The sequence below is a fragment of the Oncorhynchus nerka genome, linkage group LG24, assembly GCF_034236695.1.
Source record: "Oncorhynchus nerka isolate Pitt River linkage group LG24, Oner_Uvic_2.0, whole genome shotgun sequence".
In the NCBI taxonomy this organism is placed as follows: domain Eukaryota; kingdom Metazoa; phylum Chordata; class Actinopteri; order Salmoniformes; family Salmonidae; genus Oncorhynchus; species Oncorhynchus nerka.
In genome coordinates, this window is record NC_088419.1 from 53,397,906 (window position 1) to 53,542,084 (window position 144,179).

Consider the following 144,179-nt stretch of genomic DNA (forward strand, 5'->3'; position numbering starts at 1 on the left):
ACTCACGTCCTTATGCATTTTCTTTCCAGCTACACTGCTAATCCCTACACACACTACTCCCTCTCCAAGCCTGGCTGCCTCTGTATCACTGTACACCCAAACCCCACCCTGCCCAACTCTATCCCACTACACCCCCACAGACTCCTGATTGTGGCTGCAGAGAGAGAGAGAGAGAGAGAGAATGTGTGTGTATCAAGGTTGGCCTCACTTGAGGTCTTTTTCAACTCCACTCTGATTCGGAGGACCCAAACAAAGCCTTGATTCTCACTGAAACTTTGGCTGATGGGCGATCAGACGAGCACTCCTCATGACTTTGTGGGCTCCCCCTGGTTTTACTGGTGCCTTTCAATTAGGCTTCCATTTTAGACAAAGAAAATGGCAATGCAAACAATGGCCTATCTTCAGTCGCAGAGGCCTGAGGTTGAGGCCAACTGGCTTCCAGTGACTTCTGCACCCCACAGATTATTTTGAGTGTCACCTCAAATCCATCCTCTGGAGTTACAGGACAAAAGCAAAACCAAAACAGCATTTATCTATTTTCATTGTTGATGTGAGTTTTTTTTAGCGTGCTATGTCCTGCACATCTCCTGCAAAATTGTAGTTGAATGTAGTTCTCAAAATGGCTTTATGATTAGAATACAGAGGAACAATATGAGGAAATGGTTCCAACTGTGAGAACCAATGACAACCAAACAATTCACCCATAATGCAGCGAGTGCAAAACAGTAGGCAATCAGGAGGTGGCTTCTGCAGTAAGCTTCCTGTTGCTAGGGAAAGAAACCTATCACAACCCACTAGGCACACCATGTCATTTAAAAGTGGAAATGTTGGTCATATTTGATTGAGACGTTGATCAGTGAGATTTCAAACTTTATTCACCCACTCAAAAAGACAGCCAGAGGTTTGTCGAATTACCAATGTGTTATCACTATGCTTTCAACTGTCTAAAAGCACAATCACATTCCAATGGAAAAACAATGTCAGATTTTTGGTTGAGTTGTCATCTAAATGTGTTATCACCACGCTTTCAACCATTTAAAAGCACAAAAAAGTTCAAATGGGAATTTATACAATAAATGAATGGGGGGCCTCCCTGTGCTTCATCTAATAGCAAAACCGAATGACCTGGATTGCAGTTGAGATTACATTAAAAGTACATAGTGAAAGTGATTCATGCCGTTCCAAGACTCTGCACAGATTATTATTGCAATTGTGAAGGTCTCCACAGAGCTGTGACCTTTGTGTGCACACTTTTTATTATTAGATAAGAAGACATTCATAGTTACAGTAGGCCAACATTTCCCAAACTCGCTTCTCGGGATCCCAAGGGGTGCACATTTTGGTTTTTGCCCTAATATTACACAGCTGGTTCAAATGATCAAAGCTTGATGATTAGTTGATTATTTGAATCAGCTGTGCAGTGCTAGGGCAACAAACAAAAAAACATGCACCCCTTGGGGTCCCCAGGACCGAGTTTGGGAAGCCCTGCAGTAGGCTAACGTCAAAATTTGGCCATGGATGTGTTATTCATTTTAAGGGTGAATAAATACTGTTACATTAGTTTGAAAGATAGCCTTAACTTTAGGCTATTTCCTGTATTAGAAAAAGATGATTGAATTGTGTTTTGTTGACAATGGAGGATAGTTTCATCTGAGCCACTGGCTTAATCCTATTCTTTAACTTAGATATTTGGTTTAGTTGGAGACGTGAATCCAACATACCATTTGATAACTTGTCAACAAGTTAATAGGCTATTTACTATATTGCAAAAGTTATATTGTATTGTGTTTGTCATGGGGAGCCATGGGTCAGCCAAGGGCCCTCACGTCAAGAAATTCCAGTTTGTCTACAAATGAATCATTTATATGTTGTATTCACGTTGCCATCTCAACCAATAATCAAAGATAAAGAATGGGACTAAATCAAATCAAACTTTACTAAAAGTGCATGTAAAGTTTGATTTGATTTAGTCCTATTCTTTAACCTACCTTTAAGGAATGACTTCGATAGCAACAGTGAATATATCTCTCTGAATAATCATTCTCACGATAGCGCATTGGAAGTAGGTAACATAAAAACTAAGCTGGGCTTGGTTAAACCCTGTAATGAAGACCAAATTAATAGATGTAGATCAACTCTCCAGTAGGCGCTGCCCAGACGATTGTTTCTTATTTGATAGTGGATATAACGTTAAAGATCTGACGTTGTTTCAAAGTACAAATTCAACATCTTTGATACAAGGTTTGTCTATGTTGAAAATGGGTTACAATGATGACATATTCTTGCAGTTGAAATGTCACCCTCAAAACAACAGTTTACGTTTATGACTTTTTTCAAATCCAATGTATTTTCTTTTGTACAGTAGATTCCACGTCACAATACGTTGATAAATGATGTTGAAACAATTCAACCAGCTTGTGCCCAGCGGAAAGTGGGCATGCTTTCTATTAGGCTTTTTTATGACATGATTCCCTATTTAACTGGCGCCCTAAAAGGCAAAGTAGCATATGTTTATGGGATGGTGAGGTCATAAAAGGACTACAGCATTTGTGCAGGTGAGCGAAACGTGGCCATGTAGGTACTCAACTCACTTCCTATTGGGTTTTGCAATAGCCTGCTGTATATTTTCATTTTCTCAGACATTCTTATCCAGAGTGACTTACAGTAGTGAGAGCATACACTTTCCTACTGGTCCCCTGTGGGAATCAAACCCACAACCCTAGCATTGCAAGAGCCATGCTTTACCAACTGAGCCACACAGGACCAGGACAAGTATGATTTTCCCCTCTTGCAACAGTTTCTTTAATAATTGATTGGGAGCAAAGAATAAACGTAATAAATGTTTCTGGGCAATAAGCCAGCTACAGTACATCACACTTAACGAGACCACCCAAGATATGACTGTGCTAAAAACATTTTTTTTTACAGCCATTTAGATGAAAGAAGAAAGAAACTGACACACACACATTATAAACAGTAGGGTACAGTGTACAAACACAACCACAAAGCATTTTGGAGCTTTTCTGAATATGATTACAATGGTTAAAGGGGGATTTGTTCAAATTCTAAATGCAAAAGGTCTGATTTGTTTATTCTTATCTCATTAGTTTGCCTAATTATACTGCAAAAGGCCTGTTGTGGTATTCAGTAGGGAGATAGCTGATCATGCTGCTTTCCCACCTTGAACAACTGATTCCAGTTCAGCTCATGGTTCCCCAGTCCTATCTTTAACCATCATGAGCTACACAACCCAAACTGATCCTGGGCTTACCATTGGTTTGACTCTAACTTCCCTCTTGTTCGTTATAATTGAAAAGGTACATAGTAAATGAGTGACAGGATCCCTATGGGAGTGTGTGAGGGCATGAGGCTATATACCTTAAGCAAATGCTCTATAATCTAATTTTAACAAAGCATGAAAGTCCCACAGATAATTCCCATCGGACACAGTTGTTAATCTAAGGTTTGTGTCTCAGTGAATATGCAAAGCGTTGTCTTCAGCAGGGTTTACCTACATGGACACCTTGGGCATCCCCGCTGAGTCATGTGGTGAGGGCTGCCCCCCCCCCCCCGAGGCCCCCCATGGGCCAACAAAAACTCCCCTTGACTCTGGATTTTACTCAACTCAAGTAATTCAGGATGACTAGCTCATGAGATGCAAATACACAGCATAGGCTGCAACATGACTTCTCCGTTTGAGAACTGAAACTTCCATCTGTTGGTTGAGATATTATTATCTCCATATGCAAAACTGTATATTCTTCACGAAGGATCGTGAGTCACAGAAAGGACACACACGACGACCGCAAGGTTCACCTCACAAAGTAGAACAGTTAAGTTATTCTTCTGATTAGATGGACAAACCTCTGTTGTTCAATCGATTGTGAATTAGGGTAATATGATGTTGGGTTCCAGAATAAAGAGAAGTTGGGTGGGGAGTGGTTGGGTTAAGGAGTGGGGTGGAGAGGTTGGGGAGATGGGTTGGGGGCCCCTAACGTGGGTCTGTAATTAAGAGCTACTGCTCTACACTGGCCCAGCCACCTCACAGGCACTGAGTCCCCATTTAGCACTCGCCAGCACACAAAAGAGTCGCCACATTTCTCTGTAGCCATTTGAGGTGAAGGGGGGGGGATAACCTTGAGTGGAAGATTTAATTTCTTCAAAAAAGGAAGAGTCAATTGAAAAATCCCTCTGGTCTAAAAAGGCCCAGTCTAAAGAGGGTACCACTCCCTTTACATTTAAATATAGCCAGAGCCTTCTAAAAATAGTCCTCTCAGCCCGCTATTTATAGATGGAGTCTTACAGATTTAATTCTGTCAGCAACATTAAATGGGGCAGAGTAAGGCTTTGCTGGAAAGAAAAGGGCTCCTGTTCCTGTAGTTTATTTTTTTTCTAGGCTGGCTTGATGTCAGCTGGGCTCAGCGTGCGTGGCTCCAGACTGCAGCCGCCCTGTCTTGCAGTAGAGCCTGCGTGCAGAGACCATGAACACAGCTATTGTGCTTTTCGGCGTGTCGGCCGGGAGCCCTCAGGGCAGCTCCTAAAACATTTTCCACCGTTTTTGCAGAGTGGCTGTTGTGACTTGGAAGACACAGCAAGGCATTGTCTCTCAGTGTGAGAAGTGTTTGTCGCACAATAGATCCTATTATCGCAGGGTTCACACACTCGCACTCTCCGTTGACGCTATGAGTTACCTTTGCTGTTTTTATGGCTTTGGGGTTGAAGCACTTCTAAAATATCCCCGACCATCACCTTCGAAACAATAATGGCACTTTATTTTACTTCAAAGGTAGCCAGCCCATGATTCATTGGCACTGATGCTTCAGACACAGTGAGGGAGGTAGGGTATTTTATGAGTGCCCATATGCCGAGATGTGAGAGCATCAAAAGTGTCAGGTCAAGCAGTGTCATTTGGAGACCTCGTTAGAAGGAGGTCACATGTCCAAAGCCTATTCCACGACTCTGCTAAGATGACAAAAGGTCTCGCTGGCCTCATGAGTTACCATAGGATGATCACTCTGCCACCATGCAGTCGCTTAAAATATATCATCTTACCGTGTTTAACAGCTTGAGGTCATTTGACCTCAAGTACCCTGGCCAGTTGACAATAACGTGTTTGTTCTGTGGTTTTGCTCACGCACTTGCCTTGCTGCTTAGTCATGGTTCATTATCATTATGCTTAGCTCTTTTATCAGTGAGGGACTAGGGGACTTAACTATAGCTATGGTTTAACAAGGGAAAGTCAAACAACATGCTTATTGACTGTTTGGTGTGCTGTTGGCATAGTTGCTATGGGACCTGCCCTAGACAGCGAAACACTATCCACTCGCCCTTGCAGCCTCTGTATCTTGAGTCAACTTGAACCGTGTGGGCAAGGACGGTTCCAGACGCAGTCAGTCTGTCAGACCAAGTTCAACAATGCGCCACATTATAATCGCCTTGTTACATGCTCGGGGGGAATATTGGACCGAAATAAACTCTCATTGTTTCTTCACTTCCTGACACTTCAGTTTCAACCCCATTCTCTTAATGCTGAGTACCGATATGACCGCCATGCAGCAGTGGCTGAGAGAATATTCTGTTCACTGGCATCTGCTGTGAACCTTCTTTTTTATTTCACCTTTATTTGAGGCCCAGTTTATCGCTACTCTGCTACAGTTTATAATGTTGAAACAAAGCATTGATCCTAGTCAGATTAAAGTGTTGGATTCATTGGCAGCTCCTGTTTGATTTGGTCTAGATTGCAGGATGGCATGAGGTCGTAAAACACGCCTGGTGTCTTTTAATTGCTGTTTATATGCAGCTTTGCTGTGACCTCAGACTCCTAGTCTGGCACTAAACTAGGTTAGCGGTGCTGTAGGCTGCGCTGGCTCTTAGGATCTTAATTTGATCACCCTGTTACAGGAGAACATTCCTGCAATGCAGGACATTTTTTATGTGTAGTGTATTTGAGGTTTAAAAAGGCTTTAATTTCCACTTAGAAATTTCAGACTTGATTTTCCCTTACGAAAAATGTATCAACCCCTACACAAATGTCCATTAATTATAATCCACATTTCCTGTTGCTGCAGACCTCCCCCGACAGACTAGCAGGCAGACAGACACAGTGGTAGGGTGGGTGGGAGCCATCCCAGCTGCACACACAGATCAAGCCTCTATGTTTTGTGTGAGTTAGCATTAAAAAAAGTCAGGAAAACTGGGCGTAAGGCTATGCTTGAGTATGTCTCCAACTCTGCCTGTCTGTCTGTGTCGAGAGAGAACCAAACTTCTCTTTTTAGCTGTATCCCTTTGCAAGTCTCCTGCCAGTCTCTCCCATCCTACACACTTTAGAATACTCTGACTCTACTTTTCTGCACTCAGAACCACGGAAGGACTGCTGTATTAAGCACCCTTAAGGCACCCATGCAGACATATTATTTTAAAGCACCCATGCAGACATATTATTTTAAAGCACCCATGCAGACATATTATTTTAAAGCACCCATGCAGACATATTATTTTAAAGCACCCATGCAGACATATTATTTTAAAGCACCCATGCAGACATATTATTTTAAAGCACCCATGCAGACATATTATTTTAAAGCACCCATGCAGACATTTTATTTTTAAATCATCACTAATAAATCTAATAAATCACTGTGTGTGAATGTTTAATATATGAATATTATAATTGATTTCCTCGATCTTCCTTGGGCCACTGAAATGCTCATTCCGACTGTTAGCGTGTGGATACATATTTGAATATATTTACATATATAGCCTGATTGGCTGATATAATTGTCTAGAGACCACCCCCTTACCCCTTCAAAAAACATTTGGAGCTGAGCCCTATACCATGAATCAGGTTTGAAGAGTTAGCAAGGTAACTTTGGACAACTCTGCGTTCAACTCGGGATAACCGGTACCACGAAAGTGGCTCACCTTTTAGCCAGGTAAGTTTCTATGGCAACAAATCCTTCAGAACTAACCTGCTCCGGGGCAGGCTAACTCAGGGCTAACTCCATTTATCCTGAATTAAGTGTCTGAGCTGCAGGTTGAGCACCAATTAAATCAGATATCATCATACCCATCATACTCTCCCTTTCTGTCATCATCCCCTTCATTTAAGGAAGACGACTGATTCAATATTTTATTAATCAAATGTTTTTGTGTGTGTAAATAAATAACGTCTATTACATTACACATTTAGTAATGACAAAATTTGCTTTCCAAACAATGTGTATTTCGTATGATTGTATTTTGAAATTTGCGACAGGCAAACTGACAGCCGCAACCAACCATAGACATGTAATTCATAGATGGTAGTTCCCATTAAAGTCAAGACTAGCAGCCGAGCCATTGCTACTGTACCCATGAGTTTAACAGTCAATTTGCCAGGGTTAGAGGTTTCAAAACCCCTTCTATGGATTAAATGTCTATAGCCACAACGCAACAAGCTGTTCCATAGATAGAAGAAGGGAAGGGATGATAGGAGTGGGAAAAGGGTGCTTGTGATTCGATAAGCACACCAAAGCACGCCAAAGACGGCATTAAAGATAAGTAATAAAATAAAGACTGCACAAGCCTATTTCACACCATAGCCTGCTGAATTTGCAACATAACTTTTCTTTCATTTTTGATATCAGGCACAAATGAAAATCGTGCCAATATATCCTCTGAACAACGGCTTCAAGGGCATTCCCACTTTTACATGTTACCAAAATATTCAAATAATGATTGACATATTTTCATTCAAAGCATTATTTTGATTAATTTATTCATACTATTTCATCCTTCCACAAAATATATTCCCGACACAAATCTAGGGTTACTACCCAAGCCGGCTGGTTGTTCGTTCTATAGGTTCTATAGAGACTGGCTGGCAACGTTCTTCCCAGTCGCTTAGTCTTTTTGTTCAGTATCCATGGATATTTATTCTAAATGTTCTATTGCCATACTGGCTGGCAACGTTCTTATCCCTTGCTTGCTAGCTAGCCAACTATGCCTAATTTACAATCACATCAAAAAGTGCAGCCAGAATAACAGCAAAATTGACACCGGCTGGAAGGTGTTTCCTGTACCAAACTAAGCATTTCTAGAGTAGTCCTCAAGTACATTGAAGTTTCACTCTTTTTGTTCTGACAATCAGCCAAATGTTAGCTTGGTCTTCGATCTGTTTGTGCTATATAAAAAATCTAATCAAATCAAATGTTATTTGTCACATGCGCCGAATACAACACCTTACAGTGAGTGAAATGCTTACTTACAAGCCCTTAACCAACAATGCAGATTAAGAAAAATACCTAAAATGTAAGAAAAAACAACAACAAATAATTAAAGAGCAGCAGTAAATAACAATAGTGAGGCCATATACATGGGGTACCGGTACAGAGTCAATGTGTGGAGGCACCGGTTAGTCGAGGTAAATAACGTCATCTGTATATGTAGGTAGAGTGATTAAAGTGACTATGCATAGATAATAACAGAGAGTGGCAGCAGCGTAAAAGAGGAGGGGACAATGCAAATATTCTGGGTAGCCGTTTGATTAGATGTTCAGGAGTCTTTTGGTTTGGGGTAGAAGCTGTTTAGAAGTCTCTTGGACCTTGACGCTCCGGTACCGCTTGCCGTGTGGTAGCAGGGAGAACAGTCTATGACTAAGGTGGCTGGAGTCTTTGACAATTTCTCGGGCCTTCCTCTGACACCGCCTGGTATAGAGGTCCTGGATGGCAGAAAGCTTGGCACCGGTGATGTACTGGGCCATATGCACTACCCTCTGTAATGCCTTGCGGTCGGAGGCCGAGCAGTTGCCATACCAGGCAGTGATGCAACCCGTCAGGATGCTCTTGATGGTGCAGCTGTAGAACCTTTTGAGGATCTGAGGACCCATGCCAAATCTTTTAGTCTCCTGATGGGGAATAGTTTTTGTCGTGCCCTCTTCTCAACTGTCTTGGTGTGTTTGAACCATGATAGTTTGTTAGTAATGTGGACACCAAAACAGCATGATTGGACAATAAAACTCACATCGCTGAGCTTACTTTATGCAGGTTTGTATCGTGTAGTCCTGTCCTATGCAACTGTAGGCCTAATTGAAAAGTAACTCAGTCTGTGTCAGCTATTGTGTTTATTGATTAATTCCAGTTAATGATTTTGTATTAAAAAAGTCTAGGTATTCAGCCCAAGTTTACCCTGGCCAGAAGGACAGGGCGCATAGTAGGCTAGACTATGCAGCTGCTGTTGTTAGTGGCCTACAGTTGATCAGACTGAAAAATGGTCTAGTTTCCATGCAACACAGCATATCAGATCGCTAATGTTTAGGTGTATAGGCTGCTACATTTATGAAATCATTTTTGCTTGTGTCTGTCGTGAGTGATTTATTATCACTCTTGCTAAATAAATACCCGAGGAAAGCGGACAGCGCGCCTCGATCTTTGTGGGTTGTGCCCTGCCCGCACACGACCTGCGATTTCCGTGAATCTGATTGGTCAAGATACACAAAGCGCCTGCAGAAACACTCGAATGTGAAGAACTCGGATGTGAAGGACAGATAAATTGTGCGAGAGTTGACAATTCGTGATGCAAATCGGTCTAAAAAACAGTACTTTGGCCCTCTTTTTACTTTGGCGACAATATTTTTTATTAAACTAAATCAAAAGTGCTTTGGCAAATACTGCTGTGGCCTCACTTTTGTGGTCCTCCTCCTCTTGCAGGCTTTCCTCAGTGATGACCCTTTAGCGCATAAGAAAGGGGACCATGAATGGAAGGGAATTGTGTAGCTACAAGTTATTAACCTGTTTGCCAGGTGACAAAGTTACATTTTACAATCCTAAGGTTTTCACTCTAACATTTGAGAAAACATGCAACATAATGTAATATTTATGATCATGCCTGTAAGTAGCTGTCAAACCACTTAGACCAGGCAGGATGATTTAGTTACCAATCTGACCTCAAATCCTGAGCTTTCGTAGTCATTATCTATTATCATAAGGATTAGGCAATACAAAGACAAAATACCTTAAGTGCTGCTTGTTCACCGTTGTTGATTCACTGGTGGAGGAATGGTCGGTTATTTTTATGCTGAAAGACAAAATCCAGAAAAATAGCTTAGAGTTAAAAAAATGTACACTACCGTTCAAAAGTTTGGGGTCACTTAGAAATGTCCTTGTTTTTTAAAGAAAAACAACAAAAAAAATCCCATTAAAATAACATCAAATTGATCAGAAATACAGTGTAGACATAGTTAATGTTGTAAATGACTATTGTAGCTGGAAATGGCAGATTTTGAATGGAATATCTACATAGGCATACAGAAGAAGCCCATTAGCAGCAAACCATCACTTGACTGCTAAAAAAAAACAAGACACAGAGGTTGCTGGCCATGTGCTCTACATGCTTCCAGCCAAACCAAGCACTGGCAATGTATTTGAAATTCCTGTTATTTTCTAGATTTCTCATGAAAACATTTGTATCTCTGTGAAATGACACTGTTCTGTTGCACTGTGCTTATACCAAGCTGTTTATTCTCAAAGCCTTTGACATTTAATTCAGCTCGTGTCATGCTAATGTTGCTTTTTGTGACCCGCGAAAACAACTTTGAAGAGAAGATCACAAAATGTAAAATCCTTAAAAGTTGTTGAGTGAAAGCTGCATAGCCATGTCAACAGAGCTCGGTGTTTATTAGTATCGGTTGAATTAGGTAACGAAATATGGCATTTGCACCCATGATTATTCCCAATCATACAGTCATCTGCTGCTTCACTAAATTGTTTTATTGCATTTTATAATACAAGCTCTTATGTTAAAATTATCTTTTATTTAGCTCCATTGTGTGTGCAAAAGTGAACGTGAGTGTGTCTTTAGCCTGCCTACCTGACTTCGCTCTGGAAAAGAGCGCCACACTTCAAATTAACCGTTTGAAAAACCTACTCGAGCGCACTTCCCGTCAAGACGCGCCGCTCGGTCCGCATTCTTTGCATTCCAGCGGCGCTGCCTATGCACGACGCGCACGACACAGAACCTAGGCGGAAATCGTAGGAGATTCTCGTTTTCTCATGTGTGAACCAGACCGTGTCGTGGTGATGATGTGTAATTATTAAACAGCAATAACAAATATGTGACATTAGAGAAAATAACGAGTGTTTCCCTGTCCTGAGTGCCTTCTAAATAATATACAGTATTATAATGTTGTCGTTCGCGGATATAATTGGCGTGATTTATTTATTTTTTCTTCAAAAAACCTGACACATTTCTCAGCACCAGAAATTCTCAATTTTGCTATGACTGATCATCTTCCTGTGACTGTGAGGCAGAATCCAATGTCTCAAATCCAACTTTACATAGGAAATGAAACTAGGACCCTTTGTTTTATGTCACATGACCTGGATTTGAATTTTTTTGCAGAAATTAGAGTTACACCAAAATTATTTACATTTTCTGAGGATGGTGCTGGACCATCGACATAAAAAGAAAAGGGGACAGTTTGATGAAAACTCTTTAAATAAAGGTTAAAATCCAGGTCATGTGACATGATTCACCAAAATGCAGGGACCTATCAATGACGAATCCGCAGGACACCCATACGTGGTAGAATACATTTCAGTAGCCAAGTGTGATTGCTTCAGGTTGTACTCTTTATTTAACAAAGATAAAGACTAGAAACACTGATACAGAGCCAGCAAAGATACTCTGGCTACCCCTTACCGTTTCTATGGCAATGTGACGCACACTTTACCGAGCTGCATTGTGTGTATGTGGCCATCTCACTCCATAAAAACAGAGCAGCAATAGATCTGGGCATGATGCTATGAGAATGAAGACTTCAAAAATAGCCCTCTATCTCATGTGCTTGCCTCATGTATTCCAATACATCTTAAAAGCTAGAAGGGAGATTCAATTCTGGCTGTAATAATGGCCATGAATGATGTCCACAAAATGGCAATCAATATTTTTTGCAAATGTTGAGACGAGAGAATATTGCGCTCTCTCTCTCTCTCTCTCTCTCTCTAACACACATGTGGAAAACTCTGTGACATTTGTTTGATGTCTGTCTGGTTGCATGACAGCCAGAACACAGGTATGATGTATATCTTGGAGCCACACACTGGATTCCATTTTACGCTCTAAACCACATGCTCTTCTGATAGAGAGTGAGTGTTTATGGCAAAAGCCATCCCAGAATTACATTTGACATTTTTGTAGATGCTCTTATCCAGTGAGTACATTCATTTTCATACTAGTCCCCCATGGGAATCGAAACCCACAGCCCTGGCAACACAAGCGACATGCTCTACCAACTGAGCCGCACAGGACCACTTCTATAGGGCTCCTGTTCATGGTATCATTGGTTACATGCAGCTCCTCCCGACATGTACAACGTGCTGCAGGGATAAATGACACAGTCTATTCTAAAGCCTTATCACACCAGTTTGGGGCCTATTTAGTCTCGGACACTGATCTGTGGTTGCCATAGTGACCTAATTATTTTGTGTGTGTGTGTGTGTGTGTGTGTGTGTGTGTGTGTGTGTGTGTGTGTGTGTGTGTGTGTGTGTGTGTGTGTGTGTGTGACCAATGATCCCAGCGCACACCTACTACTAGGGCTTCTTTCACGATTAGCTTTCTCTCCCCGTCTATCCCCTTCTATTTTGTCTGGACAGGATTCCCCAACCTCACTGATAGAAACCGGCAAGTGCAGTGACAGTGGTTTTAGATTAGGCTATGTTCACTGTTTGCACATATGTACAGTAAAAGTCAAAAGTTTGGACACATCTACTCATTCAAGGGTTTTTCTTTATTTAAAAAAAACTATTTTCTACATTGTAGAATAATAGTGAAGACATCAAAACTATGAAATAACACATGAAATCATGTATCAAACAAAAAAGTGTTCTTCAAAAAAAGATTATTCAAAGTAGCCACCCTTTGCCTTGATGACAGCTTTGCACGCTCTTGGCATTCTCTCTACCAGCTTCATGAGGTAAGTACCTGGAATGCATTTCAATTAACAGGCGTGCCTTGTTAAAAGTTCGTTTGTGGAATTTATTTTCTTCTTAATGCGTTTCAGCCAATCAGTTGTGTTGTGACAAGGTAGGTGTGATAATCCTATTTGGTAAAAGACCGTCCATATTATTGGCAAGAACAGCTCAAATAAGCAAAGAGAAACGACAGTCCATCATTACTTTAAGACATAAAGGTCAGTCAATACGGAAAAATTCAAGAACCATCAAGAGCTATGATGAAACTGGCTCTCATGAGGACCGCCACAGGAAAGGAAGACCTAGAGTTACCTCTGTTGCAGAGGATAAGTTCCTTAGACTTACCAGCCTCAGATATTGCAGCCCAAATAAATAAATAAATAAACTGTTCAGAGGGGACTGCGTGAATCAGGCCTTCTTGGTCGATTGCTGCAAAGAAACCTCTACTAAAGGACACCAACAATAATAAGAGAATTGTTTGGGCCACGAAACACTAACAATGGACATTAGACTGGTGGAAATCTGTCCTTTGGTCTGATGAGTCCAAATTTGGTTCAAACCGCCGTGTCTTTGTTGGACGCAGAGTAGGTGAACGGATGATCTCCATGTCAAGATCGTTTGTAGAGAAGGACCAAGGCGCAGCGTGATTACAGTTCCACATCATTTATTAAAGTGAAACTATAAAACAAAATAAGAAACAAACAACGAACCGTGACTACACAGGTGCTACATACACTAACTCAAAAACAATATCCCACAAAACACAGGTGGAAAAAGGCTACCTAAATATGATCCCCAATTAGAGACAACGATAACCAGCTGCCTCTAATTGGGAACCATATCAAGCACACCAACTTAGAAATATGAAAACTAGAATACCCCCCTTGGTTCTCTATGGTCAGGGCGTGACAGTACCCCCCCCAAAGGTGTGGACTCCGGCCGCAAAACCTGAAACCAAATGGGGAGGGGAGGGGGGTTGATTAGTGTCGGTGGCAACTTCGGTGCGGGGCGAAGAACCCGCTCATCCCGTGGAACCGGCAGCATCGGGGGCGGCTCTGGTGCGGGCCGAAGAACCCGCTCATCCCGTGGATCCAGCCATGGACCCGGGCTGAACAATGTGCCTGGACCTGTCATGGAGTGGGACTGGACACCAGCCCTGGACTGGGCATCGGTGCAGAGGAGAGCTCCTGCCATGGAGCTGGACTGGACGCCGTGTTTGGAAGCTCCGGACCGTTGACCCTCGCTGAAGGTTCCAGACCGTTGACCGTCGCCGGAGGTTCCGGACTGTGGACCGTCTCAGGAGGTTCCGGACTGTGGACCGTCTCAGGAGGTTCCGGACTGTGGATCGTCTCAGGAGGTTCCGGGCTGTGGACCGTCTCAGGAGGTTCCGGACTGTGGACCGTCTCAGGAGGTTCCGGACTGTGGATCGTCTCAGGAGGTTCCGGGCTGTGGACCGTCTCAGGAGGTTCCGGACTGTGAACTGTCGCCGGAAGCTCTGGACTGGGATCTGTCGCCGGAAGCCCTGGACTGGGAACCGTAGCCGGAAGCTCTGGACTGGTAACCGGCGCCAGAAGCTCTGGACTGGGAACCGTCACCGGAAGCTCTGGACTAGGAGCCGTTGCCGGAAGCTCTGGACTGGGGATGGTCGCAGGAAGCCTGGTGCTTGGGGCCGGCACTGGTGGTATCGGACTGGTGACACGCACCTCAGGGCGAGCGCAAGGAGCAGGCACAGGACGTACTGGACTGGGGAGGCGCACTGGAGGCCTGATGCGTGGGACCGGCACAGATTTCACCGGACTGGTAACACGCTCCTCCAAACGCCTGCGTTGCCACATACTCCTCGCCAACTCCATTCTCCGGTATCCCTCCTCGCACTGTTCCATTGACTCCCAGGCGGGCTCTGCCACTCTCCCTGGGTCGACGACCACCTCCCTACCTCCTCCCATGTTGTCACTGGTTCACACCTCGGCTCTGCCGACCACCCTGTGTGACCACCCTGTGTTCCCCCACCAAAAAAAACATTTGGGGCTGTCTTTTGGACTTTCCTTGTGGCCACGAACCCCGGTGTCATCGCTGTTCTCCCTTCTCTCCTTGCGTCTGCTGTGACTCCTGCCAAGGAAGGATCTCCTGTCCTTCCATTATTTCCTCCCAGGTCCAACTTATTTTCTCCTCGATCTCCTCCAAAGACCAGGATGCCATTTCCTCCCGGGCACACTGCTTGGTCCCGTTGTGGTGGGATATTCTGTCACAATAGTTTGTAGAGAAGAACCAAGGCGCAGCGTGATTACAGTTCCACATCATTTATTAAAGTGAAACTATAAAACAAAATAAGAAACAAACATCGAACCGTGACTACACAGGTGCTACATACACTAACTCAAAAACAATATCCCACAAAACACAGGTGGAAAAAGGCTACCTAAATATGATCCCCAATTAACCAGCTGCCTCTAATTGGGAACCATATCAAGCACACCAACTTAGAAATATGAAAACTAGAATACCCCCCTAGTCACGCTCTGACCTAAACACCATAGAGAACCAAGGGCTCTCTATGGTCAGGGCATGACACTCCACATGTGTGGTTCCCACTGTGAAGCATGGAGGAGGAGGTGTGATGGTGTGGGGGTGCTTTGCTGGTGACACTGTGATTTATTTAGAATTCCAGGCATACTTAACCAGAATGGCTACCACAGCATTCTGTAGAGATACGCCATCACATCTGGTTTGCGCTTAGTGGGACTATCATTTGTTTTTCAACAAGACAATGACCCAACACACCACCAGGCTGTGTAAGGGCTATAAGGCCAAATTGTAGAGGGATGGAGTGCTGCAACAGATGACCTGGCCTCCACAATCACACAACCTCAACGCAATTGAGATGGTTTGGCATGAGCTGCACCGCAGAGTGAAGGAAAAGCAGCCAACAAGTGCTCAGCATTTGTGGGAACTCGTTCAAGAATGTTGGAAAAGCATTCCAGATTAAGCTGGTTGAGAGAATGTCAAGAGTGTGCAAAGCTGTCATCAAGGCAAAGCGTGGCTACTTAAAAGATTCTAAAACAACAACAAAAATATTTTGCTTTGTTTAACACTTTTTTGGTTTCTACATGATTCCATATGTGTTATTTCATCATTTTGATGTATTAAATATTATTCTACAATGTAGAAAATAGTAAAAAACAAACAAAAAAACAACCTTTGAATTAGTTGGTGTGTCCTAATTTTTTAATGGTACTGTATGTACTGTATACATATAATGAAGGGTGTATCAGAGGACATACACTGAGTGTGCAAAACATTAGAAAAACCTGCTCTTTCCATGACATAGACTGACCAGGTGAATCCAGGTGAAAGCTATGAACCATTATCGATGTCCCCTGTTAAATCCACTTCAATAAGTGTAGATGAAGGGGAGGAGACAGGTTAAATAATCATTTTCAAGCCTAAACAATTGAGACATGCATGTATATGTGTGCCATTCAGAGGGTGAATGGGAAAGACAAAATATTTAAGTACCTTTGAACGGGGTATGGTAGTAGGTGCCAGGCGCACCGCTATGAGTATGTCAAGAACTGCAATGCTACTGAGTTGTTCACACTCAACATTTTCCCATGTGTATGTATCATGAATGGTCCACCACCCAAAGGACATCCAGCCAACTTGTCACAACTGTGGGAAGCATTGGAGGCAACATGGGCCAGCATAACTGTGGAACGCTTTCCTTGTAAAGTCCATGCCCCGACAAATTGAGGCTGTTCCGAGAGCAAAATGGGGTGCAACTTAATATTAGGAAGGTGTTTTTAATGTTTTGTACACTCAGTGTAGTATAGCCTGCAGTATGTAGATTTTGGGCTGTAGATGTCCAGATAAGCTTGTTTCCCTCCCCTTAAACCACCTCTGCACTCTGCAGCTTATTATATTATATATTGCAGCTCACTGTCCAATTTTTTGGAGAGAAGATTTGGACTTATTTGCCTATTACAACATCATTACTAGGCTACAGCTCAACCCAGTGGCACCCTTGTCTCTCCGATGTACCAACCTATCGTAGTTCAAACCTTAAGCCTTATCTAGATCAGCCAACTGTCTGTTACCTGTGTCCCAGACAGGCCAACAATAGATTGAGTGAACTGCCGTTAGTGACCATTTCTAGGACTAAGCTGTACCCTAGGCACACGAAAGGTCCAGGACAACTGCCAAGTCAAGGAAGTATACTGCATTTCTGGGCCTATATGGAGTCACAGTCTGTTCCGGGGCAGGGTGTCACAACAGTGCTGGCCGCCATCCAGGATGTGAAGTAGTTACCAGTAAAGCCAGGAGACGGGTCTGCACCCTCAGCTATCTGTACACCCAGATCTTGATACACTCTGTTTGTTTGCACAAGGGGTTTTGAAAGAGGATAAGTGCCGTCAACAGTATGAGGAAGGATAATATACCACGAGCCATGCTGCAATCCTTTTTTCAGTTAGTGTCTCATTGGGGGCCTATTGTGAAGGGAAAATCAGTTTGAAACTACAGTACAGCCCACCTGTTTGGTTGGTTCCTATTTGTCTTTTTAAACAACAAAAGACCCATAACTGAAACTAGGTATGACCTGTCTTTTTACACAAATTGCACAAGAAACTCAGGTGAAAGGATTCAATCTTTACGTAGACCGATTCAAGATTTGAGAGCTGAGATGCTTCCAACTACCCGTGCATGGCATTTGAGTGATGAAGGCTCTCTGGATATCAAACTGTAGGCTACTGTGGATGCATCACAGCATCAGATAGCTAGTGTCTGGCCTAAAGTAAACAGTGAATCTCAACAATGTGTATGAAAGTACAAGATTGCATTTAATAATGGTGTTGTGAAGCCTACATCTTGGTGAGAAATAGCAAGACATTAGTTCATATGCATTAGGCTGGGTGTCATTTAAAACTCCAGCCTTGGAAAAACAGTATATAGGCTACATTCTGATGCAGGTTTTCATTCATGGCTGTAAAGTTGAAATGGCATCAAGTATAAGTGAAGTATTGAGACTGTTTTAGGAAGTGTTGCTGATTCCATGTGTACATTATAGACAGGACACGGGTGAACATAAAATACTCTGAATTGGTTCCTTATAATCCAATAGGTATAGGCCTGTTAATTACTGTCTGATTGATTCCCAGCTGGAGTGAAGTTCATATATGTGCAATACTGTACAGTAGGCCTAGGTTACCAGAAACAATGTTGGAGAACACTGAAACAGTACCCAAAGCACACCTCGGCAAATAATTGCACGCCCACTTTCCTATAGGATAAAGCACTCAGAGAATTAAATTTCAGTTCAATCATTTATTCAAATAAGTTTAACATTCTATTCCACAATGCATTTCACTGTTATATATTACTCTGTTCAACTTAAATAATGGCAATACATTAGTTAATTGTGTCAATGTCAAATAAATCAATACATGGTAACATTGTTACATTGTGGCATTGTTACATTGTTTTTGACCCTCTTAACAGGCAGCCACCTGGCTATGAGTGTAACCAGAATACTCTATCAAAAATCTTTTACACAATACCCTATCGATATCTCTTACACAATAACAACCCATAGGCATTGTTGCTCTGAAGACTTATGCATTGCACTGTTACTCATAACATCCAACTGTAGAGCACTGCAGTCATTCACATTGCATTTGATCATAAACACACTGACTTCCACGTCAGAAAGCATAGGGTTAAACTCGGTTTCAAGTCTGTATTCTCATTGATACAGTTGCTTTGTCCCTCCTCTCAAATAACGAAACTGCAAGTCCGTTCCCACGCGATACAACCGCCCCCGCCGGTTGTTCCAACATGGCTGGGCAAACAGCAGCGAGATTTCTCTACAGTTCGTTCCTACGCCCCACTCCCGCCGACACAGTTCCTTTCCGCGAAGGAAGAGAGCGGGGTCAGATGCGTCATGGTTGTATGCGCATTGTCCATCGGAACTTTCTCATGCTCATCTCCGTCACTGGATAGCGGCCCAGGGCAGGCAAACACAGGCATGTCGACGATGCCCCTTCTTGAACGCCTTTCTCATTCTGGAAGAATGACGACTTGTTCACTTGTTTTCATCGCTTTCACGTTTCTCAGCGAGGGTCATTAGTTCAGCGCTCCTGCAGGGACAGGTAAGGTACCCATTGGTTCTTGCAGCGACTCTCCTCGCAGTAGTTGCCGACATCCTGCAACGCTTGGCATTTCAGAGATTGGCACTGGGTGTTCTGTAGGCAAAAGGGGAGAGATATCGTCAGGAATGTCTTGAATTAGGAAATGGTGATGATTTGATCATTTCGATGTATTCAAAATGAACATCTATGCATAAGGCCTATTGCCCGTTCAATGTAATCCAAATAAGAATATAGGAGGATGTACTTACAGTGACAAGGATGCAGTGCAGATCATTGGGCTCGTTGCCGTTGCTGTCAGCGGTGCTTGGCTCGCCAAGAACCTGAGCGAGGCGCCTCATGCCGGAGACACGCAGTATGTTGATGTCGTTGTCGCAACAGAAGGCTTGGATGAGCGTGAAGTGAATCTGCAGTGGAATGACATCCTCGTCAGTCGCCAGAACACACAACACAACACTGTCAGGATCACTGCAGAAAGAAAGGGAATAGTACATGAATGATCTGTTCTGTATATCAAATATTGATACATACATATGCAGACAAAAATCTTGCAATGGGCGTCATGCTTGCAGCTATGCACCATTGACTCATATTATGGAATGGTCAATCATAGGATAGAATGGTCAATAATGTACTTACACATTCATTAGCTTTGCAGACTCGTAGACTCCCACAGTCAGGCAGTCTTGTTGCTGCGCTGCCACCAGCAGCTCTTCTAGTGCTTGATTCACGGTCTCCATCCTTCAAGAAAAATGTATTATGTTAGTTATGCACCACAATTGAGAATAGGCTACTAACACCTGGTGAATTCAATACTGAGGCTATATGTGCTTCACGGTTCACTGCCAAACCATCTATTCTCAATGCACACTGTTGCAGCAAGGTGTCGGCTATTATGAGCGACAAATGTACAAGTAACTTACTTTTTCTCAGTGATATTGCATCCAACGAGTTCCTCCAGAGTCATATTGAAATCCGTAATTGTGTAATCCACAAGGATATCCAGGATAATCTCCAATGAGTATATTCCCGAATCGAGGTTTGCAGAACGTCCGTGTCAATGAAGTAATCCAATATGGTATAGGTTAACTTGCAGTGTTTCAGCGTAAACTCGCTCGTTGTTGAATTGCAAAGTCCTTGTAATAGTTCTCCTGTCTGTGGCTCAGTGGTTTCTGACACAATCGTGCGAAACTCAATGGTTATATCCACTCTCGTCATGGGCGTGGTGTTACTCACTCGCTATTTTCCTGATTTGTTCATTGGTACACATGGAATCCCTACTCTTTTCAACCATTGGCTGTTTACGCCAACACATTTCGGGGACCCACGTGGGCTGTCTCAGAGAATCCCCCACCTTCCTCGCTCAGTATCAATTTGTTTACTTCTACGGTGTGCCACGGAAATAATTTCCTTAGCTTCTCCATTGCTGCGTATTTCTTCATATTGGGGTCGTCACTGTGATCATGTCTATGAAAGTATGTTTAATTTAACATAAGCTATATTGTTCCATTACATTTTTCAATACAAAACTTAATGCAATTGTTTTTATGCCAAAAAATAAAATCGTGACAAAGTCCGTTGGTTGATTGCACCGCAGTCAGAGGAGTTTGTAGAGAGTGATACATTGTTACCATCCATGTTTGTTACCATAGCACCTGGCCTCCCTCTTGTTAAACCACGTGCAGCAAGCAGCCCATAGTACTGTACTGTGTAACCAAGATGCGTCCAGACAGTTAAACCAATGTAAATGACATTTTTTGGGGGTATCTGCTCCCCTACCTTTTTTTTGTCTGAAAGTCCTCTATCTTCTAGAATGTGACCGAATTTCTGCAGTGAACTCAGCTACCTGGAACTTTCATCACCTATACCTAGCTTATAGTTCCACCGTGGCAAATTGCATCTGCAGTCACAGGATCTATTAGTGGATTGCGTTATCCTATCTGTTACGGAATCTCACTTTACAGACAGACAGGTAAACTAGGCTACTCCATTCGTCTCAATTCTAACTTCTTCCAATCCATATGTTGCATGATACTGAAGGCTACTTTACTGTATGGGCCTATGAATGCTTATTACACTGTTATTATATGTGCATTGGCCTATAGCATCCACTACTTATAGGTTTATATGTTAGCCAATACTCTCGGGAACAGTTTTCAATTATATGTTTTTAAGGCCTGTTCTATACAGTATGGTGATTGTAAGAAAGAACAGTGGGGTTTCACATTGGATTGCTCACCACGAGTCGCCCCCCAGTGGACTCTGTGCTGCATCGCAAGGAAACTGCAAATTGAAACATGTAACAAGTTGCAACTCTTACTGTCCCCCCTTATGCTGAATTGTGTCATGAGACCAAGACCAAGCTCTCACATTGTACTGAAAAAGCCACATTTCTGCAGATAATGCAGATACTCTGCAGATGAAATCCATATAGATAAAGTAGACTGCTTACTAATTTGTATAAATATACAACTTTTAAATAAACCTCATGTTATTGTTCAACTCTAGGGGCTACATATTGTAATAGTCATATTGGCTCAAAACTTTCATTGTTTGCTTAAACATGTACCTAATGAGAGTGCTAGAACCGTGATCAGAAAGCCGTATGTGCAGTGAGGCTATAATAAAACGTTGTTCTTCTTAGCGTGGAGCGCCGTTTAGTGGCCAATTGAATATCTACACTCTCGAAGACTGATATTGATTCAGACTAGTCGCACTTTACACAGTATCAGGTGTGGCCCATTTTGGAGACATTCGCTGATTTGTTCCCTGATCTGCTCCCAATTCTGAAATCACGCGTTTCACGCTAAATGAATGTAAACCAAATAGACAATGGGGACAATTAGCAACCACTACTTGATACTGCAGTAGTGTAGTTCAGGTTTGATAGGTTTATATCATAAATTGTCAAGCGACTGGAAAGGTTTATCTTGAGCTGTGAATAGCGCAGTTGTGATGAAATCAAATTATAGCACACTAGTCCACAAATACAATCTAGGCTATCGATGTTCTTCTTCTCTTGGTGAAGATGTTATGCACTGTCAACTTTGTAGCAGTTGATCAATTCCTTGATAAATCGGCGGATTATGTTATTAACAAATAGATGTGACTGCTTAGCCTATATTTGATCGTTAGTATTTCTGGGCCCCGAATTTCTGGACTCATATCGGTGTGAAACTCTAGTCACAGATGAAAGGGAACGTTCTAATCTTCTGCCCAAATCCATTCCGAACGGTATCTGATTATAAGGGGGGAATTGCGTGCTTTAAAAAAAAGAAAAAAAAAAGTAATTTTGGTAGACCTGCAGCTTGTAATACAGAGGTCTCGCGTTCATCATCTGGGGTGCATGGAAAGACACCCTGGTGAACTCAGTGTGGTTATCCTAACATGGTAATTAATATTGAGGGCCAACTAGAACTCTGACTTTCCGACAAGATCATTGACGTCATGATTTGACCCCGTATTTTTCCGAGTTCCCAGTTGTCTTGAACGCACCATTAATGTAGCCTAATTGTGTTTTCAAGATGACTGTGAACTCGGAAAAAAAACGTGGTCAAATCATGACCTTCAAGTCGGTGCTCTAGACAGATGCCAGAGTTTCCTACTTGGAATTCCAAATTGGATGACGGTTCAAAACTCATTTTCCCACCTTTGTAGTTATCTTGAACACACTGAAGTCGGATATTTCCGAGTTTCCCAGGTGTTTTGAACGATGCACAATCAAAGCGTTTGCTACCAAACTTGACAATGGCCTAATGTCACGAAAAATATAACAAGTTAATACGTGTGTTTAATTCAACTCGCTAGTTATGGATGAATATTATGAAAGTATTGTTTTCCGAAGTGAAAGAGTCGAGGTAAGGGTTTTATCGCATAACGTTAAGTTAATAGCTAACTAACGTTACAATCTCAACCAAGCTGATGATGAGCCAGTTAACCACTGAGAAAGTTAATAGCTAACGTCCATTGCTAGCTACTTCTTATTATTACGAAGTTAAAATGTAAAGTATGTTGTTACTGTTTTGATGTAGGATAACGCGTCTTTAGCTGTGGCTACTGACGACTCCGCACTGGTAAAGGCCTATGAAGACGCCCTCCGAACATTTCGGGTAAAGGTTTACAAGTATACAAGTGGATGGATGAACTCATTTGGTGTAGTGCAGAGCCATACATGTTTTCTCCCCTAAATACTTGGTTCTGATGTAGCGTTACTTAGCTAGCTAGCTTCCTTCAGCTCAAGGAGACAAGACAAAGGGAAAGGAAGCTCCTCGTGAGATTTGTCCCTTGTGAGTCGATGGTGGTGGGGAGTATTTTATTACTGATCCCCATTAGCTGCTGCTACTCTTCCTGGTGTCCAAACAAGCGGCAATTACATACAAAACAAAACAGTACATGCCACACTATACCACAACATATCTATACTGAACGAAAATATAAATGCAACAATATAAAATATTTTACTGAGTTACAATTCATATAAGGAAATCAGTCAATTGAAATTAATGAATTAGGCCCTAATCTATATCTGGGAATAAGACATGCACTTGTTAGTAGCGTTAAAAAGAAAGGTTGTGGCGTGGATCAGACAACCAGTCAGTATCTGCCTCATGCAGCACGACATCTCCTTCGCATAGAGTTGATCAAGCTGTTGATTGTGTCCTGTGGAATGTTGTCCCACTCCTCTTCAATGACTGTGCAAAGTTGCTGGATATTGGCGGGAACTGGAACACGCTGTCGTACTTGTTGGTACAGAGCATCTCAAACATGCTCAATGGGTGACATGTCTGGTGAGTATGCAGGCCATGGAAGAACTGGGGAATGTTCAGCTTCCAGGAGTTGTGTACAGATCCTTGTGACATGGTGCCGTGCATTTTCATGCTGAAACATGAGGTGATGGCAGCAGATAAATGGCACGGTATCTCTGCATTCTAATTTCCATTGATAAACTGCAATTGAGTTCACTGTCCATACCATACATGACATTGGAGGCAAAATGAATGTCAATTTCTCTTATGGTAGAAAAAGTAACATTTAAATTCTCTGCGACAGCTCTGGTGGACCTTCCTGTAGTCAGCATGCCAATGGCACGCTCTGTCAAAACTTGAGACATCTGGGTCATTGTGTTGTGTGACAACGGCACATTTTAGTAGCTATTTATTGGCTCCAGCACAAGGTGCACCTGTAAAATGATCATGCCGTTTAATCAGCTTCTTGATATGCCACCGGTCAGATGGATGGATGCAACATTATTTTGTGAAATAAGCTTTTTGTGCGTATGGAACATTTCTGGGTTCTTTTATTCGGCTCATGAAACCAACACTTTACATGTTGGGATTATATATTTTTTTCAGTGTTAAATCCAAAATCCATATCCATATATATATATATATATATACTGCTCAAAAAAATAAAGGGAACACTAAAATAACACATCCTAGATCTGAATGAATGAAATATTCCTATTAAATACTTTTTCTTTACATAATTGAATGTGCTGACAACAAAATCACACAAAAATTATCAATGGAAATCAAATTTGTCACACTCAAAATTAAAGTGGAATACCACACTACAGGCTGATCCAACTTTGATGAAATGTCCTTAAAACAAGTCAAAATGAGGCTCGGTAGTGTGTGTGACCTCCACGTGCCTGTATGACCTCCCTACAACGCCTGGGCATGCTCCTGATGAGGTGGCGGATGATCTCCTGAGGGTTCTCCTCCCAGACCTGGACTAAAGCATCTGCCAACTCCTGGACAGTCTGTGGTGCAACGTGGCGTTGGTGGATGGAGCGAGATATGATGTCCCAGATGTGCTCAATTGGATTCAGGTCTGGGGAACGGGTGGGTTTTGCAGGAACTGCTGACACACTCCAGCCACATGAGGTCTAGCATTGTCTTGCATTAGGAGGAACCCAGGGCCAACCAGGGTCTCACAAGGGGTCTGAGGATCTCATCTCGGTAGCTAATTGCAGTCAGGCTACCTCTGGCGAGCACATGGAGGGCTGTGCGGCCCCCCCAAAGAAATGCCACCCCACACCATGACTGACCCACCGCCAAACCGGTCATGCTGGAGGATGTTGCAGGCAGCAGAACGTTCTCCACGGCGTCTCCAGACTCTGTCACGTCTGTCACATGTGTTCATTGTGAACCTGCTTTCATCTGTGAAGAGCACAGGGCGCCAGTGGCGAATTTGCAAATCTTGGTGTTCTCTGGCAAATGCCAAACGTCCTGCACAGTGTTGGGCTGTAAGCACAACCCCCACCTGTGGACGTCGGGCCCTCATACCACCCTCATGGAGTCTGTTTCTGACCGTTTGAACAGACACATGCACATTTGTGGCCTGCTGGAGGTCATTTTGCTGGGCTCTGGCAGTGCTCCTCCTTGCACAAAGGTGGAGGTAGCGGTCCTGCTGCTGGGTTGTTGCCCTCCTACGGCCTCCTCCACGTCTCCTGATGTACTGGCCTGTCTCCTGTTAGCACCTCCATGCTCTGGACACTACGCTGACAGACACAGCAAACCCTTGCCACAGCTCGCATTGATGTGCCATCCTGGATGAACTGCACTACCCGAGCCACTTGTGTGGGTTGTAGACTCCGTCTCATGTTACCACTAGAGTGAAAGCACTGCCAGCATTCAAACGTGACCAAAACATCAGCCAGGAAGCATAGGAACTGAGAAGTGGTCTGTGGTCACCACCTGCAGAACCACTCCTTTATTGGGGGTGTCTTGCTAATTGCCTATAATTTCCAAACGTTGTCTATTCCATTTGCACAATAGCATGTGAAATTTATTGTCAATCAGTGTTGCTTCCTAAGTGGACAGTTTGATTTCACAGAAGTGTGATTGACTTGGAGTTACATTGTGTTGTTTAAGTGTTCCCTTTATTTTTTTGAGCAGTGTATATACATTTTACAAACATAATATATTTTACATTAGTTATCTTTGTTTTGTTTTAGTCCCACCCTTCAGCTCCACTCAACCCCTCTCATCTATCTCTTAACAACATCCAGTGGTACTTTGCATTTCCCATAATCTGTTCTGGACTTGGGGACTGTGAAGAGACCTCTGGTGGCATGTCTTTTGGGGTATGCATGGGTGTCTGAGCATTTATACTGACAGCTCGGTGCTTTCAGCATGTTAATACTTCTCCCAAAGACAAGTAATAATGCAGTCAACCTCTCCTCTACTGTGAGCCAGGAGAGATTGACATGCATGTTATTGATGTTAGTTCCCCGTGTACATTTAAGGGCCAGCCCTGCTGCTCTGTTTTGGGCCAACTGTAATTTGCCTATGTCCCTCTTTGTGGCGACCATAATTTGATTGAGCAGTAGTCCAGGTACGAAAAAACTGGTGCCTGTAAGACTTGTTTTGTTGACGGCGACGTCTTGAAACGAAAAACAGTACATTAATGAATCTCCTTTGTTTCATTCATACATCAGAGCTTAAACAATGAAAAAGAGAGTGTCACAAAGCTTCTCACTAATCTACAGAAATGGTTTGAATCAGAATTGTCCAAATCTTGTGTGCCAGGTCTGGAACCAAGTGACCCAAGGGCAGACTCCAAGGTAATAAGTCTATAGATAGACTTGACATTTTTGGGGTGTGCAGGCTTGAAGCTTTTTCTCATCATTGTTTCATCTTGGTATCTGAGTCTCTAAATGTTTTGTGGTCAGAGGATGGCCCCTTCTAACTCATGACATTCACCCCTTGTGAATCGAAGAATGGGAGGCACGTGTTAAAACCCCACAAAAAATAGCATGAATGTCTCCTTCATATCTGGCTGCCTTTCAGATTATTTTGTGCCCAATAGAAATGAATGGTAATTAATGTATTGTGCCATTTTGGAGTTACTTTTAATATAAATAAGGATATAAATAAAATATGTTTCTAAACACTTCTACATTAATGTGGATGCTACCATGATTACAGGTAATCCTGAATTAATTGTGAATAAAGATGAATGAGAAAGTTAAGAGGGTCAAATATCATACCCCCAAGACATGACAATGATCCAATAACGAATCCTGCATTTTCTCCTGTAATATTTGTTTCATCCTTTTTTAGAGCTGTAATGATGAAAAAGAGAGCAAAGAGAAGCTTGGAAACAACCCACCGAAATTGACAGACTCAAAACTCCCCAAATCTCATGTGTTGAGTAAGGAGCCGGTTGAACCAAAGGCAAACTCAAAGGTAATCAGTTAGGCTTTATGGGAGACTTGAGTTTTTGGGGATGTGGTCAGCAGGTGGCACCTTCCAAGTCATGAGATTCATCCTTGTGAATTGAGGATGGGAGGAATGTCTTAAAACCAAATAGAAGAACACTTTTCCAAAACGGAGTCCTGAATAATCTCCATCGTTTCATCTTTTAGAGGGCTGAAAAAGAGAGCGGTGAGAAGCTTGCAGACAATCCGCAGACACTGTCTGAATCATATGTGCCGACCAAAGGACCAGTTGACCCGAAGACAAACTCAAAGGTAATCAATTAGGCATAGGTTGAAAATGAACACTTGGAATATGTAGGGGTGATGCTTTTCCACAATGCTCTTTCTGTGATTCTTTCAATAGTGGGAGGTAGGGTCCCATTTAGAGGTCGACCGATTGTGATTTATCGACGCCGGTACCGATTTATTGGAGGACCAAAAAAAGCCGATACATATTAATCGGTCAGAGGGACAAGTTACAACGTATATTTGTAGCAAGTAGAATTTGATGCAAGTCTTTGGGTTCTTCAGTGGTAAATGCAGATGAGCAACCCTATGATTCAGCCTAAAGCCACTATGCTGCATCAGTCGAGCTAAAGGTTATAATGGTTTTAAAGGGACAATTATATTTCAGATGGTGTTTCATTTTAATTTATTTTGGAGTAGAATGTCCGTTTAAAAAAGTCACCAGAAGTGACCTTCTCTGTTGTTGTTGTCCCCCCCCCCCAAAAAAAAAAAATCCAATAGACCCCAGCCCCCCGCTACCTTTGCCAACGCTACTGAAAAAATCCTAGGAGAAACACAACTCCTTTTGTATTTCTTTCATCCTTCAGAGATGTAATGATGAAAAAGATAGCGAAAGAGAAGCTTGGAGACAACCCACCAGAACTGAGAGAATCAAAACTCCCCGAATCGCAACAAACTTTTGCTTAGGGCCCTGAAAGGCTAGAGCAGGCTCTGACTGCATGTGTGGGTATGGATGTGGGTACACAGACCTGTGAGCCACTGCGTTCAGATTTTTTTGTGGTCCCCACTCCCATCAAAGTTGGCCATCCCTGAGTTAGGCTATACAGAAGACTGAGATTGTGGCATGTGGTCAGCGGATGGCCCCTTCCAAATCATGAGATTAAACCAAAAAGCAGGAATTCTGCATTTTTATGTCTTTATCGGGAGAACACTTTGTTCTTGTAGCAAAACGTGCTACGGTGTAAAAACTTTTGCAATGGTGTGTGACTAATAAAGAAACCCATGGTAAAAGATTCATGATAGCACTGTTAACTCGACTTCTTTCGGTTCCTTTTCTCAAGCTTGCTTTTATTACTACCAGTTGTAGTAATAAAAACACCTATGTGTACCAGGTGTGGAGGCTGGGAAACCGGTGTCGTGCGGTGTACTCCGAGGATGGCCTGGTTTACCCAGCGGTGCTGGTGTGGTTGAGAGGCGACCACTGCCGGGTGAAGTTTGAAGGCTACGGGAATGAGGAAGAGCTGGAACTGAGCAGCCTGCTATCTCCAGTAGAACTGGGAGGCCACAGAGGAAGAGTTGATGCCAAAGTGCAACAAGGGGTAACACTTCACTTGAACATTCATTTTTGGCCTTGTATGACAGATTGAATAAGTGTTACTTGTAGGGTCATCATTTTATAGTATCAAAGTTTAAATTACCATGAACATGTCAGTCAATCCAGGATAAAGCAGTGCTCGGGTCTGTCCAATAAGGCAATTCTCTTGTCCCTAGGCTGTTGATGGGTTCAGCTCCACTAGTAACAACATTGCTGATTGGAAGAGGATGGAAAGAGATTGGAGGACAGCTCAACAAGAGGGACGAGAGGAGCTGTCCTCACCTCAGCCACCTAAGTTTGCTCCAGTGAGTCTGGGTGCTGTTCCCACTGTTTCAGGACACCTGGAATACATTGTTGACCAATGGCCATGCTTTACTGAGGTCTGATGTTTACTGATAAGGAAGTTTGCATTCAATTATGTAAGACTTGTCACTATGGCATGTGACAATTCTGATATTTGTTGTAAGATTTGTGTGTGTGTGTGTGTGATATTTAGGGAAAAGACTATGGCAAAAGCAGCTATGACTTTGGCAAGGAGCATGGGGATAAGAAGAAGCCAAGTGGCCGGCGAGAGGTACCAAACAATCACCCCTTTTCCTTCTTTCCTCCAGTGCCACCGCCCAAGGACTCTCTGGTGAGACTGCTGTGTGTGTTCTTACCTACATTTCTATCTTCAACCTGTGTGAGACTGTTGTGTTTATTTATTTACTTCTCTATTGTTCACCTAATACCTTTTTTTGCGCTGTTGGTTAGAGCCTGTAAGTAAGCATTTCACTGTGCTGTTGTATTCGACGCACGTGACAAATACACTTTGATTTGATTGGCTACCTCCAGCCTGTACATCCAACAAGAATAATGTTATTCAATGTCTGTGGTATTATGTCGTGGGTGTGCAATAAATTGAGTTATAAATAAGAGCTACTCAGCTTGTATTTCATATACGTGCCTTCGGAAAGTATTCAGACCCCTTGACTTTTGCTACATTTTGTTAGGTTACAGCCTTATTCCAAATTGTTTATCCCCCTCATCAATCTACACACAGTACCCCATAATGACGAAGCAAAAATAGGTTTTCAGAAATGTTTGCTAATTTATATATTTTGTAAACCAACTTAAATATCACATTTACTTAAGTATTCAGACCCTTTACTCAGTACTTTGTTGAAGCACCTTTGGCAGCGATTACAGCCTTGATTCTTCTTGGGTATGAAGCTACAAGCTTGGCACACCTGTATTTGGAGAGTTTATCCTATTCTTCTCTGCAAATCCTCTCAAGCTCTGTCAGGTTGGAAGGGGAGTGTTGCTGCACAGCTCTTTTCAAGTCTCTCCAGAGATGTTCAAGTGTGGGCTCTTGCTGGGCCACTCAAGGACATTGAGACTTGTCCTGAAGCCACTTCTGCGTTGTCTTGACTGTGTGCGTAGGGTTGTTGTCCTGTTGGAACGTTATCCTTTGCCCCAGTCGGAGGTCCTGAGCGCTCTGGAGCAGGATTTCATTAAGGATCTCTCTCTACTTTTCTCTGTTCATCTTTGCCTTGATCCTGACTAGTCTCCCAGTCCCTACTGCTGAAAAACATCCCCACAGCATGATGATGGTGCCACCACCATGCTTCACCGTAGGGATTGTGTCAGGTTTCCTTCAGATGTGACGCTTTGCATTCAGGCCGAAGAGCTCAATCTTGGTTTCATCAGACCAAAGAATCTTATTTCTTAATTTCTGGGAGTCTTTAGGTGCCTTTTGGCAAACTCCAAGCGGACTATCATGTCCCTTTTTACTGAGGAGTGGCTTCCGTCTGGCCACTCAACCATGAAGCCCTGGTTGGCGGAGTGCACAGAGGAACTCTAGAGCTCTGTCAGAGTGACCATCAGGTTCTTGGTCTCCTCCCTGACCAAGGCCCTTCTCCCCTGATTGCTCAATTTGGACGGGCGGCCAGCTCTAAGAAAGAGACACAGTCCTGTTTCGTAGCTCTCCGGACAATTCCTTCGACCTCATGGCTTGGTTTTTGCTCTGACATGCACTGTCAACTTTGGGACCTTATATGAACAGGTGTGTGCTTTCCATATAATTTCCAACCAATTGAATTTACCACAGGTGGACTCCAATCAAGTTGTAGAAACATCTCAAGGATGATCAATGGAAATGGGATGCACCTGAGCTCAATCTCGAGTCTCGTAATAAAGGGTCTGAATACTTGTGTAAAATAAGGTATTTCAGTTTTGTATAAATTTGCAAAAATTTCTGAACCTGTTTTCGCTTTGTTATTATGGGGTATTGTGTGTACATAGATTTACGTTTTTTTTGTATTTAATACATTTTAGAATAAGGCTGTAACGTAACAAAATGTGGAAAAAGTCAAAGGGTCTGAATACTTTCCGAATGCACTGTAGGTGTAATAATGGTATCTTCTCCTCCAGGACTTCCTGCCTCCTCCTCCACCTCCACCGTGTGTATGGCCCCTCCGAGCAGTGCTGGCCGATGCTAGCGATGGGCTAGACTCAGCCGTGACAGACATATCCAGCATGCTCCTGTCCTGGTACCTGTGTGGCTACCACACCGGCTGCTACATGGTTAGCAAGAGCCTTTTCCATTTCTAAACCATGCATTCCTATTGACAGAGACACTGCCATGTGCATTCAGAAAGTATTCAGACCTATTGACTTTTTCCACATTTCGTTACGTTACAGCCTTATTCTAAAATGAATAACCCTCCTCAATCTACACACAATACCCTATAATGACAAAGCGAAAACATTTTTTCACATTCATTACAAATAAAAAACGGATACCTTACTTAGCAAAAGGTCTGAATACTTATGTATGAGCCTCGAAATTGAGCCCAGGAGCATCCTGTTTCCATTGATCCTCCTTGATGTTTCTACAACTTGATTGGAGTCCACCTGTGGTAAATTAAATTGATTGGACATGATTTGGAAAGGTACACGCCTGTTTATATAAGGTCCAACAATTGACGGTGCATGTCCGAGCAAAAACCAAGCCATGAGATCGAAGGAATTGTCCGTAGAGATCTGAAACAGGATTGTGTCGAGGCACAGATCTGGGGAAAGGTACTAAAACATTTATGCAGCATTGAAGGTTCCCAAGAACCCAGTGGCCGCCATCATTCTTAAATGGAAGAAGTTTGCAACCACCAAGACTCTTCCTAGAGCTGGCCGCCTGGCCATACTGAACAATTGGGTGAGAAGGGCCTTGGTCAGGGAGGTGACCAAGAACCCGATGGTCCCTGACAGAGCTCCAGAGTTCCTCTGTGGAGATGGGAGAACCTTCCAGAAGGACAACCATCTCTGCAGCACTCCACCAATTTGGTCTTAATGGTAGAGTGGTGAAGGACTCTCACACCATGAGAAACAAGATTCTCTGGTCCGATGAAACCAAAATTGAACTCTTTGGGCTGAATACCAAGTGTCAGGTCTGGAGGAAACCTGGCACCATCCCTACGGTGAAGCATGGTGGTGGCAGCATCATGCTGTGGGGATGTTTTTCAGAGACTGTCTGGGAGGTGAGTCCAGGATCGAGGGAAAGATGAATGGCGCAAAGTACAGAGCGATCCTTAATGAAAACCTGCTCCAGAGCTCTCAAGACCTCCGGCTGGGGCGACGGTTCACCTTCCAACAGGACAACGACCCTAAGCCCACAGCCAAGACAACACAGGAATGGCTTCGGGGCAAGTCTCTGAATGTCCTTGAGTGGCCTTCAAGAGCCCAGACTTGACCACGATCGAACATCTCTGGAGAGACCGGAAAATAGCTGTGCAGTGATGCTCCCCATCCAACCAGCCAGATCTTGAGAGGATCTGCAGAGAAGAATAGGATAAACTCTCCAAATACAGGTGTGCCAAGCTTGTAGCGTCATACTCAAGGCTGCAATCACTGCCAAAGGTGTTTCAACAAAGTATTGAGTAAAGGGTATTTAAACATTTTTTTGCAAAGTTTTCTATAAAACAGTGTTTGCTTTGTCATTATGGGGTATTGTGTGTAGATTGATGAGGGGGGAAAAACGATTGAATCCATTTTAGAATAGGGCTGTAACGTAGCAAAATGTGGAAAAAGTCAAGGGGTCTGAATACTTTCCGAATGCACTGTAGGTTTCTAGGTAAATGTCAGTACTCCTCATTTAACATTTCAGGGTCTCGTATGGGGTATGACATGAATACCTATTTTTCTTGTTAACCTTAAATTGACATCTCTTGATATCCTTCTCTCAGATCGTGATTTTGCGCTGAACTGCTTTGTAGTGATTCCATAATGAAATATGGAACTTAACTTGTTGGTACTTAGGCAATGCAACAGACGAAAACAAGTCGCAGAAGGGCTGATAAAGAGAAACAGGCAGAGGAATAAGGTAAAGTGATATACCTTCATGTGGTTTCAATTCCAATTCCACTGCTTTATCAAAGGTTATTTTAAATATTTTAATTGGGATGTGGGATGGCACTGACACTATCTATCGATTAAAACTGTAGGTCTATTTGAATCTTACACAAGTAAAGGCCTAAGTTTTGCAGTCACTGAAGATTGCAGGCTGAGTACTTCTCGTATGAGGATATATTAGGACCGAAGATACCACCCTAGGGAATTCCACAGGTAGGCTATGTACTATTAAGCTCTCATAACTGCCTGCCTGTTCCCTTTCTGATGGGTTTTTAATTTAATTTATTTATTTCACCTTTATTTAACCAGGTAGGCAAGTTGAGAACAAGTTCTCATTTACAATTGCGACCTGGCCAAGATAAAGCAAAGCAGTTTGACACATACAACAACACAGTTACACATGGAGTAAAACAAACATACAGTCAATAATACAGTAGGAAAATAAGTCTATATACAATATGAGCAAATGAGGTGAGATAAGGGAGGTAGAGGCAAAAAAAAGGCCATGGTGGTGAAGTAAATACAATATAGCAAGTAAAACACTGGAATGGTAGATTTGCAGTGGAAAAATGTGCAAAGTAGAGAGAGAAATAATGGGGAGCAAAATAAAATAAATAAATACACTAGGGGGAGAGGTAGTTGTTTGGGCTAAATTATAGATGGGCTATGTACAGGTGCAGTAATCTGAGCTGCTCTGACAGCTGGTGCTTAAAGCTAGTGAGGGAGAAGTGTTTCCAGTTTCAGAGATTTTTGTAGTACGTTCCAGTCATTGGCAGCAGAGAACTGGAAGGAGAGGCGGCCAAAGGAAGAATTGGTTATGGGGGTGACCAGAGAGATATACCTGCTGGATCGCGTGCTACAGGTGGGTGATGCTATGGTGACCAGCGAGCTGAGATAAGGGGGGACTTTACCTAGCAGGGTCTTGTAGATGACCTGGAGCCAGTGGGTTTGGCGACGAGTATGAAGCGAGGGCCAGCCAATGAGAGCGTACAGGTCGCAGTGGTGGGTATTATATGGGGCTTTGGTGACAATGGATGGCACTGTGATAGACTGCATCCAATTTATTGAGTAGGGTATTGGAGGCTATTTTGTAAATGACATCGCTGAAGTCGAGGATCGGTAGGATGGTCAGTTTTACATGGTTATGTTTGGCAGCATGAGTGAAGGATGCTTTGTTGCAAAATAGGAAGCCAATTCTAGATTTAACTTTGGATTGGAGATGTTTGATGTGAGTCTGGAAGGAGAGTTTACAGTCTAACCAGACACCTAGGTATTTGTAGTTCTCCACATATTCTAAGTCAGAACCGTCCAGAGTAGTGATGTTGGACGGGCGGGCAGGTGCAGGCAGCGAAGGAGAGTTGTATGGCATTGAAGCTCGTCTGGAGGGTTGTTAACACTGTGTCCAAAGAAGGGCCAGAAGTATACAGAATGATGTCGTCTGCGTAGAGGTGGACCCAAGATTGGGGAAGAAGAGGAAAGAGCTGTCCTGTCCAGGACAAGAGTTCCAAAGACTGAATGTTCGTGTACTACACAGAGGTAGTCTAATTTGGGGCTCTGTGGGATGCATCACAGTTTGCAGGTTTTTTTTCTTAACTGAAAATGTGTGTTTTGACAAGAAGGTGATGTGGATAAGCACTTAGGGGTATGTTGACCCTAGTTCAATATGGCGTTAACTCAGCTCTTTAAGAGGCTTTTTGGAAAACTCTTTACTTTTCACTTTTTTTACACTTTTCACTTTTTTTTTTATATTGTTGAAAAATGGTTTGCCAAGGATAGTTTTTGGGGGAAAGAGAAAATAATGGGATGCTAGTTTTTGGTCAAGTGGAAACCATTAGAATGAATTGTTGATCCCTCAGCTGTTGTCAGGAAATGTTAGTTTCAGTTCATTTGAGGAATTTATTTTACCTGCTGTACATTGCAAATATATTGAACAAAAAGAATGCAACATACAACAATTTCCACAATGTTACTGAGTTATAGTTCATATAAGGAAATCAGTCAATTGAAATTAATTCATTAAATCCTAATCTGGATTTCACATGACGACAGGGGCGCAGTCATGGGTGGGCCTGGTAGGCCCACCCACTTGGGAGCCAGGCCCAGCCTATGAGAATGCATTTGTCCCCACAAAATAGCTTTTATTATACACAGAAGTACTCCTCAGTTTAATCAGCTGTCCGGATGGCTGGTCTCAGACTATCCCGAAGGTGAAGAAGCCGGATATGGAGGTTCTGGGCTGGCGTAGTTACACGTTGTGCGGCCGTACTGCCAAATTCTCTAAAACAAGGTTTGAGGCAGCATTTGGTCAAATATAAAATTCTCTGGCAACAGCTCTGGTGGACATTTCTGCAGTCAGCATGCCAATTGCAGGCTCCCTCAAAACATTGAGACATCTGTGGCATTGTGTTGTTGTTTTTTAGAGTGGCCTTTCATTGCCCCCAGCACAAGGTGCACCTGTGTAATGATCATGCTCATCAGCTTCTTGACATGCCACACCTGTCAGGTGGATGGATTATCTTGGCAAAGCAGATGCTCACTAACAGGGATGTAAACAAATTAGTGCACTTATCAAGAATAAGCTTTTTGTCTGTATGGGACATTTCTTCTGTGAACTTTTATTTCAGCTCATGAAATATGGGACCAATACTTTACATGTTGCGTTTTATATGTTTGTTCAGTATATATTCGGACAATCTGGGTGCTGTTTTCTCTGTTTCAGGACATCTGGAATACAATGGTCATGCTTCACGGATGTCTGCTTACTGATAAGGAAGTTTGCGTTCAATTATTTGCGTTCAATTATTTCATACTTGTCACTTGCTTTTTTTTGTCAAGAGAAAAGGATTACGACCAAGTCACATGCCTTGGCATTTTGTTATGCATGTTTTATTTAGATGCAATTGAATAGTAATTGTTTAAAAGAGTAGCAGACATGATAAACAATATAATATCTGACTGGTGGCAATTGGGTCTCTCAAACCACCCAGCATGGTTTACTCATCTCCTCACCTTTATCCCTGAGATTCACCACATAGTTTTCTTCAGGACGTAAGAACTATAGTGTCAATATTATGCCAATTAATTAAACTGTTTCTCAGAAATGTGTGAGCGAGTAGGGACTAGTTACATTTTTACATTTTTATAAAACACTAATGTAATATTTGCAAAAATATGCAATTTTTCAGATGAGTCAAGTATATGTGCAGCCTAAATGCAGAGAATGTGATTTAAATCATTATTTGAGTCTTAAATGACACACACCCTCACCAGTCACCACGAAATTGAACTTTTAATAAGTCTATGATCTGTGTGGATGACGCAGTGTTCCAGATATAACACTGGGGACCAATTTGGAACGACTCTTAGGTCAAGGATGAGGAGATGGGAAGCAGATGTGGTTTGACGTAGATGGTCAAAAGTTCAAATGACCCTTAGACTCTCAAAATAGGATTGATTTAGTATCTCTATTGGGAATTTGAATACTGTAGTTAGACAATTTTATGTAAAGAGTTCTTTGCAGAAACGCTGTAAGATTTCTATGGATTTTTGTCTAGGATACACAATAGCTGCCAATATACAGTACCAGTCAAAAGTTTTTTTTTCCATTTTATTTTAGTATTTTCTACATTGTAGAATAATAGTGAAGACATCAACGTTATGAAATAACACATATGGAATCATGTGGTAACCAAAAAAGTGTTAAACAAATCAAAATATATTTTATATACTTATATTTAGATTCTTCAAATTAGCCACCCTTTTCCTTGATGTTCAGGTTATTAACAGCTATTATTCAGCATGGGTATTTCATGTGAACAGAAAAAAGCCAGCCAACAACTCAAACTTTGCTATTTTGATTATCACATTGACGCCTCTCAATCACTTTGGGGCATCAACTCTAAAACTCTAATTCTCTGGAGGGAAGAATATGTTGGGAATGCCAGTTTTCCAGACAAAATGCCAGAGTTTGAGTTGAATAAGTTATGTTCCCCTTAGAAAATGGCAAAAGCACATGTATACAAAAAAAACCACATAAATCCACACCATTTCACTTCTCTCTCCCGTGTCTATGTACTGACATGTGGAACTGATAGATGCTCACACACACACGTTACAATTTACACACATTTCAAAACATTAACATGTAAACTGTTTTTTTCCCCCTGTTATGTTTTGGACCCCAGTAAGACTAGCTGTCACCATTGGCGTCGGCTAATGGGGATCCTAATAAATCAAATGTATAGGCAATGTGAACACATTTGACTCAACATGTCACCTGTCAAATCCTTCCATCATTTCAGTGTTATGATTATAGTAACAGATGATGTCAATGAAAAGTTGGTCCAGGTGGTCTGCCAGCCGGAATATGAGCCAGACGTCTAGACCTACTGCTGCGCCTGCCCCGCCCGCGTCTCTTTGCTATCGACCTCCAATCAGGTTCAGTGCATTTCAGCACCATAATCAGCAGCCAGCTCCTCCTCCTCAGCACTACCTACTCTGTGTTGGTACTGACGACCAGCTCCCACGACTTTCTGGAAATGCGCTCCCCTGAAGAAGACTCAACACCAGATGAAAAAAGATTATTGAAAAGTTCTTTAGTTAATGCTTGCTGGAATAACATGATTACGTTTTATAAAGGGTTTATAGGGCCACCAATAGGGTTCTAACTTCTAAAAAGTAAATTGCTCAATGACTTGGACAGATGGTTTTGTGTGCTATCAATTCACACACAGCATGTGTACTGATTGATTGCACGAATGGACACTAATGCATATAGCTCATAATGGTGAAACTGTTAAGATTGTCTATGTTTATAAGCTACCATTGCAGACAGAAACATGGACATGCCAAACTAAACTTGTTTCTTCTCTGTAGTAAGCAGACATTGTCCTAGGATTAGAAGTTTGGTTGGGTTCCCATGGTAAGAGGATTGGGTTTAGGATTGACTTTATGGTAATATAATTGTATTGTAGAATCTTGTTAAGAAATGCCTGAGCATCGAAATGTTTATCATTTGAGTGACCATTATTTTGTGTCTGATATTGTCAAGTAGGTTACAGTGTACTAGAGCAAAAATAAATAAGTTCTCTGTGTCTCTGTACCCACAGTGTGATGCGGATCAGCAATGTGCAGTTGGCAAAGGTGCAAGAATTGGGAAGTTGTGCGAGTGTTCACGGGGAACGAGGGAATCGAGGATGACAGCTACCATCTGATCAATCATCACACTGTATGAGGACAAATTGTGTTTTCTCAAATGTTTCTCTTTTAGATATGTAAATGTTTAAGACTTGAATAAACTTTTTTGAAGACTTCTCTTTAATTAAAGAAGTAAACGTCTTTACTACCTACATCTCTGCATTGAAAATGTTGGGAGATATTACTCTAGAGGGTGCAACAGAGCTGAAATTTCAAGCGGCAAAAAATGTCCGTGTGAAAAGGAAACTACCACCTATTTTTATTAATAATAATAAATACAAATATTACAGCATTGTATTATCTGTCATCATTATGCTACCATAATAATCAAAATTGGCCTTAATTGATATGATATTTTAGACTAAATTTATTTTAGACTTTATTTTCAATTTGTCCAGAGAATATAGATTTGTATCAGATTGAAAATGTAGGACAGCAATGACAAAGCAGTGATGATTTATTTATATACAGTGCCTTAACGTATTCACACCCCTTGACTTTCCACAGCTACATTAAGTACTGCAGTGCATCTCCTCATGGACTGCACCAGATTTGCCTGTTCTTGCTGTGAGATGTTACCCTGCTCTTCTACCAAGGCACCTGCATGTTCCCAGACATTTCTGGGGGGAATGGCCCTAGCCCTCACTCTCCGATCCAACAGGTCCCAGGCGTGCTCAATGGGATTGAGATCCGGGCTCTTCGCTGGCCATACCAGAAAACTGACATTCCTGTCTTGCAGGAAATCACACACAGAACAAGCAGTATGGCTGGTGGCATGGGCATGCTGGAGGGTCATGTCAGGATGAGCCTGCAGGAAGGGTACCACATGAGGGAGGAGGATGTCTTCCCTGTAACGCACAGCGTGAAGATTGCCTGCAATGACAACAAGCTCAGTCCGATGATGCTATGACACACCGCCCCAGACCATGACCACCGACCCATCCTGCTCCAGAGTACAGGCCTCGGTGTAACGCTCATTCCTTCGACGATAAACGTGAATCCGACCATCACCCCTGGTGAGATAAAACCGCAACTCGTCAGTGAAGAGCACATTTGTCAGTCCTGTCTGGTCCAGCGATGGTGGGTTTGTGCCCATAGGCGACGTTGTTGCCTGTGATGTTTGGTGAGGACCTGCCTTAGAACAGGCCTACAAGCCCTGTCCAGCCTCTCTCAGACTTTCGCAGACAGTCTGAGCAATGATGGAGGGATTGTGCGTTCCTGGTGTAACTCGGGCAGTTGTTGTTGCCATCCTGTACCTGTCCCGCAGGTGTGATGTTCAGATGTACCGATCCTGTGCAGTTGTTGTTACTCTGCCATTGCGAGGATGTTCAGCTGTCCGTCCTGTCTCCCCACTGCCTTAGGTGTCTCACAGTACGGAATTCCAATGTATTGCCCTGGCCATATCTGCAGTCTTTTAGTTAGATTAAACTTTGTCATTGAACAGTACTTGTGTACACCACAATGAAATGCTGTTCGCATCTAACCAGAAGTGCAAATAAAAGAGTACAAAAAATGTACAATTAAGTACAGTATATGTATATTTTTTGCCCTTTTTTCTCCCCAATTTCGTAGTGTCCAATTGTTGTAGTAGCTACTATCTTGTCTCATCGTTACAACTCACGTACGGGCTCGGGAGAGACGAAGGTTGAAAGTCATGCGTCCTCTGATACACAACCCAACCCAACCTGGCAACCTTGGTTAGCGCGCACTGCGCCCGGCCCGCCACAGGAGTCGCTGGTGTGCGATGAGACACACTCCTAAATAACGACTACAAAATTATCGCCTCAATCTTTGTGAAGGGTTAAAGTCATGCTTGAATGATCTGATTGATGAATGTCAATCAGGGTTTATGAAAGGGCGCCATATATCTAATAATCTGAGGCTGGTCTATTGGTTGACTTCCCTGTTATCTTATTTTGGGATTTTCAGAAAGCATTTGATACCGTAAGTCACAATTTTATCTTTGATTGTCTTAAGCATTTGAAGTTTGAACCTTTTTTTGTTGATGCTATTAGAACTCTGTATAATGATGGCAATAGCTTTATCAAACTCTTTCATGGAACATTCTCAAGGTTTAACATTTACAAAGGAATACGACAAGGTTGTCCAATCTCACCTTTTTATTTTTGTTAGTATCTCAAATCTTATGCTCACTAGTTTATCAAAGTCCATTTGAAGGCATTACATTCCAGGCCTGAGAGATCAAGATATCCCGACTGGTGGATGACACCTCACTTTTTTTGAAAAATGTGTCACAAGCTAGATTAGCATTGGATATTGTGAAGCAGTTCTCCAAAATCTCAGGTTTGGTTTTAAATCTTTCCAACTGTGAGATGTTTGTTCTGAAAGGAGCTGTCAATCAGCATCTCTGAAAAAGATACTGTAACATACCTCGGTGTAAAGATCACCAAACATCTTAAGGCGGTGAATGTTCTTAATTTGAATCCTGTAACTGGATCTATCAAAAGATAGAGTGCTTTTATCAAAAGCTGAGGGGCTATCTCGTGCATCCTATCTTTTTTTCATCTATTGACTTTCCCAAATCGACTTGCTGTACCTTAGATAGGCTATTGTACAACTTCATCTGGAAAAACAAGCCACATAAGAAAATAGATGTTATCACCAACAGGGTTTGTGATGGCAGTCTAAATGTCTTAGACTTCACTCTCTTTAATCAGATATCAAACGTCATTTAAAAAATTAACATAGTTTCTGGAATATTATATCTCATTTTGTTTTCAGAAGCTCTGGGCTTATTTTTTTACTACAATGTCCCTATATTGTGGGTAAACTTCTTGTGAAATTGGTGGATTTTCACAAGCAGGCTTTAACGTCCTGGGCTTTGCTGTATAAAAACAACTTTTCACCTCATAGATGTTTTATATGGAATAATGGGTCAATATTACTTAGAAACAGGATGCTATTTTACCGTAACTGGTTCTCAAAAAAACATTGTCCATGTCAGCCAATTAGTTAATATTAGTGGGAATCTATTTACGCAGAGAGAATTTATGGAAAGATACAACTGTGAGGTTTCAAGCTAGGAAAATGACACTGTTATAAAAGCTATAACTAGTGGGATAAAAACTTTACTTCAGAATAATGCATATTTTGGAACATCTCCTATTGTAAGCGATATCCAGGTGAATGGCATAAGTTTATTAGATAATAAATTCAATTCAATTGTTTATTAAGGGATGTTTTATACAGGAATTTGATTGTTTGATGTAAACTGGCGCCATGCTTGGCTCACTCCACACAAATGTATGGTGACCAATAAAGTAAAGGATATCTCCTTTATGATTATCCATAGATTCTACCCGTGTAATAGCTTGATTTCTAAATATATACCTAATGTTACCAGTGAACGCAGTTTTTCTGAACTAGAAACGGAATCTATCGAACACTTATTCTGTAATTGTTACATTGTTACTACACTGATTCCACAATTGAATGTCAGTATGTCATAAATCTCTTTATTTTATTAGGAACATTTATCAAACAAATCAAAATGTATCTGATTTGGAAAACTATTTTGAATCATTAAAACGTATACAAAACAAAATGTAAAACAAAGGATTCGATACATGTCTGTATTTGATTTGATATAATGTGGATTTGTATTATTTTTCTCCTAATTATTTCTTTGTGTAATCCCTCTGGCTGTTCTGTGTTTTGTGTTTTGCATGTTACCGTTTAATAAAAAATATGTATTGTTACATTTTTTGTTGTTGAAAAAAAAACCCAGTTCAAATTGATTTTCACAGTCGGAGCTCATTTCTTCTTTTCTTTTTCTTTCTTTCTTTAAAAAAAAAAATCTAAATGCAGATCAACAATTTACATTCTTACATCATACAAAACAGAATACAGGTATTAATGAGAAAATACTAAAACTGTCACGTTCTGACCTTAGTTCCTTTGTTTTGTCTTTTGTTTTAGTATGGTCAGGGCGTGAGTTGGGGGGGTTGTCTATGTTAGTTTGTCTATGATTTTCTATTTCTGTGTTTGGCCTGGTATGGTTCTCAATCAGAGGCAGCTGTCAATCGTTGTCCCTGATTGAGAACCATATTTAGGTAGCTTGTTGTCCATTGTGTTTTGTTGGTGGTTGTTTCCTGTTTAGTGTTTTTGTTTCACCTTTCGGGACTGTTTGTTTGTCGTGTTTGTAGTTTTGTCTAGTGTTGCATATTTCATTAAATAATATGAACACAGGGGCCTCCCGGGTGGCGCAGTGGTTAAGGGCGCTGTACTGCAGCGCCAGCTGTCGTAACCGGCCGCGACCGGGAGGTCCGTGGGGCGACGCACAATTGGCCTAGCGTCGCCTGGGTTAGGGAGGGCTTGGTCGGTAGGGGTGTCCTTGTCTCATCGCGCACCAGCGACTCCTGTGGCGGGCTGGGCGCAGTGTGCGCTAGTTGGCCAGGTGCACGGTGTTTCCGGGTTGGATGCGCACTGTGTTAAGAAGCAGTGCGGCTTGGCTGGGTTGTGTATCGGAGGACGCATGACTTTCAACCTTCGTCTCTCCCGAGCCCGTACGGGAGTTGTAGCGATGAGACAAGATAGTAGCTACTACAACCATTGGATACCACGAAATTGGGGAGAAAAAGGGGTAAAAATAAATAAAAAATAATAATAATATGAACACTTACCACGCTGCACCTTGGTCCTCCTCACCTTCTTCCACCGACAACAAGCGTTACAAAAAAATATGAAAAAATTAACAATTCAAGTGCAATTGTAATCTCTCTGAAAACATCTTATTGTAATGGTTTAGGAAAATGTTATTATTCACTAGGGTTAATGTTTTAATAAAATAGTGAAATTCAATCCAAAAAAGGTGTAATTTTGGTATAGAATTTTGGAGTTTTTGTTTGGGTATAAAGTATTTGGCAACAAGAATAAAAAAATTCACAATCATTTCAATGGTCTTGTTATCATTGCAATAGTAACATATTATATTTTTCATGTCAAAAACATGGGTAGTCATTCATGTCATGTAACTGCCAATTTCTGATCTCTGTATCAATGTCAAATAAACCAAATCGGATGGACAGTGGACCACTGTGATGTTTTTAAGAGAGTACTTTTTTATGTAAATCTGTCAAATGAGTAATTGATTAAGTATCTGAAGATTGGTGAAAGGACCATCCTTAAAATCACACTTTTAAACAAACACTCAAAAGGTATACATAGAGGTAGAGGTCGACTTATTAATCGGAATGGCCGATTAATTAGGGACGATTTCAAGTTTTCATAACAATCGGAAAATCGGTAATTTTGGACGCTGATTTTATTTTTTATTTTATTTTTTACACCTTTATTTAACTAGTCCAACGCTCTAACCACATGCCTCACGAGGAGCCCGCCTGTTAAGCGAATGCAGTAAGAAGCCAAGGTAAGTTGCTAGCTAGCATTAAACTTAATCATTCATAATCACTAGTTATAACTACACATGGTTAATGATATTACTAGTTTATCTAGCGTGTTCTGCGTTGCATATAATCGATGCAGTGTACCTAACCATAAACATCAATGCCTTTCTTAAAATCAATACACAGAAGTGTATATTTTTTACCTGCATATTTAGCTAAAAGAAATTAGTATTTTGCAAGGGTTTCCCAAAATTCTGACACAAATTTACATTCAAAGAACAAGTGAGACACATTCTCACGTTCTTTTTCACAGAAAACACAGATATCATCAATAGCTACAAATTTGGATATCATAGAATTACATGGATATATCGTATGTAAAATTTAAAAGTGTACTTAACTTTTTTTGGAATACAATATTTGTAAGGCCTTAACCATGCATTTTTCCAGACAATGTCAGGAATAAGCATGTTCCAGAAATGTTTTCCTCTCTGTGTAAATTGGCTTTGGGAATGAAGAACTTGTCTTATATATTTATTACAACAATATTTCTCAAGTAAGCCCAAGCCTTCCAATCTAAGTTTTGGATAAACTTTGTGATCATTACCAAAGCTAAGATAAGTTTTCATTAGTGTAGTTAGACCACTGGGAACGGCTTTGATCACAGAAATAAACTCTTCCAATGTTATAAATTGTTCATTTGTGAGAATATTACCCTTGTCGAAAACATCAAGAACAAAGTCAATAATCCTCTCATGCCAGCTGGGGTAGAACAATGACTTATTCCTTACAGTTATGTCTGAATTATTCCACAAAATAGCTTTATTGTGCAGGAAACATATTTTCCAGGCTATTAACACTTGTTGGTGTAACCTAGCCACTTTAGCAGGTAATCTTTCAGGAATATAATTACATTTCAGTAAATTGAAGACCTCCAATTTATTAAACACATTATTTGGAATGAAATACCATATTGAATCAGTATTGATCAAACATCTTTCAACCAGTTGATATTGAAAGTGTTTTCTCATAGATGTTTTGAACGCACTGATGAAGTCTGAAGTCCGAGATTTTTGAGTTTCCAGTTGTTTTGAACGCGGCAGCAATGGCCAATACATCGCATTAGCAGTCCAGGGTTTATATACACCATTGGTTATTTAATGTATCGTTAACACTTGCCACAGTGATTCGGTTGGTCTTGCGAAGTGTCAATCTACAGATTTTCCGGCCTATAGATAAAGTAGGGGCGTCTCTGTATGACATCATTTGCCAAACTTTTCAACATGGCGACACAACAAACGGAAGCGATCGAAGCAATGGAAAATGCGAACCGAACTTCGCATCCTGGCTTCAGTAACGACAAGTATTCTCTGCTCGTCATTGTCGGTGGACATAGTCGGACTGGATTTGTGGACTACGTGGTGGCAGAGATAAAGAGAGGTAATGTGGCTCAATGTTGATTGATTTAGTGACAGACCGCGCTTCCACCTCCCGATTTGGCTCGAGCTAGCGCCTTCAGTACAGGTGACGTTGCATACTGTATTACTGCGTTTTCAAGTATATTCCGTCAACAAATGGTTCTAATTGCAAATCAACACACACATCAGCCAATTGTCACTGAAATATCCCACTAGGGTCGTGAATGTATGTAAATGTTTTCCACGACGAAATACAACGTTAAAGATGATGCCACATGCAAACCCCGTTTGTAGTAGACATTAAATGGAAAGATAAGGGAGGAAGAAGCAAGTGAGGGATATAATAGCAACAAGGATGTTGGATCTCCTGGCAGATGGTTAGCAGAGGGCATCTGCATGGTGTGTAAGTTAACATAACAAAATGGGCAGTATTATTTTACTTCGATTCTGATTTACCAGTTGATCACTAGTTTTGGATGCTCTTGCCTGATAGACCAGCTGTCAATCAGACCATAAAATAGACCGCTATGTTAGCAATGGAAGGTTAAACTATTTAAAATGATCAGGCAAAAATGTAAAGTTAAGAGACCAATTAATGCAATGGCATGGTTTAGCACTTGCTCTATAATGATTAGTTCTGACATTTAAATCTTAAATATTGTCTTCAATAATTACGAATACATATTTTGTGTAAATTATCAATCATTTATTTAAATGTAACACATTTCAGCACTACATAAAGTTTTTTTTTTTACACACATTTTGCAGTAATCATTCTGGGATTCAAGTGTCAGACATGTCCCAAACCCTTCCTCCAAACTTTTTTGCTCGCTTTGAGAACAATACAGTGCCACTGACACGGGCCCGCTACCAAAACCTTCGGACTCTCCTTCAGTGCAGCCGATGTGAGTAAAACATTTAAACGTGTTAACCCTCGCATAGCTGCAGGCCCAGACGGAATCCCCAGCTGCGTCCTCAGAGCATGCGCAGACCAGCTGGCTGGTGTGTTTACGGACATATTCAATCAGTCTGCTGTTCCCACATGCTTCAAGAGGGCCACCATTGTTCCTGTTCCCAAGAAAGCTAAGGGAACTGAGCTAAACGACTACTGCCCCGTAGCACTCACTTCTGTCATCATGAAGTGCTTTGAGAGACTAGTCAAGGACCATATCACCTCCACCCTACCTGACACCCTAGACCCACTCCAATTTGCTTACCGCCCAAATAGGTCCACAGACGACGCAACCACACTGCACACTGCCCTAACCCATCTGGACAAGAGGAATACCTATGTGAGAATGCTGTTCATCGACTACAGCTCAGCATTTAACACCATAGTACCCTCCAAACTCGTCATCAAGCTCGAGACCCTGGGTCTCGACCCCGCCCTGTGCAACTGGGTACTTGGACTTCCTAACGGGCCGCCCCCAGGTGGTGAGGGTAGGTAACAACATCTCCACCCCGCTGATCCTCAACACTGGGGCTCCACAAGGGTGCGTTCTCAGCCCTCTCCTGTACTCCCTGTTCACCCACGACTGCTTGGCCATGCACGCCTCCAACTCAATCATCAAGTTTGCGGATGACACTACAGTGGTAGGCTTGATTACCAACAACGAGGTGAGGGCCCTCGGAGTGTGGTGTCAGGAAAATAAACTCATACTCAACGTCAACAAAACAAAGGAAATGATTGTGGACTTCAGGAAACAGCAGAGGGAGCATCCCCTATCCACATCGACGGGACAGTAGTGGAGAGGGTAGTAAGTTAAGTTCCTCGGCTTACACATCACAGACAAACTGAATTGGTCCACCCACACAGACAGCGTTGTGAAGAAGGTGCAGTAGCGCCTCTTCAACCTCAGCAGGCTGAAGAAATTCGGCTTGTCACCAAAAGCACTCACAAACTTCTACAGATGCACAATCGAGAGCATCCTGTCGGGCTGTATCACCGCCTGGTACGGCAACTGCTCCGCCCACAACCGTAAGGCTCTCCAGAGGGTAGTGAGGTCTGCACAACGCATCACCGGGGGCAAACTACCTGCCCTCCAGGACGCCAACACCAGCCGATGTCACAGGAAGGTCATAAAGATCATCAAGGACAACAACCACCCGAGCCACTGCCTGTCACCCCGCTATCATCCAGAAGGCGAGGTCAGTACAGGTGCATCAAAGCTGGGACCGAGAGACTGGAAAAACAGCTTCTATCTCAAGGCCATCAGACTGTTAAACAGCCACCACTAACATTGAGTGGCTGCTGCCAACACACTGACTCAACTCCAGCCACTTTAATAATGGAAATTGATTTAAAAATGTATCACTAGCCACTTTAAACTATGCCACTTTGTTTACATACCCTACATTACTCATCTCATATGTATATACTGTACTCGATACCATCTACTGCATCTTGCCTATGCCGTTCTGTACCATCACTCATTCATATCTTTATGTACATATTCTTTATCCCCTTACACTTGTGTGTATAAGGTAGTAGTTGTGGGATTGTTAGGTTAGATTACTCGTTGGTTATTACTGCATTGTCGGAACTAGAAGTACAAGCATTTCACTACACTCGCATTAACATCTGCTAACCATGTGACAAATAAGATTTGATTTGAAAGTACAAGGCTTCATTTTCTGTTATCTTACCTAGAATGACGGTATGATGTGCAGGTGGTCACCAGAGTTCTAATTATTGGCTTTGATGACCTTGTCATTGAAGCATATTCATAAAAATGTTCTATGCTATTTTGTTACCAGTATATAAAGCTTGGGCAGTTAAGCTGCATTTTGTTTTCTGTCTGTACACCATATAAGATTGTTCTTGATGACTGCAAGTGCCTCTGAGTGAATTAAGGTAACTGTGCACTTCTATCATGAATCACATGTATTTCAATTCCATGATCACATGACATGATGCAGAGTTGCCTCTGTCTGGTAGTGGCAGGGGCTCCAGTTTGTGTGTGCATTGGAATTTGCTTGGCTCATACTGAATCCAATAGCTGTCATTTCCCACTTCTGATTAGCTGAGGGAAGCTGTTTTATGCGGAGTTCATCTTTTGCAGACTTGCATTACTAGCCACACTGCAGATCATTCTTTCACCCCATTGCAACAAGCCAATGAAAGGGCTCAACATTTGTACCCGCCGCTCTAGCTAAGGAGCCGAATAGCTTTTGCCTCACTTTCCAAGGACATTGCTCCAGAGAAAAGTTGTGGTATGTATGTTTACTAAACACGGCAGTAAACACATTGAGCAGGCGGAGACATTTTAGATTACATTTAGCCTACGTTGTATCTTCCTCATCCCTTTAAGACTGCTTGACTTGGTGGAAAATGTATCTAGGCTTGCATCCATAAAATGCACTGTGTTTAAAGACTCCTGTCTGGTTCCAAGATGCTACTGTGCTGGACTCCTGGAGGTTTTTCTCACCGGGGAGGGACTCCACTGTGCACTGACTTCTCCAGGGTCAAGACAGGGGATCACTGTAAAGGTCTGGCCTCTTGAGACCACTCAAGACCTCAGGGTCCTCTAGTCTCACACAAAATCACGGAATGGGTGGGCTTTTTCCCCAAGCTTGTAAGGGTTTTTGTAAGGGTGCCTCCTTGCTTTTTGTTTTAGTTTAGTTACTGACATACAGCCCTGCGCATCTGTCAGGGTGTTGCCTTAATAGCTCCGACTTTGTAGAAAGAAACAGTTTGCGGTGAGCTTCGAACACTCCAAGGCTAGTAACATTCACAAAGCTTGTTTGTAACTTGCTTGTAGCTGATTTTTTTTCCCACTCAAACTTCAATGAATAGCAGGAAATGATATTTCCAAGTAACGTCAACATCCTGATTTGTGTGTCACCCCGTGTAGCGTTAGTTAATGGAAGCATATGCCTTTTTTAAATTTTTTATTCCTTCCGGCTACTTCGAAAATGAGTAACAAATCAAATGGTGATGAGTGATTCCTCAAACACAGACAAAAAATAATGATTTTGGGGATTTTCACAAAATGTAATGCATAGAATAGTCCTTTGGTAGAAGGATTGTTGACATATACAGTGCATTTTGAAAGTATTCAGACCCCTTCCCCTTTTCCACATTTTCTTACATTACTGGATTGTGTGGAGGCACAGCTCTGCGGAAGGGTACGGTACATAATGTCTGCAGCATCCCCAAGAACACAGTGGCCTCCTAAACTTCTTCCATTTAAGAATGATGAACTACCAAGACTCTTCCTAGAGCTGGCTGCCTGGCCAAATAGAGCAATAGAGGGAGAAGGGTATTGGTCAGGGAGGAGACCAAGAACCCAATGGTCACTGACAGAGCTCTAGAAGTTCCTCTGTGGAGATGGTTGTCCTTCTGGAATGTTCTCCCATCTCTCCAACACTTCACCATTCAGGCTTTTATGGTAGAGAGGCCAGATGGAAGCCACTCTTCAGTAAAAGGCACATGACAGCCTGCTTGGAGTCTGCCAAAAGGCACCTGAAGACTCTGACCATGAGAAACAAGATTCTCTGGTCTGATGAAACCAAGATTGAACTCTTTGGCCTGAATACCAAGCATCACGTCTGGAGGAAACCTGGCACCATCCCTACGGTGAAGCATGGTGGTGGCAGCATCATGCTGTGGGGATGTTTTTCAGTGGCAGGGACTGGGAGACGAGTCAAGTATGAGGGAAAGATGAACGGTGCAAAGGACAGATGAAGAGCTCAAGAACCTCAGACTGGGGGCGACGATTTCTTATTTCTCATGTTTTATTTCTTCTACGGATTACATTGTTATTGATTATTGGATTGTTGGGTCTTGAATTCGCAAGAAAGGCATTTCACTGTACTTGTGCATGTGACATTAAAACTTGAAACTTGAATATTTCATGGCCCTAAACCCACCCACCCTGCGGATATAACCGTGGGGACTGCGTGTTATGAGTCAACCCGCGCATCACTTGTACACCGTTAGTCACTCACCCTTCTAGATAACTTGAAACAGCATAACCAGGTGTTGTCTTCAAGTCAGCTAGCTAGTGCTAGCCAACTTCTTTCACCAATTAGCAGGCTGGTGTTCGACCCGTGGCAAAGTTGGTTCGACATTGGATAGTCTTTTGTCTGGGTTTACATGAGGAATCACTTTGATTTGATTTCTGTGCCCTTTGCTAAGGCTTGTAGACTCTGCTGCTACATTTAGCGTGTTCTCTTTCGGATAGTTTCCCCATGCTCACAAACATTACTTGATTCCCATAAATTCATGCAAGTTGGCAACTTGTGTACCATTACAAGGATTGACCGCAAATGTTCTGGTCTCAAAATATGTAATTGTCATGCCTGCGTCAGTGTGCCTTGGCAGCGTTCAGTGTGATTGAATGGTGAAGTCTCTTGTAGAAGCCAGCAGCCCTGAGTGCCCAGCTACGCTGCCGAGCATAAATAATGCAACCTATTTACTTCAGCTTGGCTTCACCAGCGTGCCAGAGAATAGAATTCTCCGTTGTCAGGACGTACACGTTGGTTCCTCCACTACCCCTTTAGCATTAGCTATTCGGAGTTACCTTATCACCATCCAGACAGACTCCAACAACCGTGCAGTTCAGAGGCGAGGTGTGGATGTACTACCCATGATACCCTGGGTTGCTACGAGAACATTGTGCTTAAAAAGCAGAGGTTGGGTAAGTTGGTAGTGGCATTCGATGTGTGTGAGTGTGAAAATACTGGACTCTGGCTGCATCTTGTTGAGAGCCCCATAATGAGACTTGATGTGTAAAGTTCAGTCATTAGCAGTGTTTCCACTAGGACTTTGTTTTAAAGCAATGGAGAAGTTAGCCGGCTACGGGGGTTTGGGTGAATTCCCCCTGGAAGATTTGTTTTGTAGAACGACTGGGAATGTTACTTCTGGTGACTTTCAAAAAAAACATTTCTGCATTTCTGTGTTGTACAGATCAGGGATTCATTACCGTAATTCCATTACCAGGTGTAAATCCACTTCACTTACTGTAGTTTAATAACCAAAATAGTTTTTTTTTCAAACACAAGGTGCCATGCCATCGCTGACATACCATTCTTTCTGCAGACATATTTGAATCTTAATTTGGAGCAGATATTTAAGAGTTTTTGAAAAACCTGGTTGCATTAAAAACAGATTTTACCGTAATTCCATTACCAAAGTTTGCATCTGCAAATTTCTTCCACTAAATTTAGGTTTTGTACATTTTTCCATGGAAATTGTTAAAAGTATTCCTCGTGCATAGAGTTGTATGTTTTGTTAAACTTTTGAAATAAATCCTTTTTGTTTAGTGTACATTTTAATGCTAAAACTGTGTTAAAGCTTAATTCTGTTACAGTGGAATTGCCCGTCAGTATCTGTGTTGAGGCTATGTGACTGATGTCACAAACACTTCCTCTCTCTCTGTGTGTGTGTGTGTCTCACACTGCTCACCATATCCTTCCCTTCCTGGTTAGTGATGGATGCAGGCGCTTTGTTAATGATTTTGTTTGGGGAACAAGCCTGAAGAAACGGTCTTGTGTTGAAGATTCTGAGTATAACATGATTAAAAGTATTTGGTGATGACTCAATTTTTTTATATTTTTTTTATGAATGCAGCCCTGAATACTGTATCCCTCCTACATGGTCAACATGCTTGTGATTGCTGGCAAAGTGCAAATAGAAGAGGGGCTTCCTATTGAAAGAATAACGCTGTGCAGATGGTCTGTCAGTTAGTTGGTTCAGCTGTGCTGGTTCTTATGTGTTGTTGTAATGTGCTGATGGATGGCCTAGAAAAGATAACAGACATTTGGACCTGCTGGGGTTTTCTTTGCTCCAACCCAACAGTGGGTCAAACCAGCCCTAGTCTAGCCCAGACAAGTCTTCTCTTGTCTGAGACTTAGCAGCTGCCTCTGTGTACTCTAGAATCCTCTCAGCCCCATTTCCCATCTGCTACCACCAGTGTCCAGTGTACTCCCTCTTGAGTGTCTGTGTTGTATGTACCACTGGCTTAACACTAGACCCGCTAAAGCGGCCATTTTGACAGCTCATGAATTGATTTTATTATTCTGCCGTTTTTAAAGCCATATCCCCTCCGTCGTTGACTTTTCCTAAATAAGTCTATATAACACACTGCCGTTGTTAGAATTGTTATATCACAAACAGAACTGGAATTAGAACCAGTTTTAGGAGGGCATGTCATTATTTGAATGGTTTTCCCCGTTGCCACTTCTCCCATCAGTAGTTCCTGCTCCGCTCATTCTCCCGACGTTGGAAGGTGCAGTGGCCAGTTGATAATCACCCCGGTAATTGCCTCAACTGAACCTAAATGAATCATGACCTCTGATTATTCTTCTGATTCTACACCTCCGAGGCCTAAGTGCAAAAAAGCCAGAACGGTGTGCACTGAGCAGGTCCCCCGCGCCACCAACAAATGAAACGGTGAGAAAGGAAGAGAAAGGCACCGTTTTGGAAAAGATCCACATCGGGCAGCAGGTGAGCAAGTGTCGGAGAATGTGGTGATGAGGCTTGTGGAACTTTACGCTGGCAAGGGGAGAAATGTCACAGTGGACAATTTCTTCACTTTACTGTCATCGGTGAACAAGTTGCTTGCAAATAAAACAAGCTTAGTCGGCACCATGAATGCAAGAAAGAACGTTTGTCATGAGCACCATGCATCTGACAGTTGCCATCGACGGGGACACAATAAAGAGAACCGGATACTGTTACGCAGTATAACCAAAGATATGTCAATATTGCATAATACACATTGCCATATATATATACTGAACAAAAATATGAAGGCAACATGTTAAGTATTTGTCCCATGTTTGAGCTGAAGTTAAAGATCCCAGAAACAATCCATACTTTCAAAATGCTAATTTTGTGTACAAATTTGTTTATCCATGTTAGTGAGCATTTCTCCTTGGCCAAGATAATCCATCCACCTGACAAGTGTGGCATATCAAGAAGCTGATTAAATTGAATGATCATTACACAGGTGCACATTGTGCTGGGGACAATAAAAGGCACTCAAAAATGTGCAGTTTTGTCACACAACACAATGCCACAGATGTCTCAAGTTTTGCAGGAGCATGCAATTGGCATGCTGACTGCAGGAATGTCCATCAGAGCTGTTGCCAGATAAATTAACATTAAGTTTTCGAAACATAAGTTGCCTCCAACTTTGTTTTAGCGTTTTGGCGGTACGTCCAACCGGTCTCACAACCGCAGACCATGTGCATGGCGTTGTGTGGGCGAGCGGTTTGCTGAAGTCAACGTTGTGAACAGAGTACCTCATGGTGGCATTGGGGTTATGGTATGAGCAGGCATAAGCTACGGACAACGAACACAATGACGTTTTATTGATGGCAATTTGAGTGCACAGAGTTCCTGAGGCCCATTGTCATGCCATTCATACCTCGTGTTTCAGAATGATAATGCATGGCCCCATGTCGCAAGGATCTGTACACAATTTTCCGATTGCCACTAGGCATGAAAGGGGGGCAAAAAAATGTCATGCTCTGATCTGGTGATCTACTTATCCCTTGTGCAAAAAAGCCAATGGCTGTGTTTGTCTGTACGGCGCTCACTAGCGCCTGAATATTTTTATTCAGTGTTTGCTAGCACCAGCTTTGGCTGGACCAAGTTAATATAATGTTTCAAGTTTCTTGCAAACAGGCCATGCATAGCCAATGTGATTTATAGGATATTTGTTTTATCAGGATCAGGTAGAAAATACCTTTGGGCTTCAATGTGGGACTATCATTTGTTTTTCAACAGGACAATGACCCAACACACTTCCAGGCTGTGTAAGGGCTGTTTTACCAGCCAGCTGATATGTTGATGTTGTCGTTCAGCCACGACTCCATGAAGCATAAGATATTAGTTTTTAATGTCCGGTTGGTCGTTTAATCTTCCTCGTAGGTCGTCGATTTTATTTTCCAATGATTGCATGTTAGCTAGTAGAACGGAAAGCAGTGGGGGTTTATTCGTTCGCCTATGGATTCTCAGAAGCCCGACCGCCATCCTATTTTTCTCCGTCTTCACGCAAATGACTGGGATTTGGGCCTGTTCCCAGGAAAGCAGTATGTCCTTCACGTTGGACTCGTTAAAGGGGAAAAAATTATACATTCGGTATATCAGATGACCTGGCCTGCACAATCCCCCGACCTCAAGCAAATTGAGATGGTTTCGGATTAGTCGGACCGCAGAGTGAAGGAAAAGCAGCCAACAAGTGCTCAGCATATGTGGGAACTCCTTCAAGACTGTAAAAGCAATTCCAGGTGAAGCTGGTTGAGAGAATTCCAAGTGTGCAAAGCTGTCAAGGCAAAGGGTGGCTATTTTTGGTTACTACATGAGTTCATATGTGTTATTTCATAGTTTTGATATCTTCACTATTATTCTACAGTGTAGAAAAGAGTAAAAATCAAGAAAAACCTTTTGTGTGTGTGTAGACCGACCAACCGAGACAGACATACATCTATATCTCATATTTCGACCTATCAATTGGTCGAAAGAACAGAAGACTCTCGTTCTACCAAATTATTTTTTTAGTCTGTGATGGCCCTAGTAAAGAGAGAGGAAGAGGCGAAGCGAGGTTTCAGTCTCGCCAAAATAAGCCCAATGTGTTTCTATGGGCTTATTTTGAACCTCAGCTTGTCGCCTGTCTTCCCTTCTTTGGGACAACGACTCCCATTATTATCAATTGAAATTGGGTGGCCAGTACTCTTCTGGCTGTGCCGGCTGGAGATTATAACAGAATATGGCCAAGATGTTCAAACTTTCATAGATGACCGGCAGTGTCAAATAATAATCACAGTGGTTGTAGAGGGTGCAACAGGTCAGCACCTCAGGAGTAAATGTCAGTTGGCTTTGCATAGCCGATCATTCAGTTAGACAGCAGGTGCGGTGGTGAGAGGGTTGAAAACAGCAGGTCCGGGACAAGGTAGCACGTCTGGTGAACAAGTCAGGGTTCCATAGCCGCAGGCAGAACAGTTGAAACTGGAGCAGCAGCAGCAGCACGACCAGGTGGACTGGGGACAGCAAGGAGTCATCATGTCAGGTAGTCCTGGGGCATGGTCCTAGGATGATATTATATTAGGATGATCATCTCATCATTACATACAGATCTCTGGTGTAAATGGGAAGGTGCACACAGCACAGGAGGAGACGAGAACAAAAAGACAACATGAGAACAAGCAGCCATAAACGCTCATAGAAACAAAAGAAACAAAACCTTGATGCTTTGAAATACAGGCATTTGGAATATCGTGCAAAAAACATTCATTCGACTTCATTAAATGTATCATCCAGCCCTAGTTTGTGTGTGTAAGGTCCAGTGAGTGTGCATGGAGCCAGTGCAAGAATGTTAGTGCATTAAAAAAAAGGGGCTAAATGCAAATAGTCCGGGTATCCATTTGATTAACTGTTCAGCAGTCTTATGGTTTGGAGGTAGAAGCTGTTCAGGATGCCGCTTTCCACACAGACCTTTCACTCAAGGAGCTCATTTGTTGTTCCTCGACCACGAGACACTTGCATTCAGTCTGCATGGTCAATGCCGCACATGCAACAATGTTGATGACAACGACGCTGTTTTTACTTTGCTTCTTAATATAAATCCACTAACGTAAACTCACCCCATTCCGTACAAATGTGCGCAATCGCAACGTTCAAACGAGGATACAAAGAAAACTAATGGGACTGTAGCAACTGTGTTGACTTTAAAATCTGGGGTGTGAACTACGTTTCTATTTAAGAGTTGATTGACATGGTAATGGCTCTAGAGTATTGGAGTAAAGTTGAGAACTGACCCTCCGTTACATCGTGACGTGTCATGGTGTAACGTACAGCACGCATAAAGCAATTATTTCTGTATTACAATCTCTCTCCACCAGGTGTAGCACTTCTCTCATTGTTTAAAAACAGGAAATGGACAGTGACGGGTAAGGGGGATACCTAGTAATTTTTTGCATCATCATTGCATGCGATCATCATTCTCAAAGCCGCTGTTTACTTCTAAGATCACTTTAGCACCGCCCTAAAAACCCATTCAAAACCTTCAAATAAGTATGTAATGACACATATCAACTCTTTATAGTGTTTTATTTACATTTTAGAGGCCATAAGGGGATAAGTTGGACAGATCGAGTAAAAAAAAAAAAAAAAAAAAATCTCCTTCTCACTATCACGCATTAGTTTCCCGTCCCCACCCGCCATTTTTTAAAAGACCCGACAGGGCTCATTGCCTTCTTGAATCATGCAGAAACGGGCAGCATGGGGTTCAGGTAATTGATTCTGTTGGAAATGGGAGAAGTTGTGCTTTACAATGGTATTGACATTACAGTTGATCTGGAGGTATTACGTTTTTGGGGCGCTAAAATTAGGTCAATTTTACGGACCAAGGCGATGTACAAAATTGAGTCAGTTTACATTAACGTTTTTATAATTACACTATTAGTTTGTGTTTCTTACATCTGCAAACAGCTAGTTTCTTAGCAAGTTGTTCCTAAATCTTGTTAGCTGCTGATTGTTAGCTGCTAATGCTAATCGCTAGCTAGCTAATAAATGTACTTAGTAAGAGCAAACATAATTAGCTATTACAGTCTGATAATACTAGTGATGGTTTAGACCTAAATCAGCATGTTTTTGCAACAGTATCTTCTAAATTAAAGAGGAATACACGAAGCAAGAATGTTAGCTACATGAAGAAGCTAAGAGAAAATGTGGCCCAATTTGTTTTGTTTTTTGGGGGGGGGATATCACCCAGCCCTTTGATAGGTTCTTAGTGATGTGGACTCAGAGGAACTTGAAGCTCTCATACCGCTCCAATACAGTCCCGTTGATGTGAATGGGGGCGTCCTCGGCCCTCTGTTTCTTGCAGTCCACGATTAACTCCTTTTGGCTTGCTGACGTTGAAGGAGAAGTTGTCCTGGCACCACACTGCCAGGTCTCTGAGCTCCTCCCTGTAGGCTGTCTCGTCGTCGGTGATTAGGCCCACCACAGTCGTGCCTTCTGCAAACTTAATGATGGTGTTGGAGTTCTGCCCGGCCACATAGTTGTGGGTGAGCAGGGAGTACAGGAGGGGACTAATCATGCACCCATGTGGTGGATGTGCGGCCCATCAGGAAGTCCTGAATCCAGTTGCAGAGGGAGTTGTTTAATCCCTGGGTCCTTAGCTTAGTGATGAGCTTGGAGGGCACTATGGTGATGATCACTGAGCTGTAGTCAATGAACAGCATTCTCATGTAGGGGTTCCTTTTGTCCAGGTGGGAAAGGGCAGTATGGAGTGCAATAGCGATTGCGTCATCTATGAATCAGTTGCGGCGGTATGCAGGCTTGAGCAGTAGGTATACCGGGGTATTTGGAAAAAGCCATGGTATGGTTTTTCAATACCATCAAATAGGGCTTGGCGATATGGCCAAAATCTCATATCCCGATATAGGTCATTTCATATCCCGATAACGATACATATCACAAAATACACATTTTCTGTAAATTCAATGAATAAATAGTTTATATAAAATGACCATGTGAAGGCTTATTTCTTATTACATTTTGAATTATACTCAACAAATAAAAGGTATTTGCATTTGGCACCTTGGGTCGAGTGTTTGCACCAACTCACGAAACCCCCTGTTTCTCGACCGTGTAAATTGGGGCCATGTCTTTGCAGATTCAACTTGTAACTGCAGCTGTTCTCCTTCCATCTTCGTGATTCTTTGCCATATGGTGTGCCGCGGGCAAAAGCCTCTTGCAATGTCTGAGTCCGGGGTTTGTTTTGAGCACTAAACTGTACTTTTTTGGTTCTCATCCGTAGACTCTCTCCGTACTGTTTCACATGATTCTTGCGTAGGTGGTAAGAGGTTAGTGGTGTTTGAGCCTGTTGTTGGGACCGGCCTGCGGCATATTTTTCAGAGGACGGTTTTCTGGTCCCTGTCAGACTTTTCATACCCAAACCACGTCCATGCGACCGAAGTAGACCCTCTTTTAGGTACGGTCTCCGTGCTTTGTGTCCCGTTCACTCTCCATGCTTGTTTGTGTTGCAAAGCGACTTCCAATTGCCGAACAATATTGCCGGAAAGAGTGTGATTTGCGACACCACGAAATTAACGATGGAGCATAATATTAAACGATAGACGTTTTTCTATCGTCACACGATATAAATCGCCCGGCCCTACCATCAACTATTTTTTGGGGGGAAGTTTTTCAATGATTTTGAATATTTGTAGCAACTTTTTAAGTTAATCCCTGCTGTCAACTTGTGCAATACGTTAGGAGATAAAGCAGATTGCGTTCTTCATTTCATATGTCACATTATTTTACCGTGAAACTTACCGTAGATCCCCAGAACAGTTGAGCCAGTCATGTGTTCCTTGTAAAGTGCTTAACAAGAGAAAGCTGGTGAGTCCAGTAAGACCCTTTTTAGTACTGTTTTCCTTTTGAATCAATTCATTTCACTTAGAATGTGCATGCAAATCAGGACAAATGGCTAGATCTTTTCAATGCAAGTTCCAAATCACTGCCAGACAAAGATGTTTGCCTGTTGAGGTTATACGGAAGTAAAGTAATGCCCAGATCCATGTTCTTCCCTAGCCTGGGTGCTATTCTGAGACATTTGCTTCAGTCTTTTCAGTCTAGAAATGAAACTAGGAATTGTTATACAGTGGGGCAAAAAAGTATTTAGTCAGCCACCAATTGTGCAAGTTCTCCCACTTAAAAAGATGAGAGGCCTGTAATTTTCATCATAGGTACACTTCAACTATGACAGACAAAATTATAAAAATAAATCCAGAAAATCATATTGTAGGATTTTAATACATTTATTTGCAAATTATGGTGGAAAATAAGTATGTAATTTGCCAAACAGTTCAGCAGTAGCCTAACAATAGTGCCACAGAGTATAATGAATTTTATAGATATCGTCCCACCTTCATTTAGTATTTCCAGAATGAGATGAAACAACCTTGGGCTTGGTCCCTAGACCAGTGGTCTCTCACCTTTTTTTGTTAAAATGTTCATGCCAGGAACTGAGCAATGAATACAATTTGTTGAGGAGATACTGTCCTCTCGGGAGACTAGTGGGCTGCCTTGCCGTGTTTAAAAAACATCTTCTACTGCTTTTTTTCTGTGTTTTTGGAGAAGTAATAAAAATAACATGTGCCGATGAGGTCGGAGCTAAATTTGTCCCAGCCAGACAGAAGGGGAGGCTGCTTCCTCTTGCTTTGTCATTGTCCCTCTTGATCTTCACTATGGTGAGCGAATTCAAAAGCAGATCTTCTCTCTGCAATGTTTTTTTTAGTGAAGATTCAGGTTTCATCATACATATGGTCGTATAGGCAGGGGCATGCATTTTTTAGTCTTTTGCCCTTTGTTTGCCCTTTGTGGCCTGCAGTATGTCTTCATTACAATATTTAGATTATTAAATTAGAAGTCTGTCAATTTGCTCACCAGGGTCTACTTGGCTGTTTAGCATTCATTACTTTTTCTAGTAGAGTTGAATCTGATATTGCCCTCCCACCGTTAGTTTATGTCATCACCACATGCAATGCTTAAGCCCTTAAATGGCCAATCCCTTTACTGCAGTGTAGCTCTCTTGTCATGCAGGGCACGTCATATGGACCATATGAATTCTGTCCCCTCCCATTTTGAATTTGACACTGCACCCGTGTACCAAAATAGACATGACAGACATACCCTTTGTATACATTTTTCAGGCAGTATAGGTCCACGTTTTAACCTATGCTATATAGCTTAATTGCAGCAAAATTGTAGATGAAATGTATACATTATATTCTGTCTTATTATCCATTTGTCATACTCTTAGTTCATGTCTTGGTCATTTTATTGGTTTTAGTCTATTTTTACATAATGTTACTGTATTTCTGCTATGTCATTGAGTCTAGGAATTTGAGGCCTCCGTTCACTTATTAGCTGCGTGGTATTTATAGCATGTTGACGTTACAAAAAGTACCTCCAACAGTGACAGAGCCATAACCTATTATATTGTTTACTGTATGTGAGTTACTTATTAAAGCTGCAATATGCAGAAATTGCTCCGCCATTTCCTAGTTGCTAAAATTCGAATAGTTCGCCTAATTTCCGTTTGTGACTAAACAAGCAGTCATTGTGCAGAGAATCATTGTACCACCTAATCCAGCTGTGAAATATATTTTCCATAACCAAAAATATTGTGTTTTCAGCTGTTTGACGCTGGTTTAGCCCAAAAAGTTACATATTGCAGCTTCAACTCAAAATATGTTTTTAATTTGATTACCGGTACACAAGTAGCATTTTCCATGTTGTTTGTGAGTTAGTCTCTCAGCCCATCCCTGAAGTCTTTGCTTCCCCAGTTGTAGTTTCAGTTTGAATCCTTCCCTTTTCTCCCCTAAAAACAATCCCTTAGCCTGACCGACATTAACACAAACCTCAACAATGTAATTCAACTAGGCTGTGTTGTCCAATAATCGGGTTGTATAATGGCAGAGCGCTATGTTATGTCTGTGTATGTTATTATGAAGCAACTCTGAGCCTGGGCACGTTCTACTTCCAGCTCTGGCTAATTACATGCTGTTGACTTGAGTATTGAGTGTTCTCCTAACCACTCTGGTGTGTGTGTGTTTTCACAGGCATCCGCTCATGGGATGTGGACCTGACATTCTGTAACCTGGACGAGCAGCTCAAGCTCTTTGTGTCTCGACACTCTGCCTTCTTCTCGGAAGAAATAAAAGGTAAGGAGCCTTTTTCATCCGTCTATCCTTCTGGGTAAAAACATCAGTGACTGAGCTGTGAAACCCCTCCCTTTTGGCCCTCGGTATTAAAAGTCTCTCGACACAATGGTGATCATGGCAAGGGATCTGTCGTCCTTGATCGGCTTGGTTTCGACTGTACGTCTATCCGTTTCAACGCAGAAAATGACGTCTTAATGGTTCCTGTTGTGGTTGGTATAGTGAGGACCAGCTACAGTAACTTGCGACAGTCTGTGTCAGGTCATGCTGGAACAAATAGCTGAGGAGCTGCCCAGGTGATTTGTGTCATACCATTTGTGAACTGTACTTGGAATATTTTGACAGGCTCTCGTTTGCTGGTGTTGTGAAATAATTTCAGTATTTTTTTGCGGTCCACTGAGCCAAGGCAATTAAGTTCACCAAATTGGTCAAACCTGGCTCTCTTCTGAACATAGATATTGTCCAGTATGTTGTCATAGATTCGCCCCATCTATACTCCGTTTACTATGAGTCTAGCTTTCTGCCAGGCCCAGTTCATTGCATTTCAGCTCAAATCGCTCACAGGAACTAGAAGTCTTGTCGCTGCCGTTCCGGTGCTTTCATTGCGTCACCGATAGGGTGGAAAATTCCATCATAGGTCATGAGCAAAAAGCAAACACGGTGGCGTGTTTCAGCAAAGGCATGTAATAGTTCCACATAGTTGTCCCTGGGCCTGTTTGATGAGCTGCCACTCATCGTTACCGCGAAATGCCAACTCCTGTTGACATAGGTAGAATGATGTAGCATTAATTAGCTAGGTCTTAAAAAATCTCACCATTCTCTTTGACCTTTGCATTGTGCATGCTGATGTTCAATCTCCGTTGTTCATTCAATGCCAGATCTATCCGTGACCTGCCAAATGTCTGAAGAGCTATTGATCTAAACAATGCCATTATTTATCCTGTCCAAATATTGACCCTTGTACGCCTGCTATTATTTTCATTATGTTGTCTGGCTCCTTATCAAAGTTCATTCAATGAGTTACATTGAATATCTTTGAATGCGGTTTATGACCCACTTTTCAAACTCGACAGCTGTGAAATTGAGCAAAGACACATGATGAAAAGCAAAAAAAAGCTTTACTAATTTTCTGTGAAACACATTGTTACATCTCATGACAGTCACAGTTCTTAGAGAAGATGCCATAAGCATAAATTAGTCAACCATTCTAAATAGTACAAGAGTTGCTTTGAATGTGAATATCCATTCTGCCATGCTCCAACAAACGGAGCCATTGGAACCTCCTTACATTACTCTATAGCTTACAATCCATTTCGCATTCTATTATTGACCCCTGTTAGGTGTGTGTGTGTGTGTCTCCCTCCCTGCTGTTGGCATGCTGGGTCACAGTGGTTAGCAACACGGCAGTACCCTTGGACTTGGGGTTCGCGTGCGGAGAGGCCGTGGCAGCCGTTAGCTGGGGGGCTGCAAGCCGCTTGTGGATTAGAAAGTTGACTGGCTCGGCTGGTCAGGGTCTGCTCAGTCAGGCAAACACCAACGATTTTACACTTGCCCAGCGTCTTCACTCTCGAGTGGAGATGGAGCTCGCTTCCCCACGAGATTTTATCTCCTGTGATAACTCCATCTTTTACATCTGGTTGCTCTGCCAGCGTTTTTCAATTCAGCCTCACTGAAAAGCCTAATTTTGGATAGACTGATGAACTTTTCAGATGAGTGGGCAATTTATTTATTTATTTATTTACCATCCAGATAATCGACAATACATCTGGAAAAATTCTAGAATTGACTAAGAAAAATACTTGTTTTGTCTTCTCCTCGAGAAATCTAGCAGAGTATCACCAGCCTTGGTCAAGGCAGAAAGCGTGTGCCCTTCTTAGTTATCTGCCCATCTGCCACTAATGATTGACTCATGTCTGTTTTATTTGACTGGCTGGGATGGTGTATGCAATGCCATGGGTGGTAACGGGTGCTGTCCACTACCAGTGGCCAGCTGGCTGTTTCTTCATGTTAGGTCAGTTGATCATTTAAGCTAAGTGACGTTTTCCAAAGCCCAGATAGCGACCCACCCTAGTTACAGCAGGAGTTGTCTTGCATAGCCAGATGTCGTATTCTCATGTTTGCTCTGTATAGTGACGCCTGGAAATGTCAGCTTTCTCAAAGTGAGAACACTCCTGTGAGATCCAGAGGCCAACAAGCAACCTCCCCTTTTTGTCTGCTTGTAGAATAACTTAAATGCCACACACACCAGACTATAGCCGTAGAAATACTGCAATAAGACCTGTACTCTGGAGACAATCTTATTGGGCCTCAAGTGTTCTTCCTTTTACACCTCAACAATGCAACTTCAGCAGAGTAGCTCCTTCCGACTGTTATTTGTATCTTTGCAGTGTAGTTTGCGTGGAGAGTTAGTGGGGAGGACAGAGGAATGAGATGGGTTGGTTGATGGAAAGCAGAGGGAGAGTGGGAGGAGAGAGTGTCTGACCTCACAGCTGAAAATAGTTTGCCACAGCTTGCACCATCCTCGCCCTGAAGCCCATCTTCCCTCAGTCACCAGAACATTTGTTTATCCTCTGGACAACTTCCTCCTCGAGTGTCAAGAACTACCTCGCCCTACCTTCAGGCCTCTCCCATTCACAATCTGTGTCACACCCCCAGCACCTGCAATACATCCACACTTTCACTTTCGTGCTAGCTCAGGTTATCGCAGCTCTGTAAAAGGAATACTATGTTACTGCAGTGCTCCACTATGGAATCTGTGCTGCAGAGCCTCTTCCGGGCAGCAGGCTGACTAATTGCAGGCCAGCTGTTGAGGAATGTGGGGCGTCAGAGCCTGTATGTGTGTGTGTTTACACTAGAGGAGTGCTACTGGGCAGGATGGGGGAGCATGACAGTCATCAGGGGGCACATGGTGTGCCACACAGTGCCTTGCCTTGCTCTCATTTCACAGGCCTACAGTATAACCTTATCCAGAATGGGCTAATTCATGACAAATACCTAATACAAATAAGTTAGAATATACAGTATATTGGAGGAAAGTTACCAAACAGAGTGATACAGTTTTAGTAATTAGGCTACTCTATAGCTGTAAGCTAATGAATATGATACTGATAGATATATGTTTTGGAAAAGTGGACTTCTACCCTTGAGGCTGACTGTCTCCTGTTAGTGGGCAGGGCTCCAGGCTGACTGTCTCCTGTTAGTGGGCAGAGCTCCAGGCTGACTGTCTCCTGTTACAGCGGGCAGGGCTCCCGGCTGACTGTCTCCTGTTACAGCGGGCAGGGCTCCCGGCTGACTGTCTCCTGTTACAGCGGGCAGGGCTCCCGGCTGACTGTCTCCTGTTACAGCGGGCAGGGCTCCCGGCTGACTGTCTCCTGTTACAGCGGGCAGGGCTCCCGGCTGACTGTCTCCTGTTACAGCGGGCAGGGCTCCAGGCCCCCCCCCCCCCCCAAAAAACATAAAAATAAACAGCGAGGGCATTTGGGATTTGAGGTTTCACCAATGTGATTGCTTTGGTGAAAGCAGACAAGTCTAATGTGTTTAACAAAGTATATTGAAAGCAGGTGCTTCAACACACGTGTGGTTCCTGAGTTAAGCAATTAACATCCCATCATGCTTAGTCATGTATAAAAATGCCCCGTTGCCCATTATTCAGCTACCATGGCTAGAAGAAGAGATGTCAGTGTCTGAAAGAAGGGTCTCAAAGGAGCATAGGCTGTTTAAGTGGTGTGTCTGTGTTTGTCACAAGATCTCAATTGAACACTTATGGGAGATTCTTGAGCGGCATCTGGGACAGCGTTTTCCACCACCATCAACAAAACACCCAATGATGGAATTACTTGTGGAAGAATGGTGTCGCATCCCTCCAACGGAGTTCTAGACACTTGTCAAATTCATGCCACGGTGCTTTGAAGCTGGTGGCTCGTAGTGCCACAACACCCTATTAAGACACTATGTTGGAGTTTCCTTTATTTGGGCAGTTACCTGTGTTTTCAATGGGATTTTGTTTTTTATCAGAGCTGCTTTTATCATTATTTAATTTGTCATGTTCAAATGATGTCCATGTATTGAAGCCTAAACTATTAAGTGGTTATTACTGTAAATCCTTTCATGACTGAGGATGTATTGGTATGTACTACTGCCACATTGCATATACATACTGTGAATGCAACTGTTTGGTAGTACACATCCAATTCCCTTCGTATGAACTCCGAGGACAGTGCCAAAAATGTCCTTATTTGAGTCAGTTCTCATGGATAGTCCAGTCTGAAGCCCAGTATTTTATTGTATATATTCTCTCTGTTAAATTAATTTGACCTTTTTCTTTTAGCAAGATTAAGACTACTACTAATGTCCTTCAAGCAGTCCGCTCTGGATTCTTTGTGATGAAAACCGGGTAATGTATGTCACTGGCATTAAAGCTGCAATATGTAACTTTCTGGGCCACCTGACCAAATTCACATAGAAATGTAAGTTATAGATCTGTCATTGCAAGCAAGTCAAAGAAGTGGTAGTAGAGCTGTTAGAGGTGCACTATTTCTATGCTTCCCATTCTTACGTTTTGTTTTTTGCGTCTTTTACTTTCGGTTTTGTACACCAGCTTCAAACAGCTGAAAATACAATATTTTTGGTTATGGAAGAGCTATTTCACAGCAGTTCAGATGGTACAATTATTCTCTACACTATATTTGCTTGTTTTGTCATATTAACCGAAACAGTAAACATTTTAGCAACCAGAGAATGTCGGAGTGATTTCTGCCTAGTGCACCTTTTTACATCCGATTGCTTTGATGAAAGCAGACAATTCAACTTGTTTTAAATTGGCTTTGAATAATAGCTTTCTATGATGAAATTGAAATTTGAGTTGTGAATTAGACACTTGTTTTGGTTTGATTGTGTATGTCTAATAGGTGTCATGGAAGTCAACACTGATTTGACCATTGTGTTTTCAAATATCCCTTAAAATATGTGCAATTTCTTTTTTGGATCATAAAATCAGAGTACATTATATCAAATAGTTTGTTTTCATGCACTCTTGTCAGATGCTGAATGTTTATATAATGTTTATAAATATGTGTTTTCTGCAACAACAAAAATAATAATTTCCTCCCTCTTTTATCAAACAATTCGCAAAACGTCACCAATGCTGCTGCAGTCATTCTCTGTAGCAATATGTTGTTCAGTGGCTAGAGAGGACACAGTAATGAGAGAAATTGTACTACTGGAAAACGTATATGCTGCTGAAAATATTAAGATATAAGCTTATGCATCCTATATGAGAACTCATGAAAGGCGTTTGGCTATGTTTCATTCAGTCGCAATCCATTTAATAAGAGAACAAACGCAAAGCTGACACCTGTTGTCATTCCAATCCTCGCAACTAGACAGTTTATTTCTATCTGATTAAAAAAGAAGTCCAGACAGGCTAGGCCTATATTTGAGGAAACTTTCGGGATGGACATAGAGAATTAGGGAAGTGATACACGCACACCCGCACACCTAAAATGACCCATCAATCAAAGCCGGCTGCAGCACGTCCCTCTGACACAATCAAATCACATTTGTCCTTTCCTAAAAACGTATTCGCTTAAAATCCTTTCTGTAGGATAATCAAAAAATGGTCTACGTTGTAGAACGCTAAATCAATGTAGCATGTGATCTACATTGACGAGGGAAGTTAAGGGGGATAGAGACAGCTGTGATAGGCATGAAGATGAAATTGATAACCATTCGAAAATAAAAAACACACGCACGCGCAACCTAATGTTCAGCCGTTGATACATTTTTGTGACGCAATGGATAGTGACTTTGACACTACATTTTTAAAAAATTGAGTGCTTTATCTGAATCTGTGAAACCACTGATTGATAAGGGTCAACTCCGGGTGATATTTTTTTTTCTGTCTTCACTGTTCCCTTCTTGCGCAACTCCGCTGGCAACTCCGCTGGCCTATCGCTTCTCCCCTCTCTCTAGTTTGAATGAGAAGCCAATACACAGATCATTCAGAAAGTATTCAGACCCCTTGACTTTTTGCACATTTTGTAACGTTACAGCCTTATTCTAAAATGGATTTAAAAAATAATCCTCAGCAATCTACACAATACCCCATAATGACAAATGCGAAAGCAGGTTTTTAGAAATTTTGCAAATGTATTAAAAATGTAAAACAGAAATTCCTTATTTACATAATTATTCAGACGCTTTACTATGAGATTCGAAATTGAGCTCCGTTGCATCCTGTTTCCATTGATCATCATTGAGATATTTCTTCAACTTGATTGGAGTCTACCTGTGGTAAATTGATTTGGAAAGGCACACACCTGTCTATATAAGGTCCCACAGCTGACAGTGCATGTCAGAGCAAAACTCATACAATGAGGTCGAAGGAATTGTCTGTATACCTCCGCAGGTCCCCAAGAACAGTGGCTTCCATCATTCTTAAATGGAAGAAGTTTGGAACCACCAAATAGCTGGCCGCCCTGCCAAACTGAGCAATCGGGTGAGAAGGGCCTTGGTCAGGGAGGTGACCAAGAACCCAATGGTTACTGACAGTTTAAGAGTTCCTCTGTGGAGATTCTTCAACAAAGTACTGTGTAAAGGGTAGATGTAATATTTCAGTTTAATTTAATAAATTAGCAACATTTTCAAAAAACCTGTATTAACTTTGTCATTATGGGGTATTGTATGTAGATTGAGGGGAAAACATATTTTTTTTAGAATAAGGCTGTAATCTAACAATGTGGAAAAAGTCAAGGGGTCTGAATACTTTCTGATTGCACTGTATATGAACCGCAATGTAGTTTGAAACTTTTTTGGTGTGATGTGATCACATTGGCTAAATTGACATCTTTCACCACTGATGCTTTGCAAATGTAAAAAAACAGGCAGAGAGAAATTAATTAATTGACCCAATGAGCCCACAGACCTCTGTGGCAGTGTCCCAGATAACAATTTCTATTGGTCAACAGCTTATTTTCACGTAAAAAAAAATATTAAAAAATCTAAACCGCTCCGGATACCTACCTTAGTGAATTGACAAGGAAAGTATGAAGGGAAGAGAGACAGTTATGCAATCGTATGAAGATGAAATTGACAATATAAGTATAATATAAATATAAGTAAATACACGCAACATGTCCATAGCCTATTTATCAGATTCCAAATTGTACCATGCCAGGTTGGAGAGGATTGGCACATTATCCATTTGACAGAACATTAGCGCATTATAGGCCTCCGAGCCAGAATAACCTTATTGAATAATTAAATATTATTTTAATTAGTCTTTTTTACAGACCTATTTATTTACTAATAAGCAATGATGGGCTAAATTACTTCTATGCTCCGTTGAGGCAAGTAACACTGAAACATGCATGAGAGCATCAGGATGACCACGCTCTCTGCAGCCGATGTAAGACCTTTAAACAGGTCAGCATTCACAAGGCCACAGGGCCAGACAGATTACCAGGATGTGTACTCCAAGCATGTGCTGACCAACTGGCAAGTGTCTTCACTGACATTTTCAACCTTTCCCTGAGTCTGTAATACCAACATGTTTCAAGCAGACCACCATAGTCCCTCTGCCCAAGAACACCAACATAACCTGCCTAAATGACTACCGACCCATAGCACTCACGTCTGTAGCCATGAAATGCTTATAATTGGCTGGTCATGGCTCACATCAACACCATTATCCCAGAAACCCTAGACACATCCACAGATGATGCCATCTCTATTGCACTCCATACTGGCCTTTCCCACCTGGACAAAAGGAACACCTATGTGAGAATGCTGTTGATTGACTACAGCTCAACGTTCAACACCATAGTGCCCTCAAAGCTCATCACTAAGCTAAACATCTTTCTCTGCAACTGGATCCTGGACTACCTGACAGGCTGCCCCCAGGTGGTAAGGGTAGGTAACAACACAACCGCCACACTGATCCTCAACACGGGGGCCCCTCAGGGGTGCATGCTCAGTCCCCTCCTGTACTCCCTGTTCATTCATGACTGCACGGCCAGGTACAACTCCAACACCATCATTTAAGTTTGCCAATGACACAACCGTGGCAGACCTAATCACCGACAATGACGAGACAGCTTATAGGGAGAGGGTCAGAGACCTGACCGTGTGGTGCAAGGACAACCTCTCCCTCAACGTGATCAAGACAAAGGAGATGATTGTGGACTACTGGAAAAAGAGGACTGAGCATGCCCCCATTCTCATCGACGGGGCTGTATTGGAGCAGGTTGAGAGCTTTAAGTTTCTTGGGGTCCACATCACCAACAAACTAACATGTTCCATGGTGGTCTGCTTAAAACATGTTGGTATTACAGACTTGGACAGGGAGAGGTTGAAAATGTCAGTGAAGACACTTGTCAGTTGGTCAGCGCATGCTCGCAGTACACGTCCTGGTAATCAATCTGGCCCTGCGGCCTTGTGAATGATGACCTGTCTTAATGAACTTTCTCCATTTATAGACAATTTGTGGAATGATTAACATCGAGGCTTTTAGAGATACTTTTGTCATTCTTTCCAGCTTTATGCAAGCCAAAAATTCGTAATCTTAGGTCTTCTGATCTCTTTTGTTCGAGGCGTTCACATCAGGCAATGCTTCTTGTGAATCGCAAACTCAAAATTGATTTTTATATTTTTTTATAGGGCAAGGCAGCTCATTGATGGGACTCCAGGTTAGCTGGCTTCTGACTCCAATTAGCTTTTGGAGAAGTCATTAGCCTAGGGGTTCACATACTTTTTCCAACCTACACTGTGAATGTCTATTGTTTTGACTTAGATGAAGATCACGTTTTATGCAGAAATCCAGGTAATTCCAAAGGGTTCACATACTTTTTCTTGCCACTGTACAATTACCTCGACTAATCGGGGCCCCTGTACATTGACCCTGTACCGGTACCACTTGTACAGTGGGGCAAAAAAAGTATTTAGTCAGCCACCAATTGTGCAAGTTCTCCCACTTAAAAAGATGAGGCCTGTAAATTTTCATCATAGGTACACTTCAACTATGACAGACAAAATGAGAGAAAAAAAATCCAGAAAATCACATTGTAGGATTTTTAATGAATGTATTTGCAAATTATGGTGGAAAATAAGTATTTGGTCACCTACAAACAAGCAAGATTTCTGGCTCTCACAGACCTGTAACTTCTTCTTTAAGAGGCTCCTCTGTCCTCCACAGTCGTTACCTGTATTAATGGCACCTGTTTGAACTTGTTATCAGTATAAAAGACACCTGTCCACAACCTCAGTCACACTCCAAACTCCACTATGGCCAAGACCAAAGAGCTGTCAAAGGACACCAGAAACAAAATTGTAGACCTGCACCAGGCTGGGAAGACGATCTGCAATAGGTAAGCAGCTTGGTTTGAAGAAATCAACTGTGGGAGCAATTATTAGGAAATGGAAGTCATACAAGACCACCTCGATCTCCCTCGATCTGGGGCTCCACGCAAGATCTCACCCCGTGGGGTCAAAATGATCACAAGAACGGTGAGCAAAAATCCCAGAACCACATGGGGGGACCTAGTGAATGGCCTGCAGAGAGCTGGGACCAAAGTAACAAAGCCTACCATCAGTAACACACTACGCCGCCAGGGACTCAAATCCTGCAGTGCCAAACGTGTCCCTCTGCTTACGCCAGTACATGTCCAGGCCCGTCTGAAGTTTGCTAGAGAGCATTTGGATGATCCAGAAGAAGATTGGGAGAATGTCATATGGTCAGATGAAACCAAAATATAACTTTTTGGTAAAAGCTCAACTCGTCGTGTTTGGAGGACGAATGCTGAGTTGCATCCAAAGAACACCATACCTACTGTGAAGCATGGGGGTGGAAACATCATGCTTTGGGGCTGTTTTTCTGCAAAGGGACCAGGACGACTGATCAGTGTAAAGGAAAGACTGAATGGGGCCATGTATTGTGAGATTTTGAGTGAAAGTCTCCCATCAGCAAGGGTATTGAAGATGGAAAGTGGCTGGGTCTTTCAGCATGACAATGATCCCAAACAGACTGCCCGGGCAACGAAGGAGTGGCTTCGTAAGAAGCATTTCAAGGTCCTGGAGTGGCCTAGCCAGTCTCCAGATCTCAACCCCATAGAAAATCTTTGGAGGGAGTTGAAAGTCCGTGTTGCCCAGCAACAGCCCCAAAACATCACTGCTCTAGAGGAGATCTGCATGGAGGAATGGGCCAAAATACCAGCAACAGTGTGTGAATACCTTGTGAAGACTTACAGAAAACGTTTGACCTCTGTCATTGCCAACAAAGGGTATATAACAAAGTATTGAGAAACTTTTGTTATTGACCAAATACTTATTTTCCACCATATAATTTGCAAATAAATTCATAGAAAATCCTACAATGTGATTTTCTGGATTTTATTTCCTCATTTTTTTCTGTCATAGTTGAAGTGTACCTATGATGAAAATTACAGGCCTCATCTTTTTAAGTGGGAGAACTTGCACAATTGGTGGCTGACTAAATACTTTTTTGCCCCACTGTAACTGCAGTATGCTGCAAATTTTGCACTTCTTTTTTTTACTGCAGTAATTTCTTATTTTAACTGCAGTACACTTCAGTTAGGTAGCCTTGTGGTTAGAGCGTTGGGCCAGTAACCGAAAGGTTGATGGATAAAGTCCCCGAGATGACAAGGTAAAAATCTGTCGTCTGCCCCTGAACAAGGCAGTTAACCCACTGTTCCCCGTTAGCCCGTCATTGTAAACAAGAATTTGTGACTGACTTGCCTATTTAAAGGTTCAATTAAAATAAAAAATATACAATTACAGCGTCACACACAGTCGACTGCTGTTACTGTACTTTTACTGCAGTTTCAAAACTGCAATCATTTTTTGTAAGGGTGGTTTTATTCACCTTTAAAAAAAATACATTTTGATTGAGATGACCATGTAGAATGTGCAGATTTCACCAGTGCGACCAAAAATGTATTTAATTCGCACAGCCAAGTCAAAGGGTCACAAAGTTCAACTAAATGTTTGCGGTCTCGAGCTGGGGGGGTTTACTGGCTGCCCTGTTTACCCACTGCGATTTACAGCTCAGATTAAAACCCTCTATCCAGGGAGCGTGCACTGCAGACACATGGGATGAGGGGGTGGTCCGTGTTTTTTATTATATTATTTTTTTAACCTTTATTTAACTATGCAAGTCAGTTAAGAACAAATTCTTATTTTCAATGACGGCCTAGGAACAGTGGGTTAACTGCCTGTTCAGGGGCAGAACGGCAGATTTGTATCTTGTCAGCTCAGGGATTTGAACTTGCAACCTTCCGGTTACTAGTCCAACGCTCTAACCACTAGGCTACCCTGCCCGTGGTCCGTGTGTGTTTGGATAGACCTGCAAATGGCAAACCTTAAAAAGAATGACAATTCACCTCAGAAAGAAGCCAGAAGAGAAATATGACAGAATCTTAAAGATATTCCTCTTTCAAAATCCTGATTTCAAATCTGTTCTTCCTTTGCTTTGCGGTCTGACTCATCCATTTGAAGAATAAAGGCAGAAACTGGAACCATCCAGTTCTGTTTCCTTTCAGCCATATCGCTGTGAATATTTCAGGCTGCTTTCAGATTTGTCTTTTCCAGCCGCACAGAATGATACATTGCAATGTGTGTATGTACATTAAGAACCTGACAGTAGAAGGATCTGCCCCGAGGGGCAAATGGAGCCAACTCCCAGAGCCATCAAAGATGAGACGTCAAAGAGGGCAGGGGAACGGAGCATGGATTTTGTTGTAGGGTAATCCTTAAAAGTCCAGCTTAGCTGGTTTTCATTTGCACAATGTCTCAGTCTCACGTGGTGGGGAGTCGGATGCTGGCCTTTGTGCCGCTCAAGTTTCTCCCTGCAGGGGGCACTTCTCTGATAGGACAGGGCTCAACCAGACACGAGGCACATATGGAGAAAAGGACTGTGGTAGTCCCGTATCTTGGTAGTCATGAAGCCTTTTGTTTGAATAATTCTTGTTATTCATGGATTCAACTAATATCTGTTCTCTGTGAGATTCACACTGATGGACCATTATATACACGATCTGGTCATGGGCCTTGTTGAAGCATTCCAAAATAGAATTAAGATAATTTGTGTGAACTTAATTCTTTGCTTCCTTGTGCTATTGTGTTCTCTGGCTGTGTATAGCCTCTGCAGCTGTTGCCATAGCAACACCGTAGCTCGACTAGCTAACAGGAAGGAAGTGCTTTCTTGTGTTGGGTTTCGTCTCTACACCAGGGTCAAGGTTGGAGCCGAGGCCCTCTCTTTGAGCATGTCTCTTTTCTTTTTACACGTTCTAGTGACTGGAAAGAATGGTTCCTCTCCTTTCAGCACAGCAAATGGGGTTGATGAGGGTTATAACAAGGATGGGAAGTTGATATACCAATGACATTGGTTTCTCAATGCTGTCCACAACTACCTTCTGTGCACTTCAGTGATGTTCGGGGGACTGGCGATAACCAATGATCAACTTATCTTCGTATAAGGACGCAATCATGTACAGTACTCGGGGGGGCGTTACCAGACAGTGGTCAATGATTGGTTCACTGGATAATTGAGTGACTGAGCACTATGATCTCCATGTTCTAATATACCATAGTTACTTCCTTAACTGGGTGGTAATTCAATAAGAGGTTCAATACCTGCTAGCACGTGTGACGACGACAGCAAGCAACAATTACTTTCTAAATCTCGCTTCTTGGCTGGCTGGACCATCCACACCAACAACCTGACCTGTGCTGGGTTTCTTGGGTAACTGTCCACTCACTTTTGGATCTACTGAGCTTTTGGTTAATGTGCATTTGAGCTGTTATTCATGTAGCAGACACAGTGTAGTAAGTGACAACTTTTGCAGTGTAAATGTTCATACGGTTAGAAGGGGAAAAACTCCAAGCAGAACTATCTCACTGGCAGTCCTTTCTCTCGCTCCCACAGACTTTTTAGCCATACAGTGTGTGTTACCTATAGAACCCATAAATAAGCACACAGTTCTTGATTTCTGCCGGCCTTCCATGATTATTTCACCTTTTAGATTATGTAGCTCCACTACTCCAGGCACAAAACAGTCCCCACGCCCACCCCCTAATAATGATTGGGATTCGGTGTGGAAAATTGTAGGTTAAATGGGGATGCTGTTGGGTGCAGCACATGAGTGAATGCCACTGTATTCTGTCATGTGATGCAGTAGGATTTTGACTCACAGGTCGTTTATTCAGCCTAGATAGCCTCGGCATGACATTGCAACTTTTGAACCCTGCTTATAACTAGAATTCTAAACAAATATAGACTAAAACAAAAAATATGATCTAAAAGTGTTGCCTTTTTTTGTTTCTCTTGATTTTTATAGCATTATTCTATGTGTATTTTCTTTTACCAAGAACATTCTAACTTCTGGTAAGTCATGTTTTGTTTTTTGCTTCAGCCTTGTCTGGTTTCAGTGCCTTGTCTGGTTTCAGTGCCTTGTCTGGTTTCAGTGCCTTGTCTGGTTTCAGTGCCTTGCCTTGTTTTGAACCTATTCTCTCTTCAGACCTGCACTAAAAGTTAGTTACACTGCAAGCCCAGGGTTTATCTTTGTGCTATGCAAAGCTCTGTGCCTCAAACTGTGCACAGGGGTCGACATTCACTGTTGTCATCTTGTCCAGGAAAAGTTTTTAAAAAAACTAAAAAACAATTGTTGGACAAGAAGAATATAGATTTGTTGGACATTTTAATGGACAAGTAAAAAAAAATATATAGTCATTATTCTGACCAGAATTGGATCAGAGGCCAACATTGGAATAATATTCAAATCTATTTTTTATGTACATAAATAAAAAAAGCCTACATGTCAGTGTAGTAGATATGCATATTGTCCAAACCCATGAGGACATGAGGCGCCAGAAAATGGAGACAAACTTTGATTTTTTAAAATTACATAAATATGGGCTAAATGCCAGTCATGTTTGACAAATATAATGAAGGATATTTACCATTAAGGTCTAAAGGCTTTAATCTGTCGACATGCTCGAGGGACGGTTCATTCAAATGATCACAAGACCTGAGAGTGAAGGACAGTGCCTGTTGCGCACCGCACATCACCCACCTTGAATCTGAGCGGAGGCGGTCAGCATTCTGAAACTATTTAACCATAAACGTAGTTGTTTAAACCCTGTACGTTTTATGTCTTATGAAGCATGTTTTACCCTGTTTCAAAGTAACCTATCCTAGCCAAAATACGACCATAGAAGTGTTGAATGTATTATTTTATTAGCACTTAAATGCTGGTTTCAATTGCATATTTTCTCATGTTATATTGGTTTTCATTTTTTTATTAATTGTTTTATTGTCCAGCACCCAAAGGCATAATCCTAGTCATATTAGTAACCCATGCTAGTTGATGCATCTTTAGATCTCCCCGCTTTCTTAATTTCTAACAGATATTTTAATCTCTCAAGTGAAACCCAGGCTATATCACATCCGGCCGTGAGTCCCATAGGGCGGCGCACAATTGGCCCAGCGTTGTCCGGGTTTGGCCGGGGATAGTCCGTCATTGTAAATAAAACATTTGTTCATGGAGCCGCCTCCTTTTTTTCTTATTTTTCGCCTAAAATGACATACCCAAATCTAACTGCCTGTAACTCATGACCTGAAGCTAGGATATGTGTATTCTTGATACCATTTTAAAGGAAACACTTGTAGAAATTTTAAATGAATGTAGGGGAATATATCACATTAGATCTGGTAAAAGATGGTACAAAAAAGGCGTGTTTTTTTCTTTGTAATATCTTTGAAATGCAAGAGAAAGGCCATAATGTATTATGCCAGCCCAGGCGCAATTTAGATTTTGACTACTAGATGGCAGTGTATGTGCAAAGTTTAAGACTGATCCAATGAACCATTGCATTTCTGTTCAAACTTTTGTATCAAGACTGCCCAAATGTGCCTAATTGGTTTATTAATACATTTTCAAGTTCATAACTGTGCACTCTCCTCAAACAATAGCATGGTATTATTTCACTGTAATAGCTACTGTAAATTGGACAGTGCAGTTAGATTAACAATAATTTAAGCCTTCTGCCAATATCAGATATGTCTGTGTCCTGGGAAATGTTCTTGTTACTTACAACCTCATGCTGATCACATTAGCCAACGTTACCTCAACCGTCCCGCGGGGGACCCATCGATCCTGTAGAGGTTTTAATTAACTGATTTGCCTAGTTAAGTAAAGGTTAAACATATATATATAAATAATAAACGCTTGTGCATGTTTTGCGGTTTTGAGAACAGTGTTTTGCCACTAAATGCATTTTGGCACATTAATGCGTGCATTGTTGACCTTTATAATATGACGAAATGAAACTTTATCATTTTAAGCTAAACGGTCTGATCTGTTGCATCAGTCTCATTGATATTTTTATAGGGAATTATTTTATAAAGATTTGGTTGTAAATGTAATGTTGCAATATTTTATAGGCAACCAATGGTGGCCAACCATCCTCCAGGAGAGCCTTAAAGGGTGTAGTATTTTGAGACGGGCTTGAATATGCAAAGAAGCCAATAGGCAGAGTGTAGCCTACATTGTCTGATTCTGTATGGTAAAAAAGATGGTAATGAGTTGTGTTTTGAAAGGTGGTTCCTTGCATCATTCAATGGTGAAAAATGGTGATAAGTGGCTAAACAAGTTCAAATCAAGCCCTGGAGCAGCATAGTTTCTCTCGCTTTACAGAGGCATTCAATTCTATAGACTGGTTGTTTCTAATGCTGACATGGATCTTTTTCTTGCTGTGGTCAAGATTAACTGTGAGCTGGTCAAGACTAACAGACTACACTAGAGATTAAAGGCTTTATAAATACATTTGATTTGATTGATTGAGCTGAAGTGATCTACATCTGCTAATCGGTTTACTGTAAAACAAAAAGAGATATTTTGACATCTGATTTTCCCAACCTTTTTAACCTTTTTGGTGGATGCAGGATCTGTTATTCCCAAACTATCCACATATAGCATAGACTATTGCCCAGTACCCCTTGTTTTTGTCAGGTCTAAAGGAACAGGCTAGGCTCTATTTTAACCCCTACCTCCCTGGAGCCTTTTCCCTCACTCTCAGGTGTCTGACCACTTTCTCCCTCCTTCCCTATAGGCCAGAGGACACTGCAGCACAGTGGAGACGTTCTAGACACCAAGGTGGTGGGGAACCCATCCCATGAGTTGGTCTGCTCAGAGGTGAGACTTAATTAGGCTACATCTCTCACTGTTGAATGTCAGACCTCGGTGTTGAAGTCTTATTTTGGTTTCAAGGTATATTTTGTGTAGTCCAAATTCATTTTAAAATACTGGAAAATAAACCATGTTGAGAATGACAATAGGATATTTACTAAAGTATGCTCTGCTTTGCATAACAATTGCTTTGTCCTGAGATGGAAAGGATCCAATTGCTCAGATGACACCTGCAGTACACACTGCCATCACATTACACGGTTCTTTGCCCTGCCATCTAGCGCTCTTTTCATACTGGAAATCCTATCCTGTCGTTGCTGTAATGAAATATAACCTGCCTCACTTGAACCAATAATCTACTTCATTCAGCCTGTGCTTGTCAGCTAATGCTTGTGATGCTTAATTCACCAATATTTCAGAATGCATTCAATATTAGGGGAAATAATCTCTTGCGTTCTCATTCTGTATGAGCATATCTGCGGGTAAATTTGGGAATTATTTCAATGTCATGGCTGAACAACGTTTGCAGTATGTTTAGTACTGTGAAGATTATGTGAACAGTAATTCCTGAAATACTTTCTCTGGGAAAGGATGGGGGGGGGGGTGTGTAAGGAATTTGAGAAGTTTTGTAACAATAGAATATTGCCATGGAGTTTGAGGGGCTGCCTTTTTTATCATGAAAATGTTAAAACACGTGATCCTTTTTTATTGATCACTTAATAACATTGTATGTAGGCTATACATTGAAATCAGCATGTGGGTTGATTGTGGCCTAAGGCACCAAAACAAATTGTGTGCAGCCTTTAAAAAAATATCCGATCTGGCTAGTATGCATGTCATTTGGATCAAGATGATCGTTTTTTCTTGCCATGTTCCCTTTTTATCATATTATAGACTGTAAACATTTTTTTTTAATCTTGAATGAGAGGCCTTGTTTATCTGTATTTTCAGTGACACTAAGCACAATCTAAACTATTGCCCTATTTGGAATTGTATAGGCTACTAAATGGAGCTTAATTTCATGACTACTTTTCCTTCCATTTCCCTAGGTGCGCCGGCTTATATCTGACGTGTCTCGCCACAAGTTGTTGGTTCTTGCTGGACAATGTGTCGAAGAGGCAGGAGACCTGGTCTTACAAACAGGATGTTTCTCTCTCAGTGACTTCATTCAGATATTTGCTGATGAAGAGGTGAGTTATTTTACTGTAATATACACAGAGTATACCAGACATTTGTCATAGGAATAGCAAATGTTCTTAATGTTTTGTACAATCAGTGTATATTCTAAGTTACAGATTTAATCTAAATTCAAAGCATTATTAATAAGCTGGTCAAGTGATTTTACATCAAACCATTCTATCTTTTTGAATAGATTGGAGAGTTATTGAGCTCGGCAGACCCTACACAAAAAGCTAGCCTCACACTGAGTTGTCCTAACACTGGAGTGTGGAAGAACTCCGTGTTGGAGAAACACAACCTACAAGACTTCATTGACATCAAAACAAACCTGCCATCAGTGCTACCTGAAATGGAAGGTCTGCAAGAGTTCACAGAATATCTCTCCGAGTCCCTGGAGCCACAGTCTTCTTTTGAGCTGCTGGAGCCCCCCAGTACTGTGGGCTTCCTCAAACTCTCTCGCCCCTGCTGTTACGTATTTCCAGGTGGGAGAGGAGACTCTGCCTTCTTTGCTGTTAACGGTTTCAACATCCTGGTCAACGGTGGGTCCGATCCACGCTCCTGTTTCTGGAAACTGGTTAGACATCTGGACAGAGTTGACTGCCTGCTCCTCACCCACATCGGTACTGACAATCTTCCAGGGGTGAACAGTCTTCTCCAAAGGAAAGTGGTAGAACTGGAGGATGAACAATCTGCCGACTCTCAGATCAATGAGGACTGGATGAAAAATCTAATTTCTCCTGATATTGGCATAGTTTTTCTTAATGCTCCAGAGAGATTAAAGTCATTCGAGGGTGATCCCAAAGAACTGCGGAGCTGCGATCAGGTGGCACTCACGTTGCAGCATCTTGACAGGCTAACAATCAATCCAGAGCCTCTTAGTCGCTCAAATGGACCCACCATTGAGCCTGTTATACTTTTCCAGAAGATGGGAGTCGGTCGTCTAGAGCTGTATGTTCTTAACCCAGTCAAAGGCAGTAAAGAGCTTGAGGCTTTGATGAAGAACTGGCCCGGCAATGGATCCAACATGAAAGGCTCAGAGATACCCCTGCCTTGCCTTGTCTCCATCTGTGCTCTATTGGTGTGGCATCCTGCCAGTACTCATGAGAAGATCATTCGAGTTCTCTTCCCTGGGTGTACTCCGCAGGCCAAGATTCTTGAAGGACTTGACAAAGTAAAGCATCTAGAATTCCTGAAACACCCCGCCGTGAGCCTTAGGGACCTTGAAGCATCCAAATCAGATAAACAACCAAAACGTGCAGAGAGTCGGGAGAGCCTTAAGTCCCTTCCCAAGGACTCCAGACCTAGCAGTGCCTTGCTGAAGGACAAACTTGGACGTGGGGACCTTAGGAAACAAGACGTGAAGACCAAGCCCAAAGGCCCAAGTGACATTGCTCCTAAAGAAAAGGAAGGGGATGAGAAGTTGAAATTGAAGGATGTGGATGCTAAACAAAGACTTCCAAAGCCCGAAAAGCTTATGACAAAGAAGGAACCTTTAAAGGATGAGAAAAAAGAAGTCAAAAAGAGGGATGATAAAGCCTCTGCAGTTGTTGCCAAAAAGGATGAGAATGTGGAGAAAAAGAGAGAACCAATTAAGAAAGAACCTCTTGGTCTAAAACCAAAGAAAGACATCAAACCTGATCCAAAGAAAGAGATCAAGAAGGAAATCAAGCCAGATGAGAAGAAACCAACAAAACCTGTCAGCAAGGATGTCAAAAAAGTGACAGCTGGACCTTCATTAGGAAACGCAGAAGCAAAAAAAAATGTAGGCAAGAATGGAACTTTGAAGGATGCAATCCCCAAGAAAGACTCATTGAACAAGGGGGGAAAGTCAAAGACGAGTAAAAAGACAGAGAATCAAAAAGCTTCAGCCTCTGAAGGGGATGCGGATCGTTCTAAGATGTCAACGCCTGAAGACATGACAGTGGAATTCGAGAAGCTCAGAGCAGAAAATGGAGAGTCAGAGAAAAAGACTGCTGTTGTAGCGAGCACTATAGCTAACAATGAAGGAATGGCGCAACCTGAAACAGAGAATGGATCAAGAGAAAATGCAGAGAAGGGTAACATCTTGGAAAGTCCAGAAAAGTTCCGCTGCATGGAGACACTCCCAAATCCAGAGAAGTCCCTGGGAACCACTTCACCTCTTGCCAAAACTCCTAAAAGTGACCGCAGTGTGAACTTTGATATTACACCAACTGAATACAGACTTCTTGATGGGGCCCTGCGAAATGGACAAGATGCATGTGCCAGCTCAGATGAGAAGACTTTAGAGTTGGTCTCCCCTGCTGACTCAGCCCCTAATAGCGCTGGGCATACCCCTTTCCACCAATCACCTGAAGAGGATGCTCAGGGCTCTGGTGAGGACAGTAGTCTCGGGGGAAGGGTGCCTAGCCTTGGCTTTGAAGACTGCCATGTCATGGGTTCTTGCAGGAACTCTGAGGTAGGCTCCTTGAAGGGGAACCTAGAGAACTCTACATCGTCCCAGGAGAAGCAATCAAGCCTTTTGACACTGAGTCCCTTCATGCTGCCGGACTCTGTCTCCCCCAATATTACCTCTATGCCTGCTGAAATCGGTTCCCCACACTCGACAGAAGTTGATGAGTCTCTTTCCGTGTCTTTTGAACAGGTGCTCCCATCTATTGATGAGTCACCCAAGGGAGACCATATGGACAGGTCCTACTCTAATGGGCATTTTGCTGATCCTGACCCCAAAATGGGGATGTCCTTACCTTTGAGGACATGTCATAACATGCGTCCGCCAGGGGACGGCTCAGAGGAACGCCTTACTGGATTTCAGGGTCTTCTCCCTGACGTTCCCCATGACGTCGACCTCTGCCTGGTCTCACCTTGTGAATTCAAGCATCCGAAATCCCCAGAGAACCAACAACAGCATCTGTCTCCGGGGCTAGCGACCGGTAGCCCGCGAGAACTATCAGAAAACAGCAACCACTCCCAGGACCTAGCTAAGCCACAAAGCGTCATTCATAGTGATCGACATTCGCCACAAGGTCAGGAGACTCCACCCACATCTGCTAGTGAGTCCCTCAACACAGCCACAGATTCAGACATACCCCCAGGGACTGAAGACTGCCCCTCCATCACTGCGGACATGGACTCTGATGAGGATTCTGGGAGTTTCCCACCCCACCATCCACACGACCATCCCAGCTCTCACTCCTCCAACAGGGGAGCTCAACATTCCTCTCAGGACCCTCCCCCAGCCCCAATGAAGGACCTGCCACCCTTGCCGCCCCAGCCCGGTGCCTGCATGGCTGACCCTGAGGCTGATGCTCCAAGCAAGACCTCAAAGAGCAGTGCCACAAAAACCAAGAAACCAGCTGGGGTCACACACAGGTTAACGTCAGCCACCAGTACAACTCTGAACAGCAAGACCAAGACTGGCAGCACAACTGGTACGTTGAAAATCACCTCAAGTCTTGACACAAGGCCTTCATCCCGCAATATCACTAATGGCTCCAGACCTGGGACTACAAGGTCAACTTTTTCAGGTAGGCACAGTCAGTGTTTTACACTTAGAACGATGACATTTGATAATCTTTTATTACTTGATTTCTAAAATCAATTTACAAAGCATTAGGAACACCTTCCAGATATGTGACTCTTTTCAGGAAGCTAGGCGTATATCGAGCTTCACTACTTCATAGGAGAGTCATTTGAATGTAAACTTTTTAACCTGTCTGGGAATGTAGCGGAACCCCTCACCAACAGCCAGTGAAATTGCAGGGCACCAAATACAAATCAACAGAAATCTCATAAATCAAATTTCAAGATACAATTCTTGTTAATCCAGCCACAGTGTCTGATTTCAAAAATGCTTTACAGCAAAAGCTCCACAAACAATTGTTAGGTCACCACCATGTCACAGAAAAACCTAGCCATTTTTCCAGCCAAAGAGAGGAGTCACAAAAAGCACAAATAGAGATTAAATTAATCACTAACCTTTGATGATCTTCATCAGATGACACTCATAGGACTTCATGTTACACAATACATGTATGTTTTGTTCGATAAAGTGCATATTTATATCCAAAAATCTCATTTTACATTGGCGTGTTATGTTCAGTAGTTCCAAAACATGAGGTGATTTTGCAGAGAGCCACATCATCTTACAGAAATACTCATTATAAATGTGGATGAAAATACAAGTTTTATGCATGGAACATTAGATAAACTTCTCCTTAATGCAACCGCTGTGTCAGATTTTTAAAAAACTTTGCATGGTATGCTTTTTCAGTAATCTGAGTACGGAGCTCAGAGCCCAAACCAGCCAAAATAAATATCCGCCATGTTGCACAGTCAACATTAGTCAGAAAAATGCATTATAAATATTCACTTTGATGATCTTCATCGGAATGCACTCCCAGGAATCCCAGTTCCACAATAAATGTTTGATTTGTTCGATAAAGTTAATAATTTATGTCCATATACCTCCTTGTGTTAGGGCGTTTGGTAAACAAATCGAAACGTGCGTGCAACTTCCAGCGGAAATGTCGGATGAAAATTCCAAAAAGTTATATTACTGGTCGTAGAAACATATCAAACGATGTATAGAATCAATCTTTAGGATATTTTTATCATAAATGTTCAATAATGTTCCAACCAGAGAATTCCATTGTCTGTAGAAAAGCAATCAAACAACGTTTTAAAGACGGTTGACATCTAGTGGAAGCCTTAGGAAGTGCAACATAACCAATATCCCACTATCTTCATAGGGGCTGAGTTGAAACCTACAAACCTCAGATTTCCCACTTCCTGTTTGGATTTTCTCTCAGGTTTTTGCCTGCCATATGAGTTCTGTTATACTCAGACATCATTCAAACAGTTTTAGAAACTTCAGAGTTTTCTATCCAATACTACTAATAATATGCATAAATTAGCATCTGGGACTGAGTAGGAGGCCGTTTACTCTGGGCACGCTTTTCATCCAAAAGTGAAAATGCTGCCCCCTATCCCAATGAAGTTAACCTCTTAAGTCGACCCTCTACTTTTTTGAACATTCTGTTAAAAATCGCGCAACATTTCAGCGCCCTGCTACTCATGCCAGGAATATAGTATATGCATTTGCTTAGTCTGTGTGGATAGAAAACACTCAGACGTTTATAAAACTGGTTAAATCACTGCTGTGGCTTTACCAGAACGGCATTTACATCGAAAAGCACAGGAAAAACTGATCACTGAAAATGGGAAAATATATCCATGCGCTACTTGAACCCATTGATAAAGGTGAACCACAATTAATTGACTGAGGTTGCAGTACCTACAGCTTCCACACGGTGTCTAGAGTCTTGTCATTTCCCTTCGAGTTTTTTTCTTGGTCAAACACATGCAGGGCACCGTATTTCCTTAGGTCTAGGACCGGATATTTTCGTTGAGTTTCTAGCCGGACATTTTTCCAGACGGACAGCTAATGATCTTTACATCGCCTCCTGATGAATTTTATCGCTTATTAACGTTTACTAATACCTAAAGTTGCATTACAAACGTATTTCGAAGTGTTTTGTGAAAGTTTATCGTCGACATTTTGAATTTTAAAAAATGACGTTACGTTTTGAAACGATGTTTTTTTCGTTTATCACACAGTCTACATATAACGATATCTTGGCTTTATATGGGCCGATTTAATCGAAATAAAGACCCAATAGTGTTTATGGGACATCTAGGAGTGCCAACAAAGAAGATGGTGAAAGGTAATGACTGTTTTCTATTTTATTGTGCGGTTTGTGTAACGCCGAAATGCTAATTATTTTGTTTACGTCCCCTGCGGGTCTTTTGGGGTGTTACATGCTATCAGATAATAGCTTCTCATGCTTTCGCCGAAAAGCATTTAAAAAATCTGACTTGTTGCCTGGATTCACAACGAGTGTAGCTTTAATTCGATACCCTGCATGTGTATTTTAATGAACGTTTGAGTTTTAACTAATACTATTAGCATTTAGCGTAGCGCATTTGCATTTCCAGAGCTCTAGTTGGGACGCAAGCGTCCCGAGTAGAAGCAAGAGGTTAATCAAAATGTGTTTTTTGGCAGAAATGCCTTCTAGAACGTGTGAAAGTTCTTCTGCCTTAAATACGAATAAAATTGGTAAATTACGAACCTAGTTGGTTTAGCCACGGAAAAAATGAGCAACCTTCCTGCTAGCAATGATTGGCTGGGATAATGAGTGGGCTGGACATGCCGAGAGATGAGTTCGGATTGGTCTGCCATGTAGTACACTTCTGTCTATAACATGAGCTGGTCAGTATGTGTAGGTAATCCTTTTTAGCGTGTCTTTTTTGGAAGATATCACATAGTAGAACTGCATAAGTGTTGCTCTCCACTTTCTGGAGGACGAGTTTTGAAATGAGTGGAATTTGAGTATAATAGCTAAGGAGATGGAGAAAATTCTGGCGTTTGATTGCAAATATGCAGACATAGTCGAAAAGAGAACACAGAAGGCCATTGTATAAAGCACCCGTCTCTGGATTACATCTTCAAACTAAGGGCAACCATTGGCTGGCTCGCTAGCTAACATTAGGTGTATGATCTGTGTAGTAATATTATTCGTATCGCAGAGCCATTTGAATTGCTAGTTATATTCTAATGTTAGCTAGATATCATTGAACCTGGCAGGTAGCCCAGTGGTTAGAGCATTGGGCCAGTAACTGAATGGTTCCCGGATCGAATCCCCAAACTGACTAGGTAAAAATCTTGTTGTTCTGCCCCTGAGCAAGGCAGTTAACCCACTGTTCCCCGGTAGGCCGTCATTGTAAATAAGAGTTTGTTCTTAACCTCTTACCTCTACCTGGGACGCTTGCGTCCCAACTAGAGCTCTGGAAATGCAAATGCGCTACGCTAAATGCTAATAGTATTAGTTAAAACTCAAAAGTTCATTAAAATACACATGCAGGGTATCAAATTAAAGCTACACTCGTTGTGAATCCAGGCAACAAGTCAGATTTTTAAAATGCTTTTCGGCGACAGCATGAGAAGCTATTATCTGATAGCATGCACCAATACACTACAACAGAAAAGCACAGCAGGGGACGTAAACAAAATAATTAGCATTTCGGCGTTACACAAACCGCACAATAAAATAGAAAACAGTCATTACCTTTCACCATCTTCTTTGTTGGCACTCCTAGATGTCCCATAAACGCTATTGGGTCTTTATTTCGATTAATTCGGGCCATATAAAGCCAAGATATCGTTATATGTAGACTGTGTGATAAACGAAAAAAACAGCGATTTCACAACGTAACGTCATTTTTTAAAATTCAAAAAGTAGACGATAAACTTTCACAAAACACTTCGAAATACGTTTGTAATGCTACTTTAGGTATTAGTAAACGTTAATAAGCGATAAAAATCAACCGTAGGCGATGTACATATCATTAGCTGTCGTCTTGGAAAAAATTTCAGGAGAGAGCTCTTCCGGAATGATCTGGGTGGAGACCGGAGGTACGTCGTGCCCCTCTTTCGGTTCAACCAAGAATCAAAGAGGATTAAATTCACAAGATACTCGACTGCATGGGGATGCTGTGGGAGTTGAATGCTCGGTCTTATCTAATTCGGCTCACTGTTAACAATTGCTGGAAGTGGCGCAAGGATATTTATTTCCATTTTCTGTGATCAGGTTTTCCTGCGCTTTCCGATGTAACGCACGTTATGTAATAGCCACAGTCGTGATTTAACCAGTTTTAAAAACGTCCGAGGGTTTCCTATACACACATTCTAACCATATGAACGTACTATATTCCTGGCATGAGTAGCAGGGCGCTGAAATGTTGCGCGATTTTTAACAAAATGTTCAAAAAAGTAGAGGGTAGGAGCAACTAGTTAACTGAGTTGCCTAGTTTATTTAAGGTTATATAAAAAACACTCTGGCACTCCAGATCAAATTTACCAACACACACGTAGTATAAACCAAGCATTGTTTTGCAGTCTTTGGTTGTTTAGTACATGGCCTCACATGTGAATCCTTAAGGAGATGGGTGGTGCTAAAGCTTTAGAGGGTGTGAATGATGCTGAATGGGTGTAGACAAAGAAGAGCTCTCCAGTAGGTGTACCAAAGCATTCAAGGGCCATTTTCTCAAAAGTGAGGTAACAAGTTTATCTGGATAAGAGCGTCTGCTAAATGACTTAAATGTAATGTAAATGTATCAACTTTCAATGCAGAATTACTTTTCCATTGTTCCTCAACTGCAGTGTATGATATACCATTTTCTAGCTCTGATTTGTACATTTATCCATTACAAATGTTGTAACATAAGACAATCAAGCCAGTCGGTCACATATCGAGTTGCACCCCTCACCCTCCTTCTGCCCTCCAAACAGCCTCAATTCGTCAGGGCATGGACTCAACAAGGTGTCGAAAGCGTTCCACAGGGATGCTGGCTCATGATGTCTCCGATGCTTCTCACAGTTGTCAAGTTGGTTGGATGTCCTTTGGGCGGTAGACCATTGTTGATACACAGGAAACTGTTGTGTGAAAAACCCAACAGCGTTGCAGTTCTTGACACAAACCGGTGCTCCTGGCACCTAGTACTATACCCCATTCAAAGGTGCTTACATCTTTTGTTTTGCCTATTCACCCTCTTAATGGCACACATCCACAATCCATGTCTCAAGGCTTAAACATCCTTCTTTAACCAGTCTCCTCCCCTTCATCAAATCAAATATTATTGGTCACATACACATGGTTAGCAGATGTTAATGCAAGTGTAGGAAATCCTTGTGCTTCTCGTTCCGACAGTGCAGTAATATCTAACAAGTAATCGAACAATTCCCCAACAACTACCTAATACACACATCTCAAGGGATGGAATAAGAATGTATAAATATATGGATAAGCAATGGCCGAGCAGCATAGGCAAGATGCAATAAATGGTATAAATACAGTATATACATATGAGATAAGTAATGTAAGATATGTAAACATTATTAAAGTGGCATTGTTTAAAGTGAATAGTGAGTATCTATGTAGGCCACAGCCTCTAATGTGCCAGTGATGGCCTTAAGATATAAGCTGTTTTCAGTCTCTCTCTGTCCCAGCTTTGATGCACCTGTACTGACCTCGCCTTCTGGATGGTAGCGGGGTGAACAGTCAGTGGCGTGAGTGATTGTTGTCCTTGATGATCTTTTTGGCCTTCCTGTGACATTGGGTGCTGTAGGTGTCCTGGAGGGCAGATAGTTTGCCCCCGGTGATGCATTGTGCAGACCGCACCACCCTCTGGAGAGCCTTGAGGTTGAGGGCGGTGTAGTTGCTGTACTAGGCTGTGATACAGCCTGACAGGATGCTCTCAATTGTGCATCTGTAAAATTGTCAGGGTTTTAGGTGACAAGCCAAATTTCTTCAGCCTCCTGAGGTTGAAGAGGCGCTGTTGTGCCTTCACCAAACTGTCTGTGGTTGGACCATTTCAGTTTGTCTGTGACGTGTACGCCGAGGAACTTTCCACCTTCTCCACTATTGTCCCTTCGATGTGGATGGGGGGTGCTCCCTCTGCTGTTTCCTAAAGTCCACGATCATCTCCTTTGTTTTGTTGAGGTTGTTTTCCTGACACCACACTCCGAATGCCCTCACCACCTCCCTGTAGGCTTTCTCGTCGTTGTTGGTTAACAAGCCCAATAATATTTGTGTCGCTTGCGAACTTGATGATTGATTTGGAGGCGTGCATGGCCACACAGTCATAGATGAATAGGGAGTACAGGAGGGGGCTGAGCACGCACCCTTGTGGGGCCCCAGTGTTGAGGGTCAGCGAAGTGGAGATGTTGTTTCCTACCTTACCCACCTGGGGTGGCGGCCCGTCAAAGTCCAGGACCCGATTGCACAGTGCGGGGTTGAGACCCAGGGCCTCCAGCCTAATGAGGAGCTTGGATGGTACTATGGCGTTGAACGCCTAGCTGTAGTTAATGAACAGCATTCTTTTCGTCTACACTGATTGAAGTGGATTTAACAAGTGACCTCAATAAGGGATCATAGCTTTCACCTGATCAGTCTGTCATGGAAAGAGCATGTGTTCCTAATTTTTTGTACAATATGTGTACATTGTGTTTTATGCCTAACTCTGCTTTGTGTCCTACAGGTTCTGTGGGCAGCAAGGCCAGTGCAGCTGGAGGGGCCCCAGTTTATTTGGACCTGGCTTATCTCCCATCTGGTTGTGCCTCTACCACCATTGACGTGGAGTTCTTCCGACGCCTGCGCTCCTCCTGCTACATTGTCAGTGGCAATGAACACCTGAAGGAGTCTGTCATGAGACCTATACTTGATGCCCTACTGGACGGGAAGACAGCCTGGCCCGATGTGCAGGTCACCCTCTCTCCCCTTCTCTTATTTCTCATTTTCCATATTTGTAGTACGTTGTCAAAAGTCTTGTCTACTTCTATGTGCACATGCTCTCATTTTTATTTACCCATCTACCTTTCTACTCAGGTGACCCTGATCCCCACTTTTGACTCACTGACGATGCATGAGTGGTACCAGGAGACCCACGAGAGGCAGGGGGAGCTGGGCATTACCGTGCTGGGCAGCAACAGCACTGTGGCCATGCAAGAGGAGACCTTCCCTGCCTGTAAAGTGGAGTTCTGAGAGAGAACAAGACGAATCTTCAGATCCCTGCACTCTTATCCACCAAAGTATCTCCCTCACTTTATCTTCTCTTAAATTGTGATGGACTCGTTTCCCCCCTCTAAACTGACGATTTCCCACCCTAGCATGCATCACGTATAGCCTGGTGGATTAGCAGGCTTTTCTCCTCCTTTCAATCTTATTAATATAGAGCGGACTCCAGCATCTTTGCCTGGGTACATCTATACCATGGATATGAAGGCAGAACATGAAGATATTCAAGAGTCTTTTGTCTACCAACATGAAGAAATGTTGTTCATTATGAATGCTAGTTAAGGTGGACTTAGAAGACTGGCAATACTAATCGAAGTTCCTCACACTTCTTATCAACAGCCAGGTAGTTGTGATCCAAATCCGCAACAGCCCAGAGAAAACTAGTCGACAGCTGTAGGAAACCCTCTGCCTCCTTGGGGCTGAACTCCTGAGTTCTTCCTTCAACGATGAATCATTTAATCCGTATAGCGTTTCATAGGTATATTTAGCCCTGCACCCATTTGCACAGTTATCAATTTCCACAGACAAGGGGACCGCAGTGAGAGAATCAGTGTTACAATAGAATAGGATGTCCATCAAAAACTAAAAAAGGCAGAGGGTGTGTGAGAGGTGAAGATGGGACCTTTGTTGTCTCCTGGTGCACATGTAGTCGTGCAGAGACCTCAGCACTTACTGAAGCACGACGACATGTTTCGACATTCCATTTAGAGTTTCATAGACGGTCTATGAACATTAAGGAGATCGCCAATGTCTTGGAAGGTAATGGTATGCATGTGAACAGAAGGATTACTCTGACATTGATAAAACAATGGAAGTCCACGTTTCAAGAAATCATGAAATGTGCAGTATTTTTGTGTAACATTCAGATCAGTCACTTTAACCCTTCATCTAGAGCGCATACTGTGGTATACTCTTTTGACAGTGTGTTTTTGAAAGAAATGGCTTGGTAAATACTAGGTAATAATTTGTACTCAAAATAAATACTCGTAAGTAGTTTTAGATGGAAGTCGATAGACAATTGAGTCATTTATGTACCAACTCGGATGACTGAATTAGTTCTAGTACCGAGTAGTTATTTAGTGAAAAAATGCACTTTGAATGAAGTGTTAACAGTACAGTATATTTCCACACTAATAAACCGACTGTATCCAAACCTCTATTTGAGTACCTCTTCAAGACCAGAGTTGTTTTTATCATAGAGAAGCTGCATGATGTCACCATCCTTTAATTATAAACTGGGAGGGTTGAGTCCTGACTGCTGTTTTTCTGAAAGCCGAGGTATATCAGACCGAATACCAATAGGTATTTCCCCAAAAATATTTTTGCTGTTCTAATTACGTTGGTAACCAGTTTATAATAGCATTAAGGCACCTCTGAGTTTTTTGGTATATGGCCAATATACTACAGCTACTGGCTGTATCCAGGCACTCCGTGTTTCGTTGTGCGTAAGAACAGCCCTTAGCCGTGGTATATTGGCCATATACCAAACCTCGAGCCTTGTTTCTTAAATATGCCATGTCAATGGGACCACTGAATGTCACATGCACCAGAGGTTAAGCTTCACTGAAGAGGGATTCACAAAATGAGAAGTCATTAGCAATACTTTGCAAGACAGTCCATTCCATTTATCACAGAGTGGTTATTATTGTGCCTAAGTGAACTAAAGGAAATGCTAAACATATGATTTTTAACAAGAACGGAAAATCACCGTTATATCAGCAATCGCTTGTGTATCTGGTTAATTGCAGTAAAATGTAAATGATATCTGTGAATGTCGACGCTTTTAGCTCTCTATCAAAGCAGATTGAGTCCAAATGCATGTCAGCACTGCTTACACATCCATGCCCACCACTTTGCTTGCAGACCAAGCACTTATGTTATATTGCTCTTTGTTACAAAGGATATTTTCATTTTATTCAAGGAGAAGGGATATGAAAGGATTTAAAACTTTTTTTTCACTTGGGTTAAATGTTATTCTTGGAGAAATGTACTTGTTTTTTTGTTTTGTTTTACTTACACTTGAAATTATATTTTTGGGCCATGCCGAGTTGTACAAGCATGCAGATCTCACAAGTTAAAATCTCATTTGAATTTAATTAAATGCCATGGCTCTTTGAGAGCACCTTGTACATTTGAAAATATGTGAAAAGGGTGTGTTCAGCCAGCCACATGTTGGCAGATCATATCATTCTAATTATTTCATACAGAAAAATGTAGTGTCATCTGTTTTTCTTTTATCAATCCATTAGCAATTCTATTTTTGTTTTTCCTAAATTGAGTTTTCTGTATATCAATAATGTGGTGTGGCTACTTTATCACTTACTATCATTTGATTAGCAACAGGCTACTCGCATGATATCATTAGCCAATGGCCGGACAAAGTAAGTGGAACCGAGCTCACGTTGTCACACGGAAGAGTGTTTAGCGGCAGCATGTGTTTTGGTACTAGCTATAAGTCTGAGCAAAAAGGATTGAAAGTGGATTGCATGACACTGATCACTTATTTAGATAGCTATTTCACACTACTGGAGTTAAGTAATATATCTCATACTAATCTTAACGTTTGACAATCTATCATGTATGTATTTGTGTGCACCATATGTCACGACATTCTATATATCAGATTCTGGACTCAATGCATTGGTTTGGATATTGTGTGTCTCGTAACACCCGCTGTTGTTCATAACATGACTTGGCTTTGTTCTCAAAGATGTGTCCCAGAATGTCTACTACCACCTATTGATTCTCCCTCCTTGTCACAATATTCTGAAAGCCAATGTTCGGTGGTATATTTGGCTCATTGGAATCAATAGAAGAACAAAATAATAATTCTAAAGAATGGTCCTGTGTTTCTCTGTTTCCGTCCCTGCCCCATTTATAATAAAACTAGGTGAATGAGAAACCTCTTGTCGAAATCTGAGGCACTCCTGCGCTTCAGTCACGATTTAAGTGACCGTAGCACTTTGCATGGACATAGGTGTTCATATCTGTAAATCACGCCGCAACATAACTAAGCCCATTGAGATGAATATGTTCTATTGGTCTTTGGCAACCCAGCACATTTTGGGAGATGGTATATAATTCCTTTAAAGCCTTTATATTTCAGTTTTTGGTGCTATATTTTTTTATACTTAGACACCTCTTTTCCCTTGCACTTATACATGTATGTTTGTCTATTTACATAACCTGTTGGTGGTTCACACATCCCTTGCTAGTGTCTGGAATTCACCCAGGAAATGCTATGAATGTCTGTAAAAATGTCATTCGACTGTTTCAGCGGTGTCACGTGAGTGTGGTGGTTAGATTAATAATGACAGGGTGGATTGATTCAGTATTGAAACACTAATTTTAGTTTTTTTTCTTTTTTTTCAGTATATATACCCCTTTTATAAATGTGTGTGCTTAATTGGTGTTGTTTCCCTGACTTTTCAAGTAGGTAGCCTAGTGGTTAGAGCGTTGGACTTGTAACCAAAAGGTTGCAAGATCAAATCCCTGACCTGACAAGGTAAAAATCTGTTGTTCTGCCCCTGAACAAGGCAGTTAACCCACTGTTCATAGGCTGTCATTGAAAATAAGAATTTTGTTCTTAACTGACTTGCCTAGTTAAATAAAGGTAAAAAAAAAAAAAAAAAAAAAAAAAACCTGTGACCTTCTGATCCCTATCACAGTCCACTACGTCAGTAGGGTTAGGGCACCACTCCTTTTTTCAGTAGATTAGTTATGTCGGATAACAACCTGTATTGGGATTCGAACTGGCGTTCTTGTCTGTCATAACCTGTGTTTTAACGCGCTCCATCCACCACCAACCTGCCTTCTTTTTTCTTTTTTTTCTCTCACCCACTGACCTGTCGCTCTGCCCACTGAGCTTTCATCCAACCAATCAAATTCGCATCTGCCAGTGCCCTGGAGGCGGAGCTGCCATCAGAACACACTGTTTCTACAGTTGTGGCTAGATGGAGTACAGCTCCATCTAGTTGTCGTGTTGGGACAACAAATGTTGATAACTAGTGTTTTAGCTAAGCCTTACCCTTTTCCTAACCTTAACCTAATTCTCCTAACCTGCTACGTTAGTTCTAACATGCAACGTAAAGTCACAACTGTAGAAACCATCAGTCCCAACAAACCAGTATCACCACACTGGGATTCAATTTGAATCTTGGGATATAGGCTTCGCTGCTTTTAAAGGCAATGTTCCCGCATTCGCGAGATCACGGTAAACACTGCATTTGTCGCCTCAATCTGAATTTACCTTTTAAAGGGTCAGTCAGCAGTTGAAACAATAGCAAAGCAGGTGACCCGCCACTGTTTCGGTAAAAAGCTTAGGGATAGGGCTGGAGAATGTCATCATTCTCAACTTCATAGACTGAGCTATGGATGCGAGGACTTACTGTCCATGATTTCAACATCAGATTTAACCATGTTTTGAGGGTATATATCGAGGTAGGCCTGATCACCGACAACGATGAGACACACTATAGGGAGGAGGTCAGAGACCTGGTGGTGTGGTGCCAGAACAACCACCTCTCCCTCAATGTGAACAAGACAAAGGAGCTGATCATTGACTACAGGAGGGCCAAACAGGCCCCCATTAACATCGACGGGGCTGTAGTGGAGCAGGTCGAGAGTTTCAAGTTCCTCGGTGTCCACATCACCAACAAACTATCATGGTCCAAACACACCAAAGACGGTCGACTGAAAAGATTTGACTAAAAGTTATACAGCTGGACCATCGAGAGCATCCTGACCGGTTGCATCGCCGCCTGGAATGGGAACTGCTCGGCATCCTACCGTAAGGCACTACAGAAAGTAGTGCGTATTGCCCCATACATCACTGGGGACAAGCTTCCTGCCATCCTCTTGACACCGCCTAGTATATAGGTCCTGGAAGGCCCCACAAATCGTCAGACTCCAGTCACCCATAGACTGTTCTCTCTGCTACCGCATGGCAAGTGGTACCGGAGTGCCAAGTCTAGGACCAAAAGGCTCCTCAACAATTTCTACCCCCAAGCCACACTGCCGCTTCTCTGTTTATTATCTATGTATAGTCACGTTACCCCTACCTACATGTACAATTTACCTTGACTAACCTGTACCCCCACACATTGACTTGGTACCGGTACCCCCTGTATATAGCCTCGTTATTGTTATTTTGTTTTACTTTAGTTGATATTGATATAGTAAATATATAGTAAATATTTTCTTAACTATTTCTTGAACTGCATTGTTGGTTAAGGGCTTGTAAGTAAGCATTTTACGGTAAGGTACACCTGTTGTATTCGTATGTGAAAAATTAGATTTTGATTTAAAACAAGCTTATGCCCTCTATTCAATCCGTATCGCAGAAGTTCAGCTTGACAGCGTGATTGAAATTTAAACATGTAATGCTTCAGCGATACAGATTAATTAGAGCCCTATATTTTTGGTTCTGCTGGGGTACGACAGGTTGACTAAGCTAATGAGGCATTTATGAGTTATATTCTTCAAGAATCAATGGGAACATATTCATTTACAAGTCCAAAAATGTATGTAGCAACTGCAGATTGTCCCTTTTAAAAGCTGCATTGTCGACCATGCAAGATCCGATTGAAACTCAGTTGTTGGCTGTGTTCGACAGCATCAAAACCATGATGTATCATTATGACTGACTGACGTTGAGTAGTTATTTATGATGCAAGGTGATGACTTGCTTTTAAAAGTCTGCAATGTCTAACAATTCTAATTCTCCCTCAATTCTTTGTCCTCTCACCTCTTTCTCAAAACACATTGGAGGTAAACATCCAAGTGAAAGGGGCTTGGATCTTTTCATCAATTGCTATACATATTAGGAACTTCCTCATTCCTCTGCCTCAGACTTTCCCCCTCCACTAGTCAAGTATCAAACCTACACAAGTCAAATCTCAACCCTCCCCTAGTCAAGCATCGACCCTGCATTGATCAGTTATCACCCCTGATTGAGTCGAGCCTTACTTCTTTTTCACCCTTGCACTCTTTTATTCACAATGAGATTTTCCATTAGCCGAAATACATGCTAAGAGACCGGAAAAAATCGTTGTTTAAAAAAATAAACGTAAGTTTATTTAGTATTAAAAAAAATATATAGTTTTATGTACTCACTACCGAACTACAGTAACTGCAGGTGGGCCCCTGGGTATGAGCAGCTAGCTAACTTCACTGTATAGCTAAACTTCTTATTAGCTAACTATCTTGATGTTTATCATTAGAAATTAAAAACAAGCTCCAAATGCATTTTTAAATAACAGACATTGAAGGGGTGAAAGGACTGCATAGGGTAGGTTATTTTGTGGGAGGACATTATGAAGATATTCTCCAGTTGCAGACTCTAGTCAGGACAACTATTAGACAGAGATAATAGCAGCATAGTATTCAGTGCAGTCAAATTTTTGTATAATGAAGCCTGTTTTTCTTAATGTTTTCTGTCCGCAGATGAAGAGGTCCCTATGAATGTCCCAAAAGACTAAGGCTATATACTTGTATGCCACAGGTTATGTGTACATATTTAGCAAATGTTGCATACAATTAAGTCAAACACAATGTACACCTGTGTGTATTTATTTGGACAGTGAAGATAAATTTGTTAATTTGGCTCTACTCCATTTTGGATTTGAGATGAAATGTTTTATGAGGCGACAGTACCGATGTCAAATTTTGTTTGAGGGTATTTTCATATGACTATTACCGTTTTATAAAGTAATGCATGTATTTAGTCGTCCCCGTCACCCCCATTTTGAAGGTGTCATAAGTATTTGGACATTTTGTAGAAAGTTGAGTGTTTGGTCCCATATTCCTAACACGTGACTCTACACGATTTGTTGGATGCATTTGCCGTTTGTTTTGGTTTTGTTTCGGATTATGTTGTGCCCAATATAAATTAATTGTGTAAATAATTTGGGTCAATTTGGAGTCCCTTTGTATGGTAAATAATAACAGAATGTTTCTGAAAACGTCTACATTTCATGTGGATGCTACCATAATTACGGATAATCGTCTTTACTCATTTCAGAGAAAGTAATGCATCCAGAGGTGGAGGTGAAGACCTTGAGGGAGGCTAGCTACCAGAGAAAAACGTTCAAATTAAAGAACTGCTTGGCAGGGAAAAGACACATGAATAATAATACTGTTAAGGTCTTTATTCAATCAGATCTGCTTCAAGCCATGTAAAAGCCCATTTATGCTTGCTCTGGAAATGCGATCCGGAGGCGCCGTATGGAGGTTGTGAAGTCTCTGGAGACTGGCGCAGGCGAAATAAAGCTCTACCGCATCGCTGTGCGCCTTCCAAATCTGATGACAATGCGAAGGGCTCCGCATTGCCATAATTGGTTGAACGGTAGGTGGGGCAGTACATCCTGTATAAACACACAACTCACTTTTTTGACAACTTCCTTCACAACAGCTCTGCGAAGTGAATGCCCTGACTTCTGCAGGGGCCTGCATCACAGTAAATGCTATTTGGCCAATACAGACGCCAGAATGATCGTATATCGGCTCCTGGCATTATAGGGTAACGTGGGGTACCTAGCCCCCTGGGGTAACTGCATCCCAGAGGTGTGGACTTAAGTCACAGATTTGATAACTAGACTGATGACTTGAAATTATCTGGCCAGGTTTTGTAACGTTTTGTGGATTTGGGTCTCCAGTGGATTACTCTCCACTAAACCAGAGACGGTATCGCACTTGCAAAAAAATAAAACTCTATAGTGAAACACACAGTCTTCTGATTTGGACCAGCAAACTTAAACAACACAGGTCACTTGAGCTAGCAGTGAGAACGTTTTCGGGGGTTGCAAGTGTGAAACTGAATGGGGGAAACAAGTCATACATATTTTAATAGGCTACTTATAGCCTACCATTTTTTTATGTTTATACATTTGCTTAATCGTTCTGGTCACTTATTTATTTATCTGTGCTTATGAACCAAAAAGTTGCAAGTCTTGACTGTTGTTTGATTTGATTTGACCAATGTCCAGTCATCAGCATTGGAACGCAAAAGTGGGCGCACATACCCAGATTAGTGACCAGGTAGTGCTTGTTTAAATTTCTCCGGTTTAGCCTGGCAAAAACATAGTAGCCTACCTACTTTCATAATATTCATATAAAGTACCATTTAGCAAACTGCTACGGACGCATCTTCGCCTCTGGGTAAAAGCATCTGCTAAATGACTGTACATGACAGTAAGCTACCTGGTGATTTCATTAATAATGTTCACATTTCAGATAGGCATAGTTTGGGTGGGTTTATAAACCTCAGTGGTTGTACTGCTTATGTCTAAAGAGAGCTGTGAAATCGCACTACCTTCATTACATGGGATGAAGATGTAACATATTCCCGTGAATTGATTAAGCTATTTGTGAGGAAGAAAGACTAAAGACGGATGGTGCTTTCCATCTGATCCTGCAACCGCTGCTGGATAGGCCTAAATGTAGGCCGTATGATCCTGCTTGCGCCGGACTGCAGAGAAGTGACATGATATCCCTAGTTGACATTGACTGCTAACAAATCCAGGTATTAAACGCCAACCTGGTCTGAGCGTGTTGTATTATGTACATTAAGTCGACACTCCATCTAGTATGATACGTTATATTTGGTATGGTTATATAAGACTTAAGGCAAAAATAAAAGGGTGGGTGGTTGCGAGTTCCAATCTCATCACAGACAACTTTTAGTATTTTAGCTAATTAGCAACTTTTCAACTTAGCATGTTAGCTAACCCTAACCTTAATCCTTTTAGCTAACCCTTTTGCTCAGCCTTACCCTTTAACCTAAACTTAACCCCTAGCCTAGCTAATGTTAGCCACCTAGCAAGAATTTGTAACATGTTCTAGGTTTTGCAAATTTGTAATGTATAATATGAAATGGGTGATGGACATCCACAAATAAATACATACCATACTATCATGTCTCAGATTTACATACAGAATACAAAATGCTCTGATACCAGGTTGGAAGGCATCATTGCAAAGTAACAAAGCCCTTTTGACTTCAACCTGTTGCGCAATGGTGTATGGAAATTGTATGTTACCGTTCATTTAGCTGATTGTTGCATCCAAAACATTGACTCGGAGGGCTGTGATATGACACATCTTCCAACACAGTAAGATCAGCCATCTCTGTCTTTTATAGTATTTCAACAATGGTTTTACTTTCAAATGTACCTCTAATTTAACAAATTACTGTACGTTACTTTATATGGATTATTATAACAAATGCAGTGGTGTTGAAATTATATAGCATGTCAAGATATGTTGTATTTCCATTGTGAATTCATGCAATGAAAAAGTATTAAATTATTGCTTTCACAATATCACATTTTAACATACTGTATATTTTCCCCTTTCAACATTTGACAAACAGTTCCCTTATTCCACCACTTTGCACTGTGTGAATCAGGTGTGTTAGTGCTGGACTGGAACAGAAGCCAGCAGACCTCCAGGAGCAGGGTTGGCCTGCTCCAGTTGTAATAGGGTTATACATTGTGCAATGTTTAACTTTATAAACTGGGTAGTTCGAGACCTGAATGCTGATTGGTTGAAAGCCGTGGTATATCAGACCGTATGACAAAACATTTATTTTTACTGCTGTAATTATGTTGGTAACCAGTTTATAATAGCAATAAGGCACCTCGAGGGTTTGTGATTATATTGGCCTTATACCACACCCCCTCGGGCCATATTGCTCAAGTATACAACATTTGCTAATAGGTACACATAACCAGTGGTATACAACGATATACCCCTAGTCTCTTGGGACATTCATTGGGACCTCTTCATCTGCGGACAGGCTTTTACAGCTCTCCGTATCTGAAGGCATAAAACATCACAGAATTAGACAGCACTGAATATTATGTTGCTATTGTCTCTATGTCCTAATAGTTTTCCTTACTAGGGTCTGAAACTGACAGCTGGAGCTTCAGTCCTTTCACCCCCTTCCATGGCTGTTATCTACAAATACATTTGGAGCTTGTGTTTTTAATTTACAATGATGCTATTTGATTTACTTAGCTATACAGTTGATAGAGGAAAATATGGTTGAAATGACTAATTATGTATACATTCCAATCAGAAACTGACTAGTCCAAATGCTATAATGTACGGTACATGTGAGTTATCCCTCTTGCTCCCTTTCCCAATTGTATATAATGTAGTCAGGAGTTAGTAACAATAATAGGTCTGTTCCTTAGTTTACATTTACATTTACATTTAAGTCATTTAGCAGACGCTCTTATCCAGAGCGACTTACAAATTGGTGCATTCACCTTATGACATCCAGTGGAGCAGCCACTTTACAATAGTGCATCTAAATCTTTTAAGGGGGGTGAGAAGGATTACTTTATCCTATCCTAGGTATTCCTTAAAGAGGTGGGGTTTCAGGTGTCTCCGGAAGGTGGTGATTGACTCCGCTGTCCTGGCGTCGTGAGGGAGTTTGTTCCACCATTGGGGGGCCAGAGCAGCGAACAGTTTTGACTGGGCTGAGCGGGAGCTGTACTTCCTCAGTGGTAGGGAGGCGAGCAGGCCAGAGGTGGATGAACGCAGTGCCCTTGTTTGGGTGTAGGGCCTGATCAGAGCCTGGAGGTACTGAGGTGCCGTTCCCCTCACAGCTCCGTAGGCAAGCACCATGGTCTTGTAGCGGATGCGAGCTTCAACTGGAAGCCAGTGGAGAGAGCGGAGGAGCGGGGTGACGTGAGAGAACTTGGGAAGGTTGAACACCAGACGGGCTGCGGCGTTCTGGATGAGTTGTAGGGGTTTAATGGCACAGGCAGGGAGCCCAGCCAACAGCGAGTTGCAGTAATCCAGACGGGAGATGACAAGTGCCTGGATTAGGACCTGCGCCGCTTCCTGTGTGAGGCAGGGTCGTACTCTGCGGATGTTGTAGAGCATGAACCTACAGGAACGGGCCACCGCCTTGATGTTAGTTGAGAACGACAGGGTGTTGTCCAGGATCACGCCAAGGTTCTTAGCGCTCTGGGAGGAGGACACAGTGGAGTTGTCAACCGTGATGGCGAGATCATGGAACGGGCAGTCCTTCCCCGGGAGGAAGAGCAGCTCCGTCTTGCCGAGGTTCAGCTTGAGCGACAGAAGAGGAAAATGTAGAGAGGAGGGAGTGAAAGGATGCCAGGTCCGCAGGGAGGCGAGTTTTCCTCCATTTCCGCTCGGCTGCCCGGAGCCCTGTTCTGTGAGCTCGCAATGAGTCGTCGAGCCACGGAGCGGGAGGGGAGGACCGAGCCGGCCTGGAGGATAGGGGACATAGAGAGTCAAAGGATGCAGAAAGGGAGGAGAGGAGGCAGAATCAGGAGATAGGTTGGAGAAGGTTTGAGCAGAGGGAAGAGATGATAGGATGGAAGAGGAGAGAGTAGCGGGGGAGAGAGAGCGAAGGTTGGGACGGCGCGATACCATCCGAGTAGGGGCAGTGTGGGAAGTGTTGGATGAGAGCGAGAGGGAAAAGGATACAAGGTAGTGGTCGGAGACTTGGAGGGGAGTTGCAATGAGGTTAGTGGAAGAACAGCATCTAGTAAAGATGAGGTCGAGCGTATTGCCTGCCTTGTGAGTAGGGGGGGAAGGTGAGAGGGAGAGGTCAAAAGAGGAGAGGAGTGGAAAGAAGGAGGCAGAGAGGAATGAGTCAAAGGTAGACGTGGGGAGGTTAAAGTCGCCCAGAACTGTGAGAGGTGAGCCGTCCTCAGGAAAGGAGCTTATCAAGGCATCAAGCTCATTGATGAACTCTCCGAGGGAACCTGGAGGGCGATAAATGATAAGGATGTTAAGCTTGAAAGGGCTGGTAACTGTGACAGCATGGAATTCAAAGGAGGCGATAGACAGATGGGTAAGGGGAGAAAGAGAGAATGACCACTTGGGAGAGATGAGGATCCCGGTGCCACCACCCCGCTGACCAGAAGCTCTCGGGGTGTGCGAGAACACGTGGGCGGACGAAGAGAGAGCAGTAGGAGTAGCAGTTCATTCAGTTGTACAAATCTCCAGGTGGTGGGAACGGGCCATCTCCAAATGGTCGGGAATGTTGATTTATGCTGACTGGCCTTGACTTCGTGCTGATAACGCGGAGGCTTGAAAGTTAGAGGGGCCCTCTGTTTGTGAAACGGAACGTTTGGAAAACGCTGACGTCATTTTCAGTTTATAACCTGTGGAAATGTGTGTAAGCATTCAATACTCTCTGGAATTAAACGCTCTTTACCTGGCTTTTAAGACTGGTCTCGATCTACTTCATGCATAATTAATGAACTTACACCTCATTAATGAATAGAAACGAGTGTGAAATTGGGTTTGGCAATTAAAGCATAGAGTAATTTAGAATTTCTCTATCAACAGTAAAGTTAGCTAGCTAGTTAGCAGCTCATACATGTAGCTGGCTATGTAATGTTATAATTTGATAATCTAGCAAGGCAGGCTAGCTTACTCAGGGTCTACCAAACTCAACCCCCACCCGATGCAAGTTTTGTTTTTTGCCCTAGTGCTACACAACTGATTTCAAATAACCAACTCATTATTTTAATCACCTGTATAGTGCTAGGGCAAAGAAACTCAAACACAAAACCAGGACCAATGTGGTTAGGGTTAGAATCACATTTTAAGATGAGATTGTAGAAATAGGCGGTCTTCTGACTTTGTTGGTGTGGTAACTAGTGATTACCTAGAATTAGCTTGTCCCAAGTTACTGCCCCGATGACACAGACTGCTTCCTCAACAACAGTTATGTGAAAAGTTGTTTGAAAAAAATACCAGGTTTGATAAACTAGTAGATTAATTACCCAGCCAAGCAGATACAAGCAGTAGAGTCATTTTGGTTGTGAAGTGCATTATCAAAAGTCTTTGTCCTTTATAACAAAATGCAATTTACCACTTGGCTGTCAATTGTTTTCACCCTGTCACGGGCCTCTGTCAACACCACATAAGATGAGGAAGCACATTTTTTTAGGAGGATTGCCTACTGCAGTTGTTCAAGAGATGTCCAGTTTTCAGCTGAACATGCAACATAGAGTTACCAAGAGCTGACATGCCATGCTCATCAATGGGGCGCTGACAAAGACCTTACTTCCAGCCTCACCTTTTGCCTGCTCACCAACGGTTGGCAATGGGGAGACCAGTACTCGGTAGGTTTAGTCTGACCTGTTCAAACTTCAACATACTGTAGCATACTGTGCCTTCAGAAAGTATTCACACCCCTTGATTTTCTTCCACATTTTGTGTTACGGCATTAATTTAAAAGTGATTAAATGTCGATTTTTTTTGCCAATGGCCTGCCTACACACAGTAACCCATAATGTCAAAGTGGAATTATGTTTTTTGGTTTTACTTTAAATGGAAATCTGAAATACCTTAGGTCAATAAGGGTTACACCCATTTGTTATTGCAAGCCTAAATAAGTTCAGGAGTAAAAATGTGGTTAACAAGTCACATAAGTTGCATGGACTTACTCAGTGTGCAATAATAGTGTTTAACATGATTTTTGAATGACTACCTCATCTCTGTATTCCAAACATATAGATAATTCTAAGGTCCCTCAGTCAAGCAGGGAATTTCAAACACAGATTCAACCACAAAGACCAGGGACGTTTTCCAATGCCTTGGAATAAGGGCATCTATTGGTAGATGGGTAAAATAAAATAAAACAGACATTGAATATCCCTTTGAGCATGGTGAAGTTAATTACACTTTTTGGATGGTGCATCAATACATCCAGTCATTACAAATATACAGGTGTCTTTCTTAACTTAGTTACCGGAGAGAAAGGAAACCTCTCAAGAGTTTTAACCATGAGGCTAAAACAGAGATTAATGGATGTGATAAACTGAGGATCAACAACATTGTAGTTACTGCACAATATGGACCTAATTTAGTTGACAGAGTGAAAGGATTATGTAAATTATGGATTTCTGTATTTTATTTTCAAAAAATGAACATTTCAAAAAACATGTTTTCACTTTGTCATTATGGGTTATTGTGTGTAGATGGGTGAGAAAAAAATATTTAATCAATTTTGAATTCAGACTGCAACACAACAAAATGTGGAATAAGTCAAGGGGTATGAATACTTTCTGAAGGCACTGTATGTATGTCAGATATTGCCTATACTAACTGCCATTGGTAATAGAACAGTGACTGTGTATGTGTTCACAGATGCATCTATGGAGCCAGCACTTGAAGACTTGCAGACTGACAGACAGGCAGTGGTGGAAAAAGTACTCAATATTCATACTCGAGTAGAAGTAAAGATAACTTAATAGAAAAGTCACCCAGTAAAATACTACTTCAGTAAAAGTCTAAAAGTATCTAGTTTTAAATGTACTTAAGTAGAGTGGTGGGAAAAGTACTAAATTGTCATACTTGGATAAAAGTACAAAGTAAATGCTATACATTAAATCCCTTATAATAAGCTAACCATAAGGCATGCTTTTCTTGTTTTTTAAATTATGGACTGATCGGCACACTTCAACACTCCGACATAATTTACAAACACAGTATGTGTGTTTAGTGAGTCTGCTAGATCAGAGGCAGCAGGGATGACAATGCGTTATATTGATAGGTGTGTGAATCAGACCATATTACTGTCCTGCCTGAGCATTCAAAATGTTAAGAGTACTTTTGGGTGTCAGAGAAAATGTATGGGCGTAAAAGCTAAATATTTTGTTTAGGAATGTAGTGGAGAAAAAGTAGTCAAATATAAATAGTAAAGTACAGATAAGTAGTTTTTTGGAGGTAAGTACTTTACACCACTGCAGATGGGCTTGATACTGAGGTCTCTAAATGGAGAGAGACCTGGCACTCTGAATAACATTTTCAGTAGTTCACTTTACTTGAATTGTCTTTTATTATTGAATTGAACGGTATCAGTCAATATGGGGTTGAAGAAACCCTGTGTATTCGGCACCAGGATCAGGAAACTCATGTTGTATACAGGACACCAGGAGCATTTGTGGTCATACGCACATCCTTAAAAACATAGGTGCTGGGAATACTACAAAAGAGCAAGGGCCGCACAATGTTGAAGCTCTCAATTCACTGCTCGATTGACAACGTCAGCAATGACACACCCTAGGAACACCCACACCAAACCACACCCCCAAGCCAAATCACATTTGGCTTCTCTCATGGCCACCAGCATTTGTGGAGCAAGCCAAAAAAACAATGCCAAATCAGCAGGTGCAGTTGCCCTTTAAATACACTACATGACCAAAGTATATGGACACCTGCTCATCGGACATCTCATTCCAAAATCATGGGCATTAATATAGAGTTGGTCCCCACTCTTCTGGGAAGGCTTTCCACTAGATGTTGGAAAATTGCTGGGGGACTTGCCTCCTTTCAGCCACAAGAGCATTAGTGAGGTCGGGCACTGATGTTGGGTGATTAGGCCTGGCTCGCAGTAGGTGTTCCAATTCATCCCAAAGGTGTTCAATTGGGTTTGAGTTCAGGGCTCTGTGCAAGCCAGTCAAGTTCTTCCACACCGATCTCGAAAAACCATTTCTGTATGGACATTCGCTGTGTACGGTGTCATTGGGCTCCCGAGAAGCGCAGCTGTCTAAGGCACTGCATCTCACTACAGACACTCTGGTTCGAATCCAGGTTCTATCACAACTTGACTAGTTAAATAAAAAATTGTTATGCTGAAACAGGAAAGGGCCTTCCCCCAACTGTTACCACATAGATGGAAGCAAAGAAATGTCTAGAATGTATGACGTAACGTTAAGATTTCCCTTCACTGGAACTAAGGGGCCTAGCCCGAACAATGAAAAACAGCCCCAGACCATTATTCCTCCTCCACCAAACTACAGTTGGCACTATGCATTCTGGCAGGTAGCGTTCTGGCATCCACCAAACCTAGATTTGTCCGTTAGAATACCAGATGGTGAAGTATGATTGATTCGTCACTCCAGAAAACATTTCCACTGCTCCATAGTCCAATTGCGGCGAGCTTTACACCAATCCAGCAGATGCTTGGCATTGCGCACGATGATCTTAGGCTTGTGTGCAGCTGCTTGGCCATTGAAACCCATTTCATGAAGCTCCCGACTAACAGTTGTTGTGCTGACATTGTTACCAGAACAGTTATTGTGCGGACATTGCTTCCAGAGGCAGTTTGTAACTCGGTAGTGAGTGCTGCAACAGAGGACAGGCGATTTTTACTCAATGCACTCGGCGATCCCGTTCTGTGAGCTTGTGTGGCCTACCACTTCACAGCTGAGCCGTTGTTGCTCCTAGACGTTTCCACTTCACAATAACAGCACTTACAGTTGACCGGGGCAGCTCTAACAGGTCAGAAGTTTTACTAACTGACTTGTCGGAGAGGTGACATCAATGACGATGCCACGTTGAAAGTCACTAAGCTCATCAGTAAAGGCCATTCTGTCTATGGAGATTTCATGGCTGTGTAGTCGAACGTATACACCTGTCAGCAATGGGTGTGGCTGAAATAGCCACTAATTTGAATGGGTGTCCACATACTTATGGTCATACTTTTTTAGTTTCAGCGTTACAGTTAACCACTCAAATCCCCTACAATCAGTTCAAGTGTCTGCCCAGGAGATGGCAATGTCTTGCTCCATTTGAAATCAGTTTGACATTCTCTTATTCATCTACAATGCATCCAATTTGACGTCGCCGCTCGTTTAAGCAGTGTATCCCACCGCTACCACCAAATATAGCAGAGTTTAATCTCTTATCGCATCTACATTCCCTGGGCTATTCTCAGCAGTAAGTCATACCGTAGTCTTTCCATCAAAACCAGATAGTGTCATGTTGCAAACAGTCCGGTTTAGAGTGTGATTAAACTTGTCATTGAACTTACATTACAATTTAGTAATTTAACAGACCCTCTTATCCAGATCAACTAGGGTTGCCAAGGGCACGTCGCCAGATTCTTTCACCTTGTCTGCTTGAAGATTCAAACCAGCGACCATTCAGTTACTGGCTCAAGGCTCTTAACTGCTAGGCTACATTCATATAACCAGTGGTGGAAAAAGTACCCAATTATCATACTTGAGTAAAAAGTCAGGATACCTTAATAGAAAATGACAAGTAAGTCATCCAGTAAAATCCTATTTGAGTGAAAGTATTTGGTTTTAAATATACTTAAGTATCAAAAGTAAAACTAGAAATCATTTCAAATTCCTTATATTAAGCAAACCAGACGGCACCATTTTCTTTCTTTTTTAATTTACGGATAGTTAGGGCACGCTCCAACACTCAGACATAATTTACAAACGAAGCATGTGTTTGGTGAGTCCGCCAGATCAGAGGCAGTAGGGAGGACCAGGGATGTTCTCTTGCTAAGTGTATAAATTAGACCATTTTCCTGTCCTGCTAAGAAAAATGTAACAAGTACTTTTGTGTTTCATGGAAAATGTATGGAGTAAAAAGTAAATTCTTCAGGAATGTAGTAAAAGTTGCTAAAAATATAAAATAGTAAAAGTACAATTACCCCAAAAAACAACTTTAGTAGTACTTAAATATTTTTATAAACACATTACCTAAGAACCTGGCGGGTTCAAGTCTTGCACAAATTTCTGCTCTCACAGCACATACAAGTTAATTAAGAACACAAACATACTGGTATCAGCTGTAGCTAACTCTTTATTAGATATTATTTCATATTAAATTAGACAAAAGTCAACATTTCCTGAAGACTACTGCAAGTTGGACTGGATATTGGTTTGGAAATGTTTACTTTATTAAATACATAATGGATATCCGATGGTTTCTTGCTTGTTTTTGCTTTGCAAAGCACAACTGACAAGACAAAAATAGCTCCCTCACTCATTTTCTATGCAGCCTTTTGAGGGCGGATGGGCCTAATCAAAGCTACCTAGCAGTGACTGCCAGACTTAAAAATAACTCATACACCTTTTCATCCCAAAACAAGGCAATGCATTCTAAGCAGGCGCAGAACTTCTCTTAAATTCCACTTCCATTCCATTTTCTGCCTCAGCTAAAAACCTGTCTCATCTATTACATATTTTTCAGTTCACCTTTCGCTTCTAAATCGTGAAAGGGTACCTGCCCTAGTCAGGGCAATGCTCAGGTGGCAGATGATGGACGGGGGGGGGGGGGGGGGGGTTTAATCACAAAGTTGACCAATCATTAGTTCAGCCAGGTAGTGTGTAGACGGAGTATATTCTTATGTGCTGAGATGGGACAACTTCCCTAAAATGCCTGTTGTTCCATCTCCTCTTCTCCTTTCCATGCTCGCTCACCCTCCAGTGGAGAAGGCTGGTGGACTCATTGGCTGTCCTCCTTGGTGTAGTCGCCAGCCTCCCAGCGCAGTGCCCGCTTGTTTTTGTGCCTGGTGACGCGGGTCGCCTCCAAGACCTGCAATGGAAGAAATAGCATCAATATCATATTGGACCTGTGATAAAAGGCCTTCGGAGACAAATGAATCAATGGATATCAGCAGAGAGAAGAGCAACCACTTACTTCATTGTTCACATCGTCAGTAGGCTGAATTCCTGCATACTAGAGGTAACAGAAAAGTCTAATTCAACAACTAGCACACTGTCATTGTAGGATACAAAACCTATGAATTGAGAAGTCTCACAAGATGTACATGGTTTCGCCAACACTATCAGTACTCTTTTGTAGGCATATTGCATTGCTGTGTTTCTTTCCAAACTGTGCCTAAATGTCTTATGTCTAGAATGGATTTTCAATGTATGTAGACAGCATCAATAACTACAGTCTTTCCTCACAGCATTCTCTTCCAGCTTCAGTTTGATTCTCCTCTCCTCAAAGTCCTCTAGCAGTGTTTCGGTCAGGCCTTTTTGCGTGGGGATCCCAGGGGAGCCACCCATCTCTACCCACGGGCTAGCAGGCAACAGGGGGCAACCCTGCTCACCACAGGGGAGCTGGGCCTTGGGGAGCCCCATGGCTGGGCAGTGACTATGGAAAAGGAGGGAAGACGGGCAGTGGGACGAATGGAGGTGGATAAGCGAGATGCGCTGTCCACTTTAAAGGTGGGGGGGGGGGGGGGGGGGAAACATTGAGTTAACACATATGCTTGTAATTGTGTTAAGAGTACATTCGAAATGTAAGTCGAAAGCAACATGAAAACTACAGTGCCTTCAGAAAGTACACCCCTTGACTTTTTCCTCATTGTGTTACAGCCTGAATTTAAAGGTGGATTAAATTGAGATTGTTTTACTGGCCTACACACACAACCCTGTAATGTCAAAGTGGAATTGTTATTTTTAATACGGTGCAAATTAACCTCACACTACCAGTCAAAGGTTTGTACACACCTACTCATTCAAGGGTTTTTCTTTATTTTTACTATTTTCTACATTGAAGAATAGTTAAGACATAACTATGAAATAACACATGGAATCATGTAAAAAAATATATATATTCTAAATATATTTATGAGATTCTTCAAAGTAGCCACCTTTGCCTTGATGACAGCTTTGCACACTCTTGGCATTCTCTCAACCAGCTTCATGAGGTAGTCACCTGGAATGCATTTCAATTAGCAGGTGTGCCATGTTAAGTTACATTTCTGGATTTTTTTTTCCTTCTTAATGCATTTGAGCCAATCATTTGTGTTTTGACAAGGTAGGGGTGAAGAAACCCCCTATTTGGTAAAAGACCAAGTCCATATTATGGCAAGAACAGCTCAAATAAGCAAAGAGAAAAGACAGTCAATCATTACTTTAAGACACGGTCATCTCAGATTGACTGACCATCTGAAGGGGAGAGTTTTGGCCAGAGTTCCAGTTGAATACATTTATGAGGATCTCGGGTTTGTCCCAGTTAATCTTATATCATGATATACTGCTGAATATGTTGATTGTCGAGAGCACGTGTTCTAATGATCGATTGGGTTCTTGTACGAACATCAGAATATCAGTGTAAAGACTTATTTTGCAAATCGGATGCCTACAACTGAAATGAATTATCAAGGCTTGTGGTGAGCTAGAGAGAAGTTTAAACCATTTGCATATAGCTGTACTAAAACCGAATTCCTCGAGTGCCAAGTTCAGGAAGGTCATATTGACTCTGTTCGGGAAGCGAGATGCATGATGTCAAAGAGGCGCCTGTTGACTAGTGTCAGACTTTCATAAAACACTTTTGATCAGAATGTATTATTTTGGGAAGAATAGTTTCTAATCTGTTGGCTTTGCAAATTATTTTCAAACTTATTTTTTGACCAGGAGAATGATTAAGGCGGTGTTCATATGCGGAAGGTTATTAGAGCAATACACATGCGCAACCATATTTAACCCATAAGAGTAAGCCCTGTCTAAGCCGGCGGAGGGGTTCTACTAAGCTATATGCAATTGTTTAAAACATTTGGGAAATAAGGGAATAAATATATTCATACAACTCAGTAGGAAGTGGGAATAATGTTAAATGAAAAGCTAAAATGTCTTGTGTCAATAAGTATTCAATCCCTTTGTTATGGCAAGCCCAAACAAGTTCAGGAGTAAAAATGTGATTAGCAAGTTGCATGGATATACTGTGTTACATAATTGTTTTTATCACTACCTCATCTCTGTAACCCACACAAACAATTATCTGTAAGGTCCCTCAGTCGAGCAGTGAATTTAAAACAGATTCAACTACAAAGACCAGGGAAGGATTTCAAGGACTCGCAAAAAGGGCACCTATTGGTAGATGGTGAAATCCCTGCTTTATTTTAAACCAAGAGGCTAATGGGGACTTTAAAATAGACTAATGGCTGTGCTAGGAGAAAACAGAGGATGAATCAAGGAAGCCTGTACAAATATTCCAAAACATGCATCCTGTTTGCAACAAGTCAGAAAGAAATTAACTTTTTTATTCTAAATACAAAAAGTGTTAATGTATGTTTGGGGCAAATCCAATACATTACTGAGCACCACTCTCCATGTTTTCATGCATAGTGGTGGCTGCATCATGTTATGGGTATGCTTGTAATTGTTAAGGATTTTTTCAGGATAAAAAAAAAAGAAACTGAATGGAACTAAGCACAGGCAAAATCCAAAAGGAAAACCTGGTTCAGTCTGCATTCCACTAGACACTGGAAGATGAATTCACCTTTCAGCTGGACAATACCATAAAACACAAGGCCAGATCTACACTGGAGTTGCTTACCAAGAAGACAGTAAATTTTCCTGAGTGGCCGAGTTACAGTTTTGACTTAAATCTACTTGAAAATCTATGGCAAGACCTGAAAATGGTTGTCTAGCAACCAATTTGACAGAGCTTGAAATATTTTGAAAATAATAAACTGAGCCAAGGTTACACAATCCAGGTGTGGAAGCTCTTAGAGACTTACCCAAAAAGACCCGCAGCTGTAAATCGGTGCAAAATTGCTTCTACAAAGTATTGACCAAGGGGGTGAATACTTATGTAAATGAGATACTTCTGCATTTCATTTTTTATACATTTGCAAAAATATGTATAAACAAAAAAATATGTATGTTTTAATTTTGACATATGTAGAGGAGTGAGCAAATACATTTAATCTACTTGGAATTCAGGCTGTAACAACAAAATGTGGAATAAGTCAACAGGTATGAACACTTTCTGAAGGCACTGTACATGAAGATAGCCGAATTGTAGTCATACCATTGTACACACTTGACTATGAAAATGGACACTGATAGACATCTTGCCGTAACACTAGTTTTAAAAAGGCCCAGTGCAGTCAAAACTATGTTTTTCCTGTGTTTTGTATGATATTGTACATATGAAACTACACTACATGACCAAAAGTATGTGGACCCCTGCTCGTCGAACATCTCATTCCAAAATCACGGGCAATAATATGTAGTTGGTCTCTACTCTTCTGGGAAGGCTTTCCACTACAATTTGGAACATTGCTGCGGGGGCTTTCTTCCAGTCAGTCACAAGAGCATTAGCGAGGTCAGGCACTGATGTTGGGTGATTAGGCCTGGCTCGCAGTCACCGTTCCAATTCATCCCAAAGGTGTTTGATGGGGTTACGGTCAGAGTTCTGTGCAGGCCAGTCAAGTTCTTCCACAACGATCTTAACAAAAATAATTCTGTACGGACCTTGGTTTGCGCAAGGGGTCACTGTCATTCTGAAACAGTAAAGGGCCTTCCCCAAACAGTTGTAAGCACAGAATCGTCTAGAATAAGGGTGGGCAGTTCCAGTCCTCGAGGGCCTGATTGGTGTCAGTTTTGCCCCAGCTAACACACCGGACTCCAATAATCACCTAATCATGATCTTCAGTTTAGAATGCAATTTGATTAATCCGCTGTTTTTGCTAGGGATGGAGAAGTGTGACACCAATCAGGCCCTCGGGGACTGGAGTTGCCTCCAGTGGTCTAGAATGTCATTGTATGCTGTAGCGTTAAGATTTGCCATCACTGGAACTAAAGGGCCTAGCCCGAACCATGAAAAACAGCCCCAGACCATTATTCCTCCTCCACCAAACTTTACAGTTGGCACTATGCATTCAGGCAGGTAGTGTTCTCCTCTTATCCGTCATACCCAGATTAGTCTGTCGGACTGCCAGGTGGTGAAGCGTGATTCATCACTTCAGAGAACACATTCCACTGCTCCAATGGCAGCGAGCTTTACACCACTCCAGCCGACGCTTGGTATTGTGCATGGTGATCTTAGACTTGTGTGCAGCTAATTGGCCATGTAAACCCATTTCATGAAGCTCTCGACGAACAGTTCTTGTGCTGACGTTGCTTCCAGAGGCAGTTTGGAACTCAGCCGTGAGTGTTGCTTGCAGTCCTAGCTACATTTTAGCTTGAGAAAGGTTTTGCTAAAATGCTATTTTTGACCAATTTTATGGAAAACTATTACAGTAAGGTACTGTTTGATATTGAGATAAAAACAGCTGCATTGGCCCTTTAATGTGACTGGAGGTAGAATAATCTTAAGGTCCAGTGCAGCCGTTTAAAAAAAAATCTCAATATCAAATCCTTTCTGGGTAATAATTTAGTACCTTACTGTGATTATTTTCAATTAAAATTGTCAAAAAGAAACAGAAATGGCTTCTTAGCTAAGAACAATCTCAGACAATTTTGCTAGGACTGTCTGGGAGTGGGGAGGGGAAAGCTGAAACTAGCTCTTACTGGCAGAGCGGTTTGGAACTCTTTCTTATTGGTCTATTAACTAATTTTCCACCGAGTGATGTCACCAGGCAGGTCAAAACTTCATCCCACTAAAACAGGCAAGAATTTCAGGTGGTCTTTTCAAACATCTCTTACACTAAAAGGGCATAATCATATTTTTTTACAATATTATTCTAACCTCAATGTGGAAATATGTATAGAACACAGGTCAAGCACGTTTTTAACCGCACTGGGCCTCGAACCACAATTTCAGTGCGTCAGGAAAAGCAGAAATGAAATAATAAATTATTAAACTCTCACTGTTCTGATTATCTGACTTATTTGAGCCTTTTTGATGCAAAGTAATAGCCTGTGTGTCAATGATTAATCATGGCTGGTAACACAGCATTGGTTCCTCTGCTCATATATGACCAAAGTACAGGATCTAATTAAGTTTGTCATGTCTTCCAGTCTAAGAAAGCCAGCAGTATACAAGACAAACAAATTCCACTAAAAGCTAGAATTGTGAGGACATTTGACAATTGGTGCATGTAGACATTTGCTTAATAAATCCATCCAAAAACAAATATAAGATATTGCCATCATGAATAATTCCTCTGTTAGGTAGTCTTGTAATTGTGTAGATTTGTGTATGGATAAATGAATTGAACCATCCTACCTAGCATTGATACTGGAGTGATAGATGAGTAGGACCATCTGGCCAAGCTTGTCTGCTCTACTGGAAGTGAAGGGCTCTCAGAGAAGACAGACTCTTCCTGTTCCACAATGACTCTTCGCAGGCTTTGCGATTGACATGAGTCTTTAGCGTCTCGTTCTATACAGTCCAAGCTTCCTTCCATAGAGGCGGACAGGCCACTGGATTCCCGCAGTTCCCGGAGCTCCTGCTCACGTTTCAGATCCTCCTCAATCTCCTTCTGGATAATATCTGGAGCGTTTGGTCTTCGATGTCGCAGGCCGCCAGAATCCAGGTGCGCCCTCCAGGTTGGAACAGGCTTATCACTCGGTTCAGACACCTGCACTGCAAACGCAGTGGGTGTAGGTGAGGAGGATGACAAAGAGGAGGCTTCTTTAGCCGAGGAGCCTCTGGCTGGAACTGGCTTCTTTCTTTCCATTAACCACGATGGGTAATTTACTATTTCACTAGTACTAGTCTTCACCACCACTGTGACTTGAGCGCTTTCTGCCTTACTGGTCTCATTCCCTTTCAACATGACGCTCTCCTCTGGGAAGCTGCTTGGCAGTACTCTATTGAGGTCTTGGGACTCTGAACTCCAGCCTTCGCTGGTCGTATTGACACTTGGAGTGGCGCTCATGCTGCCGATGTACAACTCTGTCTCTTCGGAGTGCCGGTGAGGGCAGCAAGGGGAAGGGTAGCCTTCCGTATCTGAGCTGCTACTCCTCACAATGACCCCGGGTGATGACCAAGTCCTTTTCATCGTCTCGACCTCGGCTCCAGATTGGTCTCTAAGCTCAAAGATCTTTCTCCGATCCTCCATTTCCTGAGGAGTTCCCCGGTCATACAGACCTGGGACTCTCCCCTGGTGCAGCAAGTCTTCTTCCCTCTGGCTGTCCTTTTTGATCTCGCGCTGGATGAAGAAGCTCACCCGGTTCTTCTTATTTGCCTTGACAGGCATCAGTGGCGGTGTAGGCTGGGAGAGCAGAGACTTGACCTCCACCATCTCTTGGACGTCGGTGTGCTTGATGCCCCGCAATCGCCGAAGACTCTCTTCTCTCTCCTGAGCGATACGAATCTCCCTTTCTATGGGCGTCTCTCTGTAACCACTTGCCGGTTGGGTGCCCTTGCTTTCTGGCTGAGGGTTGTCATTGGACATGCTTCCGTCACTTGTGTAGCCAACACTGGTGTCACCCGATAGATCCTCCAGCCCAGAGTCAAGGTCATCAAACAGGCTACTCTGCCTCTTGGTTACCCTCTCCTCTGTGCGGTACACCTTTCTGCCAGCGACATTTTCCCCTTTGTCCTGACGTTTCACTGGGGTCAGACTTTGGTTAAACCATTCCGCAGAGTGGTAGTCTTTTTTCTCACTCCTTGGTGACAGCAAGCTGTCTTCTGACTGCCACAGTCTTTGTGGTTTTAGAGAGCTGGGACTCTGCAGGAATGGGTTGAGCCTCGACTGTTCCATCTTTAGGAACTGCTCCCGTGCTGCGCTGAAGTTGATCTGTTCGTTGTCGATGGTGCATGGCTCAGCTGCTGGTGTGAACTCAGATTTGGTGCTGCTTGGCCCGTAGCACAAGCTGAACCCTTCGAGCAACTTGTTGGGTGATTTGCTGAGATCCAGGGTTTCAAGTGCACTCCACTGCTCTCTGAATGTGGCAATCTTTTTGGGGGCTTGACTGTGGATGATTTCCTGCCTAAGCTGCTTCTCCTCCTCCTCCGCCTTGAGTTGGGCACCGTTGGTGTTCACCTGGTAGCGGGAGTCCTCGTCGTCCTCGAACAGACTCCCTGGCTTCTTCCCACCGGCGTATGTCTGCAGTTTGAAACTGCCTTCCTCTTTCAGGGTCGCCAACTTGGCTTGTCTCTCTGGGGACACCATCCATGCTTCGTTCATCTCCGCCTCGGGGCTCACCGGATCATCCACAAAGGAGTAGAAGCCACGTTGGGATCCCGTGCTCCCTGCACTGCTAGGGCTACTGGGTTGCCAGTCTTCACTGGTGTTGCCGCAATCTTCCTCTGACACCGCCACCTGCCTGGCCTGCACCACCACATCCCGAGACACCTTCTGCTGGGTGGATACGATAACTGTGGACTGGGTGCGGGTCACGGAGATGCTGTCAAAACTGAAAGCCGAAGGGTTGCCATTCCGGTTGTAGATCCAGCTCCGGTCCAGACTAAAGGGCTCATCGGTGGTGGGGCTGAGCATGGTGCGAAGGTCTACTGCCAGCTCCAGTTTGGGTGACATGGGCTGAAGCACCCATTTTCTGGGTGTGCTTTCCATGGTTCCTTGGAATGTGGTGTCTTCCTGTGTAGACAGTGAGATTTCTGCAGCAGGAAGCTGGTGTGATTGGCACACTATCTGGTCTCCCTCCTCCTGGGTCAACACATCCTGGGAATCGTCAGGTGCAGCAACTGAGAGTCTCTGCAACCAATAAATAAAAAATAAAAAAAGTCAAATAAGCCAACACTTAAGCAACATAATAATTAAGAAAGATCAAATGGTTAAGTGGCAACTGGATCATTATAACCAATCAAACAAGCCCTCCACTGTCCAAATAATTCTAACAATTTATCATAATTACAGCTTATCAATGAACCTACCAGGTACAACCCCAAATCAGTAAACACGGGCACCCTCATAGATGTCATCCTAACTAATTCGCCCTCCAAATACACCTCTGCATCTCACTCACATCTCCCTCACTAGCTTTAAGCACCAGCTGTCAGAGCAGCTTACAGATCACTGCACCTGTACATAGCCCATCTGTACACAGCCCATCCATCTACCTACCTCATCCCCATACTGGTATTTATTAATTTATTTTGCTCCTTTGCACCCCAGTATCTCTACCTGCACATTAACCTTCTGCCGATCTACCATTCCAGTGTTTAATTGCCTATTTATTTCCTTAACTTACCTCATTTGCACTCACTGTATATAGACGGTTTTATTTTGTTCTACTGTATTATTGACTATGTTTTGTTTATTCCATGTGTAACTCTGTGTTGTCGTATGTGTCGAATTGCTACGCTTTATCTTGGCCAGGTCGCAGTTGCAAATGAGAACTTGTTCTCAACTGGCCTACCTGGTTAAATAAAGGTGAAATAAAACATTTGAAAAATCTTTGCATACAGTGACGATGGCTGTTATTCCCACGTCACAGATATTACAGAACACGGCTTGTGCCACCAAGATGAAATGAGTTGCATAACACTTCAGGGGTTTATGGTTTTTACAGGAATCTGTTTAACAGGGGAAATAAAATGTAAAAAGTTGTGCAAGACAGGATGCTGAGATTTTCTTTGGAATGCCAATATACAAGTTGCCAATAACATTTACAGCTTAAAATGTAATGCATGAGAACGAGAGACCATGTTTGCAGTGAACCTAGCTGATCAAGAAAGACACGGGAACTCAAACTGGGAAAATGTAGAGCAAACCAATGTGTGAGATGGTCTAAAAAAAAAGATGTTTGCGTTGGTCTAGAAGGCAACTAAGGAATGTTAAGTTGGTATGCAAGGGAATGACACACAAGGTTCAATCATCTCAGTCAGACCTCTATTTATTGCAAACCTTGAAGTTTCTGTATGGAGGATTACCAGATCCATTGCTGTGATACTGTATAAAGGTCTGTATGAAGAGCCATAAACACTGTCTGTTCCCGTCTTAGCCAAGACATTCCGATTCATAATATTGTACATGGATTGTTTTTAAAAAATTGTTTTTATTATTATTATTTTATTTTTTTTTTTTTTTTAAATCGGCACAACTCATACAGTCAACCTTTTATATACTGAGCAAAAATATAAATGGAACGTGAAACAATTAACGATTTTACTGAGGGACAGTTCATATGAGGATATCAGTCAATTGAAGAATATTCATTAGGCCCTAATCAATGATTTCACATGAGAATACAAGTCTCGCAATGGGCCTCAGGATTTCGTCACGGTATTTCTGTGCATTCAAATTGCCATCAGTAAAATGGTGTTCGTTGTCCGTAGCTTATTACTGAGTTAGTGTTAATATAAGGAAATCAGTCAATTTAAATAAATTCATTAGGCCCTGATCTATGGATTTCGTGACTGGGAATACAGATAGATTTATCTGTTGGTCACAGATTGTTTTTAAAAAGGTAGTAGTGTGGATTACCAGTCAGTATCTGGTGACCACAATTTGCCTCATGCGGCGTGACACATCTCCTTCGCATAGAGCTGATCAGGCTGTTGATCGTGGAATGTTGTCCCACTGCTCTTCAATGGCTGTGCGAAGTTGGTGGATATTGGCGGGAACTGGAACACGCTCTCATACACGTGTTGGACATAATGCCACAATGTAAGGAGGCAGCTTATGGTAGAGAAAGTAACATTATCTGGCAACAGCTCTAGTGGACATTCCTGCAGTCAGCATGCCAATTGCACGCTCCTTTAAAATATTTCTACGTTGTGACAAAACTGCACATTTTAGAGTGGCCTTTTATTGTCCCCAGCATAAGGTGCACCTGTGTAATGATCGTGCCATTTTATCGGCTTCTTGATATGCCAAACTTCTCAGGGAGAGGGATTATCTTGGCAAAGGGGAAATGCTCACTAACAAGGATGTAAACACATTTGTGCACCAAATTTGAGAGAAATACACTTTGTGTGTGTGTGGACCATTTATTTCAGTGTATGGACCATTTATTTCAGCTCATGAAACATGGTACCAAAACTTTACATGTTGCGTTTATATTTTTGTTCAATGTAGTTATTATCAACCATTATCAATTTATTCAAGCAATGGATTAATCTTAAACCTGCAGACATGTACCTAGAGCAGGGCTCTCCAACCCTGCTGCTGGAGAACTACCATCCTGTAGGTTTAGGGCATCGTTTTCTAATAATTAGCTGGTTGACAAAATGATTCAGGTTGGTTACAACTGGGGTTGGAGAAGCCTGACCTGGAGTGTGCAGCTACAATTCCTTTTCAAAGTGCCTAGTTGTCAGAAGATATATGAAGAACCATAATGAGGGAGAGAGAGGAATGTGTTCACTCCTTTCTCACACAACTCATCTGGAGGTGGGAGTACTGACACTCGAGCAGGATATTAGATACTCTTGGCCAATGAACACAGATGAGTTCCTCTTCACTCGACTGATGTAGAACTAACTACACTGGAGGCTGGGTGCAATGGAGGGTTGACTTGTCAATCATTTTTTATATGCCACACAAAGGATTAAAAGGAAAATATTTCATGGCAACTAGCAGTATCACTTAGAATCTCTATAGCACTTTTGGCATAACATCATACTCTAGCATAACATGCTCACTGCTATTCGAGGATGTTGGCTAATGAGTAAAACCTATAGCCCCTGGAAGCTTCCACTCCAATGTAATTTCAATTGACAAAACAATCTTGCATTTCACAATTGTCACTGTAACCCTGCTGACACAGAATTATTAAACTAATCATGACAGATGCACAACACTAGACAAATGGACCGGAGTTTACCCAGTCCTAACCTTCCCTGAGATGCCAAGACGTTTGGCTGACCTCAGAATAAGCGCTTCAGCAAATATACATACATTTTGGGTTAAAAAGTAACGCACTATCCCAAGAGTTCTAAGGCAGCCTGCAGTGTGTGTATGCGCGCATGTGACCACTTGTGTGACAGTGGACTGTGTACCCCTGATAAGCTCTTTTCAGCGCCACTTTCTGGAATCGGCTCCTCTGCCCTTTGCTCATTGGCTGAGAGAGAAGAGGAGTGATCTGTGGGGGACAGGAGATACACAAGTGTCCTCGCCTCCACTAATTTATTACCTCACACTGGTGTGTGTGTGTGTGTGTGTGTGTACACACCACACTAGTTCCTGTCAGTAAAGTGCCTATTGTGGCATGGATCAACTAAGGTCAAGTTGCATGTGGCACACAAGATAATACAACAAATTACATAATAAAGATTTTGCCACAGATAAGTCGTCCCCATCAAAACATTCAGACTTATTCAAGGCTAATATATATATATATATATATACACATACACACACACACACACACACGCACACTCATCGGCTGTCTGAAATAAATGCCCAAATACATGTTGTCATACCCTACAGCCTATGTCTGTCGACCATACAGATTTCAAACTAGTTTTCATGTCTTGGAAGGACAACCATGCCAACTGCTCATTAAAGCTCTACTAATCCAAAAAAAAGGAGAGAACATTTAGCAAATTAACAATGTGATGGTGTTCCCATGGGTATAGGTTGTGTAGTTACAGAGACCAGGGTATACAAGTTCCTCCTCAAATAGGGTAGGCTGTAGCATTTGGAGAAACATGGAGCCATTACTTGATACACACAAAAAAAGTGTATAGGGAAATAGACTTACATTAGGCTTACTTCCCTCAGTCAATGCACAAGGGTTTAATTTGACATCAACTTTTGAAAATAAGTAGAGGTCATTATTCAGTAATGTAGACAGTGTGACAAGATGGAAAATCCAACCATAGTGTCTTTTAAGCTAATGCACCTGATCACCCAACTACCACTTAACTGAAGTGCTTACAATTCATAGATAATGTAAGTATCGATAATGCCATTGAAATGCATTTGGATCAAAAGTACAGTTAATTTGGGAAAATTAAGGAATGAACCCTACCTTAATTAGTATACCGCAAACAAGACACAAGTTTGTTGTCTTGCGTCTCCCGCTCTCGGTCTTTTGAGCACCCTCGAGCACAGGCAAAGTTCAGCCAATATCATGTCAGTTATTGAAGCCACACCCTCTTACCGAACAGCGAAAAGTGCACAAGACTGACAAACCGCCATAACAAAGGTAGGGAGAGAAGATAAACCCATTCACGTCACCAAGGCAAATCAAACAAGACGACCCAGATGAAAAATGACCTGTGGTCCAAATTGAAGTCCGTAATTAGTTGATTATTTGTCAGAGAGTCAGAGAACCCTGGCCCAAGGGAATGAGTTGGCTAATTTCCTGGTGATCATTTTGTGTCTCAGTACAGAAGCTTCCTTCTTCTCCTTTCCTTCATGACATGACTTGACAAACTTATGGAAACATGTCCATTCCCTTTACCTATCATTGGTCTCATAAGGAAACAAAAACAGAAAACACAAAAGTACTGAGACATCATCAAGTATGAGACATCAAAAGTACTAAGACATCATCAGTATGTTGCCTGTGGACTGTTAAAGAATAATCTTCCTTTGGGGTTGAAGTTCACCTGAGAGGATGTCACTGCTACAGCTAGTCCAGTGGAAGAGCTTGAGTCATCATGGCCAAAATGTTCATTACTTAGAAATGCAGAAAAAATACATTTTTTTACATCTCTAGATTGGTGTTTTTATGGCTCTAGATTGCAGGAAAAAGTTATTTCCGGTGTCTTTCACCCCCCAGCCATGCTCACATACTTTGTGTCCCCTCAGACTTTTGGGGTGCATTACATCCCTGATAGAGGGTATTCGCTCTGAGAAATGGGAAGGTTCACACTGAACATAGCGTTGCTGCGCTCTAGTGGCTACCTTGTACATTTACACCAGAGTATTTCAATCAACTTTGTCACTCTGAATAAAAATTTGAAGGGGTCATGACAAACATAATATGGATCTCAGTTTAGCTTACTAATGCAAAGGAATGTTTGTGATTGTGATCTACTTCACACCACTATGGTCTTACATCTAGGAATCAAATGCATGACAGATGAAACAGACATTAAAAATGGGTACTATTGAGATGTATTTGTCCAAAATGACATTTAAATCAATGAACGCCATAGTTAAAAACATTTCCCAATATCATGGAAAAGATGGGAAGAATCTAGGCTGCAACAGCTGTGGTACAAACATTAACAATGCAGATCCAACTGTGTGGGATGTTGATTGTTGGTAAATGGGGGGTGGAGAATGTCAAAGCAAAACAAATTGTTAGCCTGCAATCAGGATCCCTTTAACATTGTTGTAACTACCCCTGTCATTGTGTATTTGCGGTAAGGGTTGTCTTACCTTGGTCTCATGCTCCATGCTGTTACACAGCACCTGCCAAGGAGGAGTGTACTTGAACATCCTGCAGTGTGAGTGTATGTCTATCTGTGTAAGAGAGCACTTGTGTGTGTTGGTGAACGTGTTCAGGTAGCTCTCTGTGTGACAGGATTCAAGGCTAGGTGCAGGGGGGCAATCAAGATCAACTCAGGCCAGGTGTGCTCATTCTGAGACGAGAGAGGGAGGGAGGTAGAACACTCAACAATGGGAAAGACAGTACATTGAATTTGAATTCAAAGTTTTGGGGTAAGACAGAACATGATAAAACAAAACATTGATTAAACTAACATTTTGGTGAACCTTCCAGTTGCTTTTTTGGTTGATTAATCCTTACGTTTTTTTTCATCCGGCAATTAAAAATGACTGTACACATTTCATAAATGTCCATATTTGAGTACACAAGGAACACGATTTTTTTGGTCAGTAGCTTAATCAAAGACCCCCACCCCCCCTCGCCCCATTCCTTAACTCACCTCTCGGTTCTAGACTTGCCCTCCTAGACGTCTGGGTTCTCCAGCAGGTGTTCTGTCGTCTGGATCTGCACCCCCCTCGTATCCCCTACTGTGTTAAGCCTAACAGCTGGGTCTCCGGACTCCGCTGGTGTTTTGGTCTGTGGTTTGGCCCTGACTGGACCCCTCCCTGTTACCCCCACGCCTCCCCCAACGGTATCTGTCACTCCCCCCCCAACACCCTGTCCATCAAAGCTGCTAGTCCAGAGATATTGACCGGTTGTGGTGGGGGAGTGGGTGAAAAGGGAGTGAGAGGGTACGGGGGGGTTCCAGAACACAAAGCGTTGGGTGGCGTGACTGCTCCCATGTCTGTTGCTGAGGACAGGGGAATTGCAATGGAATGCTGCTGACCATCACAAAGTGCCCGGACAAAAGAGGAGCCATCTGTGCACACGCGCGCACACACAGTCCCGCATCTACCAACAGTGACTGTGTAGCCAGGTGACTGTGTCGATGACAATGGCCGTGACAATGGTGCAGCAGGTCTTAGATTAGCAGTGTAAAAACATTGCATTGTGGTGCATAAGTGGGCAGGACCTTCGTTCATAGGAAAGGACTGTGAGGATTTCACAATGCAGGCCTTCGAGATCGATGCAAACCTCAAGGGGGATTTCAACTTAGTCTAAGAACCAAGGCTAAAGACACACACACACACTCACATGCACCCACACACACTTTCACAAATGTGTACTGACTGAGGTGAAAACTATTTTCAAGATGGAGGGAGGGAACACAAAAACAAAACAGAGACCGGGAGACCTTTGAAGCACATCACATTTTTATTTGTCTTTTCAAACACTTTCCTCTACAGCACTTTCCAATTTGTAAGAAAGCAGACCTTCACAACTAACAAAGCAATACGAAAGCAGCAGTTTGTGGGCACTCACTCTATTACCTGGGCCCTCCACTGACTGACTGCCATGAGCGCAGAGTCACTGGGGAAGGGACAGGGATCTATGAGTCTACACTAGAGGATGAGAGAGCGACAGACATTTTGTTTTGCACAAAGACATTTATATGTAGATATTTATATATGCATTTACAAAAAATATGCCTGGCCGGGGGCCAGACTACAAGGCATTGGGGGTGTGTAGAGAGAGAGAAAGCCAGAACTGGAATGTAAATATTGATAAGAACCAACAGGGGGTGCTGCTGCAGAGTCATCAATCAATCAAATGTATTTATAAAGCCCTTTTTACATCAGCCGATGTCACAAAGTGCTATAGCAGAAACCCAGCCTGAAACCCCAAACAGCAAGCAATGCACCACGGTGCAGGCAGTGCAGAGTGGGAGGAGCTGGGGTTGCCAGGGGCGACAAGCCTCACTGCCGCTGCACCAAGCTCACCAAGAGGGAGGGGCCAAAGAAGGAAGGGTATTGGGTATTCAACAGGAGCTCGAGGTAAAAGTTACCCTTCGCCACAGATCTAGGATCGGATTACCCTATACCCCTATCCTAACCTTAGACATTAGGGATAGAAAAATATTTGACCCTGCATTTGACTCCCGCTACTGCTCAGTGAGGGCACTTCGAGTGGAGGTGTCCATGCGTTACCCCTGATAAGAATGGCATTGGCATTCATTACCCTTCATAAGAACGACATTGACATTTGTTTACCTTGAAGCTCAACGTTGATGGAGCAAAATGTGCTGCACCAATAGAGCAAACACGATTAACATTGTCCTCTTGTTTCCGAAAGTGGCAAGTAATTCTTTCCTCTATCGTCATATTAGGAAGGTATCATGCATGTCTTCTTCAGCTTAAATGTCACCATATTTCACTGTGAAGGTGATTTCGTTAAAAGTCACCAATGTTCTCTCTGACTCTAATAGTACGGGCGAATAGTTAGACCAGGAACGCCATTCGTTTCAGTTCGATCAACCTAAGTGCATTTAGTACGGTTCATGTTTTTCCATTTTGAGATGAATGTTGCAAATGTTTTCTTAAAAGAAAAAAACATTTAAAACAACACAGTTTCTGCTTCAAATAATCTTGGAAATGGTACCAATGAATCACTTCCTTGTTGAGGTGTCTAGCAAAATGACTCTTGCTACTGTTTCCTATTGCAAATAGAAATATCTATGATTTTCTTCAAACACAAGTTGCAGAAAATAATATCTAACATAATATCTCATATTCTGCAGTCAGATATGACAGCATCAATGATTTAGCACCACAGAAACACACCACCCACATGTAGCCATCCCAGCATGTCACGTGCAACCAAGTTGGCAGTGCCAACACATGAAATCCTTTACCCCACCTTTAATATTGATATGGACCAACCTAACCTATGCCAACCAACAGCCACTGAGCCACACGTACTGTATATGTAGTGAGCTGTTAGCTAGAAAGTATTTCAGAAATAAAAAAGGCATAATCATATATAAACACATACAAAGGAAGGGATGGACCATGGTTCAATGCTTGGCCCTTTAGATCATTGTTTGGTGTAACATACTGATGACCTTAAAGCCTCTTATCCAGTCCTATACGCTATACCTAGATGGTGATTCGTTAGCATGGGAGTCCTTGCATAGGTTTGGATCCAGCTGTGTGGGAATGTGACTTGACTGAGGACTGGTCTTCAGTGATGCCTGAACGGATCGAAGGCAGTGTTTTTGTTCGGGACAACTTCTAGACCAACACCCCATGCTGACAGTCCTATATAGAGTAACGCACGTGTCTGTGCCCTCGTCGTGACCAGCGCCCACTCACAGAGACAAAGAGCAGTCTAGAGAGTCAGGCCATGTCACACTGACCGTACACTGACTGTACACTGAGTCAGCTTTTTCTGCTCCTTCCTCCTTGCTGGATGCTGAGCGGCATATTGGAGAAGGTGTCGGCATATCAATGATTGCCCTGCCCATTTGAACGCACAGGAGGAGGTGGGATTGAAGGGGATTGGCAAAATACATTTGTTTCATGATATATTTTACACGATGAAATGAATAGATGTTCCATTTGGGTTTTTTCTACAATGTACTGGATTCACCAGCATTATTCTGACAAGGATTATCAGACCTTGTTATCAGATGTTTATTTTATTTATCAATGTCCATCCTGTTCTTGATTTGAACCCTCACAAAGACGTTTATTTATTTAACCTTTCTTTTAACTAGGCAAGTCAGTTAAGAACAAAATTCTCATTTACAATGACGGCCTATCCCGGGGACGCTGGGCCAATTGTGCGCCGTCCTATTTGACTCCCAATCACAGCCGGATGTGATACAGCCCGGATTCGAACCAGGGACTGTAGTGATGCCCTCTTGCACAGAGATGCAGTGCCTTGGACCGCTACCCCACTCGGGAGCCCAATGACATACACCGTTAAAATAACCTATAGAGCTCTATAAATATCAATGCACATGGAACAATATTAAATGAGGATTAGGCAAACATCACCCAAGGTCGGTCAACCTCTTGCTGGAGAGAGCTCACACCTTTGACTCACTTCAAGATAACGCAGACCATCCACTATTTAGCCATCTTTGAAAACAAAATGTTTGTTTTATTCCGCATGCGAATAGTACATGGACCACGTTTACATGGTCCACGTGTCAGTGCGTCGGTTGAAAAGATCTGGCTCCTAGCTTGACCAATTCAACTCAACTGACTCAACTCACCACTGGAAAAATACACTGGACAATAATAACATGACTCTCAGCTCAGCTGGAAATTTGGCTCCAAGATGGCAAAAATAAGTAAGAAGTAAAATATTCTATAGCTACAGGCACCCATAATGCAGCAAAAACGCACACAAAAGTAAAACACAGCTGTTCAATTTGAGCTACACCGCAAAAAAAATTATCTGTGAGGAAAATAAAAATATTATTGCAACATTGAATTTGGAGCGAAATTTGCCACTCCCTGTGGAAAAGGATTCTGTCAACTTCTAGGACTGTAAAAATGTTGAAATTCCATGCTTTTTGCCTCAGGCCTAGCATGTTGATAGATAGATACACTGAATGAAAAGTAGGCCTACTTCAACTTTTGTTTGGTTTTGTTTCCCTTAAATGACAAAACTAGGGCCTAACAGTAGAGTTCAAACAGGAAACCAAATACTCTTAAAGTGAAGCTCCTCCCACACCAACTCTGAGGGCGACATACAATATGACCCCCCAACCCCCTCCAAATGGCATTCCTCCTAAAAGTCTGAATGGAGCAACTTCTTACAGTATTTGCAACACAGTTTAGTATATGCGCTGCTGTGCCAAGGTTGAAAACAACAGACTATGCTCTATGCACCAATTCCACAGTAGTTGATATCCAACTGAAAATCTTTGGGACGTTGGAAGGGCCTGTCCAGGCCGACCATCATATCAAAACACAGTTGTTGGTAGGTCATCACATCAGGAGCCAGAGCTTGGATTATGTCATTGAGTTAAAGGAAAAATAGTTAATACTGTTATCACAAAGGCATTATTTATTTTAAAGGGGTAGTTGTATTCTTGGTAATGTAGTTAAGTGGGGGTGAACCACACAAACGTCAAGGCTTACACAGGGACATTCATTTCATCAGTCTCAAGCTTCGGTATGAAAGACCACGCATGTTATTCATTTCATTACTAGTGTTGTCGAACTAGTGTAGTTGATTTGGGCGCAGGAAAATGACCAAAAAAAATAAGCGAGTATTGTTTTTTCTTCCAGAAAGAAAAGAGGTGATGGGGATTGTGGGTAGTGTAGTGTAGGATGATATAAGGACCAATGAGGCCATTGTAATCCAACACACACACATTCAAACACACATCCATGCATGCTCATACACCCACGCACGGATATCCATACACACACACGCACACAATACAATGATGTCATCAATATCACGTCTCATTGCATGTCACTTCCAAATAGCAGTGTGGTTGGTGTCTGTCTCAGAAATTCCACAGTCCCTTTTCTTTTTTCTTTCTTTCTGGAAAACAAAATCCAAGAGAATTCTCTAACAGCTTTATCAGTCATAAATATTTCCCCATGTTTTTATCTAAAATGCACTAGCAGAGGACAGAAAGCACAATGTATAACATGCTTCTGTCGGGGCTTTTTCAAAAAACAAAAAAAAGTCAAATAAATATATCTTTAAAATAAAGAATTTATATATTTAGATATATAGAGACATATATCTGTCCTTCATACAGAAAGTTAAGATTACAAAACTCATGACGGTGTATTAGAGATGTCATTAAAAAAAAAGCTTGTTGGACAATGCTGGGTGTGTTAACGAACCAGTTCCTCTGTCTTTCTCTCCCTCTATCTTTCATTTTCTATCTCCTCTCTCCCTCAGACACCTCAAAGTGTAAAAACGCAGGGATGGCTCGCCTTTGGCACCATCCGTTTTAATCACAACCCAAAATCATACAAAAGTTAAAAGAATGAAAGGAGAAAAATGAAATGAAATATATAAAACAAGAGATGAAAATGAAGTTGGGAAACAACAGCCGGCTATTAAAAGATACAGAACATTTATGCCTTTTTTTGTCGGGAGGGGGGCTAACGGGAAAGGGGTGAGTTTTTGTTGGGGTTTTTTCACGCTATGGTTGTTGTTGGTTTGTCATTTTCTCCTTGAAAAGTCAAGTCCCGGGGGGAATGCGGCCACACAACAGTGGCTCACATGATGGTGCAGCACTTGCAGGGCTGCTTTTCCTTATTGTTGAGCTCAGTGGCGCCCCCCTCTGGCTCGCCCCCCTTCTCCCCCACGGGGGCCTTCTCCTGGGGGGTCTTAACGGGGTCGGCGGCACTGCCGTTGGGCGGGGGCGACTGCTCTTCCTTGGTGCCTCCCTCGGTGACGGTCACAGTGGCGGGGTTGGGCCCCACCGTCACATTCTTGCCCTCGCCGTCCTCGATGACCACCAGCTGGGCCTTGACGGTGCCCTCCAAGCCCAGCACCTTGTTGGTTTCCGCCTCATCCTCCACGCTTTGGTAGCCCATGAACACCATTGTGACGGGGTTCTCGGCACTGGCCTCCACCTCGCCTCCACCTGGCTGGGGACTGGCGCCGCCCGCCTTGGCCTCCATGCCAGTGATCTCCTTCTGTGGTGTCGTCTGCTGCTCCGCGGCTAACTCAGCATCGGTGGGGACGACGGGGGCAGTGGAGGTGGCACCAGCGGTGGTGGCGTCGCTCATCATGGACTCGTCGGCTTTGTGGATGAGCTCGTCCACCTCATTGGCGCTGAGCTGGTGGACCCCGTTCTCCCCGTTCACCTCGTGTACCACTACGAGAGAGACAGGGACAGAGAGAGAGAGAGAGAGAGCGAGAGAGACAGATGTGTCATTGACAGAAGATAACCAGAGCCTTCCTCATGAGAGCATGGATAACTAGGCCCTGTTCAAATTCTTTAAAAAATGCATCCTTCCTTGAAGCAATCATGAATGATCTGATACAACCAAAGCAATGTCATGGACCTATGGCTTCCACCTGGCTCCTATACAATTGTTTAAGATCCTTCGAGAAACAAGGAGAGGGAGGCTATTTAATGCCTTTTTCCCCACAAACCTCCACTCATAGAACAATGACGTGCTCTGTAGCTGACCAGTGATGGCAGTCACAGTCACAGTCAAGTCGCAGGGAAGGAAGCAGGTGAGCGAGGAAAGCAGACAAGGAGAGGAGAGGAGAGCAGCTGAAAGAGAGCAGGGGGGGAAACAAAGCGAATGCCACAGCTGCTGCATCAGGAGCCCAGTGCTCGTTGTCTGTGTCAGGGAGCAAAACAGGTGCTACAGGGACACCAAAAGTGCCATTTCAAATGAGTTCTGAATGTACTGACTGTGTTTTGCGCCAATACATAATAGCCCAAGTTCACGTTCACAAATTGAACTATTGAAGTAGAATTATTGGTTTAAAACCAGGTCTATAAATAGGGTTGGATTTATTGGTTACCCTGCAACACTGTGTCATGCTATGCTTGATTATTCATTTTACTTTACGAGAAGTGGTAATATCAAGGTAATAATATCTAGCGTCAATAAGTGGATTCAAGGCAATCATTATATGAGCTTATATATGCCAGTGAAAATGCATTGTCAAGTTTATTGAACCACAAGATGTTTGTCTTTCAGTGGCCATGATCAGACAAGCAATGTCTGTAATAACTATTATTTTAGGTAGACTTGTCTCAGGTCATATATTACAATGTAATTGTTTCTTCTTCTGATATTACAATGCCTTCCAAAAGTATTCATGCCCCTTAACTTATTCCACACTTTGTTGTGTTGTGGCCTGATTTCAAAATGGATGACAGTTTCTCTCTCACCCATTTACACACAATACCCCATAATGACTAAGTGAAAACATGTTTTCAGAAATGTTTGCAAATGTATTTAAAATAATGAAATACAGAAATATCTCATTTACAAAAGTATCCACACCCCTGAGTCAATACTTTGTAGAAGCACCTTTGGCAGCAATTACAGCTGTGAGTATTTCTGGGTAGGTCACTAAGTGATTTCCAAACCTGCATTGTGCAGCATTTACCAATTATTATTTTAAAAATTCTTCAAGCTCTGTCAAATTGGTTATTCATCATTGCTAGTCAACCATTTTCAGGTCTTTCCATAGATTTCCAAATAGAGTGAATCTCCCAGGGTCTGTTGGAAAGCAGACTGAATCAGGTTTTTCTCTAGGATTTTGCCTGTACTTAGCTCCATTCCGTTTCTTTTTATACTGAAAACTCGCCAGTCCTTAATGATTACAAGCATACCCATAACATGATCCAGCACAATTATGCTTGATAATATGGAGAGTGGTACTCAGTAATGTGTTGTATTGGATTTGCCCCAAACATAACACTTTGTATTCCAGACAAAAAGTTCACCTCTACGGGATCGGTGTCCCTAAACCGAGACAGTTGTTGCGATAATGTGATTAGAAAGACATTGTAAACAACATAGACATGTCTTATACGGGCAGAAAGCTTCAATTCTTGTTATTCTAACTGCCGTGTCTAATTTACAGTAGCTATTACATTAAAAAAATACCATGCTATTGTTTGAGGATAGTGCACAACCACAAAACACTTTTATAATGGCAACTGGTTTGATACATTCACCTCTGACGGTAAATAATGTACTTACTTTCAGTAATCTCGCTCTGATTTGTCATCCTGAGGGTCCCAGATATAAATTGTAGCATAGTTTTGTTTGATAAAATAAATGTTTATATTCAAATGTAGGAACTGGGTTCTACAGTTAGACCCCTCTGCTGTCTTTGGCTCCACACCCACCCCCCTGGCCATCTAGATGTGAAGGTTAGTGTCTTTTCTGTAGGGAAGCTAATGATCCATCATGTATAACATTCCTGGGAGTCATTGTAAATAAGAATTTGTTCTTAACTGACTTGCCTAATTAAATAAATGTTAAATAAAAAATGTACTTGAAAATGTATCAATTGACCAATTCGGCACAACTCCTGGCAGACAAAGTATTGTGTAGGGATGTAATTCTTCACTGGATCAGTCTGAAACTGTTCACACAAACTGCTGCCATCTTGTGGACAGCATCTAAATTACACCTAGAATCCTATCTCAATGTATGGCTATTCTCTTGCATTTCAAAGAGAAAACGCATTATATTTGACCAAATCTAATGTGTTATATTATCATATATTAATTTCAAATTTCCATAAACTGCAAAGTGTTTCCTTTCAAATGGTATCAAGAATATGAATATCCTTGCATCAGGTCCTGAGCTACAGGCAGTTAGATTTGGGTATGTCATTTTAGGTGAAAAAAAGGGTCCGATCCTTTGCCACATTTTTTGCAGTAATACTTTTTTAGTGCCTTGTTGCAAACAGGATGCATGTATTCTGTACAGACTTCCTTCATTTCACTCCGTCAGTTAGGTTAGTACATTTCAGCTTTTCAATTGGATTAATTTGTAAAAATGTAAAAAAAACACGACGTTATGGGGTAATTTTTGTAGGCCAGTGACAATTTAATCCATTTTGAATTCAGTCTGTAACACAACAAAATGTGGGAAAAGTCCATGGGTGTGAATAGTTTCTGAAGACACTGCAGACGTATTCATGTTAATAAAACCATAACACACATCTTAGCTCTCATCATAATTGTTAACACTTCTCATAACGCATGTTTTAGCCAAGTGTTTCGTTTTGCTGTTGAAATCATGTTGGGAAATCACCTTTCTGGTAATCCTCATACACCTTGACCCCTTGCCCAGTGAGGTTAATGGGCAGTAGGGTGTTGGTGGACAACACCTTAGTCTCGCCTGTGACATTGTCCCTCTCAACGGTGATCTCTACTGAGTACATTGCTGGGTGCATGGGGTATCAACAAGAGGAGATGTTAGGAGCCTGCAGAGGTATCCTCTCTCTCTCTCTCTTTCTCTGTCATACCACACATCCATGGAACACAGGAATTCTCTCACTTTCTCTCTTTCGCACCACAAACTCCCTTTCACACCCCATATTATCTCTCGCTCAACAAGACTAGAGACATACCAGTTCCACTCAACCATATTTCACAATTATAAATAACTATGTAGTCTCTCCACAATACACATGTATAATAATACCAGCCAAAACCAGACAACCACTCTAAACAACCATATTCCACCAACAAATACACCACTTGGTTACAGCCCATGTAACACACACACGACTATACGCAAACTCAATCTTATGGAGAAGACGGTCAACTTTGATTCATGACATTCCTTTGACTGCATATCTGGGCAAGTTGAACGACCGTGTGGCAGTTAAGGAAGCAGGTCTTTGGAGAACGGTCAATAACTTGGCTACATACACTATAACTAAGGTAAACTCGAACATTTGCCATCGGCAGGCCTACACTATGCGAGTCTAACGCTGCCGTGCTGACGGATAGAGAAATTGTACTCTTTAGCCGGAGCTGCGTTGCCTTGGCAACGTCGCATCGTCTGATGAAGACTATATATAGTGTATCCCCACACAACAGATGTACTGTGAGAACGGGACTCTCAGTATATCATCCTGGCTCGCTCTATACAAACATACCACTCTTCTTGTTTTAACACCTTTTAGCCACAAACCACAGTGAATATCCACAAGAGTGAAAGTCCACAAGAGCAGACCAATACGCAGACGGACGGACGGACAGACAGACAGACTCACATCAAGTCATTCAAACACATTCCCATACAGATAGGCAGACACACGGAGGCAGACAGTTGATAGCTGTGTAGTTTAGGACAGAAGACAAATGTTAGGGGGAAAACACAGTACGGAAACACGACACAATGTTAGCGACAACAAAATAGAGGACATGAAACACACCACGGCACTTCAGAGAGCGCGACGTGTTCAATGGCATTTACATTGCTTTTGTGTTCTCCTAAAAGGTGTCACGAAAGCATGGCACATACCAATGATGAAATACCCGAGTGGTCCGTCATTAAAATAGTTCCTCCCACATGACTCAACATTGTTTTACCTTCCCACCCGCACATTCAAATAGTGCGTCAAAGTGCACTCGCACCAGTAAAACAGGAAGTGCACTACATCCTACTACACAGAATGGAACTGGTAGATGTATACGCCACATAAACATCCCCTTCTATTCATCCCCCATAACAGTCCCTCTCTATTCTATTGTGTCCTATCAACTTATCTAGCTTCTAGATATCTATTGTGCATCTATAACTTGTTTATGCACAGGGTATAGTAACCGTACTGTGTTACTTTCTTAGTTTCTAGTTACTTAGCTCCTATCCAATGGTGATATTACACCAACATGTTACCAAAAACGATCATATCCAGGAAAGAGTTGGCAATGAGAATTTTGGGTCTCGATGAAACCAAACATGAAGTATTCGCTCTGCTCAGCAAGGGTCCTCTAGATAAGACGTATGAGGACCGGAGCTCAAGAGGTAAAACTAATTAGTCACTCGCCCCATCTCCTTCTCCCCCTCTCGCTATATCTCAATCGCTGTGGAGAAGAGCCCTTCAGTGGAGTCCCTCACTCTCCTTCCAGAGCTGCGAGGCTGATGAAAGCACATGTTTGATTAAAAGGGACAGAGGCCCACGTGTGAGGAGGAGGAAGCTTGAGACCCCTTGATATGGCTGAAAAGACCCCTTGCTGAGGAGATGAAGTCGTCCCCAGATGTTTCTAACTGCTCGTGTTTACAATACGCTGAGCTACACCGAGGTGTTGTATATGACAGTGGGGTAAATGACCAACTATTTAGGTATCCTTTAGCTGTCATTCAATCGACGCTCCATTCAAATGAAGATTCGATAATGTGTTAAGATTAGACATTGTGACACGGCTGACAACACGCTTGAGGAGCTACTGCCGGGCCAATCAAACTGGTTGTGTTAACATAATGAGTTCCACTGAGGAGTTAAATATTGAATTTGTAGATTTGTACATTTATTATATGTCTAATCCAGTTACCCAGGATGCTAATGCCAGTAGCTGATGCCAGAGTGGGTGAACAGGATACAACAAAAATTACGATTTTGGGTAGGGGATCATATTAGATTTTCTTACACTGTAATACCTATTAATACCTATTGAATATTTGTTAATGTCTGAGTAATGAATAACCAAGTGTTATATATTTGAAAAATGATAAAAGTAAGTAAATTATATCAAATAAACTAACATCAGATATAGTACTCGGCCGTCTATGTAAAGAGGCAAGCAGAGACCGAGTTTATGAGTGAAAAAATAAAAATAAAAAGAGGCAAAGAGTAGAATTTGTCTCGCTTACAGTGTGTCTCAGTCTGTGAGCTACAGGGTTCCCGAGACTCACCTGCTCTCGTCATATCTGAGGCACCTCCGGACATGTCCAGACGAGGGCTGTTGGGCACTTTGAGCACTTCCTTGACCTCTACAAGCAGTCAAGGAAGTGGGGTGAGAATGACAGAGAGAGAGATAAAGAGACAAACACAGAGGAGGTGGCCAGGTTTCGGCAAAGACAGATAGCGATAGAAGACTCCAAGAGAATCTTATTGACACTTCTTCCATTTTGGACAAACTTGGACTCTATTGCATGTCTTTTTTATATATAGACTCAGCAAAAAAAGAAACGTCCTCTCACTGTCAACTGCGTTAATTTTCAGCAAACTTAACATGTGTAACTATTTGTATGAACATAACAAGATTCAACAACTGAGACATGAACTGAGTTCCACAGACATGTGACTAACAGAAATTGAATAATGTGTCCCTGAACAAAGGGGGAGGGGGGTCAAAATCAAAAGTAACAGTCAGTATCTGGTGTGGCCACCAGCTGCATTAAGTACTGCAGTGCATCTCCTCCTCATGGACTGCACCAGATTTGCCCGTTCTTGCTGTGAGATGTTACCCCACTCTTCCACCAAGGCACCTGCAAGTTCCCAGACATTTCTGGGGGGAATGGCCCTAGCCCTCACCTTCCGATCCAACAGGTCCCAGGCGTGCTCAATGGGATTGAGATCCGGGCTCTTCGCTGGCCATGGCAGAACACTGACATTCCTGTCTTGCAGGAAATCACACACAGAACGAGCAGTATGGCTGGTGGCATTGTCATGCTGGAGGGTCATGTCAGGATGAGCCTGCAGGAAGGGTACCACATGAGGGAGGAGGATGTCTTCCCTGTAACACAGCGTTGAGATTGCCTGCAATGACAACAAGCTCAGTCCGATGATGCTGTGACACACCGCCCCAGACCATGATGGACCCTCCACCTCCAAATCGATCCCGCTCCAGAGTACGGGCCTCTGTGCAACGTGCATTCCTTCAACGATAAACGCGAATCTGACCATCACCCCTGTTGAGACAGAACCGCGACTCGTCAGTGAAGAGCACTTTTTGCCAGTCCTGTCTGGTCCAGCGACGGTGGGTTTGTGCCCATAGGCAACGTTGTTGCCAGTGATATCTGGTGAGGACATGCCTTACAAGAGGCCTACAAGCCCTCAGTCCAGCCTCTCTCAGCCTATTGCGGACAGTCTGAGCACTGATGGAGAGATTGTGCGTTCCTGCTGTAACTCGGGCAGTTGTTGTTGCCATCCTGTACCTGTCCCGCAGGTGTGATGTTCGGATGTACCAATCTTGTGCAGGTGTTGTTACACGTGGTCTGCCACTGCGAGGATGATCAGCTGTCCGTCCTGCCTCCCTGTAGCGCTGCCTTGGGCGTCTCACAGTACGGACATTGTAATTTATTGCCCTGGCCTCATCTGCAGTCCTCATGCCTCCTTGCAGCACATTCACCCAGATGAGCAGGGACCCTGGGCATCTTTCTTTTGGTGTTTTTCAGAATCAGTAGAAAGGACTCTTTAGTGTCCTAAGTTTTCATAACTGTGACCTTAATTGCCTACCGTCTGTAAGCTGTTAGTGTCTTAACGACCGTTCCACAGGTGCATGTTCATTAATTGTTTATGGTTCTTTGAACAAGCATGGGAAACAGTATTTAAACCCTTTACAATGAAGATCTGTGAAGTTATTTGGATTTTTACAAATTGTCTTTGAGAGACAGGGTCATGAAAAAGAGACGTTTCTTTTTCACATAAAAAAAAATGTTTTACTTTAACCCCTTTTTCGTGATATCCAATTGGTAGTTACAGTCTTGTCCCATCGCTGCAATTCCCAATGGACTCGGGAGATGCGAAGGTCGAGAGCCATGCGTCCTCCGAAACACGACCCTGCCAAGCTGCACTGCTTCTTGACACACTGCTTGCTTAACCCGGAAGCCAGCCGCACCAATGTGTCGGCGGAAACACCGTCCAGCTGACGGCCAAAGTCTGCTTGCAGGCGCCCAGCCCGCCACAAGGAGTCGCTAGAGCGCTGATGGGACAAGGAAATCCCAGCTGGCCAAACCCTCCCCTAACCCGGACAATTGGGCGCTGCCTCATGTGACACAGCCTGGGAGCAAACCCGGGTCTGTAGTGATGCCTTAGACTCCTGCGCCACTCGGGAGACTCTATTGTATGTCTAATTGTACAGATGCAACTTACATGATTCATTATAATCAGTCAATAATGTATCAATTGCCTATCAATCCATTACTATATTCCTGAATGAAACAGGAGTGGGTACATTGAATATCTACATTTGTTTTACAATGAGAGGAATAACACCACTTTAATATGCTTAGCATGACAGACTCTAAGTGGGAAAAACGGAGGCAAAACATTTGTCTAAGATGTCTCTCTACAGGGTACCGAGACTCACCTGCTCTCATCCTATCTGAGGCACCTCCAGACATTTCCAGATGAGGGCTGGTGTGCACTTTGACTACTTCCTTGACCTCTGTAACTCCCTTGACCTCTATAAGCGGTCAAGGAAGTGGGGTGAGAAAGAGAGAGGGAGGGAGGAAGAGAGAAAGAGCGACAAACACAGAACACATGTAAAAGAGGAGAAAGAAGAGAGGGATGAGGAAGAATATCTGACTGAAGATGTATTACCGTGCACAGTGCCTGCCGGAGCCTGTGAGAGAGGGAAAGAGAGAAAACAGTATTTTAACCCAGTGGTGGAAAAAGTACCTAACAGTCATACTTGAGTAAAAGTAAAGATACCTTAATAGAAAATTACAAAAGAAAAAGTGAAAGTCACCGAGTAAAATTGTACTTTAGTAAAAGTATTTGGTTTAAAATGTACTTAAGTATCAAAACTATAATACAATTTAATTATATTAAGCAAACCAAATGGCACAATTTTCTTGTGTTTTTTAAGTTATGGATAGCAAGGGACACTACAACACTCAGACATCATTTACAAACAAAGCATGTGTGTTTAGTGAGTCCGCCTGATCAGAGGCAGTAGGGATGACCAGGGATGTTTGGTTGATAAGTGTGTGAATTTGACTATTTTCTTGTCCCGCTAAGCATTCAAAATGTAACAAGTACTTTTGGGTGTACTACTTAAGTAGTACTTTAAAGTATTTTTACTTAAGTACTTTACACCACTGTTTTAACCCATGTATCATACAGCATTCAACTCAGAAAATTCAGTGTCAAACCCATCAAATACATTACCAGAGGGGTGGTAAAGGGGTGGGTCTATTTCTGTGATATGAATCATTGGGATTATTGTATCAATGCAGCCGCACAGTCGAACAGCATCCATTTCTAAAAATACTTTAACAGATTGAATGAAACGGTTCTACTGACAACCCACAGCTTTGAGGTAATAGATTTGTTTCCTGAAGAGACACTCTTATTCAAAAGCATGGCTACATAATGAATGAGCATTATGTCACATACAGTATTTAACATATTTTTATTGAAAACCTAGTTTGAGGGAAGGAACATACCATATTTATTTTTATGCCACAAAAAACATGGATGACAAGGAAGCAAGAAAAAGTATTGGGGTAGAAACAGACGCCACATTAAATAATCACTTTCCCTTTGAATAAAGAGGTGCCAGGCTGGATAGGTTGAGGAAGTGGATATTAACTTGTGGAGGAAAGAGCAAAAAGGGCCAACAAGTTCAAGAAGGAAAAACGAAGAGACAGAGCATCTTTTCTAGACGTTGCTAGGAAACCCACATGTTAAAAGCTGCCCAGTGTGTGCTGTCAATATGAACTTCCCCTTTGGACAAGAGCCTCCCTCCTGTCAACAACTGTTCCCCATACACTGCTTGTCAGACCCAGTGCCTGACTCTCCGGGCCCATCCGGACCGTCACTAATGATATCACTGATGGCATAATATTGAGATGTCATTTGCTCAAGTGGAGATGCCACTGTCAGTTTATCACAAGGACAGTTACTGTACACACAAATTTCTGTACAGCACTTTGAGATATCAGCTTTAGGAGGCTTGCGTCGGCCTCCTAAACCTCTCCCCTCCCTTCTGATTCCTCCATCTCCTACTCCCCCTACTTCAAGCATTCCCCCTCAACACACACGCACGCACGCACACACACTCCCCACTCCTGTCTCTAACAGTGTGTGTGTGTGTGTGTGTGTGTGTGTGTGTGTGTGTGTGTGTGTGTGTGTGTGTGTGTGTGTGTCCGGTGGACCTGCTGTGTCCAGCTGCCCTCGGAGGGGTAGGAGGTGAGGGAGACTCACTTTGTTGTCTGCTGTCTTGGCTTCCTCCTTCGTTGCTGCGTCTGTCAGGCTCTCTTTGGTAGAGGTCGCCGACACGCCCGTCTCCAGCACCTCCAGTTCCTGCTCCATTCTGCAGAACAGAGAGAGATGTTATCAGTCACACACAGAGACATGGTCAATGACACACAAACAGTGTGAGAATGCTTGGCAAGTCATGCACATCATGCATTCACGAACCGTAGCGTTCCAAAGCAGTTTTTGGATTTCTGTCTTGTCTATTTAAAATGTTTGTTATTTTTGGCAACAGTGCTCATCCATTGGGAAGATGATTTGACAGATTTTACAGATGCACTTGTTCTTGGTCTAAAATAAATGAGCTGAGTGCATAAGGAGTTGTTCAAAATCAAAGAAAAATATTAGCGACCCCCCCTTAAACCGTGAACTATTTCTTTAAGTGTCCTGGTATTGTTCAATACCAAAACAACCTCCCTGTCCTTCCTCACTATGGCCTATCTAACAGAATTAAGAGCCTATTTGGGAAATGGACAAAAGCTTCTCCTTAGCTTTCTCCAATTCCTCATTTTCCCTAGCTCCGGCAATTGTACGCTTGCGTTGCTCATTGGGTGCTGTGCCAGTTTAGTGCCAATGTTACCCCAGTCTGAGCCCCAATAGCCAGCCAGCACTACAGCAGCCAGGGGGAATTTAATTAGCAAATTGGATTGCCAGGGGAAGAAGACTGATGACACTGTTTTGCTATGAGTGAGAAAGAAAATGGTTGGAGCGAGGAGGGAGGGTTGGTGGTGGAAGGCTGGTCTGTTCTTGGCTACTGGGTCTCCTTTCTGTACCCGAGCCGACAAGGTGAAAAATGTGTCGATGTGCCCCATGGTTGCTGTGATCACGCTCTCTGAGGGTGTTTCAGGGAGAGTGGGTATGCAAAAAACACATTTACAGTATTACTACACACATGTGAAATAGGAAAAATAAACAGGAAAAGCAGGAAAATAATCCTGCAGCAACAGGAAATGTGAATATTATGTGGATTATAATTCATGGATTTTTTTTTGCATGGGGTTGATACATTTAAACTTCGAATACACTACAAGTTTGCAGGAAAATTGTCATCAACAACATAGTGATCAAATTAAAATCCTACATCTGTACTCCTTTCTTGCTAAGAGTTAAACTTATTTTCTAAGAAGCATTGCAAACGATCTCACTGGGCCACATTGAGCTATGAGCTGGCATGCCAAAATTATATCGAGAGAATAGGATATCAAGATTGTATCTGTTTTAATAAATTAAGAGCAGATTTTGCCTAGTTAAAGACTGGTTAAATAAAGACATATAATGAATCCAGAAACATTTATAGGTACTAGGTACCAGTGGAGGCTCCTCAGAGGAGGAAGGGGAGGACACTCCTACTCAGTAAATGTATATATTTTTTTATATAGTGAAACATTTGAAAAATTATTATTTTTAGATAAAATTATACTAAATATATTAATTTACTTCACCATATAATTGATTAAAACTCACTGTTCTGCAATGGTCTACAGTAGCCTCAGCAGCAATCTGTAGGGTAGCACCATAGTGTAGCCGGAGGACAGTTAGCTTCCGTCCTCCTCTGGCTACCTTGACTTCAATACAAAACCTAGGAGGCTTATGATTCTCACCCCCTTCCATAGACATACTCAGTCATTTTGACAACTTCTGGAGGACGTCCTCCAACCTATCAAAGCTCTTGCAGCATGTACTGACATGTTGTTCACCCAATCAAAGGATTAGAGAATTAATCTACTACTGAAAGCATAAGCTACAACTAGCTAGCACTGCAGTGTATAAAATGTTGTGAGTAGTTAACTCAAAGACAGAGAAAGACAATAGTTGAACAGAGAGAGATAGTTATATTTGTTTGTATTTTTTTTAAACGTTTACTTTCTCTTAACTACCGAATGCAGCTAGCTAGTTAGCCTACTTAAACACCCGGCTCAAACAGAGAGGGATGCTATGTTAGCTAGCTGGCTATGGCTATCCAACACTGGATTCCCTTCCAAGTCATGGTTTTATTAATTTATTGCCACTGGGGCCCACTGGTGTAACTGCTAAACTGCATTCTGACTGTACACTGTACTGCATGTTTGTAGCGGGTTTACTAACATGTTAGTTCTATTAGCTATGTTGAATATGACTACGGAATGAAATGGGGATAAACATACCTGAATTGGTCCAATAGAAACTCTCATTTGCAACTGTTGGACTAATGATTATAGCCTAAATCAGCTAGATGCAGACAAGAGTGTGCAAGGCGGTATTGAATGTGTCACTGTCTGTCCCCTTGATTACTCAACATTTATTGACCTGTGCACTTACACTACCGGTCAAAAGTTTTAGAACACCTACTCATTCAAGGGTTTTTCTTTATTTGTACTATTTTCTACATTGTAGAATAATAGTGAAGACATCAAAACTATGAAATAACACATATGGAATCCTTTCGTAACCAAAAAAGTGTTAAACAAATCCAAATAAATGTTATTTTATTATTTTACGCTATGTGTTATTTCATAGTTTGATGTCTTCACTATTATTCTACAATGTAGGTTGTAGCATGTAGTAGCCCTAACCTATCAATGTTACATTGAGCTGGGTGAATGGAATATGAATGACAGTCATCCAATATGCTATAATAGAAACAAGGCCATGTGCTCATAAAAAATATATATATAATCCTCATCCTCATCTTAAACATCACCGAGAGCAACTGGTAGGTACCCCAGTGTTCCAGGGTTGTAGACGTACCTAATGATGTTCTCCTCCATACCCTTGAGCTTGGCCTCGTCCTCCGCAAGCTGTTTCTTAGCCTCGTCCTGCTCCGAGCCAGCAGCTCCATCCAGCAGCCATCTTTCCCTCAGGGACTTTTGCTGGACAGGACAGAAGAACATAGGAACATCAATCACTGATTATTCACCCCTCTTTGATTTCATCACATTTTGTTTGATTGACAAAGTGGGATTGAAATGGATTTAGTTGTGATTGTTTTTTATTGATCTACACTAAATACTACATAATGTCAAAGTGAAAAGAGAATTCTACAAATGTTAACACATTTATCAAAAGTAAATAACTCAAAGAGTTGCTGCAAAAGTATTCACACCTTTTGTTTAGTCAAAAGCCTAAATTAGTTCAGGGGTAACATTTGACTTGACAAATCACATAATAAGTTTCATGGACTTATAAGAGGGGTTGACATGATTTTTGAATGACTACCCCTTCCTCTGTCCTCCATACATACAACTTGTGTATGGCCACTCAGTCAAGCTGCATCATGGTATGGGTGTGCTTGACAAAGACAGAGCTTGAAGAATTTTGAAAAGAATAATGGGCAAATATTGCACAATCCAGGTGTGCAAAGCCCTTAAGACTTACCCAAGAAGACCCACAGCTGTAATCACTCACAAATGTGTTTCTAACATGTATTAACTCAGGTAGGTGATTACTTATCTAATCAAAGTTCATACGTTTTTTTTCTTCTATTTTTGTTATTGAATTTTTTTCCCACTTTGACATTACAGAGTAATTACAGAGTAGAGAAAATCACAATTATATTCATTTCAATCCCACTTTGTAATGCAGATGTAAAATAATGAAACAAAAAGGTCATCATTTTTCGATAAAACTATACTAAATATATTTTACGTCACCAAATACCTGATAAAAACATTGTTTTGCAATGAAGATCTATAGTAATCTCAACATTGCCCTCTAGGGTAGCGCCATGGTGTAGCCGGAGGACAGGTACATTGACTTCAATACAAAACCTTGGTCGCGAGTGATCCTCACCCCTTCCATAGACCGACATGGCAATTATGACATCTTCCGGAGGACGTCCTCCAACCAACAAAAGCTTTTGCAGTATTTAAATTATTATTTTTTTATTTCACCTTTATTTAACCAGGTAGGCTAGTTGAGAACAAGTTCTCATTTGCAACTGCTACCTGGCCAAGATAAAACATAGCAATTCGACACATACAACAACACAGAGTTACACATGGAATAAACAAAACATAGTCAATAATACAGTAGAACAAAAGAAAACAAAAAGTCTATATACAGTGAGTGCAAATGAGGTAAGATAAGGGAGTTAAGGCAATAAATAGGTAATAAGTAAGTAATTTTAAGTAATTAAAAAATAGAAATTAAACACTGGAATGGTAGAGGTGCAGAAGATGAATGTGCAAGTAGAGATACTGGGGTGCAAAGGAGCAAGATAAATAAATAAATACTGTATGGGGATGAGGTAGGTAGATAGATAGATGGGCTGTTTACAGATGGGCTATGTACAGGTGCAGTGATCTGTGAGCTGCTCTGACAGCTGATGCTTAAAGCTAGTGAGGGGGATATGAGTCTCCAACTTCAGAGATTTTTGTAGTTCATTCCAGTCATTGGCAGCAGAGAACTGGAAGGAAAGACGACCAAAGGAGTAATTGGCTTTGGGGGTGACTAGTGAGATACACCTGCTGGAGTGCGTGCTACGAGTGGGTGCTGCTATGGTAACCAGTGAGCTGAGATAAGGCGGGGCTTTCCCTAGCAGAGACTTGTAGATAACCTGTAGCCCGTGGGTTTGGCGACGAGTATGAAGCGAGGGCCAACCAACGAGAGCGTACAGGTCGCAATGGTGGGTAGTGTATGAGGATCGGTAGGATGGTCAGTTTTACGAGGGTATGTTTGGCAGCATGAGTGAAGGATGCTTTGTTGGAATATAGGAAGCTAATTCTAGATTTAATTTTGGATTGGAGAAGCTTAATGTGAGTCTGGAAGGAGAGTTTACAGTCTAACCAGACACCTAGGTATTTGTAGTTGTCCACATATTCTAAGTCAGAGCCGTCCAGAGTAGTGATGCTGGACGGGCGAGCAGGTGCGGGCAGTGATCGGTTGAATAGCATGCAATTAGTTTTCCCTGCGTTTAAAAGCAGTTGGAGGCCACGGAAGGAGAGTTGTATGGCATTGAAGCTCGTCTGGAGGTTAGTTAACATAGTGTCCAAAGAAGGGCCAGATGTATACAGAGTGGTATAGTCTGCGTAGTGGTGTACCAGAGAATCACCAGCAGCAAGAGCAACATCATTGATGTATACAGAGAAGAGAGTCGGCCCGAGGATGAACCCTGTGGCACCCCCATAGAGACTGCCAGAGGTCCGGACAACAGGCCCTCCGATTTAACACACTGAACTCTATCAGAGAAGTAGTTGGTAAACCAGGCGAGGCAATCATTTGAGAAACTAAGGCTGTCGAGTCTGCCAATAAGAATGTGGTGATTGAATTGACATGTTGTCCATCCAATTGAAGGAGCAGAGAATGAACCTAATACTACGCATGTGTGATTTAGTAGTTGGTGACATTGTTGGATAGATTGAGATTGAGATAGTGAATAATGACAGTTGGGCATTTTGTTGTGTCGTTCTCTAGTGGCTAGCTAGCTAAAATTGGCCTTGTTGTTTTACCTAACTTCTGTGCTGGCCAATGATTATAACGGCGATTCTGATTCAACCATAAATTCGTATATTGTGCCTCTGGCCTGAGAGGATGGAAGTTCAATATGTAGCTAGATGTAGTAGGCTAATGTTAACTAGCTGGCTCATAGTTGCCCATGAAAGGAAGTTAGGCAAGCGAGCAAGCTTTTTAGCCAGGTAGCCTAGGACAACAAAAACTAAAAACGTGAAATGTATGAGAGAGTCATAATCAGTCAATTGAAATTAATTTATTAGGCCCTAATCTATGGATTTCACATGACACTGTGCAGGGGTGCAGCCATGGGTGGGCCTGGGAGGGCATAGATAGGTCCACCCACATGGCAGCTAGGCCCACCCACTGGGGAGCCAGGCCCAGCCAATCAGAATGCATTTTCCCCCACAAAAAGGCTTTATTACAGATAGAAATACAGACAGGAAGCACCTGTCTGTCTGTCTGTCTGTCTGACTTGCTCTCTTTTTCTCTTGCTCAAAGCCATACTGTAACTCCACACCTCTACGTGAACACACCCACATGCAGGCATGCACACGGACACACACACAGTCTTGTATAACTAAACTTGTGGGGACACAATTCAGTCCCATTCAAAATCCTATTTTCCCTAACCTCTAATCCTAACAGGTACCCAAACCCTAATCCTAACCTTAACCTCAAAACCTAACCGTAACCCTATACCTAACCATAGATCCTAACCTTAACACTAATTATAACTTAACCCTGAACCCCCTAGAAAAAGCATTTGACCTTGTGGGGACTAACAAAATGTCCCCACAAGTATAGTTAAACACGTCCACACACACACACACACACACACACACACACACACACACACACACACACACACACACACACACACTTATTCAAACTGTAGACGGGATTCATATCATGCATTAATACTCTGTATGTTAATTTCCAACTTATTTCAAATGTAACGTGAATGTAAATCCCTTGCCATGAATCACATCCACTTAGGAATGGGCTGAAATCAGCTCAATGCAGAATGATGGATTTGCATAATTTCCCCTTGGCCGATGGGTTAATTTAGGGGACTGGTTCATAGGAACCCAATCTCTTTCAAAAGCAGGAACATGTGGGTAAAGGTTATTTTTGCAGCAATGAAAGAGTCTCATGCCACGCCAGTGTATCCAGCATAGAATAATATCACTATTCATGAATTCAACCCCAGGCAGGAAAAATCCATCTAATCCAACTATCTCATGACCCAACCATCTTACTCTTATCAATAAACTGGTTTGTCTCTCTCTCTCTCTCTCTCTCTCTCTCTCTCTCTCTTTTCTCTCTCTCTCTCTCTCTCTCTCTCTCTCTCTCTTCTTTCTTTCTCTCTCTCTCTCTCTCTCTCTCTCTCTCTCTCTCTCTCTCTCTCTTTCTTTCTCTCTCTCTCTCTCTCTCTCTCTCTCTCTCTCTCTCTCTTCTCTCTCTCTCTCTCTCTTTCTTTCTCTCTCTCTCTTTCTTTCTCTCTCTCTCCCTTTCTCTGAGAAAAAAACATGATGTATTTACAGCACCAGTCAAAAGTTTG

The 144,179-nt window shown here is 42.2% G+C and overlaps 5 protein-coding genes across 14 annotated transcripts in view; 2 read left to right on the forward strand and 3 right to left on the reverse strand.

Annotated features, from left to right (window-relative positions):
• Positions 1-18,251: 18,251 nt before the first annotated feature.
• Positions 18,252-20,276, reverse strand: LOC115108158 (growth arrest and DNA damage-inducible protein GADD45 beta-like). Its single transcript, XM_029632184.2, has 4 exons — positions 20,011-20,276; positions 19,727-19,828; positions 19,339-19,555; positions 18,252-19,183 (listed from the first exon to the last, which is right to left on the reverse strand). Exons 1-4 carry the CDS (start codon positions 20,052-20,054, stop codon positions 19,070-19,072), a joined length of 477 nt encoding a protein of 158 aa, XP_029488044.1. The 5' UTR covers positions 20,055-20,276; the 3' UTR covers positions 18,252-19,069.
• Positions 20,277-22,768: 2,492 nt separating this feature from the next.
• Positions 22,769-42,122, forward strand: LOC115108159 (survival of motor neuron protein-like). Of its 6 annotated transcripts, XM_065008967.1 has the most exons (12): positions 22,771-22,944; positions 23,119-23,196; positions 27,154-27,279; positions 27,459-27,563; positions 28,649-28,855; positions 29,028-29,231; positions 29,348-29,485; positions 31,264-31,416; positions 33,145-33,208; positions 33,330-33,450; positions 38,346-38,464; positions 38,941-42,122. In XM_065008967.1, exons 1-9 carry the CDS (start codon positions 22,897-22,899, stop codon positions 33,205-33,207), a joined length of 1,122 nt encoding a protein of 373 aa, XP_064865039.1. In that variant the 5' UTR covers positions 22,771-22,896; the 3' UTR covers position 33,208; positions 33,330-33,450; positions 38,346-38,464; positions 38,941-42,122. The 6 variants fall into 6 exon arrangements, with proteins under 6 accessions (XP_029488049.1, XP_064865039.1, XP_029488045.1 ...); XM_029632185.2 differs by lacking the exon at positions 38,941-42,122 and having other exon boundaries at positions 38,346-38,722; XM_029632187.2 differs by lacking the exon at positions 38,941-42,122 and having other exon boundaries at positions 22,772-22,944; positions 29,028-29,156; positions 38,346-38,722.
• A 2,948-nt stretch (positions 42,123-45,070) lies between these two features.
• On the forward strand, positions 45,071-91,791 carry LOC115108160 (microtubule-associated protein 1S-like). Of its 3 annotated transcripts, XM_029632192.2 has the most exons (7): positions 45,071-45,239; positions 60,800-60,901; positions 77,021-77,103; positions 78,147-78,287; positions 78,470-81,782; positions 88,354-88,577; positions 88,701-91,791. In XM_029632192.2, the coding sequence occupies exons 1-7, from the start codon at positions 45,083-45,085 to the stop codon at positions 88,854-88,856; spliced, it is 4,176 nt and encodes a 1,391-aa protein (XP_029488052.1). In that variant the 5' UTR covers positions 45,071-45,082; the 3' UTR covers positions 88,857-91,791. The 3 variants fall into 3 exon arrangements, with proteins under 3 accessions (XP_029488052.1, XP_029488050.1, XP_029488051.1); XM_029632190.2 differs by having other exon boundaries at positions 88,354-91,791; XM_029632191.2 differs by having other exon boundaries at positions 78,470-81,686; positions 88,354-91,791.
• A 14,675-nt stretch (positions 91,792-106,466) lies between these two features.
• misp (mitotic spindle positioning) lies at positions 106,467-121,270 on the reverse strand. Its single transcript, XM_029632193.2, is given in 7 exon segments — positions 106,467-107,219; positions 107,325-107,363; positions 107,597-107,764; positions 107,767-107,852; positions 112,596-115,032; positions 120,613-120,815; positions 121,122-121,270. Coding segments are annotated over 6 exon segments (2,880 nt in total). The 5' UTR covers positions 120,673-120,815; positions 121,122-121,270; the 3' UTR covers positions 106,467-107,129.
• Positions 121,271-121,913: 643 nt separating this feature from the next.
• Positions 121,914-144,179, reverse strand: part of palm1a (paralemmin 1a) — a 68,069-nt gene continuing 45,803 nt past the window's right edge. The window contains exons 4-10 of one of the 3 annotated variants that reach the window (XM_065008968.1): positions 139,916-140,037; positions 137,138-137,246; positions 135,530-135,551; positions 135,297-135,392; positions 132,898-132,975; positions 130,285-130,416; positions 121,914-127,364 (exon numbers count right to left, since the gene is read on the reverse strand). In XM_065008968.1, coding sequence (XP_064865040.1) covers positions 126,760-127,364; positions 130,285-130,416; positions 132,898-132,975; positions 135,297-135,392; positions 135,530-135,551; positions 137,138-137,246; positions 139,916-140,037 — 1,164 coding nt within the window. In that variant the 3' untranslated portion in view covers positions 121,914-126,759. The remainder of the gene's footprint in view (positions 127,365-130,284; positions 130,417-132,897; positions 132,976-135,296; positions 135,393-135,529; positions 135,552-137,137; positions 137,247-139,915; positions 140,038-144,179) is intronic. The other 2 variants (XM_029632198.2, XM_029632199.2) reach the window with 2 other exon arrangements.

Coding starts and splice junctions, on each gene's coding strand:
- LOC115108160 (XM_029632190.2), top strand. CDS start 45,083: ATGGCGACACAACAAACGGAAGCGATCGAAGCAATGGAAAATGCGAAC. Junction 45,240..60,799: donor GGTGGCAGAGATAAAGAGAG/GTAATGTGGCTC, acceptor GTGTTTTCACAG/GCATCCGCTCATGGGATGTG. Junction 78,288..78,469: donor AGATATTTGCTGATGAAGAG/GTGAGTTATTTT, acceptor CTTTTTGAATAG/ATTGGAGAGTTATTGAGCTC.
- LOC115108158 (XM_029632184.2), bottom strand. CDS start 20,054: ATGACTCTGGAGGAACTCGTTGGATGCAATATCACTGAGAAAAA. Junction 19,556..19,726: donor TCTGCAAAGCTAATGAATGT/GTAAGTACATTA, acceptor TTCTTTCTGCAG/TGATCCTGACAGTGTTGTGT. Junction 19,184..19,338: donor TGCACTGCATCCTTGTCACT/GTAAGTACATCC, acceptor TTTTGCCTACAG/AACACCCAGTGCCAATCTCT.
- LOC115108159 (XM_065008967.1), top strand. CDS start 22,897: ATGGATGAATATTATGAAAGTATTGTTTTCCGAAGTGAAAGAGTCGAG. Junction 23,197..27,153: donor ACGCCCTCCGAACATTTCGG/GTAAAGGTTTAC, acceptor ATCCTTTTTTAG/AGCTGTAATGATGAAAAAGA. Junction 29,232..29,347: donor AATGGCCATGCTTTACTGAG/GTCTGATGTTTA, acceptor TGTGATATTTAG/GGAAAAGACTATGGCAAAAG.